The 138125-nt window shown below is 39.3% G+C and overlaps 2 protein-coding genes across 2 annotated transcripts; both read right to left on the bottom strand.

Annotated features, from left to right (window-relative positions):
- Nucleotides 1-29865: 29865 nt before the first annotated feature.
- LOC113759760 lies at nucleotides 29866-86253 on the bottom strand. Its single transcript, XM_027302335.1, has 2 exons — nucleotides 85620-86253; nucleotides 29866-30098 (listed from the first exon to the last, which is right to left on the bottom strand). The coding sequence occupies exons 1-2, from the start codon at nucleotides 86251-86253 to the stop codon at nucleotides 29866-29868; spliced, it is 867 nt and encodes a 288-aa protein (XP_027158136.1).
- Nucleotides 86254-88964: 2711 nt separating this feature from the next.
- On the bottom strand, nucleotides 88965-90191 carry LOC113759759. Its single transcript, XM_027302334.1, has one exon. It carries the CDS (start codon nucleotides 90189-90191, stop codon nucleotides 88965-88967), a length of 1227 nt encoding a protein of 408 aa, XP_027158135.1.
- Between the last annotated feature and the right edge of the window lie 47934 nt (nucleotides 90192-138125).

The raw sequence follows: 138125 nt of genomic DNA, 5'->3' as shown, positions 1-138125 counted from the left end.
TGCAACTGGCTTCAGACGAATCCGGCGGTGGCATCATCATGTTCAAAAGATTTTTTAAAATGCCTCACTCCAACCACCACACATCAGACCCGAGAAGAAAATTTAGCTAAACAAAACTGCAGTTACCAACAAGAAACCATTCTATGGTCATCGTTGCACCCGAATCAGAATTCAAAACCTCAAAACAGATTTTTATGCATCGACCTTTGGCCACACACAATCTACAATCTGGCCATAGAATCATCAAACATTCTGCGCTTTTTAAATATGAGACCCCTAATTTGAAATCCAGAAAAAAAATCCGAAAGCAAAAGATGCAAAACTTTAGCCATTTTCTGCAATCATTTCGACCGAAACTAAGACTACATGTGCGAAGAAGAAAAAGAAAACTCAGACAAGCTTCACAACCGCCAAAACCCACCATGAGGATCCCAACCTATCTACAATCACACGACCCTCATAGCATTGCCCAAGTCCAAAAGATCTAACCAGGCTGCTAATTACAGAACAATAGACAAAAGCAGAAACTTACGGCCAAATCAAAACTAGATTCATCAAAGGGTACTACTTTTCTAGCCGAATCATCTGATCACTGAACATCCATTTACCGTAAAGCTTTCGAATTTCTCAAAGGGCATCAGAAATCCTAGACGGAGGAACTAACAGATGCACGTACACGGAAAGAAACAGAGACGGGCGTGATGAACTCAAACCCTCACAGGATAAATGATACAAAAATGAAATGGGTTACCTCAGAACAACACGTTGTTCTTCAGAAAAGAGAAACCAAAAATGGCTTGCTGAAGGAACTTTCAACGCCAATGAAGCTGCTCCTCCTTCCTCGATTTCCTCTTGCTTGATTCCTTCTCTCCACACACTCTCCCGTAGCTTCCTTTTTTAGTCCGACACTCAAACCTTCTCTTTTCTCTCTCAGCTATCTCTCACTCCTTCTTCTCCCCGTTAGCTTTCCCTATAGCCGTTCCCTTTTGTTCCAGGTTTTCTCCTAAACTAGCTCTTTGTCCTTTTGTTTTTGCCTTCAAACTCCCTTCTAAAACCCTTGCTTAGTTTTTTTCTATTTGCCCGTTGCTGGTCTCCCAAAACCCACTCCCTACGGCTGCTCCTTTCTTTTCTATTTATACCTCCCGTGGAACCCCCTCAACCCTCACCTCAAAGGTGAGGATGGGAGGTTCATTTCCACTCCAAATTCCAGCCCTCCGATGGACAAGCTTGGGCGTCTTTGCACGTGCCAAGAATTGAGCGTGCATGCTGCGAACAAGAATTCTATTTCTTTTTTTTTTTTTTTTTTTTTTTTTTCAGCTAATTAAACAGAAATTAATAACAATAAAAATGAAATAAATGATAATAACAAAGTTTATGATAACAGAAATTGATATTGAACAGCAAATTACAACTTCCATTTTTCATCCATTTTCTTTTTTTTCTTTTCTTTCTTTTCTTTACTTAAAAAAACATAACAATAAAAGAAATAACAATAAAATGCCACCAAAAACACAAATGCTTGTAATCTGAAATAATAATATATTTTCTTTTTCTCTTTGAAAAACAATTAAAATGTATCAAAAAGTAAATAATGCCTATTACACTAAAAACTTTTCCTTCAAATTTCCAACTTTTCACTTTTTTTTCAAAATAGGCCAATATGCATTAAACCATTTTTTCCATTTCTTTTCCCCCCCTTTTTTTTTTTTTGCATTTTCATTTTTCTTTCAAGAACGCATTGAATAAAAATAAAATGACTAAAATGATTTTCCTTTTCTTTTTGAAAAACTCTATACACTTAAAAACTAAAAAAAAAAACTAAAAACTAAAAACTAAAATCTAAAACTTAAAAGTGATTAAAACCCTAAAATGACAAAATAAAAATGAATAGACAAACTAAAAGGGCAAAATGAATAAAACTAAAATAAAAATACAACTAAAAATACCAAACACACAACAATGAACTAAATGCAGGCGATCTAAAATAAAAATCATGAAGTAGATGCTTTATTCAAAATTTGGTGTCTACAGTTTGCCTCTCTTTGTCTGAGTTTTGAAAAAACTTGAGACAAAGAAGTGGACACCAAACACTTACCTGTGTTATTGGGCTGCAAAAGATCCCGGCGAACAGGAATTCTAATACGGGACTGACCCGAACATGAAAAATAAGACGGGGCTGACCCGAACAGGAAATGAAACGGGACTGACCCGAACAGAATTTAAACGGGACTGACCCGAACAGGAATTTAAACGGGACTGACCCGAATAGAAATTAAAACGGGACTGACCCGAACAGAATTTAAACGGGACTGACCCGAACAGAAATTTAAAACGGGACTGACCCGAACAGATTTAAACGGGACTGACCCGAACAGGAATTGAAACGGGACTGACCCGAACATGAAAAATAAAACGGGACTGACCCGAACAGGAATTTAAACGGGACTGACCCGAACAGAAATTAAACGGGACTGACCCGAACAGAATTTAAACGGGACTGACCTGAACAAGAATTTAAACGGGACTGACCCGAACAGAAATTTAAACGGGACTGACCCGAACAGAAATTTAAACGGGACTGACCCGAACAGAATTTAAACGGGACTGACCCGAACAGAAATTTAAACGGGACTGACCCGAACAAGAATTTAAACGGGACTGACCCGAACAGAATTTAAAACGGGACTGACCCGAACAGAAATTTAAACGGGACTGACCCGAACAGGAATTTAAACGGGCTGACCCGAAAAGGAATTAAATGGACTTCACTGGGGAAGTTTGAGACAATGAATTGAATTTTTACCTGAGAGTAGTTCAAATTTTTGGTACCTAGAGGGAGGTTGGATCTCTGTAGTTGAAGCGATGGCTGGTGTTGGTCCTTATAATCCAACTTTGCAAATAACATTGCTTTAGATTTGAAAAAGAGAATGATCGCTTTCATTTTGTGACCGCAGTGTTCCTGCAAGAAAAGAATACATAATAATGGATTTGCCACCATTATTTGATCCGGTTTGCCTTGAGAATCGTGTAAACATGAGTCTCGTACTATTTTTGCCTCTGTTCTGCGGCATCCGTCTTGGTCGAACTTGTGACTTTGCAAATTCTGAGACTGATAAAATACGGATTGACCACGTTACCCAATCCAGGTGGTAGCTTTGTTGCATGTTACTCCCTGTAACTGATGATTGAATCCCCTATTTTTGCGCAAACCTTTGGGTTTATCATTCATTTGAATTCAATGGTGAAAGAATGATGGCGTGAAAATTTATCCTATAACAATCAATGTATATGCAAGATTATTTCCTATGTCAGGCAAAGATGAGCATGCAAAAGAATGTAGACAATCATAAGCAGTTATACACAAATAATTGAGAACAACCAAAAGGTTCATAAAGATACATTTTGCAAAAGAATATTTGTAAAGAACAATACAATTTTAGCCAACGAAAATCATATTCAAGACTTTGGATATTTTGCTACGGAATCCGATACTGGCAAAAGTATCACAAACATGAGGAAAAACCCCAAACGAACCAGGTCATCAGCTGTTCCTTCTCGCGCTCGTCTGTTGTGAAAAACCCGCCTTGGCGCCCTTTCGGGTTTTCACCAAGGTTGCCCCTACCCTTTTTGTTTTTGCTTTTTCTTTTCCTTTTTTTTTTCTTTTTCTTTTTTCTTTTACAAGGCGCCCTTTCGGGTTTTCACCTAAAGAATAAAAACACATCTCGACCATGATCGACTCAGAAATATGAGTTAAAAGGTTTCAGGCATCAGTAAAATGCACTTCCCTCGTAGATTTGGCGAAGGCATTACGGACATCACTTGCCAGTTGATTATCAAATTTTGCTAATAGAAATGCAACAAATGACGGAAGCCAGGACTTTGGGTTTTGTAATGAGGTCAGGTAGGGTGTTTTTCCAGAAAGGTTAAGGCTTGAAAGCAAATTCGATGCCAGGGGTAAAATAAACTGGGATTGCCCTATTTCGAAATCATTTCCGATTTTGAACGAAACCGGGAAAAATTTGCCCCAGTTTGGTCGGACTTTCACTCTTTGCATTTTCTTCATTGCATTTTCCTTACTTTTGCACTTTTCTTTGAAAACTAAATTTGCCCCAGTGTGGGGTTCTTTTTTCTTTCTTTTGCTCATCTCTCTTTCAAAATTAAAATTTTGCCCCAGTGTGGGGTTTGCAATTCTCAGGGGTTATCAAACGAAAATTTTGTCAATTCTGATGGCTCAAAGGGGACAAGTAGGGATAAAATATCTTTTAAGTGTAAAAGAAGATGGCCTGACTTGCATTTCGCCATTTGCATGAATTTCTAAAGAAAATTTGCATGATCAAATGAAAAACTTTTTGCACATATCTGAGTTGATGGGTTGAGGGAATGCTCGTCCATCCATTTCTGCCAAGATAAGAGCTCCGCCAGGTAATACCTTTTGGACAATGAACGGCCCTTGCCAATTTGGAGCAAATTTGCCTTTAGCTTCATCTTGCATCGACAAAATCCGCTTCAGTACCTTATCACCTTCTTCAAATGCCCGCCGATGGACCTTTTTGTTGTAAGCCCGGGCCACACGCTTCTGATAGCACTGACCATGACAGATAGCGTTGAATCGCCTTTCATCGATCGACGTCAATTGTTCATGGCGCTGCTTTATCCAATCAGCCTCTTCCAATTTAGCTTCCATGAGGATTCGCAACGAAGGAATTTCAACTTCGGCTGGTAATACAGCTTCCATTCCATACATCAGTGAATATGGCGTTGCCCCAGTCGATGTCCGGATAGAAGTCCGATACGCCATTAGTGCATAAGGCAACTTGTCATGCCAATCGCGATGCCTTTCAGTCATTTTGCGAATAATCTTTTTCAAATTCTTGTTCGCGGCTTCTACGGCTCCATTCATCTGAGGCCTATAAATGGCGGAGTTGTGGTGTCTGATCTTGAATTGCTCGCATAGTCCATCCACCATGTCATTGTTCAGATTTTTGGCATTGTCAGTGATAAGCGTTTCGGGTACCCCAAAGCGACAGATGATGTGATCTCTCAAGAAATTGGCAACTATCTTCTTCGTCACATGTTTGAATGATTCCGCTTCAACCCACTTGGTAAAATACTCAATCGCCACCAATATAAATCGATGTCCATTTGAAGCAGGAGGATCGATTGTACCAATCACGTCCATACCCCACATTGAACAGGGCCACGGGGCGGTCATGCTATGCAACTCAGTGGGTGGAGCGCGTATAATGTCACCGTGCATTTGGCATTTTATACATCTCCGGACAAAGTCTATACAATCATGCTCCATAGTAAGCCAGAAGTATCCGGTTCTCATGATTTTCTTCGCTAGAAGATGGCCATTCATGTGAGGTCCACAAACACCACTATGCACCTCTTTCATCATATACTGGGCTTTATCTTCATCAACGCACCTTAAGAGGTTCAAATCCGAGGTTCTTTTGTACAACACTTCACCATTTAAGAAAAATTTAGAAGCCATTCTACGCAGAAAACTCTTGTCTTTTGAACCAGCATGGAGAGGATAAGACCCAGTTTTGAGGAACTCATTAATATCATTGAACCAAGGAATACTGTCAGAAGACTTGTCTACAGCCCAACAGTGGGCTGGCTTGTCTTGAAACTGAATCTGAATCGGTTCAATCTTCAACTCATCTGGATACTGAATCATAGAGGCTAAGGTGGCCAAAGCATCGGCAAATGCGTTTCGGGCTCGCGGGAGATGTCTGAACTCCAAATTTAGGAATTGCTTGGCCAGAGTGAGCAAACTACAATGGTAGGGCAGAATTTTTGAATCTTTGGTTATCCACTGCTTCAAAGTTTGGTGCACGAGTAAGTCTGAATCACTGAAAGCTACCAACTCCTTGATCTCCATTTCCAAAGCCACTTTGAGACCAAAAATGCAAGCTTCATATTCAGCCATGTTGTTGGTACAAGCAAATTGCAATTTGGCAGCGGCAGGGTAGTGTTTTCCTTCAGGCGAAACCAGAACGGCTCCAATTCCAGCTCCGAGCGAATTTGAAGCTCCATCGAAGAAAAGCCTCCATTCAGGGCTCTGCTCACTTATATCGTCCGTGGCGCCTACAAATAAGATCTTTTAATCAGGGAAATAGGTGTGAAGTGGCTGATAATTATTGTCCCTTGGATTTTCCGCCAGATGATCAGCTATAGCCTGCCCCTTGACGGCCTTCTGTGAAGTGAAAACAATATCAAACTCTGAGAGGATTATCTGCCACTTAGCTAGACGTCCAGTTATCATCGGCTTTTCCAGGAGATACTTCAAAGGATCAGATCGGGAAATAAGATAAGTGGTATGGCTCAACAGGTAATGTCTCAGCTTTTGAGCCGCCCAGGCCAACGCACAGCAGCTCTTCTCAATGAACGAATAATTAGCCTCGTACTGCGTGAACTTCTTGCTTAGGTAATAAATGGCTTGTTCTTTCCTTCCAGAGTCATCGTGTTGCCCCAGAACACACCCTACGGCTCCGTCGAGCACAGACAAGTACATGATCAATGGTCGGCCCGGTTTGGGTGGCACCAGGACCGGAGGCTGCAGCAAGTAATCTTTAATCTTGTCGAAAGCCTGTTGGCATTCTTCATTCCAGTACAACGGCACATTCTTTCTTAATAATTTGAACAACGGCTCACATGTGGCCGTTAATTGGGCAATGAACCTCCCAATAAAGTTGATCTTTCCTAAGAAGCTTTTCACGTCTTTCTGAGTCTTTGGCACTGGCATCTCTCGAATCGCCTTGATTTTTGCTGGATCTATCTCTATGCCTCTCTTGCTCACGATGAAACCCAACAATTTACCAGCTTGTGCCCCAAAGGCGCATTTCGCAGGATTTAACTTCAAATTGTACTTTCGCAGCCTTTCAAATAGCTTCCTCAAATCATCCAAGTGGTCCTCCGTCCTTTTAGACTTGATTATGATGTCATCCACGTAGACCTCCATCTCCCGGTGGATCATATCATGAAATAGGGTTGTCATGGTCCTCTGATACGTTGCTCCAGCATTCTTTAAGCCGAAAGGCATGACTCGGTAGCAAAAGGTACCCCAAGGGGTAATGAAAGCAGTCTTCTCCCTATCCTCTTCTGCCATCAAAATTTGGTGGTAGCCAGCAAAACAATCGCAAAAGGATTCAATCTCATGTCCGGCAGTATTGTCTAAGAGAATGTGAATATTTGGTAGAGGGAAATCATCTTTAGGACTGGCTTTATTAAGGTCTCTATAGTCAACACAAACTCTCACCTCTCCACTCTTTTTTGGAACAGGGACTGGGTTTGAAAGCCAAATAGGGTAATGGGAAACAATGATAATGTTGGTTTGGAGTTATTTTTCAATTTGTTCTTTTATTTTGAGGCTTATATCTGGTTTGAATTTTCTGGGTTTTTGCTTTACGGGTGGAAAAGAAGGGTCTGTGGGTAACCTGTGCACTACCACGTCAGTCGAAATACCAATCATATCATCATAGGACCACGCAAATACATCCTGGAACATAGTCAAGAACTCAAGCATCTCCTTTTTCTGGCTCTTATTCAGATGAATACTAATCTGCACCTCCTTAACTTCATCCTCAGTTCCAATGTTAACCTTTTCTGTTTCTTCCAGGTTCGGTTTCGGTTTTTCCTCATATTGTTCAAGATCCTTTGCAAACGAATCGGATACTTCTTCATTATCACTCTCGCTTTGGAGTTCGGATTCACAAACCTCCAAGTCGTGAGTGATATAGAGATTGCCATTATCGAATTCCAGAATTGTGATATCCAAAGGATCAAATAATTTTATTTTTGGCCATCTGAAAGAATTAACGAATGTGGGATAATAAGTAAACAAACACACAACCAACAAATGTACAAGCAATATGAATATAAACAAGCGAATAAACAACACAACAACGACAAGAACAACTTGTGCATTTTCATAAAACCTTTGATTGAAAGCAGATGGAAATGAAAACTTAACAATATTTACATGTGCAGACGTTAGTCAAAAAGGAAATTGTTTTCATTGGCTATTTACAGATGCAAAGGTATTTTCATGAATTCACATGAATGATAAACCCCTTTCATTTTACCGAAACTCCTTCCGAACGGGCAGGGACTCGGCTGTCCAATTGGGAATTGATCCTTCGGGGATGTCAGGAAATTCAGCTTCGCCTGGAACAATATCTTCAAATGTTGCCCCAACGAACAATTGGGCCAAACTTGCTTCAATTTCGTCAACTGGGTTGACTTCTGACATGATCACCTCAGCTGGTCGTGGGAAAGTATAACGCAGTGGTGGAATGTCAAGAACCCTTTGCCTTCCTTCTTTCTCCGCTTTCTTGCGCTCCTTCATCTCTCTGATGTCCTTGGCTGTCGGTCGGAAACCCAAACCAAATGAATCATTTTTCTCCACAATCTCCACTGGCTTCAGAATTCCTTGCAAATCTCGTCCCAACCCTTTGTCAAATTCATAGCCTCCACGGATCATTTCTTTGGCCATCATGACACTAGCCTTTGGTAAAGCTCGCTCCTCATTTGTGATCCAACTTACAGAGACGATATCAGCCGTGCTATGAGGAGTCATGGTGACATTGCGGCTTCCATTCTCCTTTGACCCAGAATCGGTGATTACAAGGCAATCCTCTTCGGCAAATATAGTTATCAGCTTGTCATTTACCACAAACTTCAGCAACTGATGCAATGAAGAAGGCACAGCCCCAGACTTATGAATCCACGGCCTGCCAAGCAAAATATTGTAAATGCTCGGGAAATTCATGACTTGGCAAGTTATTTGAAATTGGGCCGGCCCCATCTCGATTACTAAATCTGCCTCCCCTATTGGCTCCCTCTGCGCTCCATCAAACCCTCTAACAATAGTCCCTGAAGGCCTCAGCTTGATGTCTTGCAATCCTAGTTTCTCTAAGGTACTCCAAGGACAGATATTCAGTGCGGATCCATTATCGATTAACACCTTAGGCAGCATTTTTCCGTTGCACCTCACTGTTATGTACAACGCCCTATTATGTCCGATGCCCTCCGTCGGCAATTCATCGTCAGAAAAAGCAATTTGCTTGTTGAACAATACGCTCCCAACCACGTTTGAAAAATTATCAACAGAAATGTCCCTCGGAATTTGAGCTCTTGTTAATATGTCAATCAATGCATCCCTATGCACGTCCGAAGAGAAAAGTAGGTCCAACATGGATATCTGGGCAGGCGACTTACTCAGCTTCTCAACTACATTGTACTCACTTCTCTGAAGCCTCTTAAGGAAATCCAAGGCTTCTTTCTCAGTGATTGTTGGTTTAACGGGCGGCTCGGAGTTATTTGCTCGAATCGGACTGGCAGCTTCACGTGGATTTGCAATCTTCCCCGTTCTGGTAACCACTGACACTTCCTTCTTTGCAATTGACTTTTCCCCAATCTGCACGTCAGGTTCATCATAATTCCATGGCACTTGTTGCAGACTTAAAACAGGCTCTTGTTTCGGGAATTCAATGACTACGGGCTTCAAAGACTCCCTCTCAGCTGGCGTGAGATCCAAAATAAAAGGCTTTTCATCCTCTTCAAATGGCAATTCTATGACAAATGGCTGGTCTGTGATTCCAAATACTTCAGCTTCCCTCGCCAACTTTTTGACTTGTTCCACATACTCTGCATCATTCAGAATAACCCCAACGATATTAGCGTGCTCCGGCAAGGGGTTTCTATTTACGTTCGGTCCTTGTGCCTCCCTTCTCCTAATTACAATTTCCCCAGCTTCAACCATATCTTGAATTTTATGCTTAAGAGCTTTACAATCCAAAGTCGAGTGTCCAGGTGCCCCCGAATGATAAGTACAGACAGCTTGCGGGTTATACCAGGCGGGCATGCCATATGGATAGGTAGGAGGGGGTACCGTACCAATTTTTCCGGCGCCCTTTAACTGTTCATATAATTGGTCTAAAGGCCTACCTAAATTGGTAAATGTACGGCTAGGGGGTCGGTTGTAAGGTTCAGAAGGTTGAAGTTGGTTGTAAGCAGGTCTATTTGGAGGCGGAAATCTTGGGTTATATGGAAGGCGTGGTCGGTTTTGAGGTGGATTTGGTTGAGAAATTTGAAAAGGGGCTGAAGGTGGGTTAGGATAGTTTAGGCGAGGTCTAGGGTGCTGGATATTAGTGGCATATACAGGGTACGGGTTTGGATAATAAGGGTAATGGGTTTGGTAGATTGGGCTGTGTTGGTATCGAGGTCTGGGTGAAGGATTTTGGTTCCAAACAAAGGTTGCATCCCCCTCCTTCTTTTTGAACGGTGGCTTTTTCACATTGCTTCCTTGACCTTGTAAAGCATCCAACTGAGATTTAAGGGCGGAAACATTGAAGTTTATTTAAACGTTTGGAAAAGTCATCAAACTCCTCAAGTTTATTTACAATTGCAGCAAACGAACATCCGGTCATACGGAAAATCTCTTCGAAGTACGGCGGATCATGGGCTTTGATGAATGTGCGAATAATTTCTTCCTCAGTCATCGGTGGTTCCACCTTCGCAGCTACTTTTCTCCACCTCTTGGCATAGGTCTTGTGGTCCTCAGAAGGCTTCCTTTTCGTTCCTTCCAGAGTAGTCCGGGTCGGCGCTAGCTCGCAGTTGTACTCATATTGTCGAATGAAGGCATTGGACAGATCGAGCCAGGTCTTCACTTCCTCTGGCTTTAGGTTGGAGTACCAATCGAGAGCATCCCCTTCTAAGCTTTCTGGAAATAATCTCAACGGCAAATTCTCGTCATCCACTGGCTTGCCCAACTTGTTAGCAAACAAGCGCAAGTGCGTCTTTGGGTTGCCCGTGCCATCATATTTGTTGAACTTCGGAGTCTTGAACCCCTCCGGCAGTTGTACGTTTGGAAATAGGCACAAATCATCGTAGTCCAGCACCCCTTGCTTGCTTAAACCTTGGCTTTTCCGGATAAATTCATCAAAACGATCCAAGCGTTTAAGTAACTTCATATCAATCTGGGCAGACGAATCTCCCATTTCTGGCTTATTTTGAAAAACGTGCTCCGGCACAACGGGCTCTGCGGTAGTCTGAAAGAAAGTCGGTGGAGTTACATGCATGTTTGGATCACCCTGAGGCTGGAATCCTTGCCCATAAGGGGGATAAAAAGGAGGATTTTGAGTATAAGCATATTGCGGATTGAAAGTTCCCTCAAATGTGGTTTGAAATGAAGGAATAACAAATGGTTCGGATTGTGGTTGTGTAGCGGGTACAGGTTCAGGTCGCACTCCGCTACTAACGAGCTCGTCAATCAACTTCTTCTGAGCGGCCATTTCTGATGCCATTTCCCCAAATTTAGTGAGTAACTCAGTCAACTGAACCCCAGGACTTGCGGCTTCCGGCTGGGTAGTTGCAACGAACTTTTCGGATGATTCTGGTTGAGTACTCATGTCTACACGATTCCTTTGGGTCTTACTTCGGGATCGCGTTATAATGGGGCTTCGTCGAGAAGCTATGTTGAAATTTTACCTGAGAATGCAAAAGACTTCTTTAGACAAACCAATCGTTATTAGCTTTCTGCAATTTATTCAAAAGGGAAAAAGAAAAAGGCATGAGTTAGTAATTATTCAAACAACTCGGATGCATGTCCTATGGGGGGACCCTTTTTGTGCCAAGGGTAGGCTTAGCATGATGCAACACTTTCGGAATGAGACCCGTTAATCAAACCTGTTATTTGACAAACACTTTTGTGAAAAGAGATTCATTTCATTGCAGAAGCTAGATACATCTGTTTACATCATATCGCGAAGGCGATTTCGTACAAGATCACCAAAATTCCTAAGCCTATCTAGTACAGAGTCTTTACTTTCTCTTGCATATGGCATCTTGACACGTTCGGCTTGATCATATAATTCCCCACATTTTCGCTTCATATCTTGGCGCCTTTCTCGCTCCTTCTCATATAACCTCTTGTTTTCTTCTGCCTTTTCTTTGTGCGATTCGATGGATTTCTTCAACTGTACCACCTCCATGTCCTTGGCTTTAATGATGGCTCTCAGCTTCTCAATTTCCTCATACGGCTCATGTTGCAACCCTTGCGTGGTGGAATCTTTCAACCAATCCTCGTATGGTGCGGTCATTACCCCCTTCTGTTTGAGCTCCGGAAGATAACGAATGCTTCTATCGTCGGATATTGTTCTCCAAGATTCAGTGATTTGACTCTTCATAGGGATCTCTTTTGGGCATACCCCCTGATCAAAGAAAATGGTGACTTCACTAAACTCGGAAATCGGTGGCGGCCCCTGAATGCGACCTAGTTGTCTAAGAAATCTTTTCGGGGTATATGAGATGATTCCTTGAGTTCCCAGCAAGAGAACACGTTTGGATTCCTTAGTGCGAAGTATCGGCTCAAAGCAGTCTGTCCAATCTAATACCCACCTAATGTTGAAATCTTGCAATGTTTCCAAGTAGTCCACACATTCGGATGCGTTCTTTGGTAGATCTCCCTCGTTGACTCTTTTGGGATGTGTGACTATCCAATTATATCCAACCACCGGCAAACTATCGGCAACTGATGCTTGTCTCTTAAAATGTCCCGTAGCCCATATGTATAAAACCAAGTTCGCCCCATGGAAAAACTTCTCTCCCTTTCGACAACCAGTACAAGCTAAGAAAATATCTGCGAGAATGGTCGGGACTATAGAACATTGCTTACCCTGAATTCCTAAGAAAAGGTCATTCACAATTTTTGCTGATTTAAAGGCTATCTTCTGATCTTTTCGCGGAAAGAGATAGGTCCCCGCCATAGCTACCCCATATACTAGTGATCTTTTGCTCTCCCATACAGCTTTGGAAGTGAACACAAAATCCGTCACATGCCTCTCGAATCCATCGCGTGGCGCAAATCGTTCAAACAGAATACTCACGGCAACGCCCTGATCTGACCCTCGTAGCACAGACTCTTTCAATCCCATAATTTGACAAAATTCGGCCTTGTCGGAGGCAAATGGAAACACCAAAGCAGTTCCTCGTGTGGGTAAACCAAGGAGGCCAGCTACTTCTTCGAGTGTTATAGTCATTTGCCTATTGCCTATTTTAAAAGCAATACACTCGGGGTCCCAAAGATGAACTAAAGCCTCTACCAAATAATTGTTGGATTTGATCTGCTTAAAGTCTTCAATTGGTCCTAAAAATTGGGCTACTTGATTCAGCTCACTAGGTAACATGAAGGTGGGCCATTGTTGAACCTCAGTTGACGGTATTAACAATTGGTAGATGCGGCGAGGGCAAGCCATCTGATAATGAAGAAGGTAGTTTGTCAATTACCTTACCCACGAGTCTCATTCCTCCAGTTATGCCTGATGTGAGACGGATCTAGACGAACACCAAGTTGGGGTGATTGGCGGAACTTTGACCCTTCTATAATCACGAGCCACGAACTAAGGAGATTCCTTAACCCACGACTAGCAAATTTAGTGAACCAAAAGTATGGATAGAAGAACGCCACAATCAAGGAGACTACTTGATTGATAAGTTCGATGAACAACTTGAGATTAATTCTCAAGTATTCAAAGGAAATTCTCTTGAGGCAAGAGAGAGTGAAATAACTCACATATATCTTATAAAATCTGAATTATCCTTTAATGAATGAAAACCTAGGCTATATATAGCCTTACAGGACTCAAACCCTAGAATGTCCAATGGACGACCTTGCCCTTCATTAAGGGCGAAAATGTCTAACAACTAATTGACTAAAATTAAGACTCCAAATTCGGCCAAAGTGAAGTGAAAATTGACCGAAATTATTAATGCTAACAAACAACTAATAATGGAAACTAAAACCCTAATTAGCAAGATAGTACTCCGCGAACTAGTCTTTACTTGAATCTTCCAATTCCTCATGTGCTTGAATGGAATGGGCCTTGGTCTCTATATTCTCATCATTCCCCTCCTCTTAAAGGCGATTTGTCCCCAAATCATGACTCTTCTTACAAAACAAAGGTGATGAGAGCATGTGTATAGTCACCAAGCAGCCTGCATGTCGCCTTCTCAAGCAAAGAAAGATCAAGACACCCTTGTGGGACACCAGGAAAACTTGTGGTGGTGGTAGATACATGTTGCGGACAGCAAGAGTTCCATGATAATGGTTACACAAGTGACGTCTCAAGCCTATGGGTGGACCGTGAGCGGACGCCCGGTGAACCAAGGTTTGGTTGGGCTGCGCGTTGTACGCATCAAGACGTGCAAAAGCGGCATCAAAGGCCATTGTAACCCGACTAGTGCTGGTTGGAACAAGTAGAACTGGTACAGCACAAGGGCTTAGATTCTCTTGAATCCCACCCTTACCAAGCAACTCCTCCACTTGTCGTTGTTGCTCCTTGGTTTCCTCAGGATTGGTCCTATATGGTGCCTTGTTTGGAAGGGAAGATCCAGGAATGAAATCAATTTGATGTTCAATTCCCCTTAATGGAGGCAATCCATTAGGTATATCCTCAGGAAAGACGTCTTGATACTCCTGTAAGAGGTTAGTAATAACACTAGGCAAAGAAGCATCAAGAGCATTAGTGAGTAAGGATTCCTTGCCAAATAAAATAAATAAAACCTGATTAGAATGCAAGGCCTTTCTCACATCTTTCACCTTGGCAAGCATGCTGGGTTTTCTCTCTTGTGCGGGTACGAAGACCGAATGAGAGTGATCCAACTTGCTTGAAGAAGGGTCGGCCAACACTAATTTCTTAGCTTTGGCGTTGTCCTTCTTGGTGGTAGCATGCAAGTCATACTCTTTTTGTAGACTAACTTGATCCTCATGTACTTGTTGAGGTGTAAGAGGTGCAAGTGTAATCTTTTTACAATTATGCATAAAAGAGTATTTGTTCAAGAAACCATCAAAAGTGACTCTTTTGTCAAATTGCCAAGGACGCCCTAAGAGTATATGTGCAGCTTGCATTGGTACTACATCACACATAACATCATCTTCATACCTACCAATGCGAAAAGTAACCAGAACTTGTTTAAGAACACGTACCTCTCCACTGTTGTTTAACCACTGAAGCTTGTAGGGACGGGGGTGCTCACTAGTTGGCAAGTTTAGTTTCTCCACCATCAATGCACTAGCAACATTAGTGCAACTTCCGGGGTCAATCACCAAGCTGCATACCTTGTTGGTCACATGGCACCTAGTGTAAAAGATGTTGTCACGTTGAAGCTCATCCTTACTAGCTTGCGTAGCTAGGGCCCTTCTTGCTACCAATCCAACTTTGTCTTGAGTTGGAACTTCCTCTATCTCATCTTCCTCTTCAACCAAGGGAGGCATGTCCTTGTAATCCTCCTCTTCATCATCAGTGACAATGTCTCCATTTGGTAGGACAAGCATGGTCCTTGGGTTTGGACATTGACTTGCAATATGCCCAACTCCTTGACACCTCCAACATTTGGTGTCACGATTCCTAGGTTTTGAAGTTTCAATTGTTGGTTTTGAAACAACCTTGGAGTCGGTTTTAGTAAAAGGTGGCCGCGAGCTTGACCCTTGATCTTGCTTCGGCTTTGGAGTGGTCCAAGTATTCGAACCTCTCTCTTCCCTTCTAGGCTGGAATGGTCGAGTTATAATTTCTGGTTGTACCCCTCCTCTTGAGCCTTTGCTCAATCTTGATAGCCTTCTCCACCATATCTTCAATCTCCACATAGTATTGAAGCTCCAGTTGATCGGCTATTTCAACCCTCAGACCATTGAGAAATCTTGCCATTGTAGCCTCTCTATCTTCTTGAATATCAGCTCTTAACATGGAGATTTCCATGTCCTTGTAGTAGTCCTCAACTGAGCGTTGACCTTGTGTCAAGGTTTGAAGTTTTTGGTACAAGTCTCTATGGTAGTGACTTGGTACAAATCGCTTCTTCATCAGTCTCTTGAGCTCAGTCCAAGTGGTTATAGGTGGGTCTCCACACCAAATAAAAGTGCGGCTTCCTTCTTTGTTGTTTGCTACCCGAGTGCCCTTTCTCTTTTTCTTTTTTTCTGTTTTTTTTTTTTGACTCTAAGAACACACAATTACTCGGCTGTTCTTGGGTTAAATTCCAGAATTTAATGTCAAACCAATGTTCTCCTTCAATCCTCCAATAACTATCAAAACATGTATCAAGATTTTGAGACTTCAAGATTAGTTTCAAGAAACTCAAGAATCCCTAGATTATTGTAGTTCCTCTTCAAGATTCCAACCCCAAACAAGTTCAACCACAAAATCAGTTTAGGAAATTAATTAAAACAACTTGGTGGAATAAACTAAAGTTTGGACAGATTTGGCAAGAAACTTCCGCCCAAGGAAACCCTAGCGGCTGGATTTTTTTTTTCTCTAAACCAACACAAAACTTCAAGAACAATATAACAAGACACCAAAATAAGAAAGAAACACAAGTTATGAACAAAAGTTTTTTTTTTCGGGATGAACAGTGTCGCTACAGTAGCGATGAACAGTTCGCTACAGTGCGGCGCGGTGAACAGTTCGCTACAGTAGCGATGAACAGTACGATGCTACAGTACTTTTTTTTTTTTTTTTTTTTTGTAATAACAATCGGACTTGACACAAAGAGAGACACGACCAGATTTGCAAAATAAAATTGACTAGGAAGCTTACGAACAAACTCAACGGGATATACTTGATGTCGTCGACTAGCTCTGAATACCAACTGATGTGAGACGGATCTAGACGAACACCAAGTTGGGGTGATTGGCGGAACTTTGACCCTTCTATAATCACGAGCCACGAACTAAGGAGATTCCTTAACCCACGACTAGCAAATTTAGTGAACCAAAAGTATGGATAGAAGAACGCCACAATCAAGGAGACTACTTGATTGATAAGTTCGATGAACAACTTGAGATTAATTCTCAAGTATTCAAAGGAAATTCTCTTGAGGCAAGAGAGAGTGAAATAACTCACATATATCTTATAAAATCTGAATTATCCTTTAATGAATGAAAACCTAGGCTATATATAGCCTTACAGGACTCAAACCCTAGAATGTCCAATGGACGACCTTGCCCTTCATTAAGGGCGAAAATGTCTAACAACTAATTGACTAAAATTAAGACTCCAAATTCGGCCAAAGTGAAGTGAAAATTGACCGAAATTATTAATGCTAACAAACAACTAATAATGGAAACTAAAACCCTAATTAGCAAGCTAGTACTCCGCGAACTAGTCTTTACTTGAATCTTCCAATTCCTCATGTGCTTGAATGGAATGGGCCTTGGTCTCTATATTCTCATCAATGCCATAACTTAAACGTGCAGTCCCTTGAAGGGTTAAATACCCATGGGACACAAAAGGGTTGGTTTTATTCCTAAAACGGGATTCCCTACGTGGCGTTCCCTTTCTAGGCTTTATGCATGATGCCATTTGATTAAAACAACAAAATATGCAATTTGAAATGAAACATGACCTAAGGAACACTTTATTTGCCAGGGTAGGCCTAAAATGGTATGGCATTATGAATTTATGAACAAAACACTCCATAATTTGTCAAACGTGCAATAGCCTATCTACAAGGGTAGGTCCTAAAAGAAGGTCATGCCAGACCTTTTATTTCCTTAGGTTTAATGAATGCAATGGGGACACAAAACCAAGAAAAGTTAGTTCAGCCAAGATAAATACACATAACACATTGTAATAACAAGATAAAGCAAACAAAGAAATAAAGCAATAAAAAGGAAAAAGGGGTTGGACCCTTCCCCTCGTGAATAGTGTCCCTAGCTTAGGATAAGGCCGACTCTACCCTAGGCAAGCTATCATGGATGCATGAGGTTGGGGTTCACTAATGCATCTAGACTCGATGAGCTCAGGTCCCCGAGCCTTCAGACTTAGAAACCAAGGGTCACCAATCCCAAGGTTCTTTGTCGGTGGCTCGAGCGATTCCCCAAACACCGCTACGCACACATCGTGTCACGGCTACGTGTTTGAGTGAATCTATCAAAACCTCAATCTTCGACCAAAAGCTAAAGGCTATCAACCAATAGCTTTAAGTGGAAGATTGAGTGACCCATTGGAACATGCTACACACACATCGTGTCGTGATCACATGTCCAAGTGAGTCACCTAATCCTAATAGGGTGGAGTGGCGTGACAAGCCACTAAAGAAAAATAAAAGGGATAAAAGAAGTAAAGCGTATGCTCGTATGCTAGTGCTCGTTTGGAGGGGAAGGGTCAAGAACCAACGCGAGGCTCTAGGGCGACCCATACCTCCCAAAATGCAATGCAAGCGCGAGATAACAAGTAAACATTCATTCAAACATACATTCGTGAGTCGAGGGATTGGTTTGATTACGTACATAAGACAAAAGGTCCTAAAAATGAAAAATGCAATCCTAATATCCACATGCTATACATAAAAGGGGTAGAAAAAGGAAAAGAATGGCCAAATCAAATGCTTGGACCCACTTAGGAAGTCCCCAGTGGAGTCGCCAACTGTCGCGCCCCACTTTTCGATTCGAATGTGTGTGGTGTGCAATGTGTGAACGTGTGCAAAATGAAAAGTAAAAGGCCATGGGACTTAGAATGCGACGATTTGGCCAAGTGAAGTTCAAAAGGGTTTTTTGTATCAAAAATGGAGTCGCCACTTGGTATAGAGTTAGGGTGTACCAAGTCACCCAAAAATGATTTTTGTTTTTTTTAATAAAAAAGTAAATAAACCCTTTTTGAGAACTTTCGGGTCTACGTAACCAGAAGAGGGATCGGGGGTCACATTTGACGAAGGGGAAGGCAAGGATAAAAATCCAAGGCACCCCTTCGACCTAGCCAAGGCTAGTTGCGTGACTTGAACCAATTTTTCCTAATTTTTCTACCCAAGGTATGTATCGCGTATTGGATATGTCTATATGAATGCAAAAACCTAGACCTAGGGGGATTGGGGGAAATTTCTCTTCAAAGGTTGAGTGGTGCCAATCACATTAATTGTGAAGCCCAATAATGATCCTTTTGGAGAGGTCACACCTAAACCTAAATGACGTGAAAAATGAGTGGAATGCATGCCATGTGAAAGTGTGAGTTTGTGTGAAGTGATAAAAATGATAAAAGTAATAAGATAAGAGTGAAGGTGTGCAAATGTAGATGAAAGTACTCGTGTGCGAGTGAAGATAAAAATGTTCGTGTGCAAGTGAAGATAAAAGGGTTCGTGTGCAAGTGGAGATAAAAAAGTGTTCGTGTGCAAGTGAAAGTGATAAAAAGGTGCATGTGTGCAAATGAGACAAAAGTGAAAGTGTAATGATAGAGTGGATTGAGAATGCATGAGCCTAGGGAATTCATGCATATTGGGTACGGGGAGACCTAAATCGTGACTTGATTTTCCCTTTGATTAGAAGGCGAAACTAGCGTGCTAAGGCTATCGAGTAGCCACACTCGCTCGTTTCCCTTATCGGAAGGGGACACTCAAGCAAAATGAACCCTATAGCTAGTATGGGATGCAAAACCTAAAATGAGGGGAAAGGGGTTCGAGGATCATGCCAAATGATAAATCTAAAGGAAATGCGTGATATGTGGTGAACAAGCAAATAATGCATTAATGAAAAACAAAGGGAAAATCCTATTGGGTCTAGCGTTGAACTAGCCCTTTCTATGAATTCCTAATGAAATAATGAGCCACAACTAGCGTTGGACTAGTGTGGTGACGTACATTCATCCATTCCATTCATTCATGGTTATGAAAGCAAGTAGACATGCCAAAACGCTCGTAAACACGTAGCACGTAGCACTTAGCATGCTCGACTAGATGCAAGAGCCTACTAAAGCAATTTAACATGTAACAACAAAAACAAGCAACCAAGGGGAAGGGGAAATGGACCAGATGCTCTTCGAGCCCTATCTATTACAAGCCAAGAGGTGTACACATACCCCATAAAAGCATAAAGGGGAAGGGAAAATGGACCAAATGCTCTTCGAGCCCTATCTATTACAAGCCAAGAGGTGTACACATACCCCATGAAAGCATAAAGGGGAAGGGGAAATGGACCAGATGCTCTCCGAGCCCTATCTATTACAAGCCAAGAGGTGTACACATACCCCATAAAACTTAAATAAAAGTAAAAAGCAAGTAAATGCACGCAAGGAGGTAAGGAAAGCGGAGTAGGCATGCATATTCACATAACACGTAGGAGCACATAGGGTCAAATGAAATGCAAATGAAGGATAGAGTGTACCTCCCTTGAAGCGACGCCCTAACGTAGTGAAATTACTAACTTACCCTCCAAAATAATAAAAAGGTCAAGGTACCACTTAAATTATCAAATAATCACATGAAACAAAAATTAAATATGAAAAATGAAAGTTAAACACTAAATTAAGTCAATTAAAGTATTTACATAGACAAACCAACTATGTACAAAGCAATTAATGCAAGAGGGACTTAATTAGAAGGACATGAAAATTTCTAAAAGAGAGTAAAATAAAATACCAAAATTGATGAATTAAGATGAGACACATAAAAATCAAATGCAAAAATGTGTTTAGAACACAAATCCAAGCTAAAAATTCTATTAGAACTTATTGAACCTCAAAATGCATCCTAAAACTCACTAAACGTCTTACCCAAAATCATGTCAAAGCAAACCAAAAACAATTAAGATCCTAGAATGACAAAAGTGATTAAATTATTCAACTAATTGGACCATAACAAGACAAGGGGAAATTTAGGGGGTTAAAATGCAAGTGTTTTAGGACCTAATTGTAAGAACAAACACATAATTGGGCCCTTGAAACATAGATGGAAACTAAGGGGAGTAAAGCTGCAATTTTCTTGGACATTCTTCATGCAAAGCATGCAATTCACGTAGAAGACATTTTTCTTGCAGAATTTCTGTCATACTTCATCAACCGAAACAAAATTCCAGCACAGTTTTTCGAGAACAGATTTCCAGTCCAAATTCACAAATTTAAACTAGCAGCAAACTACACCATCTCTATCATCCAATCAAATAGGAAACTTAAAAAAAAACCATGCAAAATCATAAAAAAGTGGGCAAAACATTTGAAGAATGAAACTGCTGTAGCTTTCTTAGCTTCACATTCCAAGACCAGATTTCAGATTCAAGCAACCTTAACCAAAATTTCCTTGATCTAACACCTAAACTTTGAACTAAACAAACAAGAAATGAATTTGACATCTAAACAAACAAGAAACATAGGAGAACTGGTGCAAAAGGTCACAAAAAAAAACTCAAGCATGCTACAAACTCACGGTTGCATAGTCTCATTCAATTTCCTATCCATTTGGCCGAATCTATATTCATGCAAATAACCCAAGCATCTCCACTTGAATCAAAATGCAGAGACTTGAAGCAAAGGTAGGAGTAAGATCAAACAGGTTTTAAACTCAACATGCAACAAAAATGATTTGAGGAACAAGATTTTTCTGAAATTTTCACATGCCACGGCTTTTCTTTCCACTTCATGATGCTGGCCAGATTTCGATTCAAATACATGGCTCTGATCAGATGTTTTTCAATCCAACATTACAACCTTAAACTAAGCAACAAATTACACAATGATCACAATCCAAATGACCAGAAAAAATAGAAATGTATCGTCCCAAAGTTCTGAAAAATAAATGCAGAAATGGTTTTGGTAACCAGATTTTTCCTTTTCATCGTGCAGACCAAGTTTTGGTTCATAGACAAGGCTTTGATTAGATATTCCTCATTTCAATATCCCACTTTACTGAGCAACAAAAACCACATGATGATCACAATCAAATGACCAGAAACTTGGGGAAGGTACCACACGAAAATTCTGGAAAAGAATGCAGAAAAAGAAGAACAAAAACTCTCTTATCATTTCATAAACATAGGCTGAATACCAGAATTTTGGCTTGGGCATGTATATGGTGTATAAACTGAGTAACCAAGCACATCATTACCATCGTCCAAGCAGGCAGAAAACTTAGAAAAATCCCATGCAAAATTCTGGGCAAGTATGCAAACATTTGATGAACAAAACTGCTGCAACTTTTCTTAGTTTCACCTTCCAAGACCAGATTCATACATTTTTAGCAAGGTGTTTGATCAATAGTTCAAGTATTGTGAACCCCCAAACGTGCAAATTAGCATGCCACTCAAGTGTAAGGATCGATAAACAGCCACGGCAAAGGGAAGAAAACAGCACAGAAAGCACGATAGCTTTTTGTCTTGCTACTAATTTTGCAAATTCCAGTTTGTGCAGATTAAAAGCCGAAACATTGTATTAATCATTTACCCATCCCATTAAACTTCAAAAAACACTTGATTAATACAACACCAAAGGTAGGAAATAGAATCATTGCATATCAAATGGGCAACAGGGAACGACAGAGAGATGGAAACAAATTCGAATGGGTTCTGGGTTGTGAGTGCAACCATTTCCATCTAAGTGTAACTAGTGGCTTCAAACAACCCATCAAAATGGCAATGTGACCACTTATCCTTTCCAGCTCTTAGCTACCCAACCCTTGTGTTTCAATGTGACAAAAAAGGTACAGGACATGCAAAAATCTGGAATGATTAAAAGTTCCGCAGCCTTCATGCTTTGGATTTTGGCAATAATGCAAGGCAGTATAAACCTCATCTAACCCCTACTCTGAACATTCTAAGGCTCCAACAAAACAATGGGCAAGGTACAAAAATAGCAGGGAAAGATAAACAGCAAGAAACATTCCCACACATAAGCAACCAAAAATCGAACGAAGCTGTCCAAAAAGCTGTCGTTTTTCAGGATTGGTTCATTCAAACCCAACAGAATCGGCCATGGTCATTAAACAAAAAACGTCATGGATTCATCACACACCCCCACAGCTAAACACAAATCCTACCCGTCCCAAATCTCAGCCAAACCCACGCAGATTCACAAATAAAACTTGCAGGGAGGACGACAACAAGTGTAAAGGCAGAAACTTTCAACATGTTGACATAGCCCAACAACTCATAAACGTATTTCAAAGTGAGAAGCTGTTACCTTTAGGCTTCTTTTCTTCCGGCTGGGGCTTGATTCGACCAAAAGATGAGGTCTTTAGTCTCCTTCTTTCCCTTCTCTGATTTTCAGCCGAAGTCCTTCTCACAGCTCATCCTCGTTCTTTCTTTTGCTCTCTCAGCTATCTCTCACTCTTTCTTCTTCCCGTTAGCTTTTCCCCTATAACCGTTCCCTTTTGGTTCCAGATTTTTCCCCCTACACTAGCTCTCTGTGCTTTGTTTTTGCCCTGAAAACCCCTTTCTAAAACCCTTGCTTAGTTTTTCTGTTTGCCCGTCGATGCTCTCCCTCAAAAATCCCTCTTGCGGCTGATGCTTTTCTTTTCTCTTTTATATGGAACTCCAAGTTCCTTAAACCCTCCACTGAATGGTCAGGATGAAGGCCAGCCTCTGCCTTCATCCTGCCCCTCCATGGCACGCATGAAATGTCCTTGGCAAGCTGCAAAAAAAGAATGCAGCCTGCCTGCCGCAAACGTTTTTTTTTTTTTTTTTAAGAAAACAACTTGAAGATTACAGAAAATATAAATAATAAAATAACAATAACAATAATAACAAAATTACACAAACCAGGTAATAATAATAATAACAAAACAAAAATAATTTTAAACAAAAGAAACTAAACAAAAATGGCCATTTTTTAAAATTTCCAATTTTTCATTTTTCCATCATTTTCTTTTCCTCAAAATAACTTAATAAAAATAACTAAAGTGCCCAAAGATTGAATTTAAAGAAATAAACATATTTTTGCGAACAAATTTCCCTTTTTCTCTTTTTCCTCTTTTTTCATTTTTTATGATTTTTCATTTTATTTTTCTTTCAAGAAAGCATTGAATAAAAACAAAATGACTAAAATGATTTTTCTTTTCTTTCTAAAAACTCTATAAACTTAAAAACTAAAAAAACTAAAAACTAAAAACTAAAAACTAAAATCTAAAACTTAAAAGTGATTAAAAACCTAAAATGACAAAATAAAAATGAATAGACAAACTAAAAGGGCAAAAATGAATAAAACTAAAATAAAATAACAACTAGAAATGCAAAACACACAACAATGAACTAAATGCAAGCGATCTAAAATAAAAATCATGAAGTAGATGCCACATATAAATTATTCAAAATTTGGTGTCTACACCTGGGATCCAGCTTGTGGCTCAATCGTTGCCTCTCTCTCTCCTCTTTCGGTTCTTACACCGGTTCCTGTGCTTGTCTACCCCCACGGCCACGACTAGGACCACGTCCTCGGTTAGTTCCCCTGACTTGACTTCTTCTACCCTCCATATTTTAGGTTTAACCAACTATAGACATATAAACAAGGTAAGGTATGGTTCATGTAGCACGTTTCAAAAGGATAAACAGAGACAATAAAACGTATAACAAACAAGTTCTTTATATACATAGCAAACAAGTCACATATACATGCCAACCTAGATAAGTCAAAGGCTATACTAGCCAAGGAACATAGAACAAAAGAAACCCTATTTATATCTACCGTGACACGTCAATGTCAAAAACAAAAAAAAACATGTCGTCCTACTATGTTCCTAACTATCCCACAAAAAAACATCTCCTCAACCCTAACAAGTCGTCTGGCTAGATGCTGACCCAACCGACTCCGTGGATGTACTCGGCTCCTCCTCCAGGTCCTCCTCAGGATCCTCCTCAGGAGTGCCAGAAACGTCAGGGACTACAGGCACTTGACCCTGTTCGGCCAAGTCCAGAATCACATCCTCCACCAGAGCCTCGCACTCAGTCAAGATATGGCCGGTCCGGTCTCGAATATCTCCAACCACTCGCATAAGGCGTCCAGTAGTCGCCTGAGCCTACTCGCGGAAGGCATCAGTCCGCTGCTGCTCCTCCAAAACCGAGGCTTCCAACTCTCGGATCCGAACTCCCTGAACTCGGTGAGCAGTCTGGAGACGCTCTATCTCCGACTGGCACCTACGATTGGCGCTACCCAATCGTCACTGCTCATCGTCCACTGCGAGCACTACCCGATCGGGGTAGGAATAGGTCTTCCAGCAGCCGCAGCGACGAATCTTGCGCGCGGGGGACCACCACTGCACTGGCCCACCGGGGCTCTCCTGGTACGTGATCACGCGACAAACGAGCCCCTCCAAATATGGCTCGTCAGTAGGAGCGTCAGTAGGTACGTCAGTAGGTACGGGCTGAGACGGCCCAGCACCACCAGAAGCGTCAGCATCTACCATCACCTAGGTTTGCAAGTAACGGCGCAAAAGTAAGTACATGAGACGTAGAAAACAAGGGTAAAGGCTAAGCTCGAGAATAAAACCCTAGCCTATCGTATCTAGCACTCAATCTATCCAGATCAATTCACCCCTAGGCTCTGATACCACCTGTGACGACCCCACCTCCCCCTAAGACGTACCAAAGGGTTCGGCGGACCGCCTGCCCAACTCTCGCCAGGACTCACTCACTCGTATCACGTGCATACATCCATAGATAATAAATAACGGCATCATTCAAACTTATAATTTACATCGATGCACAATCAATATACAAAGCCTCTATGTACCCAAACAGGTTCAAAGTGTATACATTCCAAGTACAATCATCCTAATCGAGTGATAACGCGAGTACAAGTCAAAAGTCAAAAACAACTAGGCTACGCTAGTCTTTATATATCTCACGCCTCGCTCGTACCCCTGTAAGGAAAACAAAACAAACGGAGTGAGCCAAAGCTCAGTGAAGTTTCAAATATCAAATTGGACATCAAATAAAGTAATAACAGTGTGATAGTGAAATAGCGAGCAAACAAGTCGAATCAGAGAAATAACATTTCAGATAATCAAGAAATATCTAGTTCACATTCACATGTAAGGATACAGTAGCTCATCTCTCGGCTCCATCCCAACTTGATCAATTGGTAGTTGACACTCCGTCAACTTTCAAATAATGATCTCATCCAGAAATACCCCACTTCACGCCAGTCTCCGTTCCCCGATCAACCCCCTTACCGGGCCCGCACGCCACACGAAACACGGGTGGTAATACTCGAGTATACCGATTAGCCGAGGAGATAACACTCCACTCGACATCACTAATTACCCAGGGTTTGTTATCTAATCGACCTGGCCCTTGCCGGCTCGACTCGATTAACTAGCCACAGGGTTTCTGGAATTCCAGGCAAGATATAATTCACACGCATGTAGAGCAAGACAATTGAAATCGATGAACAAGAACAAGTCTTATTAGGGCAAGTGCGATAAAGTACACCCTTGCCTTATCAAATCACTTATATATCATGTAATCACATTGGTCAAAGATAGATTCCAAATATTAGGTTCAATCAGATATTTGGAAGCACTCACTAAAAGTAGTGCCTCTAGTGATCGCGGCTGGATGGTACTCCGGGTTTGGAGTCCAAATCTGCGATAAAACTTGACTTAAAAACTTTGAAAATCGACTAAGGTTCGAAACTCAGACGTTTCGTTCAATAAGAATCAAGAAATTGAAATTCACTTGAAGAGTAGTCGTGAAACACTTGCTCGCTTTTTAAACTATAAAACTTTGTAACATTTATACTTGGAAATGCCATTTGAGCCGAAAGTACAAGGAAAACATACTTCGAGCAGTCATTATTTTTATTTTTCAAGGGTACAAGTTCGGCCAAATCCTTACTTATATACCTTGGAAAAAGAAGACGCAAATATCCTAGATGGTTCAAGTAGTAATCACTCTTAACCCTTACTCAAGTCGCAAGTATATTTTTCTAGTCCTCGAGCGTAAATTTGGGCAGCACGTCCTTTGTATTTTCCTATTTCCAACCATTTATGGCTTCATTCTTTTCCTCAATCAAACCCAAAGATACACACAACACAAATTCATTTCAATAGCCGTTCAATAGACTCAAGGTAATACAAGTACAAAAATCAAGCTAATGACATGTGCGGAAATGAAGTCTAACAAAAGACAGATTTGATGGGTTTTTGCGGAATGGACATATCTGAGGTTACGCTTATCGGATTGAGATGAAACTTATACCGTTTCGAAGCTAAGACAAAGGGATACAACTTTGGTGAAGACCACCTAGTCTAATTTCCAGTGTAACCCAGTCAAATTCCCAATTCACAGAACCAAATTCCAACTAGCCGGCCAGTTAACCGTACTACCTCCAAATGGCCATACCTCAAGTTCCTAAAGTCCGTTTAAGGCGTTCTTGGAGGCATTGAAAAGCTAAGACAAAATACTAAAATTTTCATGTTTTGGAAAATGGCTAAGTCAGCACGGATCATGGTGAATAGACATGGTCAATTGGATGAACTGTCTAAAACTGATCACTGGATGCATCCTCGGGCAGTGAGGGTATTTTGGTCTTTTCATAGGATACGTTGCTCCGATTGTGATGAAATTTTGTAGGCAACTATAAAACATCATTCTCTACAACTTTCATGTTTATGCTAAGCTTAACTTAGCCTCTAACATCATGAACTGGAACCGGACAGAACTGAGTTACAGTTTTCCAGAAATCTGAAATTTTACGGTTTCAAAGGAAACTTTCTTCATTTCTTGCTCCAATCACTACCACAACCTCTTATATAAATTTAGATACAACATATACTATCCATACAACAAGTATAGGTAGAAAATCATTCAAACCCTAACTCATGTAACTCAAGAACATACACTATATCTAGGGGTGGAGCTGATTCAAGCTACTCGACTCGAGCTCGATATGTACTCGATCAGAAGCTCGAGCTCGAACTCGCTTCATCGAGCTCGAGCTCGATCTCGAGCTGCTCGTTAGAGCTATCGAGTCGAGCTCGAGCTCAGAAATTTGATACTCGAGAGCTCGACGAGCTCTATCGAGTATCACATAAAAAAATTTAAAAAAAATTATATATAAAATTACTAATATAGGTAAATAAATTCTGAGAAATTACCGATGAGTATCCTTATCGAGTCGAGCTCGAGCTTTTTAAGGACTCGATCGAGCTCGAGCTCGAGCTGTGATTCTTCGACTCGATCGAGCTCGAGTATAATTATATTATAGCCGAGTCGAGCTCGAGTAAAGCGGTACTCAAGCTCGACTCGGCTCGAATACACCCCTAACTATATCCATCCAAATCATTATAATGGCTATCATCCACCACAAATTTAAGGTGCTATGCCAAGTTAAGCAAGATTAAGAGTAAGAAATGGTAAATCAGGATTATTACCTTACTAAAGTTACTTCCAAGAGCAGCCCTAACTTTTCCTTCCAAACTTTCACCAACACACCACTAGCTAAACACTCAAAGAAAGTTTTAATCGGATTAGTTTCTTGTTTCCTCACTTAAGTGACTCAAACTCAAGATGGATTGGTGTATCTCTCCCTTGGTTTTTCTCTCCCTCTCTCTCGGCCAAAGCAAGCAGAAAATGATGAAGAAAGGAAGCTAAATGGTGATAAGAAGGCAAGACAATTTGGTCTTGGTCAAGGCCCTAGATGGCCAACAAGTGGCATCACCAATTTCCACTCATTTTTTTTTCTTTTCCTTGCAAATTTGGTCAACATTTTCGGCCAAAGCTAGCTGAGAATGAGGGGATATTTTGCACAAATATTAATGAGCTTATATGGTAAGAAAGTGGTGATCAAGTGGTGTGTTCAATCGGTAGTGCACGGTACACGTCGGTTCGCACCGTTTTTCCTTAAATCACACGTACTAGGGTTTTTACTTCCTATTCACTAACTTTTTATCATTGCTTCTAATCACATATTATTTCTCACCTAAAAGTCACTCTTAAGCACCAAATTTGATCCTTACTCCGTACCGGATAATTGCACTACGGATACACGAAAAATCCTATTTCACTTCGAATTGAAATCGGAAAGGAAAACCCTAACATCCTATGATCATTGGCACTTTTCTAGGGTGATTGAGTAGTAGGATAGTATAGAATAATAATTGCCTAATGATTTTCAAATAAAAGGGAATTTTCAAGAAATATATAAGGAATTTACAAGTCCTCACAATTTTTCCTGATTTGAGCATCACAATTCATGTAGACTCCTATTAGCCACCATTCAATCTGGTTATCAAGATCTTTCACTTGAGCCTCTATAGTAAAAGCTGCAGTGATCACTTGTTTCACCTCTATGTCTTTATTCCAAAACAAGGCCATTCTTTCTTTTTTGTTCATAGCCTTAACAATCACACTTTCCTCAAATCTAAGGGTTTTCTGAACCTTTTTCATATATTTAAGTCTATTTTTGGTTTCACAGAGAAAGATTATATTTGGGAAGAGAAGGTTGTTATCCTCCCTCTGCTAGGGAACAATCAAGGGGCTCCCTGCTCTTTGGCAGTTCCACACCAAAACTCTCATTTTAGACTAAGGGGCCAGTTAAAGTTGGCCCCTACCCCTTCTTTTTCCTCTACCCCTTCTTTTTCCTCTATTTAATCCTCCTCGGCTCCTACCATTTTATTCCTTTTGTGTTCTAGCTCATTGGGCAGACCATCCTCCATTTTCTTATCAACCAAATTTATCTTTCTCTTCCCTTGTTGATGTGTTGTTTTCCTGATCCCATTTAGCTCTCTTAGTGGCTGCCCAGATATCTTTGAGGATTTTAGTTGCTTCTTCATTTTTCTGTCATACTTCTAGGCTGCTTTTGTGGTCTTGTCAGAGCTTTTTGCATCAATTTGCATTGAGGCTGTTTCAGTATCTGAAAAGACTCCTTCCACAACTGTTATTTGCTTCAACTCCTTAGCTATCTCTTCTAGTTCTTGTCTTTCTGCATCATGATTAGCCTCCATATTTTGTTTTTATTTTTTATTTTTTATTTTTGGCTCTGACTTGCTTAATATTCCTTCCTCAGAATTATTATGGCCATTTCCCTCATTTGAAACACAAGTAAAGTCACTAGTACAGATGCCTCACAGTCCTATGTTGGTACTTGCTTCCTTCCTTTGGACTTGTCCTCTTTAATTGCTTGTCTCTGCTTCTTGTTTCTGTACCCCATTGGTTCTGGTCATCCTAGATTTCTCCTTTTCCCCCAGCCTGCCTTCCTCACTTTGTGTGGTTGTCTCCTGTCTATCTGCCATAGTTTCCTTGTGTCTATGATCCAAATTCTCTTTACCCTTGGGGTTAAGTAGGATCATTTCTCCATTTTTGAAACCCCAATAGCTCCTCTCAGTGTGTATTTGTTCTGTTGTTCCTTTTGAAGAGATGACTTCCCTATATTGGCTCTAAGCCATGGGCCATACCGATGCTCTTGTTTTCCTTTGCTTACCTGGATTATTGCCTTGCAGGATCTTTCTCCGTGCTTTGAAGTTCAGCCATTTCATTGCACCATTCACCTTAAATGTTGTTTCCCTTAGAATAGGCTAGGAGATATCTAGTATAACCAACAACTTTAAGTGTCTGCCCTTTTTTCCTCCTACCTAAGGTACAAGTACTTCCTTAATTCCATGAAAGACTGCTCCAAATTTTCTTCCTGCTTCCTTAGTTATCCGATGCACAAGGAAATTCCAAACTCGAACCCATAAAGAAGTTAGGTCAAAGGCTGTTGTACTCTCTTCTATACCTTCAATCCATCTTTTTATCACCAGAAGTTGGTTGTCCATAATCCATGGCCCCTCTCCTAGTTTCTCTCTCTGTCCTCAATGTTTGGCATAAAAAACCGAAACAAGTTTAGGCCCAGCTCAATGATCCAAAGTTCCTCGGATATCCCCATGCTGAGTTCACAAAGTTCTTCACTCCAACAAAGTTCACCATTTTCTCTCCTTTAATTCTACCAACTAAGCTGGATTAACATTCCTGAATTCCACTATTTATGTCTTCACACCCAAGATCAGCTCCCTCTAATTCTTTTCCAATAAAACAAACTTTCTCATTGCATCTGCTAGTTCTTCCGCCATGGGGTCTATAAAGATACTAAGGCTATCTCTTGCAGTAACCACTAAGATCTAAAAAACCTAAAACAACACAAGAAATGAAAACAGCAAAGGTAGAGAGTTCCCTCTCTCTCAGTATGAGTGCATGTCTCTCAGCTTTGAGTGTTTCAAACTTTTTCAAACTTTCCCAAACTTTTTCCAAAAAATTGCAAATTTCAGATACCAATCTGAAGCATTAATGTCTAGTAGATTTTAAGTAGCATTAACACTTAGAATTAAACCAACCCAAGCAAAGATCATCCTGGGTTTCAGCAGGTTTTAACCCAATTTCCTTTTATAGCAACACCAACTCTCACAAGAGGAAGGAATTGAAACCAATTAGCAATGAGAGTGATGAAGAAGGGCAAAGTAAAAGGAGTGATCTCGATTTGCCCTGGACTAGGAAATAAACTCGATGATATCCTGAAAGGCTCTAGCAGGTAAGTTTCACTGTCATAAGCATCGCTTGCCTAATTTTGCATCGTTGCTTTGTTTTTCTTTTTTAGTACTCCATGATATCTCATCATTTCTTTGCACTATGAGTTTTCTAATTGCCTACAATTTGAGTAGCTTCAAACTCATTCCTCCTTATTTTATAGAAAAATAAAAAAAATTCAGAAAATAGCTCCACTGTTATTAGGTACTACATGTATAGGACTTATCCCGATGCTATCAGAGATGGAAAAGATTATACCTATATCCAGCCACTTAAGAATTCCAAGCCTTATCACCTCCTTCATGTTTGGATTTAGTCATCTTTGAATTTCAACCACTGGTTTGCAATTTTTCATTAAGATCCGGTGCATGCCAAGAGTGGGGCTAATTCCCTTAATGTCAAAGATGGTCCAACCAATCGCTTTTAAGCCCTTCATCTATTTATAGGCAAACTTTGCTCTATACAAGACAAAAGTGCAATGATCTTCACCATGTGAATACAAATAAAAGTTGTGCTTCAAAGGTTTAAGGCCACATGATTCGTCCAACTTTGGAATGCTCAAAAGTGTTAATGAAATTTCTTGACAAGTTAGTCTAACCTCCTTTAAGTCTCATCCATTATTGTTGATCTAGCTTGCACAAATTCATCAAGAAGAATCAAATTGCCATGTTGTGAAACTTGCAAAAGTTGAAATCGATAAAGAAACCGGACCTTGGACAAAAACCAGTTTGGATGACTAGTTTCTTATCAGTAAGAAATTTTCATCTCCTTCTTCAACCATTCTGTCACCTAACCAAGGCTTTAATCGTTTCTTGTCCAAGAATTGGTTTCTTACCCTTATTTTCCGAGTTTATTATTGCATACTCGAGGTTTTCCTTGCTTGATTTGGTGATCATACTTCCAATGAAACATCCTTTTCTTACTTGCAAAAGTAGATCATCCAAACAAGTGAAAGGAAACCAACGAACCTCTAACATTAGATCACACATTCTTCAACATTAACTTATGAAAGATTTTCATCCTCAATGTTATTGCTTTTAGCCAAACATGATTTAAAATCACTTGAAATGGCCACAAAATATAGTGCATAAAATGCTCTTATCAACTTTCTTACACTTGAACTGTTGTTTATCCTCAAGCAGCCATAAGCAATTCCAAAAGTTCAAGAGATAAAAATGTACACACTTATTTAAATTCATTTCATTTAACAATAAGAAACACCTTTACAATTTCTCCAATCTTTCAAGTACTCATATATCAAGCTAAAGAAAGATTATTGTATATTAAATGGTAACATATTTGACTCATTCATTTATCTTCAACTTGAATATAATAGTGAGTGACCCGCATTTGTTATGTGAAATATAATTTTTCCAAGTCATTCTCTAAGTTCTTACCATGCTAAAATTCTCACATATAAGTAGATGGGTTCTTACTACTTTTCAAAAGTTCTAGAACTTCTTTGGAAAATTGTCTTTTGATGTGACAATTGACATTTTAGATGAAAATTGGCGGTTACTCAACAACTATCTGTGAGGACTTGTAAAATCCCTTATATTTTTCTTAAAATTCTCTTTTATTTGGAATTTATTACATTACAATAGCTTTACTACTCATTCACTTCCTCAATAGTTACAATTAAACATCGAATCAAGGATTTTTCCTTTCGTTTTCTTGGTATCGTAAATTAGGATTTTTGTGTCTTTTGGTAGAATGAATAATCGGTGTGAAGTGTGTACTCAATTTGGTGATTAAGAGTGAGTTTTATATAAAAAAAAATGTATGTTTAGAAGTGATAATAATAAATTAGTGCATTGTAAGTGAAAACCCTAGTACGTGCGAGTTACGGAAAAACGGTGTGAACCGAAGTGTACCGTTCGTTACCGATTGAATACACCACTTGATCACCACTTTATTACCTTAATATCATTGTTATTTTTCAGAAAATATCAGCCTTTTATCAGCTTTAATTGGCCGAAAATATTGACCAAAATAAAAAGGAAAAGAAGAAAAATTTGAGATGGAATCTCACAGCGACACTTGGCGAAGATCAACCCAACTTTGACCAAACTAAAATCCTACCTTCTTATCTCTATTTGAGCTTTATTTCTTCCTCCTTTCTGTCATTGTGCTCGAGAGTAAGAGAGAAAAAAAAAGGCAAGAAATACTTCATTTCCATCTTGATTTTTGGCTTGGTTTGAGTGAAATCCAAACTTCTAAACCGATTAAACTCTCCCTTTAGTACTTAGGAAGCTTTGTGTGGAAAAGTTTTGGAAGGAAAGGTTGTGGTTTTCTCTTGCAAGCAGCCTTGGTGAGGTATTATGGTTTCCTATCCTTTTCTTGCATTTAATATTGTTAAAGTTTAGTTAGAAGCTCTTAATCTTGCCTTATGACAGTTAATTGGTTAGTTTTGATTGATATGGTGGATTGTTGAACTAGGGTTTGAGTTGTTCAGTTGTTTTTAGTGTTGTTTATATAGCATATGATGTTGATAAGCTTTGATAGGGACTTGGTATGGTGATTTAAGACATAAATGTGAATTTCAAGCATTGAATCATCAATTCCAGAATTGAGAATCCAATCTGTCCTGTTTCTGACCTGTTTAATTCATCCATGTTAGAAGCCGAATCAGGCATAGGTCAAAACATGCAAGTTATAGGGAATGGATTTATATAGCTTCCTGCAAAATTTCAGCTCAATCGGAGCACTGTAGCATGTGAAATGACAAAATTACACCTAACTGCCAAATGCACTGTTTCATGGACAGTGTTCTACTTTATTTGAGATTGCACATTTTAACTTGAAAATGAACGAATTGGCTGTCAATGTCTTCATAAGACTTGTAGTTCCCTGTCTTAGCTTCGAAATGGTATAAAGTGTACCCCAAACCGATAGGTGTAGCTTCCGTTGTGACCGAAATGCCAAGAGACGTCAAACCTGCTATTTTGTTGTTTGTCCTTAAATTTGATTTCCGGTCGCATTACTAGTATTGTTTTGTAATTGAATGACATTAAGCCTAGTTGAAAGGCTATTGTGGTAACATTGCTTGTGTGTAACTTTGGGGCTAATTTGAGGAAAACAATGAAGCCATAAATGGCTAGAAAATAGCTAAATACAAAGGGCATGCCGCCCAAATTTTCACTCGAGGACTAGACGTGTGTACGTGTTCAAGCGAAGAGTTGAGATTGAGTTGAACTTGAATTGTCTTGGTTATTCGAGTCCTCTTTTGTAGAGGTATATAAGCTAGAGTTCCGCCGAAACTTGTACCCTTGAAAAAATGAAAGTAACAACTTATAGAAATATGTTTTCCTCGTCTCTTCGACTCAAACGGGGATTTCAAAGTTTAATCGCTTCAAAATTTCAAAGTTTTAAGAGCGATCATGAGTTTACGAATATTCTCCAAATGAGTTTCAATTACTTGATTTTCGTTAAACGAAACGTTTAAGTTTTGAACCTTAGTTGATTTTCAAAGCTCTTAAACGATGTTTTATCGCAGATTTGGACTCTAAACAAGGAGTAATACCTGAACGTGATCTGTAAAGACACTACATCTTTGGTGAGTGCTTCCAAATACTTGATTGAACTTGACACTTGTTTTCAATACTTGACCAATGTGATCGAATGATATGTGATTGGTATGGTCGAGCAAGGGTGTACTTTATCTCACTTGCCCTAATGTGATATGTACTCGTTTATTGTTGCAATTGACTTCATATACTTGTACTTGACTTGTAAGTGCTGAGCGACAGCATGTACTACACTCAATCCGAGTGGGAGGTGCTTCTCATTCCCATCTCCGTACTTTTATCGGGATTCATTTGGTTGGAGATGTTATCTCATCGAATTCTTGGGGACTCAAACCCCACTGACTAGTTAATCGAGTCGAGCCGGCAAGGGCTTGGTCGATTAGATAACGAACCATGGGTATCTAGTGTTGTCGAGTGGAGTGTTACCTCCTCGACTAATTGGTATGCTCGAGTATTACCACCAGTGTTTATTGAGGATTTTGGGCCCAATAGGGGGTTTGGCTGGTGGACGGAGATTGTAGCTAAATGGTGCTCTACTGGACTGGTTACTTTACGTGAAAGTTGACGGAGTGTCAACTACTACTTGATCAAGCTCTGGTGAAGCAATGGGAACTTGGCTTTTGAGAGCCATCCATATCTTTACCTTTTGACATGATTATTACTTATCGAGTTATTGTTTCCTTTGAAAAATTTTACACTCGCTCATTTTGAGATTTGCTCCTTGAAATGTTATTACTCCCTTTTATGAACTTGATATGCTCGCTATTTTGCTACATTGTTACTTGCCCTTTTAAAGAATGGTCAACTTGCTATTTGAAACTTCACTGGGCTTTTAGCTCATTCCACGGCATTTGTTTCCCTTACAAGAGACGAGCGAGGCGTGAGACTGGTACTGGCTAGCATAGTCTAGTTTTTGGAAACTTTGTAATTGTACTCGCCCTAGTCGCTCGATTAGGGATTGAATGTATTGAGAATTTAAATCTTTTGGTATATTTGGAATTGTACGGATGTTTGAGGTAGAAGTGAATGTATTTATATGTTCCAAACTTGGGAACTGTTAAGTCCTTTACTCTTGAGATTGCACCCAAATTTCTTGACGTGAGTGAGTGAGTCCTGGCGAGAGTTGGGCAGGCGATTCGCTAAACCCTGGGATAAACCCTAGGGGGAGGTGGGGTCGTCACAGATGGTATCAGAGCTCATATCAAACTCTTGCAGGGAGATTCTCGGACTGTGGGGATTGGATTATTAAGTGTGGAACAAATGTTTATTGTTGGGGACCTTAGATATGTATGTTAGATAGCAATCTCAAAAGTGATTGATTTCCTCTTGAGCCTAGCTAACTCGAGTGGTGAATTATCAGATTTGTGGATTATTGTACCCCGAATATCAAAGAGTGATACCTTTATGATAAGTCGATATCCCAAATAATATTAGGATAAGTTTGGATGGCGAAATCTAAGGCACGGAGAATGCGAATAGCCTGGAAGTGGGATATATTAAAAATATTAGTGAGATTGGGACCCTTATTATTCACGTGTGCGTACTTGGTGGTACTTCTTCACGTTTTGATTAAGTGTAGTGCTTGAACAATACTTAGGGTTAATGTCCCACAGGATATGTGAGTTACTATGATATGTATATACAGAAAGTATGTTATTTTCAATGTGTTCTATTAGTTTTCATTTTATGATTTGAAAATGTTTTAATCGAATTTTATTGTACTTATACTGATATGGGCTATTGTTCAAAAGAGGTATGGAGGGTAGGCGAAATCAAGGACGTAGAACTAACCGATGGTGCGGCTCTAGCCGTGGCCGTGGGGATAGACAGGTAGAGCAGTAGGGTCAAACCCTTGTTAATCAACCTAGGGACCCTGACATGAGGCAAGATAGGGCTCTAGAGAGATTTCAAAAGTTTTCTCCTCCTAAGTTCCTGGGAGGGCTAGACCTTGAGGTAGCCGAGAGGTGGTTAGAAACCATGATCAACATATTCGTTGCTTTAAACTACGCGGAGGAGAGACAGGTGCATTTTGCTATTTTTCAGTTTGAGGGACCGGCCAGGGCTTGGTGGAATGTAGTTAGAGCTAAGTAGGAGAGAGAGGGAACTGCATGGACCTGGTTGAATTTCGTGCGAGAGTTTAATGAGAAGTACTTTCCCTCGATTGTTCAGAAAAAGAGGGAGGATGAGTTTATTAAGCTCCGTCAGGGAACTCTAAGTGTATCTGAGTACGAGACTCAGTTCACCAAACTATCGAAGTTTGCTCCCGAATTGATAGCTACAGAGCAAAGGAGGGTTAGGAAGTTTGTACAGGGGCTCAATGTGGAACTACAGGAGGCCTTGGCGGCGGCACAAATTAATACTTTTACAGAAGTTCTGGAGAAAATCCAGAGAATAGAAATTGCTAGGGCACAAGTGAGGATTTTTCATGCAAAAAAGAGAGGTGCGCCTGGTGTAAGTCAAAGGTAGGAACAAGGTGATATAAATATATCACCCTCTAAGGTGGGTCGAGGAGATGGTGGTGAGAAAATTTCGGGGAAACCTAAGAAATTTACTACAAGAGGAGCCCCAGGTGGAAGGGGACAAGCAAGAAGTGTCTCGCAAGGAGGTCGGACCTTAGCCTCTCGAGTATCTTATGGATACTGTGAAAAATCCAACCACACAGTAGATAATTGCTGGCAAAAGGCACTAAAATGTTTATGATGTGGTAGTGATGAGCACCAGCTTGCAACTTGCCCCCGCAGGTCACACCTAAACCTTGAACAAGCAAAAATAGGAGGAGATAAACCCAGAGTGCTAGCCAGAGTGTATGCCTTAAACCACCAAGGTAAATTTCATGTTTTTCATTATCTGGCTAAAAGTTAGGCTAATGGTGAGACCTGGGAGCTAGAAAAGGGCATGCAAAAAAATACCCTGAGCTATTTACGAATAAATATATGAATTTCGAGAACGAAATTCTCTTAAGGGGAAGAGAGTGTGAGGACTTGTAAAATCCCTTATATTTTTCTTAAAATTCCCTTTTATTTGGAATTTATTACTTTATAATAGCTTTACTACTCATTCACTTCCTCAATAGTTACAATTAAACATTGAATCAAGGGTTTTTCCTTTCATTTTCTTGGTATCGTAATTTAGGGTTTTTGCGTCTTTTAGTAGAATGAATAATCGGTGTGGAGTGTGTACTCAATTTAGTGATTAAGAGTGAGTTTTATATAAGAAAAAGTGTATGTCTAGAAGTGATAATAATAAATTAGTGCATTGTAAGTGAAAACCCTAGTACGTGCGAGTTACGAAAAAACGGTGTGAACCGAAGTGTACCGTTCATTACCGATTGAATACACCACTTGACCACCACTTTATTACGTTAATATCCTTCTTATTTTTCAGAAAATATCAGCCTTTTATCGGCTTTAGTTGGCCGAAAATATTGACCAAAATAAAAAGGAAAGAAGAAAAATTTGAGATGCAATCTCACGGCGGCACTTGGCGAAGATGTGACGCCCCGAAAAAAAATGAGTTTTAGAACCCGGAAATTTTCTAATTTTCTAGGGTTTTATTTATTTAATGGCTTGTTTTCTGCGTTTTCTTTAGTAGGGAAATTTTCTAGATATTTTTAAGGAGCAGATATAGTTTTTGGATGATTTTTCTAGTATCAAGTAGGTTTTGAGAAATTAAGAGTGTATACCGGATGTGGGACCCACTAGGGCGAAAAGTTCGGAAAAATTCGACCAATTAGGTTAAGTTCCGGATACTGCGTGAAATTTATAGGGTGTTAAGAGATAAATAGAGGAGGTGAAGTGATTGATGTGAGAGGGAAAAAGAAGGATAGGAATGCATTAATGAAGTGACAAGTGTCACCTTAAGAGTGGTGGTCATTTATTTGACTTATTTGACTTTTTGACCTTTCTTACCAATTGATTAAATATCTCAAAATTACCACAAAAATCACTCTTTTCTTCACCATTGTGGCCGGCCCTCTCTAGCTAAGAAGAAAGAAAAACTCTCCAAGATTTTTGCTTCCATCTTGCTTGAGTGTAATCATCCAACCATTTGATCTTGTTTCTACTCCATAAAATCTCTCTATTTGGTACTAGAAAGTGATTTGGTGAAGTGTTTAAGGAAGCTAAGGTGTCCAACAACTCTCCCTCTCTTGTTTACTAGGTGAGTGGTGATTGAACTTCCTCCTACACTTAATGAAGCTTAAGTTGTGCTTAGTGGTGGCTAAAGTGCTGAAATTTGTGATTTATTTCTTGGTTTGAGATGAATTGGTGAAGTTTTCAATTTATTGAGGAATTTTCTGGTTTAATATGAATGTGATGTTGTGGATATCTTTGATGATGGGAATTGATGGTTAATGACTCTAGTAGGTGTAAATGATTGGAAATTGCAACCAATTTTGGATTTGGAAGGAAATGTGAAAAGTTAGGGTTTCATAACCCCCTTTCTGTCCGGTTTTGTATTATATGGTTAGAGGCGGAATTGGCCTTGGCTCAAAACATGAAAGTTGTAGGTATTGATGTTTTAAGGGTGCCTGTAAAATTTCAGGTCAATTGAAGTAGTGTAGAATGAGATAAGCCGAAATTACTATTGCTGTTCTGGGGTCATCAGGATGTTATAACTGCGTCTGAAATGGGTTGTTTTGACTGGAATTGTTTTGGATTTGGGTGTTGAGGTCTTCTGATGAATGTAGCTTGATGTCCTAGCTACCATATGCCTTTGGAATTTCTGCATTTGGACCTGTTTAGACTGAGTTGTACTGATTACAGCATAGTGTAATTTGTAAACCTGCAATTACGGTTCTGGTTTGGTATTTGGCATATATGACTTAGTTGTGCTGGGATTTGGACTGAGTGACCTTCTACATTGTTGTAGCCCTGGTTCTTAGCTTCGAAATAGTGGGTCTTGTACCTTCATCCGACCATCGTAGCGCCTTTGGTACCATTACCGCAAAATGACGTTCAAAACTGTTTTTCTGGTTTTGAGCTTAATTTTCATTTCCGGACTTTTCCCTAGCTTGACTTGTCTTTGTACTACTTGGAGTTTGTTGAATGGCTATTGGATGAACTTGTTGATGTGTGTGTACCGTTGGGTTGGAATGAGAAAAATAATGAAGCCATGACGGCTGGAAAAGTAAGCAAATTCAGGGGAAGTGCTGTCCAAACTTTGAAGGAACTTGTTTGCATTGAGTTTGTGATTTAAGACTTGGATTTGAGCAAGGCAATGATATTTAATGGATGATTTCTGAGCCATGGAGGTGAGTGACCTCAAACCATTTCTAAAATTATTTATGAACCGTTTCTTGCATTATTTACTTTTGAACTGTTTCCAAATTTAATTTTGGAACTGTTTTCTTACATATCATGCGTGCTTGCATATCAGTGTCTTGTTATTATTGATTTTGCTTTCAATGATTGTTAAAACGAGTTTTCTAGGCGAGTGTGTACTTTATCGCACTCGACCTAAATAAATATGAAATTTTCAATGATTAATGATTAAATGCTACTTGCGCATGAATGTAAGCCTTTTGGGCTGAACTGGCCATTGCCCCTTGTTACCGGTCGTCTCGAGCCAGAAGCGGACTCGGTCAGGCGACTAGGAACTTGGGTGAACGTTTCGGTATACTCGAGTATTACCTTGTAGGTTGGTGGAGCCTGGCCAAAAGCCAGGGACGGGGTGAATGAATGCATGAATGAAACCAAAAATGCAATGAAATGACAGGAGAACGAACGTATCCTTTTCATGAATGTTACTATCGCTTTGCATTGTAAATGTTTCTTGAATTATTGATACTCCATATTTAATGTTTTGTAAACGTTGTAATTGTTTCTAGACTTATCCTTTGATTTACAACATCATTGAAATTAACCATTGTTAAACAGATTTGATAACTGATTTTATTGGTTACTCGCTGAGCTTCTAGCTCACCCCAAAAATGTTTTATTCCCCTCCACAGGGCTCAAGGCGAAGGAAGGGCTTGTAGTGTTTATTCATGGATTATCTCATATATGGATTGAACTTGGATTTCCTTTTGTGTAATCATTCATATTGGGATTGTATTGAACGTTTAGAATTGATTGGATGTGTAATAGTCTAGTTTTGGACTTCCTCATGTATACTAATTGTGATCAAGGATCAGAGTGGCGCTGCGGAAGCGTGGACGCTTCGCTTTTGATATGTAAAGTTTGGGAACCTTTGATGTATATTTGATATATATATCTTGAAATTCAATTGAGGATTGTAGTGAACGACTGAGTCCCGGCGAGAGCTGGGCAGGCGGCCCGCCGAACCCTCTGGTTCGCCTCAGGGGGAGGTGGGGCCGTGACAACAATCCTACCTTCTTATCTCTATTTGAGCTTCATTTCTTCCTCCTTTTCTGTCATTATGGCCGAGAGTAAAAGAGAAAAAAAAGGCAAGAAACACTTCATTTCTATCTTGAATTTTGGCTTGGTTTGAGTGAAATCCAAACTTCTAAATCGATTAAACTCTCCCTTTAGTACTTAGGAAGCTTTGTGTGGCAAAGTTTTAGAAGGAAAGGTTGTGGTTTTCTCTTGCAAGCAGCCTTGGTGAGGTATTATGGTGTCCTATCCTTTTCTTGCATTTAATCTTGTTAAAGTTTAGTTAGAAGCTCTTAATCTTGCCTTATGACGGTTAACTGGTTAGTTTTGATTGATATAGTGGATTGTTGAGCTAGGGTTTGAGTTGTTCAGTTGTGTTTAGTGTTGTTTATATAGCATATGATGTTGATAAGCTTTGATAGGGACTTAGTATGGTGATTTAAGACATAAATGTGAATTTCAAGTATTGAATAATCAATTCTAGAACTGTGAATCCAATCTGTCCTGTTTCTGACCTATTTAATTCGTCCATGTTAGAGACCGAATCAGGCAATGGAGTTATATAGCTTCTTGTAAAATTTCACCTCAATCGGAGTATTGTACCATGTCAAATGATAAAATTACACCTGACTGCCAAATGCACTGTTTCGTGGACAGTGTTCTATTTTCTTTGAGATTGCACATTTTAACCTTGAAAATGAACGAATTGGCCATCGATGTCTTCATAAGACGTGTAGTTCTCTATCTTAGCTTCAAAACGGTATAAAGTGTACCCTAAACCAATAGGTGTAGCTTCAGTTGTGATCGAAACGCCAAGAGACATCAAACCTGCTGTTTTGTTGTTTGTCCTTAAATTTGATTTCCGGTCGCATTACTAGTATTGTTTTGTAATTGAATGAAATTAAGTCTAGTTGAAGGGCTATTGTGATAACACTGCTTATGTGTAACTTTGGGACTGATTTGAGGAAAACAAAGAAACCATAAATGGCTGAAAAATAGCTAAATACAAAGAGCATGCCGCCCAAATTTTCACTCGAGAACTAGACGTGTGTACGTGTGGTTCGAGCGAAGAGTTGAGGTTGAATTGAACTTGAATTGTCTCGGTTATTCGAGTCCTCTTTTGTAGAGATATATAAGCTAGAGTTCGGCCGAAACTTATACCCTTGGAAAAATGAAAGTAACGACTAATCGAAATACGTTTTTCTCGTCTCTTCGACTCAAACGGGGATTTCAAAGTTTAATCATTTTAAAGTTTCAAAATTTTAAGAGCGAGCATGAGTTTTACGAATATTCTCCAAATGAGTTTCAATTACTTGATTTTCGTTAAACGAAACGTTTAAGTTTCGAACCTTAGTTGATTTTCAAAACTCTTAAACGATGTTTTATCGCAGATTTGGACTCCAAACAAGGAGTAATACCTGAACGTGATCCGTAAAAGCACTACATCTTTGGTGAGTGCTTCCAAATACTTGATTGAACTTGACACTTGTTTTCAATACTTGACCAATGTGATCGAATGATATGTGATTGGTATGGTCGGGCAAGGGTATACTTTATCACACTTGCCCTAATGTGATATGTACTTGTTTATTGTTGCAATTGACTTCATATACTTGTACTTGACTTGTAAGTGTTGAGCGGCAGCATGTATCACACTCAATCCGAGTGGGAGGTACCTCTCATTCCCGTCTCCGTACTTTTATCTTGATTTATTCGATTGGAGATGTTATCTCATCGAATTCTTGGGGACCCAAACCCCACTGGCTAGTTAATCGAGTCGAGCCGGCAAGGGCTTGGTCGATTAGATAACGAATCATGGGTATCTAGTGTTGTCGAGTGGAGTGTTAACTCCTCGACTAATCGGTATGCTCGAGTATTATCACCAGTGTTTATTGAGGATTTTGGGCCTAGTAGGGGGTTTGGTTGGTGGATGGAGATTGTAGCTAAGTGGTACTCTACTGGACTGGTTACTTTACGTGAAAGTTGACAGAGTGTCAACTACTACTTGATCAAGCTCTAGTGAAGCAACGGGAACTTGGCTCTTGAGAGCCATCCGTATCCTTACCCTTTGACATGATTATTACTTATCGGGTTATTGTTTCCTTTGAAAAATTTTACACTCGCTCATTTTGAGATTTGCTATTTGAAGTGTTATTGCTCCATTTTATGAACTTGATATGCTCGCTATTTTGCTACATTGTTACTTGCCCTTTTAAAGAATGGTCAACTTGCTATTTGAAACTTCACTGGGTTTTTAACTCATTCCATGACATTTGTTTTCCTTGCAGGGGACGAGCGAGGCGTGAGACTGGTACAGGCTAGCGTAGTCTAGTTTTTGGAAACTTTGTAATTGTATTCGCCCTAGTCGCTCGATTAGGGATTGAATGTATTGAGAACTTAAATCTTTTGGTATATTTGGGATTGTATGGATGTTTGAGATAGAAGTAAATGTATTTGTATGTTCCAAACTTGGGAACTGTTAGGTCCTTTACTCTTGAGGTTGCACCCAAATTTCTTGACGTGAGTGAGTGAGTGAGTGAGTCCTGATGAGAGTTGGGCAGGTGGTCCGCTAAACCCTGGAATACGCCCTAGGGGGAGGTGGGGTCGTCACATTATCCAACTCAAGGACCTTTTGATGTGAAGGTGAAAACTTTTAGATGAAAATCCACGGTTACTCAGCACACGAGTTATTGGAGCTAGATACTTTCTCTCTCTTTTTTTTTGGAACAAAGCCCCACTTACTATAAAAATTCAGCTAAGAACTAAGGAGAATAACTAGAAGATAATTTTACTCCTATAAACTACACCTGTCCCATAATCAATATAATCAAGAGAAAATAAGAAAAGTCATCAAATATGCACTTATAAGTACAATTTTCTCTTCTTAACAAGATATATTTTCCTTTATTTACAATTCATCATCATATTCAAGGTATTCCATAATTGTCTTCAACAACCAAAACTCATTATCAACAACCCAAAATTGTCTTCAAAAACCAAGTACGCATAAGTCCAATCATCACAAAAACCCATGTTCACTTATGTCCATGGCCATCCAATTACCAAAAGTCAATTTCCCTCCCCCACACTTAATCACCACATTGTCCTCAATGTGGGAATAGAGAAGATATTGTCGCGCCCCATTTTTTACAAGAAAAATAAATAAATAAATAAGTGAATTTTTAAAAAGTGAGTTATTGATTTGAAAAATGATTTTTGAGTTACAAAGAAAGTGGGTCTAAATGGGACTTGAAAATGCGACGATTCGACCCAAAATATAGTTTAAAAAGGGTTTATTGAATGAAAAATGGAGTCACCACTTGGTATAGAGTTAAGGTGTACCAAGTCACCTAAAAATGAATTTTTAAAGAAAAAAAGGAAAAACCCTTTTTAAACGACTCCAAGTCTACGTAAATCAAAGAAAAAGGTTCGGGAGTCACATTTGAAGAGAGGGAAGGCAAGGACGAAGTCCAAGGCACCCTCTCAACCTAGCCAAGGCTAGTTGCGCGATTTAGTCAAGGATTTTCTTATTTTAACCAAAAGATTTATCACATTCGGATGTACTATATGAATGCAAAACCCTAGACCTAGGGGGACATCGGGGGCAAAATTTCTCTTCAAAGCTTGAATGGTGCCATTCACATTAATTGTGATGCCCAATAATGACCCTTTGAAGAAGTCACGAATAATGCAAAAAATATGAGACTCTAAGAAAAGAAATAAAATAAAATAATCATACAAATATACATGTCTTAAAGGAATGCATCATGTCGGGTACGGGGGACTAATGTTCGTGACTCAATTTTCCCTTTTAATAGAGGGAATACGAGCGTGCTAAGGCTAGAAAAAGCCAAACTCGTCCATATCCCATATCCAAGGGGTTCCCTAATCTAATCAAGCAAATGCACTACCCTAATCCTAAATCTAAAATAAAATGCAAGTTTAATGTAATGTATCATACAAAGGGGGCGAATAATATACATATAAGGGAGAATATGGGGGAAGGGGTATATGTATATAAGAAAAGAGTCATGCAATATGATGAAAGAGGCCCTAGAAAATTAAGATATGCATGAAATGAAGTGATCACACAATCATGCAATCATGATCTAACGCGCGAAGGGTCCCTAAGGGTCTAGCGTTGGACTAGCCCATATCTACACTCTCTCACAAGCATTGGACTTGTAAGAGCTCGAGGGGACAACCATGACTAGCATTGGACTAGCCACGGTTACGTGCATTTGCCTCCATCATACACACATATAAGTAATGTGCATAATTAAAGCAAGTAGACATGTGAGCACGTAATTCACATAACACATAAGCATGCACATCTAGGTGCCAAAACCTAAGAAAGCGATTAAACACACAGCACATAGACATGCAAAACACACAAGACAATTAAGGCCCTAACTATTACATTTTTTGGGAGAAGGCCTATTACAATCTAAAAGGGGGAAATAAAATAAATAGTTGCAAGAAATACCTAACTATTACAAATTGGCATTCAAGTGCCTTTTAAATGATCAAAAAGGAACTTAAATAAATATACGAAATTAAGCAAATAAAGCGAAAAATAAATAAATAAATAAAATATTCAAAAGGCATGCAATTAAACACATATAGTCACATAAGTTCACATAGGGTCAAATAAGGTCAAAATAAGGGATAGAGTATACCTCCCTTGAATCGATGCCCTAACGAAGTGAAATTACTATTTTACCCTCCAAAAACAAAGAAAATGTCAAGGCATCACTTTAATTAACAAAATCTCAAGGAAGGAAATAAAATAAAATTGAGTGACTAAACAAAGCATTCAAAATGAGTTAAACAACCCCTATTCATCCAATTAAAACAAAAAAAGGATCCGTTTAAAAGATTAAAGAGGATTCAAAGGATTAATTTATTATTACCATAAAAATTAAAAGCCTAACAAGAAATAAATAAAAAATACATTAAGGACCTAGAGGGAGACCCCCAATCAAATGATAAAAATCACATAAAACAAATGAAAATCAATTTGCTAGGATTAAACATCAAAGATCCCAAAATCTTGCTAAAGAAAACAAACGAAATTAAAGTCATAAATCTCTTAAATGCTATGAAACCTCAACAATTCATCCCAAAAGCTCATGCATGTTTTGTTCAATAATCACATGAAAGCAAACCAAGGGAAAATAGCATGTTAAAGGGGGCAAAATCGAATGACTTTCCAAAGTTTCTGGGCCATAAAGGAACAAAGGGAAATTAGAGGGGTTAAAATGCCATTTCTGATATTTGTTTCATGCAGCCTACGAAGAAACTTTCTTCTGCAGTCCGAAAAGCCTTCTTTCTCGGTTACTCGAATGCAATCTCTTTTCATTCAAACCCAACTCATGGCTCAAACAGCTAAAACTTGAACCAAAGTGGGCAACGAACACCAAGCATTTTTCCATTTTTGACCATTGTTTAAACACAAAATTCAGAGGAGAAGATCATGCAAATTCTGGGACAATTTCAGCAAACTTCAAAAGCCATCTGCAACTCTGGTTTTGCTGCTTTGAACACTTATGAACACTTATTCAACACCAAATCATCGCAAACCCAAAAGAAAAACTATTGATTCGGCAAACACAAAACATCAACATAATCCCAAATTCCCACGCAAAGGTCATTGAATGTCCAACGAAGGAGATCCAAACAGCAATGGAAAAACCGCAGCAAAAAAAAAAAATAATTCAAAGTTGACATCAAACAGGTTTTGTTCTTCGTGCAAAACATGTCAAATCAAGCCAGGAAGGGAGCTATGGTTACCTTCACCTCCTTATGAAGTTGAAACTGCAACGGAAATCCGCAGGAAGATGAGAAAGTTCCACCAAATATGAAACCCAGGTTGCAGCTCTCAAGAAGGCTGAGGACAGCAAGCTTGGCCTCGAATTCGATGATGCTGCAGCAGTTTTTTCCGATACAGATCAACACAAATCTCCTCAAAAGTATTGTAGATGAGGAAGCAACACAAATCTCCTCAAAAGTAGGTATATTGGGAGAGAAATCTGGGTCACAACATGGCTGAAAAGTCAGCTTGGTGACCAGATTTTCTGTAAATTTTACTCCTTCTCCCTCTCAATTTTATCTCTCTTTCCGAAGCTTGTCCAGTGCTTCTTCCTTTCTCTAATCCTCAGCCGTTTCTTCCTACTTTTTCAGCCTCCCAAAAACCCTTCGTTCTTTTCACTTAGCCGAAATCCTTTTCTCCCTCACTCTTGTTCCCTCTCGCCGACTTGCCCGAAGCCCCCCAGAAAATTCCCGTAGCCTCTCCCTCGCTCTCTTTGTTTGCTTCCCCCATTCTCTCAGCCGCAACACCACACTTCCTCAGGTTTCTTTCTCCGCCACCCAGCTCTCTGTTTTTTCTTTTCTCACGATGCTCCCTCGACTTTTCCCTCTCGGCCGTAGCTCTCTGTTTTTCTTTTCTCTCTACTCACAGCCGCCAATAGCCTCTCAAGACTCTCCACCTCTGCCTCTCGTTTCTTTCTTTGCTAGTCGCCCTTTTCTTTCTGGTTTCCCTCTTTTTGTTTTTCCCCTGAAGCCCCCTTTCTTTTCTTCCTCCCCAGCTCTCAGACCCTTTTTTGCTTAGCCGTCAGCCCCGATCCTCCCCCTTTTCCCAGCTGCTGTCCCTTTCTTTTTATATCAGATAGCCGACCCTCAAAACCCTGATATCAAGGGCCCTCATAAACTTCATTCCACTCTCTTTGTCGTGGCCATCCGATTGATTCTTATTGATCGTCCTTGATTGCAGATGAAGACCAGGTGGGACGAAAGAAATGATCAAACGGTGGAGAAAAACAATAAGGAGAAATGAAGGAAATCCGTGGCTAAGGAGCTGGAAAATTTTATCTGCGTTTTTGCAGAAAAACATGAGGAAGGGTTTTGATGCGATGCTTTTCATGGTCCATGAACTCGCTTTTTTCTTTTTCTTTTTTTCCTTTTTTTTTCTTTTTTTTCTAGTGATGATTTTCCTCTCCTTTTCTTCTTTTTTTTTTAATTAAATAACAATGAATTTAAATCTAAAATAACTAAAGCATATTTTTGTGAATGCTTTTCCTTTCCGAGAAATTCTACGCTAAAATGGCTAAAAATAAAAAACTAAAAAATAAAAAGTAAATAAAACTAACACGATAAATAAAAATAAAAATAAATAGTAAATGAAATTACACTAAAAATTTGGTATCTACAGATATATTTCAACCAAAGCATTGAAGTTTTAAAATACATCATAATGTCAAGCAGACACATATATTCATATGATCAACAAGAACAAAACTATGTAAAGGAACTACTTAAGGGAAGTTCTATTTAAAGAAACTAGTAACACAAACTACTATTACTACTATAAGCATCAAGTAAGGAGAGATAAAGGTAGAGAAAAATCACTCTTCCTCTTCATGCTGTTCATGTTGCTCAGGAAGAGGTGGAAGAGGTGCAAGTTCCAAGATGTTTGCATAACCACCTTAATTCATATTGTTGGTTAAAATCCTCTTCTTTTATGTGAATCTTTCTTTCACCGCACCATATTTACAATAACACAAAAGAAATGGATGTGAAAATCTCATAGCTTTCTCATAACTTCATCTAAATGACTCTAAGCATAAACTTATCAGCCCCATCTCCTCTTATTCATCAAATGAATGACCTAATTCAAATCAAAAGATATTTGACAAAGTTATAATCCTCAACTTTGGCACAAGTAATAAATTAAATTGCAAATAAATAGAAGTTCACTTCAAATGTTTGAATGTGACAATACTACAGTGTCACCATATGAAGTTAAATTAACATGCTCTTGTATTTGTAATTTAATCAAATTCAAAAATCTCATTATGTCAAGAATTGAGAAATTAATATTTTTAGCTAAAACTTGCATCTTTCCATATCTTGCTCAAACCCTCCACTCTAACAAGTTCAAATGATTCATCCAAACTCGACAAATCATTCCAAGTAGCGAAGGTGTTTGGTGCATAAGATTGTAACCAAGCGCTTACTTTATCTCTCAATAAAAAATGAAATAACATTGGATTGATTGCATCTTCACTCATCCATTCAATTTAATAGTGACACAAATTTCAAAGAAGGTAGACAAATGAGAGTTAGGGTGTTCGGTAGCATTACCTTCGAATTGAGATTATTGCAGGCTTAATCTCAAACTTATTAGCATTTATCATAGGCCTCATAATGCTTGCTTATGCACCTTCTAGTCTGGGTAAAGCAAAATCCCTAAGCACTCTACAATGTACTTCTTGATCTACCATTTGTTCAAGCGATGGAAGTTCAATTGTTATTTCTCCTCCTAATAGCATTTCCACCAGCTCTAGTGTGCATTCCTTCATCTCCTCCTACTTGTCCTTTCAATTTCTGGGTCAAATGAAACAATAGTTTGTAAGGCTTAGTTCATACACCTCAAGCAAACAAGACAAACAAGAATTTAACAATTGCACTACTTTTTGCACCAATAGTCAAATTTATAACATTAAGGTAAAGAATAACTAAACAAATAATCATCTAGATTAATAAAGCTCGTTTAGCCCAAACATTGTCACGCTCCTCGACAACAGCGTCAAGAGGTTCAAATTTATGCTTATTAGCTTTAACCTGATACCTCATTTCTGCAAGTATACAAGTCATGAACTAAGTATAGAGTAGGTACTAGGATGACAATCCTTCAAGGAGCAACTTTGCAATTACTAAGGCCCATAACCAAGTCTATTATTTAAATTGACAAAACTATAGTTAACTAGAATAACTTGTTAGGTCTAGCCCAATGATATTGAACAACGAGAACAATAGGGCTTTTAACAACTCAATAAGGATAATAACAAAACAAATAAAATACACAGAAAGATACAGAATTTTACGTGTTTTTGTCATATTTACCTACGTTAACGGGTGAATGAGTAGCATATTCACTATAATAGAACGAGAGTACAAAATCCTAAGAAATAATTCCTAAGTCCAAAAGCACCTAAACTGGAAATACAAAAGGGTATAAATAGCACAAAATGCTTAACAGGTCAAAGGCCTACTAACTTGCTCTTTGGGTTTGATGCATAACCAAAACTTCTCTTAAATAGGGGTATGGGCCCCCCAAAACTCCCTTGGCCTATTGCCCTTAGCACGAACTCACTTAAATTTACTATATTTATAACCATCAAGAGGAAAAAATTATTTATAAAATTTCTCATGCGGGATACAAAGACAAACTCAACAAATCTCCACCTTGATATGTATCCAACACTGATAAATAGCAGAGAAATAGCAAACACACTTCACCTTCTCCATAAAAATTCCAATAGATCCCAATGAACCACAAAAATCCCTATGGACTCGAATGAGCCACCAATGAGCCAAGATGCAAAAGGCTCAACGGGTCCCTATAGGTTAAAACTCACAAAAGATTCAATAGATCCCAATGGCTTAAAAATAAGAACATAGTAATATTACTGCACCTTCTTCTCAAAACTCTCAATGAGTCCCAACGAGTCAAATAGCTCTTATTCACAAAAAACTCAATTGAATTCCAATGGGCTCTTTCTCCACTTTCTATAGCGCTAAATCAAAATTGATGTTGATAGTTATCATTATCAAGAATCCATAGCCTAAAATGCTAATATTGATTTTTTAGCTCTGGTCCCAAGATATTGACCAATAATAACAATAGGGCTCTTGGCAATTCAATAAAAGATGAATAACAAAGCAAATAAAACAAATAGAAGGGCAAATTATATTTTACCCCCTATGATTTAGTATTTTTGTATATAACCCCCTATAGTTTCAAAAGCTACACATAACCCCCTCATAGTTTGGATTAAATGTCAAAGTGACGGCAATGATCATTCGCAATGGAACCTTTAAAATGTCAAAATTACCCTTGTTTAAAAATTAAAATGTTTAAAGTGACCAAAATATAAACATAACATACATGATGCACCAACCCCGTATGGTTTTATGTTTTACCATTATGGCTTATTTCTTTACCATATAACCCCCTTATGGTTTTCAAAATATACACATAACCCCTCTATAGTTAATAAATAATTTCGAACTTTACATAGGGGTATTTTTGACATTTTAGATGACTCTATTATAGATTGTACATTTTGTTACTTTGACACTTTAATCCAAACCATAAAGGGGTTATGTATAGATTTTGAAATCACTTGGGAGTTATGTACAAAAATACTAAACCACATGGGGGTCAAGTGTAATTTGCCCCAAATAGAAAGACACAAAATTTTGTGTAGTTTGGTCAAATTGACCGACATCCATAGACGAAGGGGTAGTAGATTTATTATAACAAAATGAGATTACAAAACCCCAGGAAGAGAGAGCATAAAACCCTAAGAAATAATTCCTAGACCTAAAACCACCTAAAATCGAAAATAAAAAAGAGTCTAAATAGCACAAATGCTTAACGGACCAACTAACTTGCTCTTTTGGTTTGATGCTTAATGAAAATTTCTTTTACACCGAGACATGGACCCCCTAAAACCCTCTTGGACTAGTGCCTTTAGCGCACTTGAACTCACTTAAATATAGCAAATTATAACTACCAAGAAGGGAGACTTCTTTATAAAATTCCTGATGTGGGATACAAAAACAAACTCAACAAAACTAATACTATCTAGCTACAATGAACAAGAACAACTGATGGAGAAACTCAACCAAATCCAAATGTTCAAGGGTTTGAATCCACCAATAGCTCAACACGCGACTTATCTTGGTCACATCTTGCGAATCACTTTTGTCTTGATAGGGATTGCACTTCCAGAGGTAATCAAAACTCGTTTTTGTTGATGAAATGATTTGTCGCAATCACTATGTTTCCCTATTTTCGTTGTGAAATCACTAGTGAAAATTCTTCAGGAGCAAAGAGAAACAAATAGGTGCCACAAAATCCATCAAATGCATCTCTACTTTCGTGTGACTATGCATAGATTTCATCCAATTCACATCCATCATTGTCAATTATTTTCATAGACTAACAACAACCAATATGATTTGCAAATGGTGGTTAGTCATTCACAAACATTAAAGTAAGGATTGAACAAATAATCGAGTACGAGATATAGCAGGTTTAACTACAACCGTGGCCAAATCAAATAGCTACCAGTTTCATCTATTCCTAGAACACAAGTATTTAGCCAGACAAATTGATAATAAGACGAAATTTTAAGTCTTTAATGAAACCAAACAAATATCCAACAATAAGGAGAGAAAGGGAGAAGAAATTGCTCATTGATTGGAAGAACAAATGTCTTCAAACTTCATCATCTCCATTGCCTTCCAAGAGTTGCGTTACATCAAGAGTTCTCCAAGAAGAATAATAAAAGATCAAAGTTTTCCTCTAAGAACTACTAGAAGAAGAAGTTGAGAGAGTTTCTCTTTTATTCTTCGGTAGACTTATCTATGGCTAAATGAGTGTTTATTTCTATGTAAGAGTCAACAATGTATTCCCTTGAGCTTCAAAGTGCAACTGCAAAACGTCTCATCATGTTGGCCTTCAGAAACCATGCAAAAGAAGTGTGAAAAATTACTATACATACTCAGCTGCAATAAATTTGGCTGAGAAATCCACGAACAAATATGTCACTTTTTCTCGGCAAGATTGCAATGCTTTTTTTTTGGTTCGTGAAGTGAAACTCTTCTGCCCTTGATTTGGCTAAGCAATCCATCCGATAAACATCCAATCTGCATATGGATTGAGCACTTCTATTTCTTGCTCAAATTTCAAACTTCTCTAGCTTGAATCTACTGATGGAATCTGTTCGAGCCCTCGTACAATCCACAAACGGATTCAATCTACTCCAGCAATACATGGCCAGGTTCTCACTGGCTTCACATGCAAGTTTTCTTTTTTTTTTCCTTGTATTGTGCCATACTTTCCAATCTTACTTGCGGTGTCTCGAGCATATTCATTCACTTCAAAAGCTTCAAGAATCGGTCATTTAACTCCATATCACATCTTGATCTTCCAACCTTAAAAAAATACAAAGAATTTACAAGTACAGCTGCACAATGTACAAGTACTTAATCCAAATGATTCATGGCACAACTTTCAAGTGAAATTAAGTAATTTGGACTGTAAACCTTGCACTTTGACTAAAAAACCACATGAAACAACCCCAAAAATAATGCAAAATGAACACGTATTAGCTTTCTGTGATAGCCCCACCTCACCCTAAGGCGAACCAAAGGGTTCGGTGGACCGCCTACCCAGCTCTCGCCAGGACTAACGGTTCAAATTAGAGCGATCGAATACGTTCCGGACCGTACAACGCGCATAGACAAGTCAAAATCCCAGAATAAAACAAAACGAAATCGGAGTCGGCCATGAATAGGAACCGACATGGCAAAACCCAACCAAACGTCAAGCAAATATTTACATCTCAAAAGTTAGCATATACAACCCAAAGGGCATACCAAAGTGATTCAAAAGTGGATACATGTACGGTTTGCCAAATCCAAAAGAGAAACGGACCCAAAAGTATATTTAGGGTTTAAATCAATGAGCTATACAAAAGATATGTCTAACTAGCTCAATTCGGCAACCATTTGTCAAATCCAGTCCAAAAGTATTTATTTTCCTGTAAGGAAAACAAAAAGGAACAGAAAGGGGTGAGCTTGCGCTCAATGAGGTCCCAAACATATAGCAGAAAATCATGGCATTTCACATTTAACAAATCAGATACACATGCCAGATGTAAAGTAAAGTAACTAATGATTCAAATCAGAAGGATACAGGTGGCTCTCAGGAGCCAAATTTCCAGCGCAATACTTGATCCAAACCGGTTGACTCTCCGTCAACGTATATAGAACCAACGCGTCCGTAGACCTCACTTCGCACCGAATTCCGTCCACCAAACACCCCTTTACCGGGCCCGCTCACCGTATTCGAACATAAATGGTAATACTCGAGTATACCCGGAATCAAGGGTCTCAATACCCAAAATCCCCGAACAGACTACCGTGGTTCGTTATCTAATCGTCCAGGCCCTTGCCGGCCCGACTCGAATAACTTAGCCACAGGATTGAGCTCATAGGTCATAGAAATCCGAACAGATGCAGACACAGATAACATATTCAAATTTTGCATAGTAAATTGGCATATGACCAGACAAGAGAACGAGTGTGATAAAGTACACCCTCGTCTCGAACAAATAAACAGATTGCAGAGCAGAAATCAAGTTAAACAACAATGGAGGGGAGTGATACACTCACCGATTCAACTTCAAAAGTTTTTACTTCAGATTGGCCTTAATCGCCAAGAAACCCTAAAATAATCAAAATAAACCAATTGAAGGTTTCACATCCATAATCGAGTAAACAAAATGCACATGAGGCTCGACTACTAGTCGTATGCCTCGCCAAATAATTACAAATGCAAGGGTACAAAACATGATTTTTGGGACTAAAAAGATAACATGAAGACCTAGGTTCAACAACCCAAAAGCCCTTTCATTTCTACCAAAAGGCAAATCCAACTTAAAAGAACCAAACGGCCTAGAAAATCGGGCAGCACTTCCCCTAAATTTTTTACTTTTCCAGCCATTAAGGCTTCATTATTTCCTCAAATCAGTCCCAACATCTCACACAAAAGTCATCTCATTTCCCAAAAGCCGTTCACGAGGCTCAAAGTAGTACAAGTACAAAAGTTAGCTAGGAAATGACCGGAATGAAAGCAAGCCCTAAAACATGCAAACAAGTACAAGGAGACTCGATAACGAGTCATAAACCAATGCCAAGTATGACCCCAATAGGGTTCCATAAACATATACAAACATTAAAGAAAACCAGAAATTTCGGACATGCAATTAACTTTGGCCCTGAAAAAAACAGGTTTTGACTTTACTTTGCGGTAATAGCACCAAATGCACTACGATTATCGGATGAGGGTGAAAGACCCACCATTTCGAAGCTAAAAGACAGGGCTACAACATCACAGAAGGTCAATCAACCCATTTTTGAGTGCAAACAGGTCAAAAATACAAGATACTTCATCAACAACGTAAAACAGATTCACCAAAACGCATTCAAGCGGAAACATCATAACTCAGGTTCTACAAGTCCAAATCAAGAAATTCCAAAACCAGCTGAAAGCTAAGAAACAGGGATACATTTCATCAGAATACCTCAACAACCGATTCGGAAGCATTCCTGACCAAAAAAACCAATTACAGAAACAATTCTCCAATTCGGGTAAAACCAGAACAGCAATAGTAATTTCGACTTTTCTCACTCTACGTTACTCCGATTGACCTGAAATTTTGTAGGCACCTCTAAAATGTCATTCCCTACAACTTTTATGTTTTAAGCCAAGGCCAATTCGGCCTCTATCTATGACCTAAAAATTCGGACAGAATGTTCATCACAAAACCCTCACTTTTCAATTTTTGGTCCAAAACAGAAATTGGTTGCAATTAATCACTTTTCCCACCTCATAGAGTCCTTAAACATCATTTTCAATCATCAAACATAGCCACATAATCATGCTTATATTAAAACAGAAAAATCCCCAAAAATAATAAAACTTCATCATTTCAACCACAAATCAAGAATTAATCCATAAACTTGCATCTTATACTATCACTAAGCATGATTTAAGCATCAATTAAAGGAGGAGGGTGGTTCTTCACAACTTACCTTTAAAACAAGAGAGAGAGAGCTATGGGTCACCTTAACTTTCCAAACAACTTCACACACCAACTCACAATCACTACTTGAAGAGGTTTTATGGAAGGAATTCAAGATTAAACGGTTAGTTTGTGAGATTGGACAAGATTGGAGCAAGAAACTTGGAAGCTTTTCTTTCTTTTCTTGTAAGAGGAGGTTCGGCCAAGCTTGAAGGAAAAATGGAAGATTTTTGGTCAATTTTGATATTAATTTGGTAAAGGCATGAATAGTGGTCAAATGGCAAGACTAACTCTTATGGTGACACTTGTCACCTTATTAAATATCTACCTAACTTGTATCCCTCATATCAATCCACTGAGCACCCTCTACTTATCTCCTAACACCCGGTAAAATAATTCCAGTATTCAAAACTTAATCTAGTTGGCCGAAATTTTCCGAACTTTTCGCACTAGTGGGTCCCACGTCCAAAATACGCTCTTAGTTTCTCAAAATCTATTCGATACTAGAAAAATCATCTAAAAACTATATTTACTCATAACATTTATCTAGAAAATTTTCCGGATACAGAAAGTGCAGAAAACAAGCCATGAAAAAGGCGAAAACCAAGAAAATGCAAATTACGGGTTCTCACAGATTCCTTCAAGGCATTATGCAATTTTTCAACAAAGGATTCAAGATCATCATCATTTTCATCATCACTATCAGATTGAGAGTGTATGGAAGTTACCTCATTATCTCCAATAGCCATGAAGGCCATTTGAGCTGATTCTTCTTCTTCTTCAACTTCGCCTTCGGAGTTACATTCATTCCATGTAATCTGGAAGTTGTTGAACCTTGGCTTTCGATCAGCTTTTCCATCTTTCTTTTTCTTCAGGGAGCATTCGTTTGCGTAGTGTCCAGGCTGTCCACATTCGTAGCATTTGTCCAATTGTTTCTTGTTGAATTCTTGTTTTTCTTTGTTCCTTGCGTTTGAAGACTGATTCTGGAATTGATTGCTAGGTCCTCCCCTTCTAAACTTCCTTTTATTCCGGATTCTCTTGAAGCTTTTTGTGATGAGAGCAAGATCGTTGTCATCACCATCCGAGTCTTCATCATCCAACTGAGTTGGATCATCTTCACCTTGAGCTGCTTTTAGAGCTATGTTTCTCTTTGCTCTCGCGTCCTCTTCCTCCTGCACTTTAGTTTTTAACTTCAACTCATAGGAGGTTAGTGAGTTAATGAGAGATTCAATAGGCACAGAATTCAAATCCTTAGCCTCCTCTATTGCAGTCACTTCACTTTCCCATTCTTTGCCCAATGCATTGAGAATTTTCCTATTTTTCTCTCCCAAGGTGTACTCTTTGCCTAACACCTCGAGATCTTTGATCAAGTCATTGAACCTGCAATAGATTTTGTCAATATCCTCAAGGGGTTCTATTTTAAATGATTCATATTTTGTGACCAAGATAGACTTTTTCTGTTCTCTCACGTTGTCACTACCCTCATGAATTTCTTTTAGCTTATCCCATATTTCTTTAGCAGATTTACATCCTTTTACTCTAATCGATTCATTTGAGTCTAAGGCACTATAAATAACATTCATGGCTTTGGCATTCAAAGTGAGATTGGTTCTATCCTGAGCATTCAACTCAGCTCTTGTTTTAGGCCGAAACAAACCTGTATCTGCATCAAGAATGTTAGCATCATGCGGTCCATCATTCACAATAAACCATAACTCAATATCAATGGATTACAAAAAGATAATCATTCTTTCTTTCCAACTAACATAATTAGAACCATTAAACATGGGAGGCCTAGTGACAGATTGCCCCTCAACAAACATGGCATGATTAGTTGTCATCTTTACTCCAAGCCGCTTGAGCTTAATCTCTAGGAGACCAAGCTCTGATACCAATTGTAAGGTCCAAAGACAACCTAAGAGGGGGGGTGAATTAGGTTGATTAAAAACTTAATTGAGTTTATGCACTTTTTACTTAATAAAAATTTACCTTCTTTTCTAGTAGCGATCAATCAAGTAATTTTGAAGAATAGAACAATGTTGATCAGAAATAAGGATATATATAAGCAATGAGAATTTTATTAAACAAAAAGAATAAGATAGAGTATCAAATCGATTGTCTACCAAGCTTTCCTCAAACTTGAAGACCAATCACAAAGATAAGCACCTTCTCTTTGATGAACAATAATCAACTCAATGTACAATGGAGGGATCACTTCCTCCTTGCCCCAAGCCTCACTTAGTCAAGTTAGGAAGTTTTACTATCACTCAGATAACCCTCAACAAAGCTACACTATTGAAAATTTCAAACACAAGAGAAGAGCTTACAAGAACTTCACACAACTAGGAGAACAAATCTTGCTTGGGAAACTATTTTCTAGCTAAAATATCTCTTTAGATCTTGTAAACAAAGTGTGCAAAAGTCCCTGTCTGATTTAGAATCGTTTGTATTTAAAGGGAACCAAAAATGGGCTTCATTAATGCTTCCAACGGATAGAAGGCAGATGAAGAGTCAGCTAGCCATTGGGGCTGTCGGACGTCCGACAGCTTAGTCATCGTCCGATCCCATCGTCCGAAAATCAGTCAAGTTGTTGTTCGGACGTCCGATAGGATTTTATCGTCCGAGCTTCTGTGTCCGAACGTTGTCCAGAGAGTTATCAAAGCTTTGTGGAATTTTTAGGACGTCCGATGAGATTGATGTGCGTCCGAAGCATGTGTCCGATCCTTCAGGACGTCCGATGCTTCCTTACGAGCGTCCGACAGAGTTTCCTTCTTGATGTTTTTCATCCTTTCGGACGTCCGACAGATTCCTTTTGGACGTCCGGTATGAGTACCCTGTTTTTGCTTCTTCTTTGGGTTGATTTTCTTTCCTTGATTCCTTTGTACCTGATTCTCTAAAGAGCAAAACTTTTATATTTGGAGAGAATTAGATAAACATTTCAAAGTGATTTTGTGATCATCAAAATCAAGAATAACACGAAAGCTATCTGCCGTTCTCCGGGCATCCTAATGCAGCAAAAATGTCTAGCATTCGCTCCAACCAACTCTCCGCTATATCCGGGCTAGGCCCACCCAAAAATTTTGGTGGTAGAAACTTCTGGAACCGTTCTAAGGCACGGTCCTCTCCTTCATGATTTCCAGGATGCTGTACTTGGCCTTGACCTTGTTGGTTGACCATTCGTTCTAATAAATCAGCCATTCACTGTATGACTGTAGCTACCTGGGTTTCGGCTTGTATACTTGTATTTTCATTAGTTACCCCTTCGGCTCCTTGTCCTCGTCCTCTACCCCCACCACGAGTCTCCATTTGATGGTTTTATAGTTGCTATAATTGGGACAAAATATGTACAAGATCAAAGTGTTGAAAAGTTATAAAATGCATGAAATAATCAAAAGATCAAAATGTGTACATATATATACAAGTCACGCCAAAAATATACACAATATAATGCACCATATACACCAAGGGACATTTCAAGTTAGACAAAGTCAAGTGCAGTAAGTACTACATATGTAGGCATTAACATACCACAAGTAAATAACATATAGGGACAATGCAAGGGTAAAATGAAAGAAAACGTGACTTGTCGTCCCACACTCAGTGAAAATCACCCCCGTCCGGTTTCTTACTCCACTTCCCAAGATGCCCGTCGATCTCTTGTACTCACTCTAGCCAGACAAAGCCTGTTCATGTTCCCAAAATGCAAGTCTCAAGTAGTGCCTCAACTCTGGAGTACTCAGGCACGAGAATCCAAAATAAGATAATTCACATCTCGAGCTGGCCAGTCCCAAGGGTAAACTATCTACATTCAAAATTCCTACCTGACGTACCTATCTATGGTCCTCAGATACCATGAGAAAGATTTGAGGCCTATAACATTTATGATCCATAACTTATGCTCGAACGAGCACTTAGTCTTTCATACTTATTCACCACTTGGCCCAATCTCACTACGCGCAGAGACCACGCGAAGCAGGCTCTGATACCACCTGTGACGGCCCCACCTCACCCTAAGGCGAACCAAAGGGTTTGGTGGACCGCCTGTCCAGCTCGCGCCAGGACTCGATACTCTAAAACTAGAAAATAAAGTTCACGCCACAAGTAAGTTCTATTTACTCTATTATAGCTTCAAAGGTTGCATAAACTAGTACATCAAGTCATACAAACCACGAGTATCAGAAAGTAAACCCTAGAAAAGTTAATAAGTACAACCACCACGATAACAATATACATCTTACTAGTCAACTTATAACAAGGATAAATTCAACTATTCTCTAATCAAAAGTCTAATCAAAAGACTAAACACCTTCCAGAGCGATCCCCGCGTCGGCCCCCTACTAAGGAAAACAAATGGAATGGGGTAAGCTATATGCTTAGTGAGTAATCAGGGGTATAAATGTAAACTCACATCCAAATAACAAGTAATCAGGTTATTTCACATCAATAATAGAAAAGTAAAATCACAATGGTAGGATATGGGTGGCTCCAAAGCCAATTCAATTCCCCGAGCTTGAACGCCTGTTGACACTCTATCAACCAAAGTATTCATAGACCGTAGACTCCACTTAACTTTCCTCGTTCACCTTATCAACCCCCGCTGGCCAGTCAACAACACACAGCAGCTCGAGCGAAACAAAATAACTTAGCTTTCGTCAAAGCTTTAACAAGGAACTAATTCCCAAGTTTAGCATGGAACTATCTTCGACCAAGTCCCAACTGGCTCGAATAGTTCGTCTAACCCTTGGAACCGGGCTGGAACAAAGCCCTGAGATATCCGATCTCTCAGTAGATGGTATCTCTCAACAAAGTACACAACAAAGTACTTACCCCAAACAGCACACATCAAATGGGGTTTAATTCAAGTCACGTAATCACTCCCATCAGCACACAGCAAAAGGGTGATACTCCAGTCATGTAATCACCCCCATCAGCACACAACAAAAGGGTGATACTCAACATAAGGCATGTATTCTCACATAGGAAATCAAAACAAATGATGGGCTTAGGTCGAGTGAGATTTAACATATACAAAGCACTTTAACAATTTCACATCAATAAACAATCCAATTACTCACTTGATAAAGCTTGGCACGAAAAATGATACAATTCACTGAGCTTGACCGTCACCGTCAAAAGCCTCACAATCTGTATTGACAGATTATATACACACATAAGTGAAACGGCCACACAATAGCAGTTTATAACTTAAACGATCGAATACGGTCGAAAACGGTCAAAAATAATAAAAAACGGTCAAAAATGACGTTAAGGGTAAAAGAATGTCGAAATTGGCTGAAACGGCCGGAATGGTAACAAAATACCAAAAGTAGACCTAAACGGTCCAAAACGGCAAAAACGGTTGAGAAATGCACGTGCGCGTCCGTGAAAATGAAAATGGTACCAAACGGGTTACACGATTTGCCCATAACTGGAACTGTGGTTATCGGATCAAAATGTATTAGATGGTGTCTCGAACCTTAGACAAAAGGTTACAACTTCCATGAAGATACCTCGACCCATTTTTCAGTGCATCCAAGTTAAATTTGCAAAATACAGAACTAGAACTCCAAAGGCTAGTTTATCTTTCTCGTGAAAATTTGGCGGCATGCCCTTTGTGTTTACCCATTTTCCAGCCATTTATGGCTTCAATATTTTCCTCAAATAAACTCAAAGTTACATACAGAATAATCTCATTTCAATAGTCGTTCAATAGGCTGAAGGTCATACAGGTACAAAATCAAGCTAACGACATGTGCGGAAATGAAGTTTAACAAAAGACAGATTTGACGTGTTTTTGCGTAACGGACACAACCGAGGCTACGCGTATTGGATTGAGGTACAACTTATACCATTTTGAAGCTAAGGCAGAGAGCTACAACTTTGGTGAAGACCACCTAGTCTAATTTGCAGTGTAACCCAGTCAAATTCCCAATTCACAGAACCAAATTCCAACTAATCGGCTAATTAACCGTATTGCCTTCAAATGGCCATATCTCAAGCTACCAAAGTCCGTTTAAGACGTTCATAGAGGCGTTGAAAATCTAAGACAAAGTACTAAAACTTTCATGATTTTATAAATGGCTAAATCAGCACGGATCATAGTGAATAGACACGGTCAATTGGATGAACTGTCTAAAACGGATCACTGGATGCATCCTAGGGCAGTGAGGGTATTTTGGTCTTTTCATAGGCTACGTTGCTCCGATTGAGCTAAACTTTTGTAAGAAACCATAAAATATCATTCTATACAATTTTCATGTTTTGTACTAAGCCTAGTTCGGCCTCTAACAGGATGAAATAGAACCGGACAGAACTGAAGCTAAGATTTCCAGAAATCTGGAATTTTTGTTATTTCAAGCTATAATTCATATTTTAACCTTGAAACTACCACTACTACTACCTTTACAAGATCATGTACCACATATATGCATCATACAACACCAACCCACAAGAAACCATAGATGGGTGACACTTGTCACCACCAAAGCCATCCAAGTTTCTCTTTCTTTTCCTTGCATTTTGGGCCACATGTTTCGGTTATGAGGCTGAGGATGAGGGGGGTGTAACAGCCCCACTTTCCCCCAAGGTGAACCAAAGGGGTTAGCGGACTGCCTGCCCAACTCTCGCCAGGACTAACGGATCAGTTGACGTCGATCTAATATGTTTCGGAACATACCAACGCGCGCAAACAAGTCAAAATCACAAACTAAAAAAAAAAAATGAAAATCAAAGCCGATGATGAACAGTACCGGCCACGTCAGAATCCGGATACTAGGCCGAGAGTAGCCAAAATTTTTCTTTTGCCGTTTGAAATACGAGTTGATCCGAAATTCAACCAAATATCAACCAAACACATATACATTGAAATGTAACATTTACAAGCCAAAAGCCAAAGCGGCATATCAAAACGATTCATCATGGATATACATGTTCGGTTTGCCAATCAAAAGAAATTGAACCCAATACACATTAGGGTTTCGAGCTATTCAAAAGACATTTACATGAGCTCAACTTGACAACCAACTAACACAACCTTATCCAAAAGTGGTCATTTCCTGTAAGGAAAACAAATGGAACGGAATGAGCTTAAGCCCAGTGAGTTACTACCACATAAGCAACAAAGAGCATATATCATAACCTTTCATTTCAAGTACACAATTAAAGAATAAAACAAGTCGGTAAAAGGATACGGACGGCTCTCAAGAGCCCATTTCCACGCTTACATTCTTGATCCAATCTCATTGACTCTCCGTCAACGTTTATGAGTACCAACCGTAGAACCCACTTCACTCCCATCCCTTTCACCAAACATACCCCAACCGGGCCCGCACTCCAATCAGTAGCTTTTGGTAATACTCGAGTTTACCGGAATCAAGAGTCTCATTACTACAAGATTCCCCAGTACAGTCCCCGTGGCATGTCAATTTTCACGACCAAGCCCTCGCCGGCTCGATTCAATTGACTACCAACGAGGTTGAGCTCAGTAGTACAGTAAGGCCGTTGGATACTCGTCCAAACGACACCAAATCAGTTTTTCATGAAGTGAATTCAATATCTCATATAGCAAGTGCAGTATATCAGTGAAGCGGTAAACAGTCATTAACGGTATCACAAGGGGTGAGGGCGGTCAAGTACACCCTCACCTCAATCCATTCCAATAGCCAAATAAGCCTTCAAGGCATCAAAATCACATATAGCAAAGCCACATTGTAACATTCAAGTGAGTAGTATACTCACCAATCAAGTAGGTGATGTTTCATGCACCGTCGTTAAAAGGACGTCGTGAACCCCCGTCACGTCCTAAAACATACAAACAAATACAATGAGACTCGATAACGAGTCATAAAGCCATGCCAATCACAACCCCAATAGGGTTTCATATGCATATATAAGCATTATAGCAAACCAGAAAATCAGGAAATGTAACTAACTTGGCCCTAACAACAAAAACAGTTTTGTCCTCATTATGCGGTAATGGCACAAATTGCGCTACGCTTATCGGATGAGGGTGCAAGACCCACCATCTCGAAGCTAAAAGACAGGGATACAACAATGTAGAATGCCACTCAGTCCAAATCCTAGCACAACTAGGTCAAATATGCAAAATACCAAACCAGAACCTTAATTGCAGGTTTACAAATTACACTATGCTGTAATTAGTCCAACTCAGTCTATACAAGTCCAAATTCATTGATTCCAAAGGCATATGGTAGTTAAGACATCAAGCTACATTTCATCAGAAGACCTCAACAACTAAATCCAAAGCAATTCCAGTCAAAACAGCCGATTACAGGAGCAGTTCGGCCATCCTGATGAACCCAGAACAGCAATAGTAATTTCGACATTTATCACTCTACACTACTCCAAATGACCTGCAATTTTACAGACACCTCAAACATATCCATACCTACAACTTTCATGTTTTAAGAAAAGGCCAATTCGGCCTCTAACCATGAGATATAAAACCGACCAGAATTGGGGATATAAAACCCTAACTTTCTCAAATTCCTTCCAAATCCAAAATTGGTTACAATTATCTATCATATACACCTACTAGAGTCATTAAACATCAATTCCCATCATCAAGGATAGCCACAACATCACATTCATATGAAACCAGAAAATTCATCAATAAATTGAAAACTTCACCAATTCATCTCAAACCAAGAAATAAATCACAAATTTCAGCACTTTAGCTACCACTAAGCATAACTTAAGCTTCATTAGGTGTAGGAGGAAGTTCAATCACCACTTACCTAGAACACAAGAGAGGGAGAGTTGTAGGACACCTTAGCTTCCTTGAACACTTCCACAAAATCACTTACTAGCACCAAATGGAGGGATTTTATGGAGTAGAAACAAATTTAAGCGATTGGTTTCGATGATTTGCACTAGATGGTAGCTAAAATTTTGAAGAGTTCTCTTCCTTCCTTTGCTCAAGAGTGCCGACCAAGAGGGAGAAGAAAAGAGTGAATTTTGGTGATTTTTTTGAGATATTTCATCACTTGGTAAGACAAGTCAAAAAGTGAATAGTTGTCAACAAAGACAACCAATGGCCATGTGACACTTGTCACTCCATAAATGCAGGTCTATCCTTCTTTTTCCCTCTCACATCAATCACTTCACCTCCTCTACTTATCTCTTAATACCCGATAAATTTCAACCAGTATCCGAAACTCAACCTAATTGGCCGAATTTTTACGAACTTTTCGCACTAGTGGGGCCCACGTCCGTTATATATCCGTAATTTTTCAAACACTATCCAATACTATAAAAATCAACTAAAAAATTATAATTACTCATAAAATTCACCAGGAAAAATTTCCTAAGCCAGAAAATGCAGAAAACATGTCATTAAAGGGGAAAAACCCTAGGAAAATTATTAGGGAAAAAAATACGGGTTCTCACAGGGGGGATATTTTGCAAAAATATCAAGAGTATGTGGTGGTAAGGAAGTGGTGGTCAAGTGGTGGGTTCAATCGGTAGTGATCGATATCCGTCGGTTCGAGCCGATTTCTTAAATCGCGTATACTAGGGTTTTGCCTTCTAATCACTAACTTATTATTATCACCTCTAATCATATAATATTTCCTCATCGAAAAGTCACTATTACCTACCAAATTTGATCCTCACTCCGTACCGCATAGTCACACTACGGAAAAACGTGAAAACCCTAATTCGCTCTAACTTGGAAACGGACAACGAAAACCCTTACTTCTATATTCATTTACACTTATTGTGGGGTGATTGGGTAGTAGGGCCATAATAAATGAATAATTTCCAAATAAAAGGGCATTTCTAAGAAAAACGTGAGGGGTTTTATAATTCCATAAATTGAATTTAGGGTTTCGGTTAAAATATGAGAAATTTAAGAAAACGGTCAGTTACAAGTGAAACTAGGGTTTTGATTAGACTTTTAGGGTTTCCAGTCTTTTAAAATAAAACAACGTTTTAAATCAAACCCAAAGGAATAACTTTAGTTTCTTCTTTAAAACAAAATAATGTTTTAAAATAAAAATAAACTAAAGAAACCGTAATATCCTCTTTGAGACTAAACAAAAGATGATCCTAAAAGTTGGGGTATCACAATTGGTCTAAAGACATCTCATGATGAAGATGATTCTGCCTCTCTAGATGGAGAAGATGAGGAAGTTGATGATAGTGATCTAGCTCTCATCACAAGAAGTTTCAATAGGATCCTCAATGAAAGGAGATTTAGAAGAGGAGTGTGACAGCCCCACCTTCCCCTAAGGCGTACCAAAGGGGTTAGCGGACTACCTGCCCAACTCTCGCCAGGACTGCTATGACGGTTATAAACAATCTAAAACATTCTGAAAGGTAATAGCGTGCTCAAACGATTCAAAATTTGAGAAACGAAAAACGGAAAAATGGAGCCGCACATGAATAGTGCTGGCCACGTCACAATCCGGCCGGATTCTTGGCTGGATTGGAGGCAGTAGCCAACTGCCCGGATTAAAAAAAATCCAAGGCAATCCGTCCATCAATCCGGCCAAGTTCTGGCCGGATTCTCGGCCGGATTCGCCTGTGCCATTTCCCGCCAAATTTTTTTCCTTTTGTTGTTTGAAATCCAAACCTATCTGAAACCCAATCAATCACCAACAAATCATATAAACCTTGAAATTTGACATTTACAAACCAAAATAACACATACGGTTTCGAATTTACAACTCAAAAGGAAAAGTTGTGTCAAAATACATTTAAAGTTTTCCCACCATCGAGGAGCTATACAAAAGCATATTAAACTAGCTCAACTCGGCTTCAAAACCACAGTTCCCCAAAAGGTTTTCATATCCCTATAAGGAAAACAAAGGCAATGGAGTGAGTTTTCGCCCAATGAGGTACCATCACTTAAGTAACACAGTTCGCATAAGCACAAAGGTACTCAATCCAAGTACGTTCAATAAGTGAGTCAACGAGCACCACATTTCAATAAAGATATGTAAAAGGATACGGTCGGCTCTCAAGAGCCCTTTTCCCTGCTTGTCGTACTTGATCTTGCCCCGTTGACCCTCCATCAATGCTTAAGGAGGAACCAATACCGTAGACTCCACTTTCCCCAATTTCCTTCCACCTCACATACCCCTACCGGGCCCGAACTCCAATCAGTTTACAATGGTAATACTCGAGTATACCGGAATCAAGGGTCTCATACCCAATGATTCCATAGAAACAGTCCCCATGGCTTGTCAATCTCCTCGACCATGCCCTTGCTGGCTCGAGTCAATCAACCGCCGATGGGGTTGAGCTCAGAGTAAATAGTAAAAGACGTTGGATACACGTCCAAACGACACCAGTTCAAGTATATTCACAAGACATTCAATTGATACAGTAAACAGTCGCATAAACCATAGAGTCTGAAAGTGATAAAGTACACCCTCGACTCAATCAATCTCAACAGTACACACAATCATTCAAATCATAGATTTCAAGTATAATAAAGCCATGACGTAACAATCATGTGAGTAGTACACTCACCAATCAAGCAAAGGAAGTTTCACAAATTTCCACCCAGCTAGCGCCTTGAATCACCGGCACGCCCTAAAACATGCAAGAAACACAATGAGACTCGAATACGAGTCATAAACCCAAACCACATATCGCTAGTGTCAGGCCAATAGAACCTAAAAGTGATATAAGAAACACTTGGGGCTAAGGGTTTAGACAACACCAAAGTCACTAATTAACACTCTAGCAACCCAAATCCAAGAAATCATATGAACCTAACATTTGGACAGCATTTCCCCTTAAAATTTCAGATTTCCAACCTATAATTCATCAAGCATTTTCAACCAATACAACCACAACTACAAGTACAAGTCCTACGTCATTCGATACGCATTATTAGGGTTACAATACCCTTTAAACAAAGCCAATTCAAGAGTTCCTTAAGAACCCTAGAAAAGCCCCAATTCAAAACCATAAATCTGAAATTTTCCGTACAAAGCGGAAATTTTTCGCAAATAACTACAATTAACACACCAAAGTACCATTTTAGATCATACCAAGCCATCATCCATGGCCAACCAACATTAGTCCTATAAAATCAGAAAAATCATGAATAAAAATAAAAATTCATCAATCTCTACCAAAAGGCATGAAATCTTCCACAAAATCACTTCTTTAACTAGCACAAGTCACTAATCAAACATTATCACGAGCAAAAGAAGCCTTTCTTAGCCACTCACCTTGTAAAGTCAAGAAAAGAAATCACTTAACACCTCCTCTTTCCAAACCACTCCACCAACTACCTCAATACTACTTAGCAAAGGGTTTTTATGGAGAAATTTGAAGCTTTAACGATTAGGTTGTGAGATTGAGCAAGATTGAGAAGAAGAAAGTTGGAGGTTTTCCGTTCTTTTGCTCCCTAAGAGAGTCAGCCAAGAGAGAGATGTATGATGATGAATTTTGGGTCAATTTCTTGGTTATTTAGTAAAGTTGGTAAAATAGTCAAAGTCCAACCTTTAATCACAAAGTGACACTTGTCACCTTTTTGGTTCAAAGCTATCCTTTTGTCTCTCTAATACTAATCCATCTAGATAACTTTTAATTACCTCCTAACACCTAGTAAATTAATCCCTGTATACAAAATTTAACCCAATTGGTCGAATTTTATCGAACTTACCGCACTAGCGGGTCCCACGTCCGGTATACACTCTTAATTTCTCATGAACTAACTTATACTAGAAAATGATCTTAAACCTATATTTCCTCATAACAATTATCTAGAAAATTTTCCTAATAAAAAAAAATATAAAAGGCGTGCAATTAAATAAAATAAAGTCTAGAAAATACAAAAATTCTGGGTTCTCACACTCTCTCCCCTTTAAAGAATTTCGTCCTCGAATTTTCTCACCTTAATTCACAAACAGTTCAGGGTATTTATTTTGCATTTCTTCTTCCACCTCCCAGGTAGCCTCTTCTATCCCATGATTTCTCCACAAGATCTTCACCAAAAGAATTTGTTTGTTTCTCAGCTCCTTAACCTTTCGGTCAAGCAACTGCACAGGTTTCTCTTCGTAGGTGAGTGTTTCATCTATCTCAATTTCCTCCGGTTGTAAGATGTGAGATGGGTCGGGATAATACTTCTTAAGCATCGAGACGTGGAAGACGTCGTGGATCCTGGACAGACTTGATGGTAGTTCAAGTCGATACGCCATTTTCCCAATTCTCTGGAGAATTTTGAATGGTCCGACGTACCTCGGTTGAAGTTTCTTTCCTCTACCCGTCATGACGCTTCGTAACGGTGTGACTTGGAGAAAAACATGGTCCCCAACTTCGAACTCCAGATCTTTTCTTCGATTGTCCGCATAGCTCTTTTGTCGGCTTTGAGCTGTTTGGAGTCTTTGTCGTATCAACTTGACTTTTTCTCGTGCATCCTCCATCCATGGAATAGCCGTTGGATCTAGAACCTTCCTCTCCCCGACTTCATCCCAATAGATCGGTGACCTGCACTTTCTCCCGTAAAGTGCTTCGTATAGGGCCATTTGAATTGACGAATGGTAACTATTATTGTAGGCAAACTCTACTAAGGTCATGTGTTGGCCCCAACTACCCCCAAAATCTAATATACAAGTTCTTAACATATCCTCAAGGGTCTGGATGGTTCGCTCAGATTGCCCGTCCGTCTGGGGGTGGTATGTGGTACTAAGATTGAGTTGGGTTCCCAAAGTCTCCTGAAATTTCTGCCAAAACCTAGACACAAAGCGGGGATCTCTATCCGAAACGATGCTCACCGGAACTCCATGTAGTCATACGATCTCGTCCATATACACCTGAGTCAGTTTGTCCATGGAATACTTCATGTTTACCGGCAAGAAATGGGCCGATTTGGTTAACCGATCGACGATTACCCAAACGGCATCATGTCCTCGTTGTGTTCGCGGCAAACCTGATACGAAGTCCATTGTGATGTTTTCCTACTTCCATTCGGGTATTTCAAGAGGTTATAACAAGCCAGATGGTTTTTTATGCTCCGCCTTAACTTGTTGGCAAATGAGACATTTTTGCACGTATTGGGCAATTTCCTTCTTCATGTTGTCCCACCAATAGGCTCCTTTTAGATCCTAGTACATCTTATTGCTACCCGGATGGATTGTATACTTGGACCGATGAGCTTCCTCTAAAATCTCCTTCTTTAACATTCCATCTTTGGGCACCACCACTCGGTTTCGATATCTCAACACACCCTTGTAAAGTCAAGAAAAGAAACCACTTAATGTGAGAACCCGTAATTTTTTTCATTTTCTAGGTTTTATTATTTTCAAGGCTTGTTTTCTGCATTTTCGTGAGTAGAAAAAATTTCTAGATATTTTTAAGGAGCAGATATAGTTTTTAGATGATTTTCTAGTATCGAATAGATTTTGAAAAAATAAAGAGCGTATACCGGACGTGGGACCCACTAGTGCGAAAAGTTCAAAAAATTTGGCCAATTAGGTTAAGTTTTGGATACTGGAATTAATTTACCGGGTGTTAAGAGATAATTAGAGGAGGCTAAGTGGATTGGTATGAGAGAGACAAGTTAGGTAAGTATTTAATAAAAGGTGACAAGTGTCACCATTTGAGTGGGTTTACCTTTAAGACCACTATTCATGGTCTTACCAATTGACTAATTAAATCAAAAAACAACCAAAATTTCTCCATTTTGCTCTTCATTGTGGCCGACTCTCTCTCTCCAAAAGAAAGAAAGAAACTCTTCAAGTTTTGCTTCCATTTAGCTCAAATCCATCCAACCAACCATTGAAACTTGCAATTTCTCCATAAAACCTCTTTAATTAGTGTTAGTGAGTTGATTTGTGGAGTTATTTGGAAAGCTAAGAGGACCTATTGCTCTCTCTCTCTTGTTTCTAAGGTGAGTTAAGAAGAACCACTCTCCTTCCTTAATTGATGCTTAAATCATGATTAGTGGTAGTATGAGATGCAAGTTTATGGATTATTTCTTGATTTGTGGTTGAAGTGATGAAGTTTTATTATTTTTGGGAATTTTTCTGTTTTAATATGAACTTGATTGTGTGGCTATCTATGATGATTGGAAATGGTATGTAAGGACTCTAGGAGGTGGAAAAAGTGGGTAATTGCAATCAATTTCTGTTTCGGAAGAAAATTGGAAAAATTAGGGTTTGATTAAGGTACATTCTGCCCGGTTTTATAGCTCCTAGTTAGAGGCCGAATTGGCCTTGTCTTAAAACATGAAAGTTGTAGGGAATGACATTTTAGATTTTCCTACAAAATTTCAGTTCAATCGTAGTATTGTAGAATGAGAAAAGTCGAAATTAATATTGCTGTTCTGGTTCTATCCGAATGTAAGAATTGCGCCTGTAATTGGTTGTTTTGACTGGAATTGCTTCAGAATTGGTTGTTGAGGTCTTCTGATGAAATGTATCCCTGTTTCTCAAATTTCATCTGGTTTTGGAATTTCTGGATTTGGACTTGGATAGCCTGATTTATGATGTTTCCGCTAGAATGCGTTCTGTGAATCTGTTTTTGTGATTCTGGTGTAGTATCTTGCATTTTTGACCTGGTTACACTCGAAACTGGGTTTAGTGACCTTCTGAAATATTGTAGACCTATCTCTTAGCTTCGAAACGGTGGGTCTTGTACCTTCATCCGATACTCGTTGTGCCTTTGGTGCCATTACCGCAAAATGATGTCAAAAACTATTTTTTTCAGGGTTAAAGCTAAATCTTTTCCAGATTTTTCTGGTTTCCTCTAATGCTTATGGAACTCTCTTTCGGTAGTATTTGGCCTTGGTTTATGACTTGTATTCGAGTCTTATTGTGTTTATTGGAATCTAGTCATTTTCCTAGCTAAATTGTGTACTTGAATGACTTTAAACCTAGTGAACGGCTTTTGGAAATGAGTTTATTTGTGTGAGATGTTGGGACTGATTTGAGGAAATATGAAGCCATTCATGGCTGGAAAATAGGTAAACACAAGGGAGTTGCTGCCGAAATTTTACTTAAAGGCTAGTTGGATTCCAACTTGTCTTTGGTCCAAGTGCTTTTTGCCGTAAAATTTTATAACCCTTTTTAGTTTAGTGTTGCGTTTGGTTTATGAAACCCTAGATATTTTTGACCATCAGTCCAAATGCCCCGTTTCGTTTTAAAGTCATTTTTATGCGTTTTACTCATTCTTCATTGGGTTTCTTCGATTTCACCTAATTGGTTGTGCTATATTCTTTCTCGTTAAATCTTAGGTTTTCATTGGTGACTCAGGGTAATACCCGGTGGGGTATTTTGGACGTTATTTTTGCATAACTAGGTGAGTGTTCCTTGTTTGCTATATTTTTCTTGACTTCATGACTTGTGTTATTGTTTGATAACGTGTTAAGTGCTTTTAATGATTATCAAAACGAGTTTTCTAGGCGAGTGTGTACTTTATCGCACTCAGCCTAAATGATTGTGAAATTTTCAATGATTGAAATGTTACTTGTGCATGAATGTAAGCCTTTTGGCTGAACTGGCCACAACCCCTTGTTACCGATCGACTCGAGCCAGAAGCGGACTCGGTCGAACGATATGGTGACCTGGGTGAACGTTTTGGTATACTCGAGTATTACCTTTGTAGGTTGGTGGAGGTTGGTGGAGCCTGGACAATGTCTAGGAGGGGGTGAATGAAATGAATGACCAAACGAGCGCGGGCTTTATTTACAAAAGAAAAAAAATGCATTTTCAAAAGATTGAAGGAAGGAGGAAATGTCAGGAGAACGAGCGAACGCGGGAACATTTGGCTCCTTGTGAGCCCGTATCCTTTTAATGTATGTGTTATTATTGCTTTCCATTGTACATGTTACTTGAATTCTTGATTTCTATATTAAGGTATGGGTTGGATTGTTGCTTATGTGTTTGGAACATCACTGAGCTTTTAGCTCATCCCTTTAATTTTGTTTTCCTTAACAGGGGAAGGCGAGCAAAGATGAGAGCTCTGTATAGACTAGCTGGTCTAGCTTTTGATTTTTTTTCTTGTAATGGTTCTCGCCCTAGTGCTTGGCACGGGCTGGTTGTATGGTGGATTTGGAACTTTTGTATATTCAACGGTTGTACTTCTTTTGAGATCGTAATGTATATAAGTTTCGTTTAAGTTTTTGGATCACTGCTATATTTTCGTATGGGCTGGATCTGGTTTTTGCTCGAGGATGGAAGTGATCGACTGAGTCCCGACGAGAGCTGGGCAGGCGGTCCGCCGAACCCTTTGGTTCGCCTTAGGGGGAGGTGGGGCTGTCACAGGTGGTATCAGAGCCTGCTTCGCGTGGTCTCTGCGCGGAGTAAGCCTGGACTAAGTAGGGAATAGGTATGAAGGACTAAGTGCTCGTTTGAGCCTAAGCTCTGAATTGTGAATGTTATAGGCCATAAATCTCTCTCATGATATCTGAGGATCATAGATAGGTACGTCTGGTAGGAATTTCGATTGTAGATAGTTTTCTCTTGGGACTGGCCAGCTCGAGAGGTGAATTGTCTTATTTCGGATTCTTGTGCCCGAGTACTCCAGAGTTGAGGCGGTGTTAAGTATGTGGGATTTGCACTTTGGGAACATGAACAGGTTTTGTTTGGCTAGAATAAGACAGGAGGTCAAGGTACAACTAGGTTAGTTGATAAGTGACGTGAGAGACCGGACGGGGTTATTTTAATTGGGTGTGGGACGATATATCTCTTTTCTTTTGCTTCGCCCGTATATTGTTACTGCATGTCGTCGGTTTGTGTATTGGTGTATATGAATCATTGCTTGTTTTGATACGTATTTGTGGCGTTGATCATTTGCTTCCCTGATATGTATGTGGTGTATTTTGTGTGTATCTGCTTATTTGGGTATTTGGTGCCCTGAATTTTGTAATTTTAGTCACCTTCTTGTGTTCATTCATTAAATTACCTTTTGGGGGGAAAAGAAAAGAAAAGAGGAAAAAAAATATATCTATATATCATATGGAAGGAAGATGTAGTCGTGGTCATGGTCGTGGCCATGGAACTGAGCGAGGCCAAGAGTCAAGAGAAGAAAAGGAAACAATCGCTGAACAAAAACAAGGACCGAGAGTGTCACATGTACTTAAGAATTTATTATGACCCATTGATTCTGTAGACACCAAATTTTTGATTTTTTAACTTTATTGGTTTAATTAATTTAATTTTGCTTTATTTGTTTCAATTCTAGTGTTTTTATTTTATTTTTATTTTATTTTGTTCTAATTCATTTTATTTTATTCTGTTTGTCTTCATACTAAATTTCAAAAAAAGGGAAAAATGAAAAATACAAAAATACAAAATAATGTGTGAAATTAGTGGAAGTTTGCATGCTAGACAAATGGAGAACATGCATTAGGACAAGTGTCCCTTTTATATTTGGACAACACATCACTTAGGAGGGGGGAGATGGAGACACTTGTAGGATTGAGGATTTGAAAACAAAAAAAGAAAAAGGACAAAAAAAGGGATGGCCGGCTAGGGAGGGGGAGCAACGAAAATCAGAAAAAGGGACAGAAAGGAAAGGAAAACTGAGGAGAGAGGCTAAGGGTAAGAAACAGAGGAGAGGCTCGGCGGGGAAAAAAAAAAACAGAGGGCTTCGTCCAGGGGGGGTTGAAAGAGAGAAGAACCGAGAGGGAAGCTCGGCTGGAAAAATAGGGAGAGGTTTTTCAGCAGTAAAAAAAATCAAAGGGAAAAGAACAAAAACAGGGGGGGACGTTCTCGGCCGTGGGTTTGAGGAGGAGGAAACGAGCGGCGGACGGCGAAGAAAACGGAGAACAAGGAAAAAGGGGAACGGCGGCCAGAAAAGGAAAGGCCATGGAAAGGGGACAGGGGGAAAAAGAGAGAGTGAAGGGCCGAGAAAGAGAGAGACCGAGGGAGTTTTCGTCCGGGAGCCAAGGGAAAAACAGAGCAAAAGAAAGAAGAAACGGGAAAAACGAACGAAGTGAAAAAACAAGAAAAACAGAGGAGGAGCTACGGAGGAATTGGAAAATAGAGGAGGAAGAAAAGAAGTCTGGACGAAGGAAATTGACGACGGACAAGAGAAAGAGAGGAAAGAGCATCGGCGCATCTCTTCTGCCGCTGCTGTTCGTTTTTGCACTCACCGCCACTGAAGCCGCCGCCGCTCGAAGGAAGCCGCCATCACCTCCCTTGAATCCACCATCGCCTGCAAATCTTCATTGAGGAAGCGTTGTAAGTCATCCTCTTCATTTAGAGTTTCATTTTCTGTTCGAGTTGAGGCCCTTAAGATTCTCAGAACCGGGAATTGTGTATTGCAAATTGCCTACTGATTGTCCATAATTTTGAACATACATGTTCTACGTGCTTGATTGGACTGAATTTCCTTGGTTTTCTTGACAAATTTTTGGGCTAGTCACACTTCAATTCGAACAAAAATCTGGTGAAATTTTAATGCCTATTTCCTGTTCGATGAAATGCCCAAATGAAATTTCTACTTGAAAAAATGACTTGTCTGCATTTTTGCATGTGAAGAAACGAATATTCAGCAAGTCTAATGCTTGTCAAGGCAGAATGGACAGTTTTGAGGGATTTTGATATGCTTGTGTTTGCCTTCTCTGTCTTTCTTTCTGTTTCTCATTTTTTCCTTTGTATGAATCCGCGTTCCATTTTGAATTGGTGGGAGAGGGAGTTTGTGCTAGTTTTGTTGTCTTTTGAATGGCTATAGTGGAGGATGAATTGTTTTGGTGTTTGCCGTCTGCAAGGAAGAACGAAATGTAGTCTGATGTTGAGTCGTTTGGAGAAGATGATTATTTTCTGATTTACAATTTTAGTCCCTTCATTTCCCATTTCTTTGTAATTTAACCCCAAAGTTTTTAGGATTTCATAATTTGACCCCAAGACTTTCATAAATGCTTTTAATAGAGTCCCTGCTGCAATTGCAAATTGGTCCTTGAACATCATCTTTCCTTCAATTTTGCCCCCCAAAGGTCTGGAAATCATGATTAGGCCATAAAAACTTTCTGATGTTTGCAATTTAGTCCTTGGCAGCTTTAATTTTGCAACTTCATTGTTTGTTTGCTTCAATTAACCACCATGCTTTGCTAAATTGCACTTAATTCATTATTTTAAGGGCTTTGTAACCAAGTGAGCTTGTGTTTGCCTATTTTCTTTAATTTCCCCAAATAAATTGGTACCTTGACCTTTTCTTTTATTTTGGAAGTAAATAAGTAATTTTCATCTCATTAGAGCCCCGACTCGAGAGAGGTACACCTTACCCTTTATTTTGACTTTATTTGGCCTATGTGCGTATATGTGTCTTATGTGTGCAATTGCATGACCTTAAGTGTTTATTTCATTTTCACTTTATTTATTCCTTTAGTTGCCTAGTTTTTGCTTTAATTTTAGTTCAATTTTATCATTTGGGAGGCACTCGAATGCCAAAATTGTAATAGTTAGGGATTTAATTGCTTTATTCCTTCTATTTCCCCTTTTAGATTGTAGTAGGCCTTCCCCCTTAAAAATGTAATAGTTAGGGCCTTAATTGCTTTATGTGTTTTGCATGCTTATGTGCTATGTGTTACCGCTTTCTTAGGTTTTGGCATTTAGATATGCATGCTTATGTGTTATGTGAATTACGTGCTCACATGTCTACTTGCTTTAGTTGTGCACATTATTTATATATGTGTGTATGATGGATGCAAATGCACGTAACCGTGGCTAGTCCAATGCTAGTCATGGTTGTCCCCTCGAACTCTTGCAAGTCCAATGCTTGTGAGAGAGCGTAGATGTGGGCTAGTCCAATGCTAGACCCTTAGGAGCCCTTCGCGCGTTAGATCATGATTGTATGACTACACTTCATCTCATGCATATTTTTCACCTTTTAGGGCTTTTTATCATTTCTGTATGATATTCCCCTTATACGTATATCCCTTATCCCTAATTTCCCTATATATATATATACCCTTTTGTATGAAACATGACATTAGACTTGCATTTTATATAGGCATTAGAACTAGGTTAATTCATTTGCTTGATTAGATTAGGGAATAACCCCTTGGATATGGGATATGGACGAGTTTGGCTTTTCTTAGCCTTAGCACGCTGGTATTCCCTCTATTAAAGGGAAAATTGACTCACGAACATTAGTCCCCCGTACCCGACATGATGCATTCCTTTAAGACATGTATATTTCTATAATTATTTTATCTTTTTCCTCTTCTTAGAGTCTCATATTTTTGCATTATTCGTGACCTCTCCAAAGAGTCATTATTGGGCATCACAATTAATGTGATTGGCACAACTCAAGCTTTGAAGAGAAATTTTGCCCCTCGATGCCCCCCTAGGTTTAGGGTCCCCTGTAACGGCCCCACCGTACCCAGAGGCGTACCAAAGGGCTTAGCAGGCCGTCTGCCTAGCTCGCGCCAGGACTCGAAATAACCTAAGAAAAGAAAGCTAAAAAAATACTATTAACATCCAAACAGTTGCTACTCACAATATATACACGGCCAAAGATTTACTATGTACAGTACCTATAGCAGCAAAAGTGCCCTATGTACAATTCAAAAGTAGCAGCTCATCTTACTACATTATCCTATGATGATAACTACCACCAAAATGTGGACCCTAAAGTGGGTCCGAACGCGAACTACTATTACTATTACACGCATTCGGTAATGTGACGTCCCGAAAAGTATGAGTGTGAGAACCCGAAAATTTTCTAATTTTCAAGGGTTTATTTTATTTACTCGCCCGCCTTTTCTACATTTTCTTTATTAGAAAATGTTCCCCAGATAAAGTTTATGAGCAAAGATAGTTTGAAAATGATTTTTCTAGTATCGGTTAGTTTTTGAGAAATTAAGAGCGTATTTTGAACGTGGGACCCGCAAGTGCGGTAAATGCATTATATTTTTGACAACTTGTTGGAATGTTGTATTAAGTGATATTATTTTACAAAGTGTTAAGATATTTGTATTGGAGAGACAAAAAGATAATTTTTAAACCTAAAGGTGACACGTGTCACCATCTAATTTAATCTTGGACTTTGACCATTTGACTTTACCTTTACCTTTACCAAATAAATACAAAAAAATTGATCAAAATAAGCTTCATTTTGCAAGCTTCTTGGCCGAATGTTCTTGCTCAAGAAAGAAAGAAAAGCTCTCAATTTCTTCCTTCTATTTCTTGCTCAATCTTCAAGTCCAACCAATAAAACTCCAAATCATTCCATAAAATCTCTTTGCTAAGTGGTCTTGAGGTGTTTTGTGGAGTTGTTTGGAAAGCTAAGGTGATTTGTTGCTCTATCTCTTGTATGGCTAAGGTGAGTTGTGAAGAACCACTCTCCTCCCTTAATTGATGTTCAATTCATGATTGGTGGTGGTATAAGATGCACTTTTATGGATTATATCTTGATTTTGGTTGAATTGGTGAAGTTTTATAATTTTTGAGGATTTTTCTGTTTTCATATGGATATGATTATGGGGTCATGTATGATGATTGGAAATGATGTTTAATGACTCCAGGAGGTGGAAAAAGTGATTAATTACAATCAATTTCTGTTTTGGAAGGAAAAGTGGAAAACTAGGTTTCAATGTTCTTCATTCTGTCCGAATTTTTAGCTCATAGATAGAGGCCGAATTGGCCTTGGCTTAAAACATAAAAGTTGTATGGAATGACATTTTAGAGGTTTCTACAAAATTTCAGGTCAATTGGAGTAGTGTAGAATGAGAAAAGTCGAAATTACTATTGCTGTTCTGGTTTTACCCGAAATTGAGAAGTGCGTCTGTAATGGGTTATTTTGGTTGAGAATGATTCCGAATTGGTTGTTGAGGTCTTCTGATGAAATGTAACCCTGTTTCTTAGCTTTCATCTGGTTTTGGAATTTCTGGATTTGGACTTGGATAGCCTGTTTTATGATGTTTCCGCTAGAATGCGTTCTGTGAATCTGTTTTTGTGATTCTGGTATGGTATCTTGCATTTTTGACCTGGTTACACTCGAAACTGGGTTGAGTGATCTTATGAAATATTGTATCCCTATCTCTTAGCTTCGAAACGGTGGGTCTTGTACCTTCATCCGACAATCGTAGCGCCTTTGGTGCCATTACCGCAAAATGACGTCAAAACTGTTTTTCTGGTTTTGAGCTTAACTTTCATTTCCGGACTTTTCCCTAGCTTGACTTGTACTAGTACTACTTGGAGCTTGCTGAATGGCTATTGGATGAACTTGTTGTTGTGTGTGTACCTTTGGGACTGGCTGAGGAAATAATGAAGCCATGATGGCTGGAAAAGTTAACAAATTCAGGGGAAGTGCTGTCCGAACTTTGAAGGAACTTGTTTGCATTGAGTTTTGATTTAAGACTTGGATTTGAGCAAGGCAATGATATTTGATGGATGATTTCTGAGCCATGGAGGTGAGTGACCCTAAACTATTTCCAAAGTACTTGTGAAATGTTTCTTGCATTATGTACTCGATTGCATCTCATGCGTGCTTGCATGTGAATTCATGACATGATTTGGCTTCAATGAGTTCTGGGAAAGTCTTGTGCTAGACACCAACGTCTCCACCATTTTCGTGAGTTCGTGACATGACGGAGCAAATGGCTCCGGAGCTCAAAAAGGGGCTCCCTCCTAATGTTAATGTTAATGTTAAATGATCTATTTGAGCGTTGGGTGTTGAAGTGCTGTGATTTCACCGGGTCACGAGAGCACTAAACGTACATTTGATCTCTGAATCATGACATCATCGAAATGATCGAAATGCAACATTGTGAAATATATTTGTTTAATGATTTTCCTGGTTACTCGCTGAGCTTCTAGCTCACCCCAAAAATATTTTATTCCCCTCCACAGGGCTCGTGGCGAAGGAAGGCTTGTTGTGATTTTATTGTTGTGGAACTCCTCTTGTATAATAATAATGGGGATCATGGATCAGAGTGGCGCAGTGGAAGCGTGGACGCTTCGCTTTTGACATGTAATTTTTGGAGAATTTGATGTATATTGGAGATTTATTCTCGTAATTTATTTGAGGATTGTAGTGAACGACTGAGTCCCGGCGAGAGCTGGGCAGGCGGCCCGCCGAACCCTCTGGTTCGCCTTAGGGGGAGGTGGGGTTGTCACAGTTGGTATCAGAGCTTAGGCTTCAGATCTCGGTAGTGTATCCTAGGCTTGAAGTTTAGGATGCCGGACTGTGGGTTTGGTTTGCAATATTAGTGATTCATGCGGGATATCTCGACTTGATTGGTACAAGATGGAATGTCGAGGACGACATTCTTTTAAGGAGGGGAGATTGTGACGCCCCGAAAAGTATGAGTGTGAGAACCCGAAAATTTTCTAATTTTCAAGGGTTTATTTTATTTAATCGCCCCGCCTTTTCTACATTTTCTTTATTAGAAAATGTTCCCCAGATAAAGTTTATGAGCAAAGATAGTTTGAAAATGATTTTTCTAGTATCGGTTAGTTTTTGAGAAATTAAGAGCGTATTTTGAACGTGGGACCCGCAAGTGCGGTAAATGCATTATATTTTTGACAACTTGTTGGAATTTTGTATTAAGTGATATTATTTTACAAAGTGTTAAGATATTTGTATTGGAGAGACAAAAAGATAAGTTTTAAACCTAAAGGTGACAAGTGTCACCATCTAATTTAATCTTGGACTTTGACCATATGACTTTACCTTTACCTTTACCAAATAAATACAAAAAAATTGATCAAAATAAGCTTCATTTTGCAAGCTTCTTGGCCGAATGTTCTTGCTCAAGAAAGAAAGAAAATCTCTCAATTTCTTCCTTCTATTTCTTGCTCAATCTTCAAGTCCAACCAATAAAACTCCAAATCATTCCATAAAATCTCTTTGCTAAGTGGTCTTGAGGTGTTTTGTGGAGTTGTTTGGAAAGCTAAGGTGATTTGTTGCTCTATCTCTTGTATGGCTAAGGTGAGTTGTGAAGAACCACTCTCCTCCCTTAATTGATGTTCAATTCATGATTGGTGGTGGTATAAGATGCACTTTTATGGATTATATCTTGATTTTGGTTGAATTGGTGAAGTTTTATAATTTTTGAGGATTTTTCTGTTTTCATATGGATATGATTATGGGGTCATGAATGATGATTGGAAATGATGTTTAATGACTCTAGGAGGTGGAAAAAGTGATTAATTACAATCAATTTCTGTTTTGGAAGGAAAAGTGGAAAACTAGGTTTCAATGTTCTTCATTCTGTCCGAATTTTTAGCTCATAGATAGAGGCCGAATTGGCCTTGGATTAAAACATGAAAGTTGTATGGAATGATATTTTAGAGGTTTCTACAAAATTTCAGGTCAATCGGAGTAGTGTAGAATGAGAAAAGTCAAAATTACTATTGCTGTTCTGGTTTTACCCGAAATTGAGAAGTGCGTCTGTAATGGGTTATTTTGGTTGAGAATGATTCTGAATTGGTTGTTGAGGTCTTCCAATGAAATGTAACCCTGTTTCTTAGCTTTCATCTGGTTTTGGAATTTCTGGATTTGGACTTGGATAGCCTGTTTTATGATGTTTCCGCTAGAATGCGTTCTGCGAATATGTTTTTGTGATTCTGGTATGGTATCTTGCATTTTTGACCTGGTTACACTCGAAACTGGGTTGAGTGATCTTCTGAAATATTGTAGCCCTATCTCTTAGCTTCGAAACGGTGGGTCTTTTACCTTCATCCGACAATCGTAGCGCCTTTGGTGCCATTACCGTAAAATGACGTCAAAACTGTTTTTCTGGTTTTGAGCTTAACTTTCATTTCCGGACTTTTCCCTAGCTTGACTTGTACTAGTACTACTTGGAGCTTGCTGAATGGCTATTGGATGAACTTGTTGTTGTGTGTGTACCTTTGGGACTGGCTGAGGAAATAATGAAGCCATGATGGCTGGAAAAGTTAACAAATTCAGGGGAAGTGCTGTCCGAACTTTGAAGGAACTTGTTTGCATTGAGTTTGTGATTTAAGACTTGGATTTGAGCAAGGCAATGATATTTGATGGATGATTTCTGAGCCATGGAGGTGAGTGACCCTAAACTATTTCCAAAGTACTTGTGAAATGTTTCTTGCATTATGTACTCGATTGCATCTCATGCGTGCTTGCATGTGAATTCATGACATGATTTGGCTTCAATGAGTTCTGGGAAAGTCTTGTGCTAGACACCAACGTCTCCACCATTTTCGTGAGTTCGTGACATGACGGAGCAAATGGCTCCGGAGCTCAAAAAGGGGCTCCCTCCTAATGTTAATGTTAATGTTAAATGATCTATTTGAGCGTTGGGTGTTGAAGTGCTGTGATTTCACCGGGTCACGAGAGAACTAAACGTACATTTGATCTCTGAATCATGACATCATCGAAATGATCGAAATGCAACATTGTGAAATATATTTGTTTAATGATTTTCCTGGTTACTCGCTGAGCTTCTAGCTCACCCCAAAAATATTTTATTCCCCTCCACAGGGCTCGTGGCGAAGGAAGGCTTGTTGTGATTTTATTGTTGTGGAACTCCTCTTGTATAATAATAATGGGGATCATGGATCAGAGTGGCGCAGTGGAAGCGTGGACGCTTCGCTTTTGACATGTAATTTTTGGAGAATTTGATGTATATTGGAGATTTATTCTCGTAATTTATTTGAGGATTGTAGTGAACGACTGAGTCCCGGCGAGAGCTGGGCAGGCGGCCCGCCGAACCCTCTGGTTCGCCTTAGGGGGAGGTGGGGTTGTCACAGGTAAGTCCCGATCAAAGTTTTGTAACCTAACTAAACTAGTTCGGCGTCCAAAAGTGATCCCCGTGTCGAACCCCTGTAAGGAAAACAAAGGGAGGGGTAAGCTAAATGCTTAGTAAATATGCAGGGGTAAAAGCATAAATTTCACAGAGTTGGAGCAAATATGAACACAGATTGCCAAGTTATAAGCAGAATATAGCATAGGTGTAGGATACAGATTGGCTTCAAAGCCAAATAATTTGCCACTATTGACCGCCTGCCGACACTCCGTCGACCACAATTTATGGTCCGTAGAACTCCACTCGTCAACCGCCAACCACCTTAACACCCATACTGGCTAGTCACCACAGACAGATAATGGCTCGAGCAATAGGGTTCATGCACTGAGGTTTACATGTTTGGTTCTCATATAACCAATTTTTGCATGTCAGAATATCATAGTGATCTCATGCCTAGGTCAGACTCACTCCGACCAAGCCCCTGCCGGCTCGAATAGTCTAACTAGGTCCTGAGATCGGGTCCCACAAATATCTCATATCATGCACATCACAAATGTCACCCCGAGCTACAAGCTCTAGGGGTTCAGCCCAACAACATGTCATTCACACAATTCACAGGCCCATTTCAATTTCAGTATAAATGAGGGTTTAGGTCGAGTGTGATAAAGTACACTCTCGCCTAAGACCCCTTTCATTTAAAACATATCACATAAGGCCCTTAACTTATGCACATAGCCCAGATACTTACAAAAATACAAAATGAGCAAAACAAGGAACTAGACGTCGTTGGGTCCGCTAGTGGGTCCCAGTTGCTCCGTCAAGCTCGCCGCTGTCTGCAATAGTAAATTATATCACTTTAGACTAAAAACGGCTAAAACGGCCAACATATAGCAGATCACAAGCAAAACGGCAAAAACGGCACGCACGCGCGTAGAAACGACCAAACGGAAATGGAAACGGTTGGCGAAAACGGAAACGGCCGTTTGTGAGAAAAGGCAGATTTGACACTTGTTCCCATTTTGATCATAAGTTGAGCTACGAATATCGGATTAAGGCGTATGAGATGCCATTTTGAAGCTTAAAGACTGAACAACAATTGTTACGAAGACATCCAGAACTGAAACTGGAAGCTTCAGTCCCCAAAAGAACCAAACAAAATCACCCATGGAATCTGACCAATGCACAAACGGTCAGTTTTGGGTGCAAACTATTTTCTATGCTACACATGGCCAAATGAGCTGAAAATTGGCAGTTAGATAATTCATTCCAAATGGAACAACTTTCATGAAGGCTGACAATCCAAATTCTAAACGGAAACTGGTCATCAAAATAGATTTGACCAGAATAGGGTCATTTTCTCGGACAAGCCAACTTTGAACGGCTATAACTCAGGCTACACAACTCCGTTGGAGGCGTACTTTATACCGTTTCGACGCTGAAACTAAGAGTTATATTTATTATGAAGGTAACAAGACCAAATTCTCATGGTATCTAGACGAACTGGATATGGTCAGAATGCCTATCAGAATTGAATTGGAATCAGAGAGTGGTGCACAGCAAACTTGCACTGACCATATCCCAGAACACATGAATCGGATGGGTCTGAAACTTTGCAGGTCTACAGAATACTTTTCGGGCTACAAGTTTTGTGTTTTGGGCACAAGCTCAATCAGCTTGTAACTTGGTCAAAATTCGAAGGCAAAGGTCCAGTTCTAAACTGTCCTGTTTTGCTGTTTCGCAAGAACAACGCGCGCAACCGCATGGGACGAATTCACATAATACATGCAAGTTTCTACGGAAAATTTATTCCATTCTAACACATACACAACACTCTCTCACTGCCCTATCAAGACTCCCGAAAAGCCCTCACACGAACAGCCCCTAACCCCAATCCAAAACAACCAAATCTCAAGTTCCACAATCCTTAATCCAGTGGACTTAATCTAAAAATCCCACTAACCATAACCTAACTATCTAAGCCTTACTTAAACCCAACTTAGCAGCCCCTCACACTAGGGTTTCTTACCCAAAATCTCGGACCTCACCTCTTCAACCTAACCAACCAAATTAACATCTCACACAACCCATTTGCAAGCTAATAATATCAATCAAACATGAATCAAAACCAAACCACAACAACCTTAATTTCTCTTCCTCTTGGCCGGTTACCATACAAGCAAATTTGACCAAATTTAAACCATGAAACTTCTTCACAATCAAGCCAATAACTAAGCACAACCACAAGATAATCAAAGCCATAACAAATTTAAAGGCTACCAGCCTTAATCATCCAAGAGGGTTTCATAAGAGGTTCTTACCTTGAACAAGGAAGAAGGATAAGGCCAAGACAACCTCTACCAAGCCTCAAGTAGAGCTAGCAAGCCTCAAACTTCAAGATGGCAGCTTCAAATGCAAAGAAGAAGCAAGAAACAAGCCACGGCTCTTCTCTTTTCTCTCTCTCTCTCTCTCACGGTTCCTTCCTCTTTTCTTTCCTTTGTTGTTTTTAACTCTAAGACTTATGCTTCTATGGTTTCTTATGTCTTAAGATTGTAAGACATAACAATTCCCAATAACTAGTGATATTTTGAAGTCTTGGCCAATCACAAGAAAGTATGCCAATTGCCTTTAAGTCCTTGCTTCCATGATTTCTTACTTTCCCAACTCTTGCCCAACTAACTTTCCTTTTCTTTCAAATTACTCCATAGCATATAATTAACCTAGGCTAAAATTCCTAATCACACTTAGCAATTGCACTAATCACCCTTAAACCTTACTTACCTACTTTATACCAATCTTTATCACACTTAAAATCCAACAAGTAAACACTTCCATGTCACACCTAAATTTAGGGTATAATTCCAACCTCATCATTCTCATTCACCATTTAACTAGAGTTTTTCTTGGATTAAGGTTTTCTAACCCTTTAAACCCACTTAACCCTATATAATACTATACAACAACATACATACACATCCGAACATGTAATTGCATTAGAAATGGCTAACCAGGGTTTCGCTTAAAATTTTTCAATTTTTGCACAATTAGGGTTTCTCAAATTCCCAATTAGGGATTTTCGAATTATTTGGAATAAAATTACCCTAAAATCCATTATTTTCACATACAAATCATATTTTAGGACAACCGGGGTCTCACAACCTCCCCCTCTTAAAAGAATTTCGTCCTCGAAATTATTACCTTCCTGGGCAAACAAGGTAGGATATTTCTTCTGCATCCCCTCCTCTATTTCCCATGTAGCCTCTTCTACATCGTGATTTCTCCATAAAATCTTCACCAAAGGGATTTGCTTATTCCTCAATTCCTTCACCTTGCGATCCAAAATTTGTACTGGTTGTTCCTCGTAGGTGAGGGATTCATCTAGCTCTACATCCTCAAGATGTAAAATATGGGTAGGATCTGGATGGTACTTCTTAAGCAACGAGACATGAAAAACGTTATGAATACGAGACATGCTAGCTGGCAACTCCAACTGGTATGCCACCGTTCCAACCCGTCGTTGAATCTTATACGGCCCTACATATCTTGGTTTCAATTTCTTTCCTTTCTTGGCCGCAATAGTTCCTCTGAGTGGCGTCACCTTTAGAAATACCATATTTCCCACTTCGAATTCAAGGTCTTTCCTTCGATGGTCGGCATAACTTTTCTGCCGGCTCTGAGCTGTTAATATCCTCTGGCGAATGATTTTAACCTTTTCCACCGCTTCTTCTATCCATGGCACTGCGGTAGCATCTAGAACTCTCCTTTCCCCCACTTCATCCCAAAAGATCGGTGAGCGGCACTTGCGTCCATAAAGAGCTTCATACGGTGCCATTTGTATGGAGGAGTGATAGCTATTATTGTAGGCAAATTCTATGAGAGTGAGATGTTGACTCCAACTTCCTCCCAGATCCAAAACACACGATCAGAGCATATCCTCAAGCATTTGTATCGTCCGCTCCGACTGTCCGTCTGTCTGAGGGTGGTAGGCTGTACTTAAGGTTAGTTTCGATCCTAAAGCACCCTGCATCTTTTGCCAGAACCGTGACACAAATCGTGGATCTCTATCCAAAACTATACTCACTGGTACTCCATGTAGGCGTACAATTTCGTCCATATAAAGTTGAGCTAGTTTCTCTAAGGGGTACTTCATGTTCACTGGCAGGAAATGGGCTGACTTAGTTAGACGATCTACTATCACCCATATAGCAACATGTCCCTTTTGGGTTTTTGGTAGCCCTGAGACAAAGTCCATAGTGATGTTCTCCCATTTCCATTCTGGCACTTCCAATGGTTGGAGCAAACCAGACGGCTTTTGGTGCTCGGCCTTTATCTGCTGGCAGGTCAGGCAGGTTTGGACAAATTGGGCTATTTCTCTTTTCATGCCTTCCCACCAGTACAACTGCTTTAAATCCTGATACATCTTGGTTGTACCAGGGTGTACCGTATATTTTGACCTATGTGCCTCTTCTAATATCTCCCGTTTCAATTCCGGGTCCTGGGGTATAACATATCGGCTACGGTACCGTAGTAGCCCATCCGAGCTCACATTGAAGTCAGGTAACGCCCTTTGTTCGACTTTCTCCTTCCACTTCTGTACCTGAGTGTCCTCCTTTTGCATTTCCTTTATCCGAGGGAGTAAAGTAGATGTAACTGTTATATTGCTAAAAAGTACTCCCCGTAGCTTAAGTTGAGGATTCCACTCCCCGACTTTTTCTAGTAACTCCCACTCTTTTAGTTGTAAACTGGATACCTGAGCTTTTCGGCTAAGAGCATCGGCTACTACATTTGCTTTACCCGTATGATACTTTATGGTACAGTCATAATCCTCTAAAAATTCCATCCACCGACGTTGCCTTAAATTCAATTCCTTTTGGGAAAACAAGTATTTTAAGCTCTTATGGTCGGTGAATACCTCAAAGGTTATTCCGTAGAGGTAATGACGCAACTTTTGGAGAGCAAAAACTACAGCTGCCAATTCTAAATCATGAGTAGGGTAGTTTTGCTCATGAGGCTTCAATTTCCGGGATGCGTACGCTATCACCTGTCCATTTTGCATAAGTACGCAGCCTAAACCCATCTTAGATGCATCTGTGTATACCACGAAACTGTCTTTTCCATTAGGCAGTGTTAAAATTGGGGTGGAAGTTAATAATCCTTTTAGCTCTCGGAAACTGGCCTCGCACTTCGGGGTCCAAACAAACTGATTGTGAATTCTAGTCAAATCCGTTAACGGGCCAGCTATCTTAGAAAAATTCTTAATAAAACGGCGATAATATCCTGCTAGCCCTAAGAAACTTCTAACTTCAGTCGGGCTTTCCGGTCTCTTCCATTCTGTTACCGCTCTTACTTTAGCGGGGTCCACCGCTATCCCATCTTTTGAGATCACATGACCTAAAAAGGACACCTCTTCCAGCCAAAATTCACATTTACTGAACTTAGCATATAGCTGATGGTCCTTAAGGGTTTGTAATACTAACCTCAAATGCTGTTCATGATCCTCTCGAGTCTTAGAGTAGACCAAAATGTCATCAATGAAGACCACCACAAATTGGTCCAAATAGGGTTTGAAGACTCTATGCATTAAATCCATGAATGCGGCTGGAGCATTTGTCTACCCAAAGGGCATAACTGCAAACTCAAAATGCCCATACCGCGAATTAAAGGCGGTTTTAGGTATGTCCTCCTTCCGAATCCTCAATTGATAGTACCCCTGTCGAAGATCTAGTTTCGAATATACAACTGCACCTTGCAGTTGATCAAACAATGCATCAATATGAGGCAAGGGATACTTATTCTTAATGGTTAAGTTATTCAATCCCCGATAATCTATACACATCCGTAACCCTCCATCCTTCTTCTTGACAAATAATACCGGGGCTCCCCAAGGTGATTCACTCTCCTGTATAAATCCTCGATCTAATAGTTCCTGTAATTGAATCTTTAACTCTTTAAGTTCAGCAGGAGCCATTCGATAAGGGGTTTTCAAAATTGGTTCAGCTCCAGGATGCAACTCGATCTTGAATTCTATGTCCCTTTCTGGCGGTAGCGAAGTTAATTCCTCAGGAAAAAGTTCAGAGAAGTCACACACTACAGGTACATTTTCAACTTTCAACTGCTCCTGTGGAGTATTAATCAATACAGCCAAGTACCCTCGAGCTGTTTTACTTAGCAATTTCCTAGCCCTAATCCCGGAAATGAGAGTGGCTGAGGTTAATTTTCCTCGAACATCTAGGTGGAGTGTAGGTTCGCCCAGTATGTGCAAATCAACTGTCTTAGTGCGACAATCTAGGTGAGCATAATATTTAACTAAGCAATCCATACCTAGTATGACGTCATATCCCTTAAGGGCTAATTCAATCAAGTCCACTAGCAATTTCTGCTCCCCGACCCATACTTCACTCTCCTTATAAACCATATTTGCCAGTAAGCTCTTATTGGTGATAGGGGTCTTAATTTCTAGGTCATATGGTAACTTTTCAGCCTTAACATCAATGTGAGCCATGAATGTAGGGTTAACAAAAGAGTGCGTGGCGCCAGGGTCAATTAAAACGTTTGCGGTACGCCGAAAAGAGAAAGTGTACCTTCGATGACTGCCGAAGGGTCAGTCACCTCTTGATGACCCATGGCGTACACTCGGGCCGGTACTTTAGGTCGATTACCCCCTGCATTGATCGGCTTAGGTGTAGTCCCTCCTGCTTGAGGGGTACTAGTTCCTTCATGCGGAGCCTTTGGGCATTGAGCAATGAGGTGTTCTGTGCTGCCACATCTGAAACACTTCCGCACTGAACCCTGCTTCCAACAATTATCAGAGGGATGATTGCCTCCACAAAAGTTACAGGTCGATCTAGGTCCTGAACTTTGTCCTCCGCGCTGGCCACCTCTCTGCGGCCCTCGCCCCGCCTGCCCTCGTCCAAAATTGCCTCGGCCTGGGGTCCCAATAGGCCGCGGACCTCCTACTCCTCTACCCAACTTGGTGGGTGGCTCGTTCTTCGAGCTCTGCCCAGGGGTGTAGGTACTCGAGCTCGGTTGTCTACGTTTACGCTCTTGAAAGGCCTTAACCTGACCCCTGGCTGCTTCTATCCTCTGCGCTTTCTCTAGCGCCTGACTAATTGTGTCCACCTGGACAGCCGCTAACGCCTCCTGGAGTTCCACATTCAACCCCTGAATGAAGCTTCGAACGCGTCTTTGCTCCGTGAGTACCAAATCAGGAGCAAAACGAGACAGTTTAGTGAACTGCGTCTCGTACTCAGCCACACTTAACGCCCCTTGGCGCAGGCGGATAAACTCGTCCTCCCGCCGTTCTTGCACTATGGGTGGTAGATACTTTTCATTGAATTCCCGGGTGAAGTTAACCCAGGTCCAGGGAGTCTGCTCTCGTTCCCACTTGGTCTTAATGACATTCCACCAAGCCCGGGCGGCTCCCTCAAACTGAAAAGTTGCAAAAGAGATTTGCCGCTCCTCCGTATATCCAAGTGCGGCAAAGATATCTAGCATTCGTTCTAACCATCCCTCAGCTATGTCTGGATTCGGTCCACCTACAAATTTGGGAGGAGCGAACTTTTGAAACCGTTCTAATGCCCGGTCCTCTCTATCATGATTATTATTTTCCGTATTTCCTCCAGGGTTCCCAGCATTTTGGCCCTGACCTTGACCTTGTTGATTAACCATTCTCTCAAGTAAGTCAGCCATACGCTGGATGGCTGTGGCTACCTGGTCAGGTTCGTTCTCATTTTCTCCCTCTGGGCCTCTACCTCGCCCACCGGATTCCATTTATATTCAGAAAGTCTAGAATTGAAACAAAAAGTATATTAAATATCGTGAAAATAAACAAAGTAAAGCAATAGGAACAAAACAAGTGCTTAACAACTCGAATTTAAACAAAGAAAACACTTAAAAACAAATACGCAAGATACACATAAAAGATGACCCCAAAAGGCCATACCACATACATGCCAGTCTTATAGACAAGTCACGCCAAAAGATATACAAATTAATCGACATCCAGTCGGTTCAAAACCCAATACATACAAGAGTACTACGGCTCCATAACCGGTCTAAATCCACTAGATACAAAACCAAAAGTAAGCAGGAAAATACACAGAAGCTCCAGAGCGGCCCTATACGCCTCCCATAGGTGGCCAGTCCCCAACCGAGCCTAATGAGTCTACCCCGTCCATCGGCTCCGGGCCGATAGCACGAGGCGGTACCTCCGCAATCATGTCTAGGAGAGCCTCACAGTCAAACATAATCCCTCTAACGCGCTCTCGCATCTGCCTCTTAATCGCCGAAAACTGCTGTCGCGTCTCCTGTAGCTGCTGGCGAAAGGCATCAGTCCTCTCCTCCTCCTCTCTCAGGCTCTACTCGGTCTCTCTAATACGCATGGCCTGCCCATGGCCCACGTGCCTAGCCTCCGCTAACAGACTGCCCAAGCGCTCGTTCGCCTTAGCCAGGCGGCGGCGCTCATCATCAACAGCAAGTACTACCTCATCTGGATACCCATAGGTATGCCTACACTCACATGGCCTATTCAGGCGGCCAAAAGGTGAATACATCACATAAGGCCCACCTGGCCTCCTCTGGAAGCGTAGAACTCGGCGGCGTAAAACATGGTTAATCGGGCCCCCGACGCTCGGAGGACGCGGTCCAGATCTGGATCCACTAGGCTCGCCAGGCTCCATCCTACAAAATTTTAACATTATCTGGTCAGTTCGACAGCATTTTAGCTTAAAAGAGATCATTCATCGTAAATAAATCACAGAACCCTACTGCCTATCATGTATGTCCCAATTACCCAAGTCCTCTAACCTAGGCGCTCTGATACCACCTGTGACGGCCCCATCGTACCCAGAGGCGTACCAAAGGGCTTAGCAGGCCGTCTACCTAGCTCGCGCCAGGACTCGAAATAACCTAAGAAAAGAAAGCTAAAAAAATACTATTAACATCCAAACAGTTGCTACTCACAATATATACACGGCCAAAGATTTACTATGTACAGTACCTATAGCAGCAAAAGTGCCCTATGTACAATTCAAAAGTAGTAGCTCATCTTACTACATTATCCTATGATGATAACTACCACCAAAAGGTGGACCCTAAAGTGGGTCCGAACGCGAACTACTATTACTATTACACGCATTCGGTAAGTCCCGATCAAAGTTTTGTAACCTAACTAAACTAGTTCGGCGTCCAAAAGTGATCCCCGTGTCGAACCCCTGTAAGGAAAACAAAGGGAGGGGTAAGCTAAATGCTTAGTAAATATGCAGGGGTAAAAGCATAAATTTCACAGAGTTGGAGCAAATATGAACACAGATTGCCAAGTTATAAGCAGAATATAGCATAGGTGTAGGATACAGATTGGCTTCAAAGCCAAATAATTTGCCACTATTGACCGCCTGCCGACACTCCGTCGACCACAATTTATGGTCCGTAGAACTCCACTCGTCAACCGCCAACCACCTTAACACCCATACTGGCTAGTCACCACAGACAGATAATGGCTCGAGCAATAGGGTTCATGCACTGAGGTTTACATGTTTGGTTCTCATATAACCAATTTTTGCATGTCAGAATATCATAGTGATCTCATGCCTAGGTCAGACTCACTCCGACCAAGCCCCTGCCGGCTCGAATAGTCTAACTAGGTCCTGAGATCGGGTCCCACAAATATCTCATATCATGCACATCACAAATGTCACCCCGAGCTACAAGCTCTAGGGGTTCAGCCCAACAACATGTCATTCACACAATTCACAGGCCCATTTCAATTTCAGTATAAATGAGGGTTTAGGTCGAGTGTGATAAAGTACACTCTCGCCTAAGACCCCTTTCATTTAAAACATATCACATAAGGCCCTTAACTTATGCACATAGCCCAGATACTTACAAAAATACAAAATGAGCAAAACAAGGAACTAGACGTCGTTGGGTCCGCTAGTGGGTCCCAGTTGCTCCGTCAAGCTCGCCGCTGTCTGCAATAGTAAATTATATCACTTTAGACTAAAAACGGCTAAAACGGCCAACATATAGCAGATCACAAGCAAAACGGCAAAAACGGCACGCACGCGCGTAGAAACGACCAAACGGAAATGGAAACGGTTGGCGAAAACGGAAACGGCCGTTTGTGAGAAAAGGCAGATTTGACACTTGTTCCCATTTTGATCATAAGTTGAGCTACGAATATCGGATTAAGGCGTATGAGATGCCATTTTGAAGCTTAAAGACTGAACAACAATTGTTACGAAGACATCCAGAACTGAAACTGGAAGCTTCAGTCCCCAAAAGAACCAAACAAAATCACCCATGGAATCTGACCAATGCACAAACGGTCAGTTTTGGGTGCAAACTATTTTCTATGCTACACATGGCCAAATGAGCTGAAAATTGGCAGTTAGATAATTCATTCCAAATGGAACAACTTTCATGAAGGCTGACAATCCAAATTCTAAACGGAAACTGGTCATCAAAATAGATTTGACCAGAATAGGGTCATTTTCTCGGACAAGCCAACTTTGAACGGCTATAACTCAGGCTACACAACTCCGTTGGAGGCGTACTTTATACCGTTTCGACGCTGAAACTAAGAGTTATATTTATTATGAAGGTAACAAGACCAAATTCTCATGGTATCTAGACGAACTGGATATGGTCAGAATGCCTATCAGAATTGAATTGGAATCAGAGAGTGGTGCACAGCAAACTTGCACTGACCATATCCCAGAACACATGAATCGGATGGGTCTGAAACTTTGCAGGTCTACAGAATACTTTTCGGGCTACAAGTTTTGTGTTTTGGGCACAAGCTCAATCAGCTTGTAACTTGGTCAAAATTCGAAGGCAAAGGTCCAGTTCTAAACTGTCCTGTTTTGCTGTTTCGCAAGAACAACGCGCGCAACCGCATGGGACGAATTCACATAATACATGCAAGTTTCTACGGAAAATTTATTCCATTCTAACACATACACAACACTCTCTCACTGCCCTATCAAGACTCCCGAAAAGCCCTCACACGAACAGCCCCTAACCCCAATCCAAAACAACCAAATCTCAAGTTCCACAATCCTTAATCCAGTGGACTTAATCTAAAAATCCCACTAACCATAACCTAACTATCTAAGCCTTACTTAAACCCAACTTAGCAGCCCCTCACACTAGGGTTTCTTACCCAAAATCTCGGACCTCACCTGTGACGCCCCGAAAAAAATGAGTTTGAGAACCCGGAAATTTTCTAATTTTCTAGGGTTTATTTTGTTTAAAACAAAACCCGCCTTTTCTACATTATCTTGATTAGAAAAAAATCCCAGATAAAGTTTATGAGCAAAAATAGTTTTAAAATGATTTTTCTAGTATCGGTTAGTTTTTGAGAAATTAAAAGCGTATTTTGGATGTGGGACCCACTAGTGCGAAAAATTCAGAAAAATTCGGCCAATAAGGTTAAGTTTCGGATACTGTGTAAAATTTATCGGGTGTTAAGAGATAAGTAGAGGAGGTGAAAGGTGACCAAAGGATAGAAATGCATTTACTAGTGTGCCAAGTGTCATTTTTCCATTGGGTGGACTTTATGACTTACTATTCATGTTTTTGACCTTTTGACTAAGTGGTTAAATATCTAAAAATTACCTCAAAAATTCATTATTTTCACTCCTTGGTGGCCGACTTCCTCAAGCTCAAGAAGGAAGAGAATTGCTTCAAATTTCAAGGTTCCATTTAGCTCAATCTTCCAAACCAATTGCATCAACTAGTTTCAACTCCATAAAAGCTTTCCATTAGGTGCTAGTGAGTTGCTTAGTGAAGTTTTTTGGAGGAGCTAAGGTGGTCTACCACTTCCTCTCTCTTGTTTACTTGGTAAGTAGTGATTGACTATCCTCTTACACCTAATGATGTTGAATTTATGCCTAATGGTGGCTATTGTGTTAGAAATTGTGGTTTATTTCTTGGTTTGAAGTGATTTGGTTAAGTTTTTATTTTTTTTGAGGAATTTTCTGGTTTTATGTGATCTTGATGGTGTGGTTGTTTTTGATGGTTGGTAATAAGGGGCTATGGCTCTAGTAGGTGCATATGATAGGAAATTGCAATCAATTTTGGGTTTGGATTGAAATGAGAAAAGTTAGGGTTGATAACCCCCAATTCTGTCCGGTTTTGGATCATAGGGTTAGAGGCCGAATTGGACTTTGCTCAAAACATGAAAGTTGTAGGTATTGACGATTTTGAAGTGCCTACAAAATTTCAGGGCATTTGGAGTAGTGTAGAGTGAGTTATGCCGTTTTTACTGTTGCTGTTCTGGGTGATCAGAATGTGCGAACTGTGATTGTAATCGTCTATTTTGACTGGAATTGGTTTGGATTTTGTTGTTGGTGTCTTCTGATGAATTGTATCTTGATGTCTTAGCTATCATATGCCTTTGGAATCAATGCATTTGGACCTGTATAGACTGAATTGGACTGATTACAGTTTTGTGTGCTTTGGGAACCTGCAATTACGGTTCTGGTTTGGTATTTTGCATATTTGACCTAGTTGTGCTAGGATTTGGACTGAGTGGCCTTCTACATTGTTGTAGCCCTGTCTCTTAGCTTCGAAACGGTGGGTCTTGCATCTTCATCCGACCATCATAGTGCTTTTGGCACCATTACCGCAAAATGACGTCAAAACTGTTTTTCTGGTTTGAGCTAAACTTTCATTTCCGGACTTTTCCCTAGGTTGACTTGTACTAGTACTACTTGGAGCTTGCTGAATGGCTATTGGATGAACTTGTTGTTGTGTGTGTACCTTTGGGACTGGCTGAGGATATAATGAAGCCATGATGGCTGGAAAAGTAAGCAAATTCAGGGGAAGTGCTGTCCGAACTTTGAAAGGACTTGATTGCATTGAGTGTATGATGGAATTGGCTATATTGGACGAGGATTGTGAGCCGTGGAGGTGAGTGACCTTAAACTACTTGCAACGTTACTTTAAAATGTTTCTTGCATCGTTTCTTTGATTGCATATCCTGTGTGCCGGCATATAAGTTCTTGACATGTTTTGGCTCAAATGAGTACTTGGAATTCGTGTGCTAGACTCCGACGTCTCCTCCACCGTTTAATGTTCCTGTAGAGCACCAATGGGCTCAATGTTCAATGTTCAATGTTAATGTTCAATGTTAAATGATTGTTTGGAGCGTTGGACGTCTAAGTACCATGATTTCTCTGGCTCATGAGAGAAGTGAAAGTGCATTGATTGTTGAAGCATGACATTATTGAAATGAACGATTGTGAAACTGATTTGATAACTGATTTTACTGGTTACTCGCTGAGCTTCTAGCTCACCCCAAAATGTTTTATTTCCCTCCACAGGGCTCAAGGCGACGAAAGGGCTTGTTGTGTTTATCATGGATTATCTCATGTATGGATTGATGGATTGAATTTGGTTTTCCTTTTGTGTAATCATTCATATTGGGATTGTATTGAACGTTTAGAATTGATTGGATGTGTAATAGTCAAGTTTTGGACTTCCTCCTGTATAATCATTGTGACCAAGGATCAGAGTGGCGCAGTGGAAGCGTGGACGCTTCGCTTTTGATATGTAAAGTTTGGGAACCTTTGAGTGATATTGTAATATTTGAGGTTTATTCTTGTAATTCATTTGAGGATTGTAGTGAACGACTGAGTCCCGGCGAGAGCCGGGCAGGCGGCCCGCCGAACCCTCTGGTTCGCCTTAGGGGGAGGTGGGGCCGTGACAGTTGGTATCAGAGCTTAGGCTTCAGATCTCTGTAGTGTATCCTAGGCTTGAAGTTTAGGATGCCGGACTGTGGGTTTGATTTGACTCTTGAGAGATTTTTGCGGGATGTCTTGACTTGATTGGTACAAGAGGGAATGTCGAGGACGACATTCTTTTAAGGAGGGGAGATTGTGACGCCCCGAAAAAAATGAGTTTGAGAACCCGGAAATTTTCTAATTTTCTAGGGTTTATTTTGTTTAAAACAAAACCCGCCTTTTCTACATTTTCTTGATTAGAAAAAAATCCCAGATAAAGTTTATGAGCAAAAATAGTTTTAAAATGATTTTTCTAGTATCGGTTAGTTTTTGAGAAATTAAAAGCGTATTTTGGATGTGGGACCCACTAGTGCGAAAAATTCAGAAAAATTCGGCCAATAAGGTTAAGTTTCGGATACTGTGTAAAATTTATCGGGTGTTAAGAGATAAGTAGAGGAGGTGAAAGGTGACCAAAGGATAGAAATGCATTTACTAGTGTGCCAAGTGTCATTTTTCCATTGGGTGGACTTTATGACTTACTATTCATGTTTTTGACCTTTTGACTAAGTGGTTAAATATCTAAAAATTACCTCAAAAATTCATTATTTTCACTCCTTGGTGGCCGACTTCCTCAAGCTCAAGAAGGAAGAGAATTGCTTCAAATTTCAAGCTTCCATTTAGCTCAATCTTCCAAACCAATTGCATCAACTAGTTTCAACTCCATAAAAGCTTTCCATTAGGTGCTAGTGAGTTGCTTAGTGAAGTTTTTTGGAGGAGCTAAGGTGGTCTACCACTTCCTCTCTCTTGTTTACTTGGTAAGTAGTGATTGACTATCCTCTTACACCTAATGATGTTGAATTTATGCCTAATGGTGGCTATTGTGTTAGAAATTGTGGTTTATTTCTTGGTTTGAAGTGATTTGGTTAAGTTTTTATTTTTTTTGAGGAATTTTCTGGTTTTATGTGATCTTGATGGTGTGGTTGTTTTTGATGGTTGGTAATAAGGGGCTATGGCTCTAGTAGGTTCATATGATAGGAAATTGCAATCAATTTTGGGTTTGGATTGAAATGAGAAAAGTTAGGGTTGATAACCCCCAATTCTGTCCGGTTTTGGATCATAGGGTTAGAGGCCGAATTGGACTTTGTTCAAAACATGAAAGTTGTAGGTATTGATGATTTTGAAGTGCCTACAAAATTTCAGGGCATTTGGAGTAGTGTAGAGTGAGTTATGCCGTTTTTACTGTTGCTGTTCTGGGTGATCAGAATGTGCGAACTGTGATTGTAATCGTCTGTTTTGACTGGAATTGGTTTGGATTTTGTTGTTGGTGTCTTCTGATGAATTGTAGCTTGATGTCTTATCTATCATATTCCTTTGGAATCAATGCATTTGGACCTGTATAGACTGAATTGGACTGATTACAGTTGTGTGTGCTTTGGGAACCTGCAATTACGGTTCTGGTTTGGTATTTTGCATATTTGACCTAGTTGTGCTAGGATTTGGACTGAGTGGCCTTCTACATTGTTGTAGCCCTGTCTCTTAGCTTCGAAACGGTGGGTCTTGCATCTTCATCCGACCATCGTAGTGCTTTTGGCACCATTACCGTAAAATGACGTCAAAACTGTTTTTCTGGTTTGAGCTAAACTTTCATTTCCGGACTTTTCCCTAGGTTGACTTGTACTAGTACTACTTGGAGCTTGCTGAATGGCTATTGGATGAACTTGTTGTTGTGTGTGTACCTTTGGGACTGGCTGAGAATATAATGAAGCCATGATGGCTGGAAAAGTAAGCAAATTCAGGGGAAGTGCTGTCCGAACTTTGAAAGGACTTGATTGCATTGAGTGTATGATGGAATTGGCTATATTGGACGAGGATTGTGAGCCGTGGAGGTGAGTGACCTTAAACTACTTGCAACGTTACTTTAAAATGTTTCTTGCATCGTTTCTTTGATTGCATATCCTGTGTGCCGGCATATAAGTTCTTGACATGTTTTGGCTCAAATGAGTACTTGGAATTCGTGTGCTAGACTCCGACGTCTCCTCCACCGTTTAATGTTCCTGTAGAGCACCAATGGGCTCAATGTTCAATGTTAATGTTCAATGTTAAATGATTGTTTGGAGCGTTGGACGTCTAAGTACCATGATTTCACTGGCTCATGAGAGAAGTGAAAGTGCATTGATTGTTGAAGCATGACATTATTGAAATGAACGATTGTGAAACTGATTTGATAACTGATTTTACTGGTTACTCGCTGAGCTTCTAGCTCACCCCAAAATGTTTTATTTCCCTCCACAGGGCTCAAGGCGACGGAAGGGCTTGTAGTGTTTATCATGGATTATCTCATGTATGGATTGATGGATTGAATTTGGTTTTCCTTTTGTGTAATCATTCATATTGGGATTGTATTGAACGTTTAGAATTGATTGGATGTGTAATAGTCAAGTTTTGGACTTCCTCCTGTATAATCATTGTGACCAAGGATCAGAGTGGCGCAGTGGAAGCGTGGACGCTTCGCTTTTGATATGTAAATGTTGGAATATTTGATTTATATTGGAGATTTTATCTTGTATTTGTTTGAGGACTGTAGTGATCGACTGAGTCCCGGCGAGAGCTGGGCAGGCGGCCCGTTGACCTCTCTGGTTCACCTTAGGGGAAAATGGGGTCGTGACATCACCTCTTCAACCTAACCAACCAAATTAACATCTCACACAACCCATTTGCAAGCTAATAATATCAATCAAACATGAATCAAAACCAAACCACAACAACCTTAATTTCTCTTCCTCTTGGCCGGTTACCATACAAGCAAATTTGACCAAATTTAAACCATGAAACTTCTCCACAATCAAGCCAATAACTAAGCACAACCACAAGATAATCAAAGCCATAACAAATTTAAAGGCTACCAGCCTTAATCATCCAAGAGGGTTTCATAAGAGGTTCTTACCTTGAACAAGGAAGAAGGATAAGGCCAAGACAACCTCTACCAAGCCTCAAGTAGAGCTAGCAAGCCTCAAACTTCAAGATGGCAGCTTCAAATGCAAAGAAGAAGCAAGAAACAAGCCACGGCTCTTCTCTTTTCTCTCTCTCTCTCTCACGGTTCCCTCCTCTTTTCTTTCCTTTGTTGTTTTTAACTCTAAGACTTATGCTTCTATGGTTTCTTATGTCTTAAGATTGTAAGACATAACAATTCCCAATAACTAGTGATATTTTGAAGTCTTGGCCAATCACAAGAAAGTATGCCAATTGCCTTTAAGTCCTTGCTTCCATGATTTCTTGCTTTCTCAACTCTTGCCCAACTAACTTTCCTTTTCTTTCAAATTACTCCATAGCATATAATTAACCTAGGCTAAAATTCCTAATCACACTTAGCAATTGCACTAATCACCCTTAAACCTTACTTACCTACTTTATACCAATCTTTATCACACTTAAAATCCAACAAGTAAACACTTCCATGTCACACCTAAATTTAGGGTATAATTCCAACCTCATCATTCTCATTCACCATTTAACTAGAGTTTTTCCTGGATTAGGGTTTTCTAACCCTTTAAACCCACTTAACCCTATATAATACTATACGACAACATACATACACATATCTAATACACATCCGAACATGTAATTGCATTAGAAATGGCTAACCAGGGTTTCGTTTAAAAATTTTCAATTTTTGCACAATTAGGGTTTCTCAAATTCCCAATTAGGGATTTTCGAATTATTTGGAATAAAAATTACCCTAAAATCCATTATTTTCACATACAAATCATATTTTAGGACAACCGGGGTCTCACATCCGCATTCATGTAGTACATCCAAATGTGATAAATTCTTTGGTTAAAACAAGAAAATCCTTGACTAAATCACGCAACTAGCATTGGCTAGGTCAAAGGGGTGCCTTGGATTTTTATCCTTGCCTTCCCCTTCGTCAAATGTGACTCCCGAACCTTTCCTTTGATTTTCGTAGACTAGGAGTCGTTTAAAAGGGGTTTCTTCTACTTTTTCCTTTGAAAATTCATTTTTAGGTGACTTGGTACACCTTAACTCTATACCAAGTGGCGGCTCCGATTTTTTCAAAACCTTTTTTAAACTATATTTTGGGTCAAAACGTCGCATTTTCAAGTCCCATTTAGACCCATATTTTTCCTCTTTTTCTTTGTAAATCAAAAATTCATTTTGCAAATAAAAAATTCACTCTTTAAACATATTTATTTTTATTTTATAAAAAATGGGGCGCGACAGCTGGCGACTCCACTGGGGACTTAGAGAGTCCGAGCATTTGATTTAGTCGATTGTTTTCTTCTTTTAACCTTCTTATCTATTACATTTGGATGTTTAGGATTGCATTCCTTTTTCCCTTTTTTCTCTTTTTAGGATTTTTGCATCTATTGCGCGCCTAATCGCTCTTTGCACACTATGTATGTGATGAATGGATGGTTCATTTATTTGTGTACTTTTACTTGTTTCGCGATTGCGTTTTGGGATGGGGGGTAGTTACCCTAGAACCTTCGATCGCATCTAATGGTACAATCCCTCCCCTTAATAAGAAAAGCACTTCATACGTGCATGCATAGTTTGATTTATCCCATTTTTCTTTATCGTGGGCGCCATCCCACACCTCCTTGTAGGATTAGGATCGATTGCCTTGGGTAGGCGGATGGTGTGTCCTGCGCCCATAGCGCTACCTAAGAGATCACTCGAGCCACCGATCAAAGGCCCTGGGAGTGATGACCCTTCGCCTTTAGGTCTGAAGGCTTGGGAGCCGAAGCCTTATCGAGTCTAGATGCAGTAGTGAGCCAAACCTCATGCATCCATATTAGAAGTGCCTAGGATAAAGTCAACCTACCCGATTAAGAGCACTAGGCACGAGGGGAGGGATCCCACCCCTCTGTCCTTATTTATCTTTTTGCTTTTAATTGCCCAACGTGTTATGTGATTATGAGTTGAACTAACGTTTCTTTGTTTTCTTGTCTTTTGCATTCACAAACGTTAGGAATAAGAGATCTGGCATGATCTTCTTTATAGAACCCACCTTCTTAGATAGGCTATTGCACATTTAAAGATTCCGATATGTTGCATTTGTAGGATGATAATGTCATATCATTTTAGGCCTACCCTGGCGTATAAAGGGTTCCTTAAGTCATATTTCATTTTGAATTACATGTTTTATCGCTTTAATAAACTGGCATCATGCATAAACCATAGAAGGGAATGCAACATAGGGAATCCCGTGTTAGGAATAAAACCGCCCTGTGTCTCGGATATTTAATCCAAGGAGACTTGCACGTTTATACTTTTGTACCATCCAAAGGGGTAGTGCACAAGGTAAGGTAGGATCCGATCTTTTCCATGACCTTGGGGCGATCTTTGGTACATTAGAATATGAGCATCTAACAATCATTCTTTGGCCATTTTTAACATAGTTGGTAAAAATCCCTTGCTTAAAGGACATTAACTTGAAGAAATTCGCAAATGATTCCTCATTATTGAGATGGTAAACTTATTGAGGCCAAATCTTGATTGTAGGAGGCTCATAGGCTAATGCATCACAATGCATTTTTTTAAACTACCAAAGGGGAGATAATTCCATCGATTTTTGAATAAACTATCATTTCCATTCATTTGATCAAATTCATCCAATCTATTTGGTCAATTCATTCATTTTTATAACAATTTGGTCAATTTTGAATAAATCATCAATTTCAATTCATTTGACCAATTTACCCTTTTTTAGGGTGATCCGGTCGATTTTGAATAAATCATCAATTTCATTCAATTCATGTGACTAATTCACCCTTTTTAGGGTGATCCATTCAATTTTGAATAAATAATCAAATTTCATGCAATGCATTTGACCCTTTTACCCTTTTAAGGCAATCTAGTCAATTTTGAATAAATTATCAATTTCATCCTATCCTTTTGATTCGCTTATTCCTTTTTAGGGTTTAAGTCTAAAATTCATTGAATAAATTAGTCAAGGCATTGCAATCCTTTCAAGAGTAAGCTCTCTTTCACATATCATGTGTGGATCAAAGTAAGCAATCCATTCGGACTTTGTCCTCATTTTTTAGGACCAATGTTTCTTCTCACTCCAAATTGGCCAAATTTTCCAAATCATTTTTCACTCAATCAATTGATCGAATTCATCAGGTATTGTATGGTGCCTACCCTAGAGGATTGCATTTTCATGCTAGGCCTACCCTTGGCATAAAAGGGTTCCCCCATAGGACATGCATACCGATTTTATAGTCTTGATTACTAACTCAGGGTATTTTTCTTTTATTTTTTCCCCTTCCCCTGCATTCATAAAAATGTTTCAATAAGGTGGAAATATTTTTCTATATCTGATAACAATTTTGATCCGATAAAGTTTGAAAGGTAATACTTGATTCTTGGGCAGACCCTGCAATGAAAACATGAAGGATCTATTTGGAAGCGCTAGGCTAAAGCCTCTAAGAGTCTTCATCATTACTTTTCAAAGAAAAGGAAAAATTCTGTTCCGAAAAGGAGGCAAACAAGTGTATATATGTGGAGCTCTTCAGAAGTCTTTCTCTTCTCATTTGTAGAAATTTTGTTTCAAACCTTTTCAGCAATAAAGTTTTTTTTTATTTATACAATTGTTGTTTTGTATATAATCATGTATATTTCATTCTTTTTTGGCTATTTGAGGGATTTCATGGTGAATTTTAAGAAATAAGACTAAATTGAGATTTTTCAACCTCTAGCCTAAAAATTCGCAAGTGTATGCATTCTAAAATCCTTGTGTACACTAGATTGGTGATCCGAGCTACACAATAAGAGTGCTCAAAATTAAAAGAGGTCACTCAGAAGGCCCCATGAGATACCTTTCTCCTTCACTTAACCCCAAAATAAAATCAGTCACATTGATTGATAAATTGCAAATTGGGGCGAGCTTTGCTTGAGAAATGTCCACTGTGTCTAATCATATTCAATTCACATCTAAGTGAAAGCAAAATGTGCACTATTCTTGTTTATTTTGGAAATTTGGAATGATACTTCGAGCATTCGTTTCTCTACCTATACAGATTTTATCATTTGCTCTCCCATTTGAGCGTTTGAAAGAATAATTTTCGTTTCAAATAAGAGCTTTATTGATCACTACCCTACATTGGAAAATTTTCAAATATCAAAAAAGGGAGTGGATTTTCAATGACCATTTCATTACTTTGGTTGTCATGAGGTGTAAGAATGATACTTTGGCCATCGTTTCTACAACCTAAACACCATTTATCCCTTGCATCCTCATTTGAGCTAAAATTGGTGGTTCTTTTCGAGTGCACATCTGATCGCACCCCACATTGGGGAAGAAGATTGGGGAATTTTGCAAAAAAAAAAAAGGGAAAGGGAACCGCGAATTGGGGAAATTTGATTCTACCTGAGTTTCAATTTTGAAAAAAGAAAAGAAAAGGGAAAAGGGCGAGTTCTGTCCGGCGGATCACTTATGTTTCATAGATAGGGATGAACAAGAGTCTTCCTCAGTCAATAAATTTAGATACATGCAAGAATTTCCCATTAATGAAAGTTTCCTTTCAGAGTTAGTGTAAGGAACGGAATAAAAGTCAGGCCCTCTTCTTTTCCAGTCAAACATTCTATCCCTAGTTATCCCATTTGAACCTTCAGAATAAAATACTTCATTTGGCAACCCCTGAGAATCGCAAACCCCACACTGGGGCAAGTTTGAGTTGAAAAGGAAAAGTTTCAAGAAGTGAAAAGTGATAATGCAACAAAATCAAAAGACAAAAGAAGAAAAGAGAACTTCAGTTCAAAAATAAACTGGGGCAAATTTTGTGAAAGTTCAAAAATGGCAGAAGGCCGAAAAATCAAAAGAAGAAAGAAAATGAAAGAAAAAGCCTCAATTGAGTATAAACTGGGGCAAATTCTGATTTAACCCTAAAATAGGGTTGGTGCAACAATGCGATCTCAGATTCTTCAAACTGCTTTTGAAATCCGCTTTCAAGCCTTAACTTTTCTAAGCACCCCACCTAACCCCATTACAATAGCCGAAAGTCCTGACTTCCGTTCTTTGTAATATCTCTGTTAAGAAACTTTCTAATTAATTGGCAAGTGATGCGCATATACTGGTGCTAGGAAATTGTTTAGATGTATTTCTGAATTGATTAGCTGTGAAGTTGACATTACTCATCGTCTGAAAATCCGCCAGGGCACCTTTGAAAAGAAAAGAAAAGGAAAAAGCAAAAAAATAATTACAAAAGAAATGGAAAATTCGATGCTGAAGTCCCTAGTGAATGATGAGAAAAATGCAAACAAAGTCTGAGATCTTTGAGTTCAAAATAGGGGCAATTTTGGAAAAATGCGATCTTCGGTGCAACGTCCTTGAAAGACTTATTCTTTAACTATCGTTTTCAAGCCACATTACAAGCTCATAAAGTCCATCGCTGACTTATCCTTCATGACAACCCAAAGTGAGGATTATGCTTGTAAGAAATCCATCAATCATTTGTGATCATAAGGGTATAACCAGTTTTCACATGTTTAGCTATCGTTTCTATCCATATTGTTACAAGCCTATAAAGCTTATATGTTGACTACGTTTTCTTAAGAAATAAGGGTGATAAACTGTAAGTCCCAAAGACAACCAAGAGGGGGGTGAATTGGGTTGATTAAAATCTTAACCAAATTTATGCACTTTTTCTTTAATAAAAATTTACCTTCTTTTCTAGTAATGATCAACCAAGTAGATTAGAAGACAAGAGCAATATTGATCAGAAACACAAGTATAGACAAGCAATGAGAATTTTATTAAACAGAAAAGTAAATTAGGGAATCAAACCAAGTGTCTACCAAGCTATCCTCAAACTTGAAGACCACACACTAGGAAGAGCAACTTCTCTTAGATGAAAGAAGATCAACTAGATGTACAATGGAGGGAGCACTTCTTCCGTGCCCTAAGCCTCACTTAGTCAAGCTAAGAAGTTTTACAATCACTCAGAAAAACCCTCAACAAAGCTACACTAAAGATCCTTTCAGTCACAAAAGAAATGCTCACCAGAAATTCACACCACTTTAAAACAAATCTTTCTTTGGAGACTATTTTCTAGCTAAAATATCTCTTGAGATCTTGTAAACAAAGTGTGCAAAGTCCTTCCTTCATTCAGAACAGTTTGCTTTTAAAGGGGAACAAAAATGGGATTCATTAAAGCTTCCAACGGATAGAAGGCAGATGAAGGGTCAGCTAGCCGTTGGGGCTTTCGGACGTCCGACGATCAAATCATCATCCGAACCAAACGTCCGAAAACCGCCAAGTTGAAGTTCGGACGTCCGATGAGATTTTTGTCGTCCGACAGCACAGCGTCCGATCGTAGGCCGAGAGTTAGCAAGTTATCTTGGAATTTTTCGGACGTCCGATCTGGTTGATATGCGTCCGAGGTGTGCGTCCGATCCTTCCGGACGTCTGACAGTTTCCTTTCGGCCGTCCGACCTGATTGTCCTGTTTTTGCTTCTCATTTTGGTTGTCTTGCATTTCATGACATATTTGAACCTGATTCTTGGATAGACAAAAACACTTGTATTTGAAGGAGGTTAGATAAACATTTCAAAGTACCAAGAATGACAAACTAGACATACTTAAAAGACAGTATCTTTGATCGGAACAAAACAATGACTAAATTCGTTTATATTATTTCAATCTTGTTTGCCACATCCAAAGCATCGTAGACTGGAGTCAATCAAACATATGCTTTCCTTGTTTCATCAGGCCTGATCAATCTTGGTCAGTATAAACGAACTTTTGTGATCATCAAAACCAAGAATAACATTCTCCCCCTTTTTGATGATGACAAAACAAAAGTTTGAAATGAAATTTTATGATTGCAATGAAAACTCCCCCTTTCAAAATAGACAAGAACTCCCCCTGTCTTAGTGAATCACAAAATTTGAAAATTTTGAAAAACTCCCCCTCACAAGGCTGCCCATCCGAGTTAAACAATTAAGCATATCAGCCAATCCAAATTTAAACAATCAATCCAACATATCCTAACATCACCAATCATCAATCATGCCAACATCACCAATTATCAATCATCACTCAATCCAATCATTTGATACCATCTCCCCCTTTTTGTCATCACAAACGGGCAACCAATCACATCAACACATCCACAAATTCACAAATTTAGACAAGTTCACACATCAAAACTTAGACCATCAATCAGAATAGACAATCCACAAATTCATTACATTCACATAAGCAGAATAGACAATCATTCATCAAAATATTCAGACATCCATCAAAACAGTACTTAAACATCCAAAACGAAACTTAAAATATCCATTACATTACATATTCATTGTTGAATACCACAAAAACATAAAAGAGACAAACAAAATGCAAATGTCCTAAATGATGAACTAAGTGGATCCAGGTGTCCTCCGAGAGAGCTGATATTGATCAAGATCCTCCTCTTCAGTTTCTTCATCATCTTCAGCAGCCTCTTCAACTGGTGCCTTGCCTTTATCTGATGTAGAGGTGCCATGAGGAGTCACAGGGGTTGAAGAACCAGGATCCGGAATTGATGAACTTGGATCAGTGGGGTATGACTCTTTGTCATGGGAAACTTCCTCAACAACAGGGGGGGAAACAGGAGGTTCTTTTTGTCTAGGAAGGCAGTTTGTTGCTCAGAGGACATAGTGAGCATTAGACCATGTTCTAGAAGAAGAACATGCTGTTTGAGTTCACGAAGGAGCTCAATTACTTCATCACTGGAAGAGGAAGATGCCTTAGAGGCAGATTTCCTAGGATGAATGGGAGTGAGTGGAATAGATGAAGGATCATGTGCAGCCTTAGACCTAAGTTCACTAGATGATGCACCCTTATAAGCCCACAGATTATCTTTAAAAACAAGTTTTTTCCTTTCAAAATACCCTTTTGTAAAGGCATAAGAAGATGCTTCTTTAGGACAAACACCTAGAATAGGGACTTTGTAAAACTCAAAAATCTTTTGAAGAAACTTTCCATAAGATAATTTTCTGCGAGAATCAGTGGCATAGCGAAGTAAAAACTTGCACATGACAAAACCAAAATCAATACGAATTTTTTCTTGAAAACAATAAAAGAGGTACAACTCCATTTTGTTTGCATCAGTTCTATGGCCATCAGTAGGCACAAGCAGGTTTGAAATGATAGAAAAAGCAATTAAATTCACAGGGGCCAGATCATTCAATTTAGCATCAGCAGGTGAGGAAAAACTTCTTTTGAAATAGGTTAACATTTTTGTCCCATCAAAATGATTTGCCGCAGTCGGGAGCTCTTCATAGGAAAAGAAATTAGCAATCTTATCTTTGCATAAACGTTCAATGGTAGTATTTAAAATGGAGTTCACAATTTCAGAGTCAAAGATTAAGTCTACCCCATTAACCCTGGAAAATATTTCAGTTTGGTCAGAACCTTTCCTTAGATTGGCAAAAAATTGATGCAACATATCAGGATAGTAGACATTTGGCATAGAAATAAGATGTGACCATTTCTGGAAAGCAAATAGACTCAGAATGGATTCTAAACCTATGGAGCGAAATTCAGAGGGGTTTACAGTTCTTTGAGGGATGACACCCTTCTGGGATATCCAGGAGTATTTGTCTTTCGCAGCATCATCAAAGAATGTAGGAGGAGGGGCTGATTTTGGAGGCGGTTGAGAAGATGTCCCCTGTCCAGATTCAGGCTGAGAGGAGGGTTGTGGTGTAGGCCGTGACATTTGACCCTTGATAGCTCCTCTTTTGAAGCGTTTGGATGTCCGTTTGACAGTGGGAAGACTCTCATCCTCATCCCTGAGTGGATGCTTGCGTCCGGCAGTAACTTTTCCTCCCCTTAGATTCACCATTGTGCGAAATGTATGGAATGATAGATGCAAATGATACACACAGTAGTAGGAAAGTGAATCGCACAAAAATTTTGGAACAAAAAAGCCTTGTAGAAGATTTGACAGAGCGGTTATGAAAAGATAGGGTTTTGAAGAAAATTTGGGAATGTGCGAAGTGATAGATGATTCTGTGAAATGATCAGGAATAATGACTCGCAATTGATCAGGAACTGTTTTGGTTGAGTCAATTTGGGAATGGGGGCTTCAGAACGATATGAATTTGAGAGTGAGAGACAAGAGGGTTTTCGTCCGAGAGGAAATAAAATGGGAAGAGTCTGAAGCAAATGAGGAAGAAAGTTGTTTTAAAAAATGAGCCGTTGCACTGTCGGACGGCCGAACGAAGTTGTGCGTTCGACAGTTGCGTCCGAACAGGCGCAATTCTGGAAAATGGCTAAAGAACATCATCGGACGTCCGTTCATCTTCTTTCGGACGTCCGAAGACTTTGAGAAATTTTAGGATGATTTTTCGATTATTCCTAATTTTGATCTTAGATGAATGAACTGATCTAATGGCAGAGCTTTGGTAAAAATATCAGCAAATTGATCTTTAGAACAAACATAATTTACACATATTTCACCTTTTTGAACAAGATCACGAATAAAGTGATGCTTTATATCTATGTGCTTTGTCCTAGAATGATGAATAGGATTTTTGGTCAAATTTATAGCACTAGTATTATCACAGAATACAGGCATGCAGTCATACAACAATCCAAAATCATTCAAAGTGTGCTTCATCCATAAAAGTTGAGCACAACATGCACTAGCGGCAATATATTCCGCTTCGGTTGTAGACAAAGATATTGCATTTTGCTTTTTGCTAAACCAAGAGACTAAACAATTTCCAAGAAAATGACAAGTTCCACTAGTACTCTTTCTATCCACACGACAACCTCCAAAATCAGCATCCGAATAACCATATAGTGCAAACTCATTAGATCTAGCATACCAAAGACCATAGTCTAATGTACCTTTCAAATACCTAAAAATCCTTTTTACAGCATTCAAATGTGATTCTTTTGGACAAGATTGAAATCTAGCACACAAGCAAACAGCAAACATAATATCAGGTCTACTTGCGGTTAAATAGAGTAGGCTTCCGATCATACCTCTATAATGCTTTTCATCCACATGATTACCTTCTTCATCTTTGTCAAGCTTTGTAGAAGTGCACATTGGAGTTCCAACTTGCTTTGAGTCCTCCATGCCAAACCTTTTCAGCAATTCCTTGGTATATTTTGCTTGATTTATAAAAATTCCCTCAAGCGCTTGATGTATTTGAAGTCCAAGGAAGAAATTTAATTCTCCCATCATACTCATTTCAAATTCATTTTGCATAGTGGTGGAAAACTCCTTGCATAGATACTCATTAGTAGCACCAAAAATAATATCATCAACATATATTTGCACAATAAGAAGGTCATTCAACACTTGCTTAGTAAAAAGTGTGGTGTCCACAACACCCCTTTTGAAACCATTTTCAATCAAAAAACCACTTAGTCTTTCATACCAAGCTCTTGGAGCCTGTTTTAGACCATATAAAGCTTTAGATAGTTTAAACACATGACTTGGAAATTTTGTATTTTCAAAACCGGGGGGTTGATCCACATATACTTCTTGATCAATAAAACCATTTAAAAAGGCACTTTTAACATCCATTTGAAACAATTTGAAGCCTTTAAAGCATGCAAAAGCAAGAAGCATTCTAATAGATTCTAATCTTGCTACGGGAGCAAATGTTTCATCAAAATCAATTCCTTCTTCTTGTGCATATCCTTTGGCAACTAATCTGGCTTTATTTCTTACAACAACACCTTTATCATCCAACTTATTTCTAAAAATCCACTTTGTACCAATGATAGGTTGATTTTGAGGTCTATTAACAAGTGTCCAAACTTCATTTCTCTCAAATTGATTAAGTTCTTCTTGCATTGCCAAAATCCAGTTTTCATCCTTTAAAGCATCATTGATATTTTTGGGTTCAAAGAGAGAAACTAAAGCAAAATTGTCAATCAATTTTCTAGATGAGGAACGAGTGTTTACCTTCTCGGATGGATCACCAATTATAAGCTCTTTTGGATGATTTTGGCTGAATTTCCAAGCCTTGGGAAGATCTTTGAGTGGATCATCATTTTTGTCTTCATCTTCTTCTTCTTGATCATTATGAACTTCATTTTCCATTTCAGTTGCTGCTGGTTTAGAGCTTCCTTCATTTCCAATTGATAGCTTTTCCATTCCTTCTCGAACACCTACATCATCATCCTCACACGAACTTTTGGAATTATCATCATTTGTTTCATCAAATGTTATATGTATAGCTTCTTCAATCACAAGAGTCCTTCTATTAAAAACTCTATATCCTCTTTTATTCTCACAATACCCCAAAAATATTCCTTCATCAGATTTTTTATCAAACTTACCAAGATGTTCCTTTAGATTCAAAATAAAGCATTTACAACCAAATACTTTGAAATAACCAACCGTAGGTTTCTTATCAAAAATCAGCTCATAAGGAGTTTTCTTTAAAATAGGTCTCAAAAGTATTCTATTCATCACATAACATGCAGTGTTTACCGCTTCAGCCCAAAGGTATTTAGGCAAACTACATTCACTTAACATAGTTCTAGCAGCCTCTTGTAGTGTCCTGTTTTTCCTTTCTACAACACCATTTTGTTGTGGAGTTCTTGCAATTGAAAACTCATGTGTAATGCCATTATGATCACAGAAATCTGGAAAACCACAATATTTGAATTCCGTTCCATTATCACTTCTAATCCTAACAATTTTTAAGCCAAGCAGATTTTGCACTTTAGCAAACAATGAAGTAAAATTCTTGAAGGCATCATCTTTATGAGCAAGAAATAGCACCCAAGTGTATCTAGAATAATCATCAACAATTACAAAACAATATCTTTTACCACCCAAGCTAGTAATTTGAGTGGGACCAAATAAATCAAGATGCAAGAGTTCCAAAGGTTTAGAAGTAGATACACACATCTTAGGTTTAAAGGAATTTTTTGTTTGCTTCCCAAATTGACATGCATCACATATTTTGTCCTTATCAAAACTGATTTTTGGCAAGCCTCTAACCAACTCCTTTTTCGAAATTTCCTTTAGTAAATCCATGTTAAAATGACAAAGTCTTCTATGCCACAACCAAGGATCTTCATTTGAAGCTTTAAGACATTTCAAGCTAGATGAATCAATTTTATCAAGAACCACAATATATATGTCGTTGAACCTCTTACCTTTGAACACAATATTATATTTGGAATCAAGCACAATGCATTCATGTTTTTTGAATAACACATTCAAGTCTTTATCACATAATTGACTAACACTAAGCAAGTTATAACTTAAGTTATCAACTAAGAGCACATTATGGACAAAAGTTTCACCATCCTTACCAACATCTCCTATACCAATTATCTTAGCTTTCACATCATCACCGAATGTCACCTTTCCACTTGATTTTGATTTTAGCTTTATGAACAATGAGGGATCACCGGTCATATGCCTTGAGCAGCCGCTATCAATAAACCATTTGGACTTGTTTGATCCTTTTTCCTGAAAATAGAAAGTGTTTGGTACCCTTTTTAATTTTTGGGTCCGCAATAGTTAGCATTGTATCTAACTAACCACATGCATTTCATCCCTTTGTTCAGATTTCTTTTCACATAGCAATCACCTTTCAAATGCCCTCTTTGACAACAAAAACCACACATAATGGAAGAGTCCTTAACATGTACTGGTTTGACATATCTCAATCCACCTTTTCTATATGTTGTGAAACCATGTGCATTTTTGTTGTGTGCAAATGTTCCTTGAAAAATAGTAGGATGTGTAGGTGACATGTTCCTTTTGATAAACTCCTGCTTTCTTGCTTTCAAAGTCTCATCCAAGTTGTCCATTCTCTTTTTTAAATCACCATGTCTTTCCTTCAGCATTTTACAAATATTTGTCTTTCTATCAAGCTCATTCTGAACATCAAATCCGGCTCTTACAAGACATTCATTGTCAGTCTTTAGTTGTTTATTTTGTTGAAGGAGACATGCATTTTCATGAATGAGAAAAGCAATTTTCTGTTTTAGCTGCTTGTTCTTTGTCGCGCCCCATTTTTTGATAAAATGAATAAATGGTTTAAAAATGTATTTTTCGATTCAATTTGCGATTGGAAAATGAATTGTGATTTAAAAGAAAAATGGGTCTAAATGGGGGTTTGAGAATGCGACGATTTGACCCAAAATTATAGTTTAAAAAGGGTTTTTAAAACTAAATACGGAGTCGCCACTTGGTAATGAGTTAAGGTGTACCAAGTCACCTAAAAAATGTATTTTTTTAAAAAAAATAGGAAAAAGTAGTGAGAAACCCTTTTTAAACGACTCCTAGTCTACGTAAACCAAAGAAAAAGGTTCGGGAGTCACATTTGACAAAGGGGAAGGCAAGGATAAAATCCAAGGCACCCCTTTGACCTAGCCAAGGCTAGTTGCATGATTTAATCAAAGATTTTCTTGTTTTAACCAAAGAATTTATTACATTTGGATGTACTACATGAATGCAAACCCTAGACCTAGGGGTATTGGGGGAAATTTCTCTTCAAAGGTTGAGTGGTGCCAATCACATTAATTGTGAAGCCCAATAACGATCCTTTGAAGAAGTCACGAATAATGCGAGTGGGATGCAAATGAATGGAATGCATGTATGCAATGTGAGGACATGAGTTTGAAAAAGTAATAATAAACAATAAAAAATGTAAAGGAAAATGTGCACGTGAGTGGGCAAGGTACGGTATGTGAAATGATAATATGAAGTGCATGTGTGCAAGTGATGATAAAAGTGTTCGTGTGCAAGTGAAGAAACACAAAGGTGCTCGCGTGCAAAATGAGAGGAAAAATGAAAGTGTGATGAGGGTATAAAATGGTAGAGTGGATTTAAAAATGCATGAGCCTAGGGAATTCATGCACATTGGGTACGGGGAGACCTAAATCGTGACTCAATTTGCCATTTTATAGAGGGAATACAAGCGTGCTAAGGCTTATAAAAAGCCACACTCGTCTATATCCCATATTTAAGGGGATTCTCAAGCAAATGAACCCTTATAAACTAGCATGAAATGCAAAACCTAAATTGAGAGGGAAGGGATTAGAGGGGCATGCGAAATGATAAAACTAAGAAAAATGCATGACATGTAATGAACATGCAAACATGTACTAACGAGGGGAAATTCCTAAGAGTCTAGCATTGGACTAGCCCATTCTATGAATTCCGACTAGCGTTGGACTAGTGGAAACGTTCATTCATTCATCACATTCTTTCATGGCCATGGAAAGCGAGTAGACATGCCAAACACTCGTAAGCACATAGCACATAACACTTAGCATGCTCGACTAGATGCAAGGCCCTAATAAAGCAAATTAACACGTAACAACTAAGCATGCAAGACACATAAGACAATTAAAGCCCTAACTATTACATTTGCTAGCTAGGCATACGTCTTCGATAGGTCTTCATTGAATGCTCCTCCAAGCCCTATCTATTACAAGCCAAGAGGTGTACACATACCCCATAAAGAATAACTTAAGTAAAAAGCAAAAGTAAATGACATAAATAAAAGGAATCAAGGAAAGGCTAAGAAAGCAAAGTAGACATGCATATTCACATAACACATAGGAGCACTGTGAGAACCCGTAAAACCCTAATATTTTTTTTCTAGGGTTTATTTCCCCTTAATTGCATGTTTTCTGCATTTTCTGGCTTAGGAATATTTTCCTGGTGAATTTTATGAGCAGTTATAGTTTTTAGATGAATTTTCTAGTATTGGAGAGTTTTTAGAAAATTAAGAATATATATTGGACGTGGGACCCACTAGTGCGAAGTTCGGGAAAATTCGGCCAATACGGTTAAGTTTCGGATACTGTGAAAAATTTATCGGGTGTTAAGAGATAAGTAGTGTGTGTGAAGTGATTGATGTGAGAGAGAAAAGAATGATAAGAATGCATTTAATGAGATGCCACATGTCACGTTCTCATTGGTTATGACTTAAGAAACACTATTCACCTTTTGACAAATTTTTGACTTTTGACCCAACTAGTAAATATCTTCAAAAATTCACTAAAATTCCCTCATTTTCTCTCCACCATAGCCGGCCCTCTCAAGCTCCAAGGAAGACAAAACTCTTCAACATTCAAGCTTCTAACAAGTCCAAATCCACCAAATCAAGTGCTTAAGTTAGTTCTACTCCATAAAAACTTTCCTTCTAGTGCTAGTTAGTGTGTTGGTGAACTTTGTTTGAAGGATTAAGGTGTTCAACATCCTCCTCTCTCTTGTTTCTTGGTAAGTGAAGCTTGAAACACCCTACTACACCTAATGATGCTTATGTTGTGCTTACTAGTGATAAGAGTGCTGAAATTTCTGGTTTTTATCTTGGTTGGAATTGATTTGGTGAAGTTTTCCCTTTTATGATGATTTTTCTGGTTTAATTGGATTATGATGGTGTGGTTGTTTGTGATGATTGGCAATGGACTATAATGGCTCTAGTGGATGTGAAATGTGGTTAAATGCAATCAATTTTGGATTTGGTGTGAAATTGAAAAGTTAGGGTTCTTAATTTCCCAATTCTGTCCGGTTTTTGATCATAGGGTTAGAGGCCGAATTTGACTTTTCTCAAAACATGAAAGTTGTAGGTATTGATGTGATGGAGATGCCTGTAAAATTTCAGGGCATTTGGATTAGTGTGGAGTGAGTTATGACGAAATTACTGTAGCTGTTCTGCTTTGGAAAGAATGCGAAAACTGCGATAGTAATTTGCTATTTTGACTGGAATTGGTTTGGATTTTGGAGTTGGTGTCTTCTGATGAAATGTAGCTGGATGACTTAGCTAACATATGCCTTTGGAATTTCGGCATTTGGACTTGTATGGACTGAGATATACCGATTACAGTTTTCTCCGTTTTGCAAACCTGTTTTGGGAATTCTGGTATAGTATTTCGTATATTTGACCTAGTTGTGTTAGGAACTGGATTGAGTGACCTTCTACATTGTTGTAGTTCTGTTTCTTGGCTTCGAAATGGTGGGTCTTACACCCCCATCCGATAATTGTAGTGAGAGTTGTGCCATTACCGCTTTTGGAGGCCAAAAACTGTTTTGTCGTTGGGACGAATGAGTTCCAATGCTTGATTTTCTGGTTTGCTATTATGCTTGTTTATGCATATGAAACCCTATTGGGTTATAATTGGCTTGGCTTTGTGACTCGTTATCGAGTCTTATGGTAATTGTTCACTTGTTCTAGGAGGAAACGGTGGTGCACGACGTTCGTTTAACGACGGTGCATGAAACATCATTTTCTCACTTGGTGAGTATACTACTCACTTAATTGTTACTATGTGGCTTTGCTAAATGTATATGTGATGCCTTGAAGGCTTACTTGGATATTGGAATTGATTAAGGTGAGGGTGTACTTGACCGCCCTCACCCCTTTTGATAGTATCACTGATTGGCTACCGTTTTACTGCATTACTGAACTTGATATACTGGATACTGAATTCCATTCTTGGAAACTGATTTGGTGTCATTTGGGCGAATGTCCAATGGCTTCACTGTATGACTGAGCTCAACCCCGTTTGGTAGTCAATTGGATCGAGCCGGCGAGGGCTTGGTCGTGAAAATTGTCATGCCACGGGGACTGTACTGAGGAACCTTGTGGTAATGAGACCTTTGGTTCCGGTATACTCGAGTATTACCAAAATGACTGAATGGAGTGCGGGCCCGGTTGGGGTATGTTGGGTGGAAGGAATGGAAGTGAAGTGAGGTCTACGGTTTGGTACTTTTAACATTGACGGAGGGTCAATGAGTGTGGATCAAGAATGTAAGCGTGGAAATGGGCTCTTGAGAGCCGACCGTATCCTTTCACTGAATTGCTTACTTCGAAATTGCATACTTGAATTGAATGGTTATGCTTATGTGATCTTAACTGCTATTGTGATAGTTGCTCACTGAGCTTTAGCTCACTCCGTTCCATTTGTTTTCCTTACAGGAAAATGAATACTTTTGGAAAAGGTTGTAATAGTTGAATGACAAGTTGAGCTCATGTATATGTATTTTGATTAGCTCCTTGAGGGTGAAAACCCTAAGTGCTTTGATTGCACCAATGTTTGGGGTAAATGGCTATTGTATATGTATGAACGAAATGGATACTTTGGTAGGCCGTTTGGCTTGTAAATGTTGGTTTCCATTGTATATATATGTTTGGTAAATGTTTGGATGGATTTCGGATCACCACGGCTTTCAAACGGAAAAGAAAAAAAATTTGACCGAAGGTCACTGGCCTGAATCCGGCCAGGAATCCGGCCAGAAACTGGCCGGATTGAAGGCCGGATTGCCTGTGAAAATTTGAAAATCCGGCCAGTTGCTCACTGGCCGGTATCCGGCCAGACAATCCGGCCGGAATCTTGGCCGGATTGCCGGCCGGATTGAGTGGAACTTTTGAAAAAAATTCGAAATGCTCACTGGACAGTATCCGGCCAAGAATCCGGCCGCTAATCCGGCCAGATTCCGGCCGGATTCTGACGTGGCCTGCACTATTCATCTTCGGCGCAAATTTTCGTTTTTTTTTATTTTGTGTTTTCTGACTTGTTTGCGTGCAATGGTGTGTTCCGGAACGTTATAGAACGACGTTAACTGTACCGTAGTCCTGGCGAGAGCTGGGCAGGCAGTCCGCTAACCCCTTTGGTTCGCCTTAGGGGAAGGTGGGGCTGTCACAAGCACGCAGGGTCAAATGAAGTGCAAATGAGGGATAGAGTGTACCTCCCTTGAATTGACGCCCTAATGAGGTGAAGTTACTAATTTACGCTCCAAAATAGTAAAAAGGTCAAGGTACCACTTAAATTATCAAATAAATCAAAGAAAATGTAAACCGACGTCAAATTGAATTACTCGAAGCATTCCAAGGAAAGTAAACTACTCGTACTTAACCAATTAAGACAAACAAAGACCCCATTGAAAGAATTAAAGAGGTCTAAAGGGCCAATTTATTATTATTATAAACACTAAGGGACTAAAAACATAAAATAAAATTAAGAATCTAAGGTGAAACTTACCAAATCAAACTAGAAAATTCACAAAAGGTAAACAAGGAGCAATTTACTAGTAGCTAAACAACCAAATGCCAAATGCCCAAGAATCCAAAAAAATCAAATTAACTACAAGTCTAGGAAAAAGAAATTATTAGACCCTTGAAATTCATTCTACAACTCTTTAAGTATCTACCCAAAATAAATCAAGATGAATTAAAGAGGGAATGGCATGTTAGGAGGACAAAATTAATTAAGTTTTCCAATTAATTGGGCCATGGATGCATTAGATAGAAGTCAAGGGGTGGGAGTGCAATTTTAGAAAATTTCCATGCAAGTTCATGCAATCTACGTGAAGAACAACATGAGAAACAACATTCTGCAGCAGAAATTTCTGCTGAAAGCTTTCGGCAACCCAGCATTTTACAAAGACAGCCTTCGAACATAGCCAAATCCAAACACAACTATCACACAATTCTCTCACTTTGCATCATGAAGCTTGTAGGCTTAAACACCCAAAATCGGACAACAAGCATGCAAAAATTTGAACAGCTCAAGCAGCCTCATGCAAAGTTTTACAAATTTTTCTGCAACATCTCTTGTCAAACCATTAGCAACTTGAAACTTCAACAAGAGAAACAGCACACACAACTTGCTTTTAAGTTAAGGTCTCAAACCCAAATGTGAAGGCTTTGAACTAAGCGTCTAACTACACAATCACCATCATCTAAACAGGAAGAGCATTTAGAAAAATCTCATGCAAAAAGTCTGGAAAAGCTTTTGATGACAAGAAAACTGCTGCAACCTTCCAGCCGCAGCCCTCTATTCATTTCAGCATGTCAAACAGGTTTATTCATACCAAAATTCAACCTATCCGTCATCAACTAAACATACAACTTCATTGCATGATTGAATCAAAAAGATGGAGCTGATCAAGGATAGAATGAAGACCAAAACAGCAAAAGAAGAAAGAGTGCAGCAAGCTTTTTTTTCAATTTGCTTCCTAAGCTTTCCAAGTTTGCTGCAATTTCCAGCCGCAGCTTTCTATTCATGCGAACCAGATTTTTGATTCAAATGCACAACCTTGATCAAATACTTTTTAGCCCAGCATCACGACTCTAAACCCAGCAACAAACTACCTAGTGACCACAATTCAAATGACCAGAAAAACTTGGGAAGACATCATACAAGATTCTGGAAAATGCATGCAGAAAAAGAGAAACAAAAACTCTCTTATCATCTCATCAACATAGGCTGAATACCAGAATTTTGGCTTGGGCATGCATATGGTGTATGAACTGAGCAACAAACCACATCATTACCATCATCCAAGCAGGCAGAAAGCTTAGAAAAATCCCATGCAAAATTCTGGGCAAGTATGCAAACATTTGATGAACAAAACTGATGCAATTTTTTTTACCCACTCAGCCGAGAAAGCATTCATGAAAACGACTCAACGCATTTCCCATCATTCAAACCCAACATACAAAGACTTGAAACAACATTCTTCATGCATTTCCAAGCATTATTTTCCAGAGAAAAATTCCCAAAAACAATTGCAAATTCCAGTTTCACTCCCTCGGCAAATCACATAAATTTTCCAGCACTTGGTTGGTCTTAAATCCGAATTTACCTCGGTTGAATCATTGTGTTAAGTACCCAAGACTAACATGCAAGGCTACTTAATGAAATTACTATCATTTCTAGTTCAGATCAAGTTCGGACAGCAACTATAAACATCCACAAATCCAGAAATTCATTCGGCTATTCTCGGATGATCTTGCATGCAGCAGATTTTTTTTGTTCATTTTTATTTCTTGCTTAACCGAGCTAATGAGCTGCATGCAAAGCTTAATCATCTTGTCTTAAGTTAGTTAATCACATTTATAAGCTCAGATTGCCTCAGGGAAACAAAATTAAAGCTGCATTATTCAAGTTAAGCTCTCGGCAGTCCCAAATTCTTATGCATAACAGATTTCTTTTTCTTCAAATCATCAAGTTTTCACTCGGCTAAATCACTAGATTATGCACTCAAAACCAACATGCATACCTAATAAATGGAATTGTTATCCATTCTAGTCCAAAACAGAGTCAAACACCAGCAACGTTCATAAAAAAAAATCCAGAACCTGTTCAGCTAATTTTCGGACAACTTGCATGCAGCAGATTTTGTTTTCCCTTCAAATTCTGGCTTAAACACAGCTAATAAATCCCATACAAGTTTAATCATCCATCTACTAATTAGCTAATCATACAACTAAGCTCAGATCATCACAACTTAGCAAATTAAAACTGAGATTACCATCTCAAGCTCTCGGACAGTACCAATTTTTTTTCAATCAAATTTCTGGTAACTTAATCCTTTATCCAAACATACAACCCTCACATGCATGCCTCCAACAGCCTCAACTACCCAAAATCAACTAGTTCAAGTCTATATATTACCTCAACCTGGAGTTTACACACACGGCTGGCAGCAGAAATAGTTTTCCTCCCTTCAACAGCCCAGAAATTGCAGACCGCTATCTCTCTCTCTCTCCCTTGCTCTGGCTTGCGGCTGGATGAAAGAAATTTGGTCTCAAGCTCTTCACCAGCTCACGGATGGAAGGCAGAATGGGTCGCAAGTCACTCTCTTCCCTCTCTAAGTTACGGATAGGAAGAAAAGAAACAAGAAGCTCGGCTCCCTCTTGCTCACTCTTGTCGATGGAACCGAGGCTACAGCTCTCACTCCCTCCTGCTCTCGGTCCAAAGCAGAAACTGAAATCTGTCGTGGAGTTTGGGTGCTTAGTGGTTGATATGAAGATGAATCGCGGATGGAGGAGGTTGAGTGTTTTTTTTTTTTTTTTTTTAACTTTCAACTTAATAAATACAGAAATGATAAAATATAAATAATAATAATAATAACAAATTGCCAAAAACCAGGTAATAATAATAATAATAATAATGAAAATAATTTAAAAACTAAACAACTAAAAACAACAAAAATGGCCATTTTTCCATCTTTTTTGTTTCATTTTTCATTTTTCATATTTTTCATTTTTTCCTTTCAAGAAAGCATTGAATTTAAATTACAAACGACTAAATCATATTTTTTTTGAATGCTTTTCTTTTTTTCTTTTTTTTCTTTTTCAACAAATTCTATGATAAAACTTAAAAATAAAAATAAAACTGGAAACTAAAAACTAAAAATGAACACAACAAATAAAAAACTAAAAATGAAATTTCACCAAAAATTTGGTGTCTACAGTTTGCCCCTCTTTGTCTGAGTTTTGGAAAAACTTGAGACAAAGAAGTAGACATCAAATACTCACCTGTGTTATTTGGCGGCGAACACGTCTCGAACAATGGACGCTTTAGAAATGGGGACTGACCCCTACACGAAATGTAAAATGGGACTGACCCGAACGAAATTTAAAGAAGGGACTGGCCCAAACAGGAACTTAAAACGGGACTGACCCGAACAGAAAAATTAAAATTGGGACCGACTAGAGAAAGAAATTCAAATCATGGGACTGGCCCGAACAAGCTTTAATCATGGGATTGACCCGAATAAGCTTTGAATCGCGAGACTGAGCCGAACAGGCTTTGAATTGTGGGACTGACCCGCATAAACTTTGAATCGTGGGACTGACCCGAAAATGCTTTTGATCGTGGGACTGACCAGAAAAAGATTTTAATCGCGGGACTGACCCGAACAGGCTTTGAATCGCGGGACTGACCCGAATAAGTTTTGATCATGGGACTGACCCGAAAATGCTTTTGATCGTGGGACTGACCCGAAAGTGCTTTTGATCGTGGGACTGACCCGAATGTGCTTTTGATCATGGGACTGACCCGAAAATGATTTTAATCGCGGGACTGACCCGAACAGGCTTTGAATCGCGGGACTGACCCGCGGCTAGTGGCGATGCAAAATGAAATGCGCACTAGTGGGACTGACTCACAGCTAGTGGCAGAGTAAAATAAAAAAATGCCTTGACAATCGGTCAGTGGGATTAAACCCGAGCCTGCCGTGATAAAATTTGTGTTGATTTTTGATTGATGATTTTTCTTTTTGCTTTTCTTTTTGACTTTTGAAAATCTTTCCAAAAAATTAATTTGCCCCAGTATGATGAATTTTTGCAATGTGAGTCCAGAGTTGATTCTGTATCGCTATGCTGTTGCATTTTTGATGGAATTTGCTTGCGACATTTTCAATCTGCCTTTGTTCACCGGAGGACCCTTTCCGGCACCGATTCCAGTGCGAGGTGTGATTACTTTCATCTGTGCATGCAGTTTTTCTGCAAAAGAGAAAAGAAAACAAAGAAGTTGCCACCATCATTTGATCCGTTTTCCTTTGAGAATCGTGTAAACATGAGTCTTTCGATGCCTTTATCAACTTTTGTTGCGGCAGCCGATTGGGTTGGATTTTTCACCCTAAGACTTTTCCGATTTACAAACTGATCAGGTATGTGCTTTGCCATATTGTGAAGTCTGCGTAACTGACTTTGTTGAACCTTAACCCTTTTCAGGAGATGACTGAACCCAAGTATGCTTCGAATAAACCACGGGGATTGTTATTCACCAAAATTCAAAGATAAAGAATGAAGTGTGCAAGAAAATTCACATGTCATACAAGAATGCACACATAACCATTTGTGCTTAAATTCTACAAAAATACCATGAATGCAAGTAATTTGGAAAAATGAGCTTTGCAAAAGAATGTTTTACAAAATGACACAGTTTTGGCCAACAAATGTCATATTCAATTCTCTGGACATCTTTGTTCTGGAATTCAAAATTGACAGAAGTATGACAAAAATGAGGAGAAATCCAAATGGATCAACCACCAGTTGTTCCTCCTTGTGCTTGCTCATGCGGAAATCCTACCTTGGCGCCCTTTCGGGTTTTCACCAAGGTTGCCCCTACTCCTTTTCTTTTGTTTTGTTTTTGTTTTTGTTTTTCTCTTTTCCTTTTCTTTTCCTCCTTTTCTTTTGAGGTGCCCTTTCGGGTTTTTACCTAAGGAAGCAATGGAAGAGCTCAACCTTAATCGCCTCAGGAGTATGAGTTAAAGATTTCTGACATCAGTAAAATGCACTTCCCCTTGTAAGATTAAGCGAAGGCATTATGGACATCACTTGTCAGTTGATTAGCAAACTTTCCAATAGAAATACAGCAAGTGACGAAAGCCAGGACTTTGGGCTTTTGTAATGGGGTCAGGTGGGGTATTTCAAGAAAAGTTGAGGCTTGAAAGCAAATTTGATGAGAGGTGTGAAATAACCTGAGATTGCATCATTTTGAGATCATCTCCAAATTTTGAACAAAACTGAGGAGAATTTGCCCCAGTTTGATTGAATTCTTCTCTTTGTGCTTTTCATTGCATTTTTCACTATTGCATTTCCCTTCAAAAACTAAATTTGCCCCAGTGTGGGGTTCTTTCTTTTCTTTCTGATCATCTTTTTTTAAAAATGAATTTGCCCCAGTGTGGGGCTTGCAATCCTTAGGGGCTGCCAAACGAAAAAATTATTGTTCTGATAGCTCAAAAGGGATGATTAGGGATGAAATGTTTTGATTGGAAAAGAAGATAGCCTGACTTTTGTTTCGCCCCTTGCATGATTTCCAAAAGAAATTTGCATAATCAGAAATAAAACTTCTTACACATGTCTGAGTTGATAGGTTGAGAGACTGTTTGTCCGTCCATCTCTTCAAGGATAAGTGCTCCACTCGGTAGCACCTTTTTGAATGACAAATGGCCTTACCAGTTTAGGCCAAATTCGTCTTTGATTTCATCTTGCATTGGCAAATCTCGCTTTAACTCTTTGTCCTTCTTCTCTAAAGGACCGGTGGCGGACCTTTTTGTTATGAACACAAGCCATACGACATTCAACTGCCTTTCATCCATCAAAATCAATCGTCGGTGACGCTGCTTTAACCAATCAGCTTAGAACTTGGCAGAGGAGGTATTTCTTGATGAAAGGCTTTCTTAACGAAAGGATTTTCAATGAAGAGCTTTCTTAATGAAGGGATTTTTCAATGAAGGATTTTTAATGAAGGGATTTTTGGCCTTCTCAAAGAAGGAATTTTTCAACGAAAGGATTTCTGACCTTCTCAAAGAAGGGATTTTTCAACGAAGGGATTTTTGGCCTTCTCAAAGAAGGAATTTTTCAATGAAGGAATTTCTTAATGAAGGGACTTTTGGATGAATGATATTATCGGAATCCAGAACAGTGATATTCAAAGGGTCAAATAATTTTCATCTTTGGCCATTTAAAAGAATTAAAATTCAGGACAATAATCAAATAAACAAATTGTGCATTTAATGGAAAAACTAATCCAAGCGGAAACAAGACAAAAATTTAATTGCGAAAGATGTTCTCATGAAGCTATTCACATATGCAAGAAATGGGTTTTGTGAACTTTAATAAATAACAACCCCTAGATTTATCGAAATTCCCTTCAAGAGGGAAGATACTCGGCCATCCAAATTGTGCAAAGCTCCTTCAGGATTTTCAAATTTCATCGTTGGAGGTGGATGCCTCGAAGGTGTCCTGGTGTTCAGGAAAAGGATTTGTACTTATGATCGGCCCTTGTTCACCTCTTTTCCTTAGCACTATTTCTCCTGCCTCGATCATGTCTTGGACTTTGTGCTTAAGTGCCCTGCAATCGGCGGTTGAGTGGCCAGGTACTCCCGAATGATAGGCACAAATAGCATGTGGATTGTACCCAACAGGCATGCCATGAAGGTAAATTGGAGGGGGAATCACGCCTATTTTGTTGGCAACCTTCAATTGCTCATACAATTGGTCCAAAGGCCTGCCTAGGTTGGTGAAGGTTCGGGTACGGCTTTGATTGTAGGTTTCAGTGGGTCGGGGATAGTTGTAGATGGGTCTATTTGGTGGGGGAAATCTTTGGTGGTAAGGAGGCCGAGGACGAGCTTGTTGAAAGCTTGGTTGAGATATTTGGAAAGGGGTTGTAGGCGGGTTGGCATAATTTGAGCGAGGTCGAGGATGAGTGATATTGGTGTGGTAAACAGGATGAGGATTTGAGTAGTAAGGGTAAGGGTTTGAGTTGGTAGGGTATTGTCGAGGTCTGGGTCTTGGGACAGGGTTTTGATTCCAGGTGAAGCCAGTTTCCCCCTCCTTCTTTTTAAATTGCGGGCTCTTCTCACTAGTCCCCTGTCCTTGCAAAGCATCCAACTGGGATTTGAGGGCAGAGACATTAACAATCTTCCCAGCTTTCACGAAGTCATCGTACTCCTCAAGTTTATTGACAATGGCGGCGAACGAGCATCCAGTCATGCGAAAAATTTCTTCAAAATACGGGGGATCATGTGCTTTAATGAAAGTGCGTATGATTTCGTCCTCAGTCATCGGTGGCTCGACTTTGGCAGCTATCTTCCTCCACCTCTTGGCATAAGTCTTGTGATCCTCGGAGGGTTTTCTTTTTGTTCCTTCCAACGTGGTTCGTGTCGGAGCCAACTCGCAGTTATACTCATATTGCCTTATAAAAGCATTGGACAAGTCAATCCAGGTTTTTATTTCTTCGGACTTCAAATTTGAGTACCAGTCGAGGGCATCCCCCTCCAGACTTTCCGGGAACAACCTTAGAGGCAGGTTCTCGTCGTCTACAGGCTTTCCCAACTTGTTAGCAAATAGTCGGAGGTGTATCTTGGGATTACCCGTCCCATCGTATTTGTTGAACTTCGGAGTTTTGAATCCCTCAGGCAATTGTACATTGGGAAAGAGACAAAGCTCATCGTAGTCCAGGACTCCTTGCTTGTTCAACCCCTGACTCTTCCTCATAAACTCATCGAAACGATCAAGGCGTTTGAGCAGCTTTATATCAACGGGAGCAGAAGATTCCCCCATTTCTGCCTTGGTTTGAACAATATGGTCTGGTAGGAATGGCTCAGCAACAGGGTAATAAAAGGTATGTGGCTCAGGTGGTATATTTGAAGTGATTTGGGGTGGTGGACCTCGCGTGTGAGTAAGAAAAAATGAAGGATGAGGAGGGTAAGTGTATGGCAAATTTGTGGTGGGATAGGTGAAAGTTTCTTCGGGTGCAATAGGAAATGATGGAGTAACAGTGGCATGGGCCGAAGGTAGGACAAATGACTCTTGCTCAGGCTGTCTGGCGGGTACAGGTTCGGGTTGAACTCCGCTGCTAATTAGCTCATCATTTAACTTCCTTTGGGCGGCCATCTCATACGCCATCTCTCCAAACTTGGTAAGCATCTCAGTCAACTGAATCCCCGAACTTGCAGTCTCGGGTTGAGCGGTAGTAGCAGACCTATCTGACTGTTCCGGTTGTGAACTCATGTTTACACGACTCCTCTGGGCTTGACTACGGGATCGCGTTATGATGGGGCTTCGACGAGAAGCTATGTTTAAATATTACCTGAAAATTTTGGAATGATTGCCTTTAGATTTAGCCCTCGCTTAGATATTCCAATAAAAAAAAAGAAAAAAGCAAGAGTTAGTAAATATCCAGAAAATTCGGATGCATGTCCTATGGGGGAACCCTTTTTGTGCCAAGGGTAGGCCTAGAATGAAAATGCAATCCTCCAGAGCAGGCACTATACAATACCTGATGGATCCAATCAGCTTATGGAGTGAAAAATAATTTGAAAAAATTTGGCCCATTGGAATGAGAAGAGACGACGGTCAAAACGAGGACCTCGTCCGAAGGGATTGATCACTTTTGATCGAAACAAGAACTTGCAAAAATGCACGGGTTTGACCTTGACGAACTTCCTATCGAAGAGATTGGAATTCATTTTGACAACTTTTCTCAATGACGCACGGGTCAAAACTTCAACTGATCAAATGGCTGGATGCAATGGATGCTTTTCTCAAAATCGACTAGGTTTTCCATTTTGAAATTTGACATTGAAATCCTAATTAGTCAAATTAAATTGACAATTTATTAAATACCGACCGGATTACCCTAAAAAGGGAAACAGGTCAAATGAATTGAATGAAATTTATCCAAAATTAATCAGATCACCCCTAAAAAGGGTAAATTGATCAAATAGATTGAACGAAACTTGATTTATTCAAAATCGGCTCGATTGCCCTAAAAATGGGTAAATTGGCCAAATGAATGAAATTGAACTAGTGATTTATTCAAAATTCGGCCAAATGACCCTAAAAAGGGTAAATCGGTCAAATGAATTGACGATTTATTCAAAATCGACCAGGTGACCCTAAAAAGGGTAAATTGGTCAAATGAATTGATGATTTATTCAAAATCGACCAGATGACCCTAAAAAGGGTAAGTTGGTCAAATGAATTGATGATTTATGGAATGAATTGGCAAAGTGGATTGGTTGATTTGTCTGGCCATTGGTTATTTCAAAATTATTGAGATGCATTGGTCTATGACCTTCTAAAAATCAAATTTTGGCCTCAGTTTGTTTCTCGTCTCAACAGGAGGAATCATTTGTGAATTTCTTCAAATTAATGTCCTTCACGCAAGGGATTTTTACCAATTTTTGATAAAATGGCCAAAAAGTGATTTTTAGACGCTCATATTCCAAAGATCACTCTATGAAAATGATCGGATCCTACCTTACCTTGTGCACTACCCCTTTGGATGGTACAGAATGTAAACGTGCAAGTCTCACTGGATTAAGTATCCGAGACACAAGGTGGCTTATTCCTAAACACGGGATTCCCTATGTGGCATTCCCTTTCTATGGTTTATGCATGATGCCATTTATTAAAGCGATGTAAAACATGCAATTTAAAATGAAATCATGACATAAAAGGACCTTTTATACGCCAAGGTAGGCTTAGAATGCCATGCAATTATTAATCTATGAATGCAATACCAAAAATCTTTAAACGTGCAATAACCTATCTACGAGGGTAGGTTCTAAAGAAGGTCATGCCAGACCTCTTATTTGCTAGGGTTTGTGAATGCAATGGGGACACAAAATCAAGAAAAGTTAGTTCAGCCAAGATAAATACACATAACACATTGTAGCAACGAAATCAAGCAATCAGTACAAAGAAATAAAGCAATAAAAGGGAGAAAGGGGTTGGATCCCTCCCCTCGTGAATAGTGTCCCTAGCTCAGGATAAGGCTGACTCTATCCTAGGCAAGTTACCATGGATGCATGAGGTATTGGTTCACTAATGCAACTAGACTCGATAGGTTTTAGGTCCCCAAGCCTTCAGACTTAGAAACCAAGGGTCATCAATCCCAAGGTTCTTTGTCGGTGGCTCGAGCGATTCCCCAGACATTGCTATGCACACGTCGTGTCACGGCCACATGTCTGAGTGAATCTATCAAAAATCCTTAATCTTCGACTAAAAACTAAAGGCTATTAACCCAAAGCTTAAAGCGGAAGATTAAGTGACCCCTTGGATCGTGTTACGCACACGTCGTGTCACGGTCACACGTCCAAGTGAGTCGCCTAAAATCCTAATAGGGTGGAGTGGCGTGACAAGCCACTAAAAGAAAAATAAATGAGGGGTTAAAAAATTAAAGCGTATGCACGTATGCCAGTGTTCGTTTGGAGGGGAGGGATCGAGAACCAATGTGAGGCTCTAAGGTGACACACACCCCCCCTCAAATGCAATGCGAGCGCGAGGTAAGTAAGTAAACATACATCCAATCAACCAATCATACATTCACGAGCGAGGGAGTAGTTGGATACGCGTGAAATGCAAAAATCCTAATAAAAGAAAAAATGCAATCCTAAACACCCAAATGTGATATATGAAAAGATTAAAAGAAGAAAAAGGTTGATTAAATCAAATTTGCTCGGACTCTCGAATGTCCCCAGTGGAGTCGCCAAACTGTCGCGCCCCATTTTTTGATAAAATGAATAAATGGTTTAAAAATGTATTTTTCGATTCAATTTGCGATTGGAAAATGAATTGTGATTTAAAAGAAAAATGGGTCTAAATGGGGGTTTGAGAATGCGACGATTTGACCCAAAATTATAGTTTAAAAAGGGTTTTTAAAACTAAATACGGAGTCGCCACTTGGTAGTGAGTTAAGGTGTACCAAGTCACCTAAAAAATGTATTTTTAAAAAAAATAGGAAAAAGTAGTGAGAAACCCTTTTTAAACGACTCCTAGTCTACGTAAACCAAAGAAAAAGGTTCGGGAGTCACATTTGACAAAGGGGAAGGCAAGGATAAAAATCCAAGGCACCCCTTTGACCTAGCCAAGGCTAGTTGCATGATTTAATCAAAGATTTTCTTGTTTTAACCAAAGAATTTATTACATTTGGATGTACTACATGAATGCAAACCCTAGACCTAGGGGTATTGGGGGAAATTTCTCTTCAAAGGTTGAGTGGTGCCAATCACATTAATTGTGAAGCCCAATAACGATCCTTTGAAGAAGTCACGAATAATGCGAGTGGGATGCAAATGAATGGAATGCATGTATGCAATGTGAGGACATGAGTTTGAAAAAGTAATAATAAACAATAAAAAATGTAAAGGAAAATGTGCACGTGAGTGGGCAAGGTACGGTATGTGAAATGATAATATGAAGTGCATGTGTGCAAGTGATGATAAAAGTGTTCGTGTGCAAGTGAAGAAACACAAAGGTGCTCGCGTGCAAAATGAGAGGAAAAATGAAAGTGTGATGAGGGTATAAAATGGTAGAGTGGATTTAAAAATGCATGAGCCTAGGGAATTCATGCACATTGGGTACGGGGAGACCTAAATCGTGACTCAATTTGCCCTTTTATAGAGGGAATACAAGCGTGCTAAGGCTTATAAAAAGCCACACTCGTCTATATCCCATATTTAAGGGGATTCTCAAGCAAATGAACCCTTATAAACTAGCATGAAATGCAAAACCTAAATTGAGAGGGAAGGGATTAGAGGGGCATGCGAAATGATAAAACTAAGAAAAATGCATGACATGTAATGAACATGCAAACATGTACTAACGAGGGGAAATTCCTAAGAGTCTAGCATTGGACTAGCCCATTCTATGAATTCCGACTAGCGTTGGACTAGTGGAAACGTTCATTCATTCATCACATTCTTTCATGGCCATGGAAAGCGAGTAGACATGCCAAACACTCGTAAGCACATAGCACATAACACTTAGCATGCTCGACTAGATGCAAGGCCCTAATAAAGCAAATTAACACGTAACAACTAAGCATGCAAGACACATAAGACAATTAAAGCCCTAACTATTACATTTGCTAGCTAGGCATACGTCTTCGATAGGTCTTCATTGAATGCTCCTCCAAGCCCTATCTATTACAAGCCAAGAGGTGTACACATACCCCATAAAGAATAACTTAAGTAAAAAGCAAAAGTAAATGACATAAATAAAAGGAATCAAGGAAAGGCTAAGAAAGCAAAGTAGACATGCATATTCACATAACACATAGGAGCACGCAGGGTCAAATGAAGTGCAAATGAGGGATAGAGTGTACCTCCCTTGAATTGACGCCCTAATGAGGTGAAGTTACTAATTTACCCTCCAAAATAGTAAAAAGGTCAAGGTACCACTTAAATTATCAAATAAATCAAAGAAAATGTAAACCGACGTCAAATTGAATTACTCGAAGCATTCCAAGGAAAGTAAACTACTCGTACTTAACCAATTAAGACAAACAAAGACCCCATTGAAAGAATTAAAGAGGTCTAAAGGGCCAATTTATTATTATTATAAACACTAAGGGACTAAAAACATAAAATAAAATTAAGAATCTAAGGTGAAACTTACCAAATCAAACTAGAAAATTCACAAAAGGTAAACAAGGAGCAATTTACTAGTAGCTAAACAACCAAATGCCAAATGCCCAAGAATCCAAAAAAATCAAATTAACTACAAGTCTAGGAAAAAGAAATTATTAGACCCTTGAAATTCATTCTACAACTCTTTAAGTATCTACCCAAAATAAATCAAGATGAATTAAAGAGGGAATGGCATGTTAGGAGGACAAAATTAATTAAGTTTTCCAATTAATTGGGCCATGGATGCATTAGATAGAAGTCAAGGGGTGGGAGTGCAATTTTAGAAAATTTCCATGCAAGTTCATGCAATCTACGTGAAGAACAACATGAGAAACAACATTCTGCAGCAGAAATTTCTGCTGAAAGCTTTCGGCAACCCAGCATTTTACAAAGACAGCCTTCGAACATAGCCAAATCCAAACACAACTATCACACAATTCTCTCACTTTGCATCATGAAGCTTGTAGGCTTAAACACCCAAAATCGGACAACAAGCATGCAAAAATTTGAACAGCTCAAGCAGCCTCATGCAAAGTTTTACAAATTTTTCTGCAACATCTCTTGTCAAACCATTAGCAACTTGAAACTTCAACAAGAGAAACAGCACACACAACTTGCTTTTAAGTTAAGGTCTCAAACCCAAATGTGAAGGCTTTGAACTAAGCGTCTAACTACACAATCACCATCATCTAAACAGGAAGAGCATTTAGAAAAATCTCATGCAAAAAGTCTGGAAAAGCTTTTGATGACAAGAAAACTGCTGCAACCTTCCAGCCGCAGCCCTCTATTCATTTCAGCATGTCAAACAGGTTTATTCATACCAAAATTCAACCTATCCGTCATCAACTAAACATACAACTTCATTGCATGATTGAATCAAAAAGATGGAGCTGATCAAGGATAGAATGAAGACCAAAACAGCAAAAGAAGAAAGAGTGCAGCAAGCTTTTTTTTCAATTTGCTTCCTAAGCTTTCCAAGTTTGCTGCAATTTCCAGCCGCAGCTTTCTATTCATGCGAACCAGATTTTTGATTCAAATGCACAACCTTGATCAAATACTTTTTAGCCCAGCATCACGACTCTAAACCCAGCAACAAACTACCTAGTGACCACAATTCAAATGACCAGAAAAACTTGGGAAGACATCATACAAGATTCTGGAAAATGCATGCAGAAAAAGAGAAACAAAAACTCTCTTATCATCTCATCAACATAGGCTGAATACCAGAATTTTGGCTTGGGCATGCATATGGTGTATGAACTGAGCAACAAACCACATCATTACCATCATCCAAGCAGGCAGAAAGCTTAGAAAAATCCCATGCAAAATTCTGGGCAAGTATGCAAACATTTGATGAACAAAACTGATGCAATTTTTTTTACCCACTCAGCCGAGAAAGCATTCATGAAAACGACTCAACGCATTTCCCATCATTCAAACCCAACATACAAAGACTTGAAACAACATTCTTCATGCATTTCCAAGCATTATTTTCCAGAGAAAAATTCCCAAAAACAATTGCAAATTCCAGTTTCACTCCCTCGGCAAATCACATAAATTTTCCAGCACTTGGTTGGTCTTAAATCCGAATTTACCTCGGTTGAATCATTGTGTTAAGTACCCAAGACTAACATGCAAGGCTACTTAATGAAATTACTATCATTTCTAGTTCAGATCAAGTTCGGACAGCAACTATAAACATCCACAAATCCAGAAATTCATTCGGCTATTCTCGGATGATCTTGCATGCAGCAGATTTTTTTTGTTCATTTTTATTTCTTGCTTAACCGAGCTAATGAGCTGCATGCAAAGCTTAATCATCTTGTCTTAAGTTAGTTAATCACATTTATAAGCTCAGATTGCCTCAGGGAAACAAAATTAAAGCTGCATTATTCAAGTTAAGCTCTCGGCAGTCCCAAATTCTTATGCATAACAGATTTCTTTTTCTTCAAATCATCAAGTTTTCACTCGGCTAAATCACTAGATTATGCACTCAAAACCAACATGCATACCTAATAAATGGAATTGTTATCCATTCTAGTCCAAAACAGAGTCAAACACCAGCAACGTTCATAAAAAAAAATCCAGAACCTGTTCAGCTAATTTTCGGACAACTTGCATGCAGCAGATTTTGTTTTCCCTTCAAATTCTGGCTTAAACACAGCTAATAAATCCCATACAAGTTTAATCATCCATCTACTAATTAGCTAATCATACAACTAAGCTCAGATCATCACAACTTAGCAAATTAAAACTGAGATTACCATCTCAAGCTCTCGGACAGTACCAATTTTTTTTTCAATCAAATTTCTGGTAACTTAATCCTTTATCCAAACATACAACCCTCACATGCATGCCTCCAACAGCCTCAACTACCCAAAATCAACTAGTTCAAGTCTATATATTACCTCAACCTGGAGTTTACACACACGGCTGGCAGCAGAAATAGTTTTCCTCCCTTCAACAGCCCAGAAATTGCAGACCGCTATCTCTCTCTCTCTCCCTTGCTCTGGCTTGCGGCTGGATGAAAGAAATTTGGTCTCAAGCTCTTCACCAGCTCACGGATGGAAGGCAGAATGGGTCGCAAGTCACTCTCTTCCCTCTCTAAGTTACGGATAGGAAGAAAAGAAACAAGAAGCTCGGCTCCCTCTTGCTCACTCTTGTCGATGGAACCGAGGCTACAGCTCTCACTCCCTCCTGCTCTCGGTCCAAAGCAGAAACTGAAATCTGTCGTGGAGTTTGGGTGCTTAGTGGTTGATATGAAGATGAATCGCGGATGGAGGAGGTTGAGTGTTTTTTTTTTTTTTTTAACTTTCAACTTAATAAATACAGAAATGATAAAATATAAATAATAATAATAATAACAAATTGCCAAAAACCAGGTAATAATAATAATAATAATAATGAAAATAATTTAAAAACTAAACAACTAAAAACAACAAAAATGGCCATTTTTCCATCTTTTTTGTTTCATTTTTCATTTTTCATATTTTTCATTTTTTCCTTTCAAGAAAGCATTGAATTTAAATTACAAACGACTAAATCATATTTTTTTTGAATGCTTTTCTTTTTTTCTTTTTTTTTTCTCTTTTTCAACAAATTCTATGATAAAACTTAAAAATAAAAATAAAACTGGAAACTAAAAACTAAAAATGAACACAACAAATAAAAAACTAAAAATGAAATTTCACCAAAAATTTGGTGTCTACATTCTTATCATAAGATTCCTTCAAAGCATTATGCAGTTTTTCAACAAAGGATTCAAGATCATCATCTTCTTCATCATCACTTTCAGATTGAGAGTTTATGGAAGTTACCTCATTATCTCCAATAGCCATGAAGGCCATTTGAGCTGATTCTTCCTCTTCTTCAACTTCCCCTTCAGAGTTGCATTCATTCCAAGTAATCTGGAAGTTGTTGAATCTTGGCTTTCGATCAGCTTTTCCATCTTTCATTTTCTTCATGGGGCATTCATTTGCATAGTGTCCAGGCTGTCCACATTCATAGCATTTGTCCACTTGCTTCTTGTTGAATTCTTGTTTTCCTTTGTTCCTTGCATTTGATGAATAATTTTGGAATTGATTGCTAGGTCCTCCCTTTCTGAACTTCCTTTTATTCAAGATTCTTTTGAAACCTCTTGTGATGAGAGCAAGATCATTATCATCACCATCCGAATCTTCATCATCCAAGTGAGCTGGATCATCTTCACTTTGAGTAGTCTTTAGAGCAATATTTCTTTTTGCTCTAGCATCCTCTTCCTCCTGCACTTTAGATTTCAGTTTTAACTCATAAGAGGTTAGTGAGTTAATGATAGATTCAATAGGCACAGAACTTAAATCCTTAGCCTCCTCTATTGCAGTCACTTTATTTTCCCATTCTTTGCCCAATGCATTGAGAATTTTTCTGTTCTTCTCTCCCAAGGTGTACTCTTTGCCCAACACCTCGAGATCTTTGATCAAGTCAGTGAACCTGCAAAACATTTTGTCAATATCCTCAAGAGGTTCAATCTTAAATGATTCATACTTTGTGACCAAGATGGCCTTTCTCTGTTCTCTCACATTGTCACCACCCTCATGGATTTCTCTTAACTTATCCCACATTTCTTTGGCTGATTTACAGCCTTTCACTCTAATTGATTCATTTGAATCTAAGGCACTATAAAGAACATTCATGGCCTTGGCATTCAATGTGAGGTTAGTCCTATCTTGAGCATTCATTTCAGCTCTCATTTTTGGCCGAAGCAGCCCTGTATCTGCATCAAGAAAGTTAGCTTCATGCGGTCCTTCACTCACAATAAACCACAGTTCAATATCAATAGATTGCAAAAAGATAATCATCCGTTCTTTCCAGCTAACATAGTTGGAGCCACTGAACATGGGAGGCCTAGTAACAGATTGCCCCTCAACAAACATAGCATGACTGGTTGTCATCTTTACTCCAAGCCGTTAGAGCTTAATCTCAAGGAGACCAAGCTCTGATACCATTTGTAAGTCCCAAAGACAACCAAGAGGGGGGGTGAATTGGGTTGATTAAAATCTTAACCAAATTTATGCACTTTTTCTTTAATAAAAATTTACCTTCTTTTCTAGTAATGATCAACCAAGTAGATTAGAAGACAAGAGCAATATTGATCAGAAACACAAGTATAGACAAGCAATGAGAATTTTATTAAACAGAAAAGTAAATTAGGGAATCAAACCAAGTGTCTACCAAGCTATCCTCAAACTTGAAGACCACACACTAGGAAGAGCAACTTCTCTTAGATGAAAGAAGATCAACTAGATGTACAATGGAGGGAACACTTCTTCCTTGCCCTAAGCCTCACTTAGTCAAGCTAAGAAGTTTTACAATCACTCAGAAAAACCCTCAACAAAGCTACACTAAATATCCTTTCAGTCACAAAAGAAATGCTCACCAGAAATTCACACCACTTTAAAACAAATCTTGCTTTGGAGACTATTTTCTAGCTAAAATATCTCTTGAGATCTTGTAAACAAAGTGTGCAAAAGTCCTTCCTTCGTTCAGAACAGTTTGCTTTTAAAGGGGAACAAAAATGGGATTCATTAAAGCTTCCAACGGATAGAAGTCAGATGAAGGGTCAGCTAGCCGTTGGGGCTTTCGGACGTCCGAAGATCAAATCATCGTCCGAACCAAACGTCCGAAAACCGCCAAGTTGAAGTTCGGACGTCCGATGAGATTTTTGTCGTCCGACAGCACAGCGTCCGATCGTAGGCCGAGAGTTAGCAAGTTATCTTGGAATTTTTCGGACGTCCGATCTGGTTGATATGCGTCCGAGGTGTGCGTCCGATCCTTCCGGACGTCCGACAGTTTCCTTTCGGCCGTCCGACCTGATTGTCCTGTTTTTGCTTCTCATTTTGGTTGTCTTGCATTTCATGACATATTTGAACCTGATTCTTGGATAGACAAAAATACTTGTATTTGAAGGAGGTTAGATAAACATTTCAAAGTACCAAGAATGACAAACTAGACATACTTAAAAGACAGTATCTTTGATCGGAACAAAACAATGACTAAATTCGTTTATATTATTTCAATCTTGTTTGCCACATCCAAAGCATCGTAGACTGGAGTCAATCAAACATATGCTTTCCTTGTTTCATCAGGCCTGATCAATCTTGGTCAGTATAAACGAACTTTTGTGATTATCAAAACCAAGAATAACATAAACTCTTTGCTTTCACTAAGATGTGGTGTTGAAGGGATTACATACAATTTGGGCACAAGAATAAGACAAATCCTGACCTCTCGTTTTCCTTAGCCACTTCCAAATTAGAAATAACGCCCACTTGATTGGTCCTGAAAGATGAGCCAACAAGAAGTAGTGACCCGTTACCTTAAGCACCGATGCTAAGGTGAGGAAGAAATCTTCTGTGATTTGGTATTATTTTGAGAAATTCATCATGAAATTGTCTGTTAGGAAACATAGTTTCTTACAGTGTTCAAATAAATGGAGAGTCATCCAAACAAATTTTTGCAACTAAATGGGTCCACACTGGGGCAAATTTTCATTTGTAAGACTTCGCAAAATAAGCCCACACTGGGGCAAATTTTTTATAGTCCATTTGAGGATTTCGTCAAAGAGTCAAGCATGACTTTCAAATCAATCACACTGCTATTTCCATGAGTAATAGTTGCAATATTTTAAAATAAAGTGCATGTTGTACTTTGGCAAGCCCCCTGTGCAGGTATCCATGGCTGAAATCGACGAAGAAGCGTAAGTCAGAATCTTACGAATCAAGGCCTCAAGGAGGAGCAACCATGCCGTAATGCAAATCAATTGATCGGTTGCACAATAATTGGTGGAAATTGGGGCAAATTATTTTTTGAAAAGATTCTCAAAAAATCAAACTTGAATTTAATTTCTTGTTCCTTGACAAATTTCAATTTGATCTCAGCGCCAGCCGCGCACCCTTCCATTCCCCATTCTTGACAACCACATTGAATTCACTGACTTCAACCACCGTTAGCATCGAGTCTATCTCACTAACGTGTGCGTTTCTATTCCACCACCATTAGCATCGAGTCTATCTCACTAACGTGTGCGTTTTCATTCCGCCACCGTTAGCATCGAGTCTATCTCACTAACGTGTGCGTTTTCATTCTACCACCGTTAGCATCGAGTCTATCTCACTAACGTGTGCGTTTTCATTCCACCACCGTTAGCATCGAGTCTATCTCACTAACGTGTGCGTTTTTAATTTTCCACCGTTAGCATCAAGTCTATCTCACTAACGTGTGCGTTTTGTTCAACCACCGTTAGCATCAAGTTTATCTCACTAACGTGTGTGTTTCATTTTGCCACCGTTAGCATCGAGTTTATCTCACTAGCGTGTGTGTTTCTTTTCTTCTACCACCGTTAGCATCGAGTTTATCTCACTAACGTGTGTGTTTTATTCTATCTCCGGCAGGCTCGGGTTTAATCCCACTGACCCATTATTAAGGCAGGTTCGGGTTTAATCCCACTGACCAATTCATCACTGGGGCAAATTTTTGGATGATTCTTCAAGTAAATCTTATATAGTTTCTTCATACATACCAGCATTTTATTTTGCATCGCCACTAGCCGTGAGCATTTTATTTTGCATCGCCACTAGCCGTGGGTCAGTCCCACTAGTGAGCATTTTATTTTGCATCGCCACTAGCCGTGGGTCAGTCCCACTGGTGAGCATTTCATTTTCACTCCCACTAGCCGTTGGGTCAGTCTCACTAGTGAGCATTTTATTTTACATCGCCACTAGTCGTGGGTCAGTCCCACTAGTGAGCATTTTATTTTCATCGCCACTAGTCGTGGGTCAGTCCCACTATGTTGAGCATTCTATTTTCCACTGCCACTAGCCGCGGGTCAGTCCCACTAGTGAGCATTCTATTTTGCACCGCCACTAGCCGTGGGTCAGTCCCACTAGTGAGCATTTCATTTTGCATCGCCACTAGCCGTGGGTCAGTTCCACTAGTGAGCATTTTATTTTGCATCACCGCTAGCCGTGGGTCAGTCCCACTAGTGAGCTTTTTATTTTGCACTGCCACTAGCCGTGAGTCAGTCCCACTAGTGAGCATTTTATTGCTTGAAAAATATTTTAGAGCATTTATTGCTCGTGACTTGGGCAAGAGAAGTGAGCTGTATAGCTCAGGATCTTAAGGGTCAACCAGTGTTCAAACTCGACAAAAGAGTTGGCTTGGGAGCCACCCGTATCCTTACTATGTAGTGTTACTTTTCTGCTTTTGCTTTGCTCTTACTGGTCAAATGTTGACATGTAAAAACTACATTTTTACCCCTGGTTACTCACTAAGCATATAGCTTACCCCATTCTATTTGTTTTCCTTAGCAGGGGGCCGACGCGGGGATCGCTCGGGAAGGTGTTTAGATAAGTTGAACTTGTACTTGTTAGAAGTGGACTAGTAAGTTGTATATATTTGTCATGGTGGTTAGAGTTATCAGCTTTTCTAGGGTACTTCTGGTACTCGTGGTTTGTATAACTTGATATATTCGTTTATGTAATTATTGCAGAATTTGATGTAATTTTTGAGATTTATATTGTAATCTGTTTGAGGAATGTAGTGAGCGACTGAGTCCCGGCGAGAGCCGGGCAGGCGACCCGCCGAACCCTCTGGTTCGCCTTAGGGGGAGGTGGGGCCGTCACAGTTGGTATCAGAGCTTAGGCTTCAGATCTTTGTAGTGTATCCTAGACTTGAAGTTTAGGATGCCGGACTGTGGGGTATTTGGTTGTTAAGGTAAATATTGAATGCTAGGCTTTTGATATTGGACTTTTGTAAATTTTTTTCCATAAGGCAAAGTGGGGATT

This window comes from Coffea eugenioides, chromosome 2 (assembly GCF_003713205.1).
Source record: "Coffea eugenioides isolate CCC68of chromosome 2, Ceug_1.0, whole genome shotgun sequence".
NCBI lineage: Eukaryota > Viridiplantae > Streptophyta > Magnoliopsida > Gentianales > Rubiaceae > Coffea > Coffea eugenioides.
The sequence above is the reverse complement of the archived record's forward strand: the minus strand, read 5'-3'. Positions and strand labels throughout refer to the sequence as shown.

Coding starts and splice junctions, on each gene's coding strand:
- LOC113759759 (XM_027302334.1), bottom strand. CDS start 90,191: ATGGAATCCGGTGGGCGAGGTAGAGGCCCAGAGGGAGAAAATGAGAAC.
- LOC113759760 (XM_027302335.1), bottom strand. CDS start 86,253: ATGGCACCGTATGAAGCTCTTTATGGACGCAAGTGCCGCTCACCGATC. Junction 30,099..85,619: donor TACCTTGTTTGCCCAGGAAG/GTAATAATTTCG, acceptor TCTCTTCAAAAG/GAACAACAGAACAAATACAC.